The sequence below is a fragment of the Bos mutus genome, chromosome X (genome assembly GCF_027580195.1).
Source record: "Bos mutus isolate GX-2022 chromosome X, NWIPB_WYAK_1.1, whole genome shotgun sequence".
In the NCBI taxonomy this organism is placed as follows: domain Eukaryota; kingdom Metazoa; phylum Chordata; class Mammalia; order Artiodactyla; family Bovidae; genus Bos; species Bos mutus.
In genome coordinates this window covers 33,303,409-33,447,587 of record NC_091646.1, presented here as the reverse complement: position 1 = coordinate 33,447,587, position 144,179 = coordinate 33,303,409, and the positions used below count along the sequence as shown (strand labels likewise).

The following is a 144,179-nucleotide window of genomic DNA, read 5'->3' as shown; positions in this document are numbered from 1 at the left end:
TTTGTTGTAGTCAAATCAATGCAATGTTTTTGGAGGGCATGGCAATATGTATAAAACATATTTGGTAATATGTATAGAACATTTTAAAAAGAGATTACTTTTTCACTCAACAATCCTTATTAAATCAGAATTATTGTACATAATGTGTTGGTGGTAGTGGTTTGGTAACTCAGCCATGTCTGACTCTTATAGCTTCATGGACTGTAGCCCACCAGGCTCCTCTGTCCTTGGGATTTCTCAGGCAAAAATACTGGCATGGTTTGCCATTTCCTTGTCCAGATAATATGTTACACAAAAACAAATGTACCTGGATGTCCATTTCAGCATTGTTTATAATACTGAAAAATTGCAAACAGCCTAAAAGCCTAATTACAAGAGACTGGCAAAAATAACTATGGATCACACATTGTGAGGAATATTATACAGCTCTTAAAAGAACTGTGGATGGCACAGGCTTTGCTGTATCCATTACATGGCCCACTTTTGGGTCAATTCTGGGTGCCCTGTCTGGAAAAGGATGGTCCTCTTCATTGTCCCCTTCCTCCAGCTGCCCCTTGCCATGTCCCTCCTCTCCTTTGACTTATTTGTCTCCTTTTCAACCATGATATGAGTTGATGTGCAAGCAGCCAACCCCTTAATAAGAAAATAGGCCTGTTTCTTCCTTGAAGTAATAAAGAAGGGCCAAGTCTTCAGACCACACTAGTTAAGTAAGAAAGACAATTATGATCCTTCAATTCACTAATAGTCAAGGCTTGCTATTGCAAGCGAAAAATAAGTGGAACAAAACACATTGGTTTTTAAGCCAAAGGGAGAATTTCTGGGTCTGTATAACTACAAGGTACAGAGATAGTTTCTGTCTTCTCAGGCATGGCTGGACCCAGCATTTTGTTCCCTGTGATTTGCCTTCTTGCTCCAACTCCACCTCTGTCCGTTGCCAGCCTGCCTCCCCTAGAGAAACAAAGTGTCACTGGTTGGATGATATCACCATAGCAGGAGGAAAGCAGTCCTTCAATGGCCAGGCCTGAGCTACATGCCCACCCCTGGAATCAAATGTGAAGTCAGCTCTATCACAATCACAACGGCCTAGAGAAAAGGAAAGGGGCAATTTTTAAGAGTGACAGCATACCAGTACCAAGAGAAGGAAAATGGATACTGGGTTACAAAATCCATACATGCCCTCAACAGTGGTATAGACTTTTCATCAAATCCAAAATCAATTTCGATGTTTAAAGGAACAAGACTGGGAAAGATTATTTCTTAATCTAACAGTGTGTTCATGCTCAGTCACTCAGTCATGTTCAACTCTTTGCAACCCCATAGACTGTAGCCCAGCAGACTCCTCTGTCCATGGAATTTTCCAGGCACGAATACTGGAGCAGGTTGCCATTTCCTTTCCCAAGAGATCTTCTCAACCCAGGGACAGAACCTGCCCCTCTTTCATCTCCTGCATTAGCAGGCGGATTCTTTACCATTGTGCCACGTGGGAAGCCCATTAATAGTGTAGACTATTATTTTCCCAAATAAAGAAAATACTTATGTCAGGGACTTCCCTGGTTGTCCAGTGGTTAAGACTCCACACTCCCAATGCAGGGGGCCCAGGTTCAATTCCTGGTGAGCCAACTAGATGCCACGTGCTGAAACTATTAAATAAGAGCCCACATGCCTCACTGAAGATCCTGCACACTGCAACTAAGACCCACACAGTCAAATTTTTAAAATGTCAAAAGTAATACCCACAATCACATGGTGGGAACATACTCTTAAGAACAGGAATGTGTCATATCCTCACATAGACTCTCAACTGGTTCTGATTTCTTTTATTGTTTTGTTATTTAGTTGCTCAGTTGTGTTCTACACCACAACACTATGGATTGTAGCCCACCAGAATCCTGTCCATGGGATTTTCCAGGCAAGAATACTGGAATGGGTAACCATTGCCTACTTTAGGGGATCTTCCAGAATCAGGGATGGAACCTGAGTTTTCTTCATTGGCAGGTGGGTTCTTTACCCCTGAACCACCAAAGCACAGGCTTACTCCAATTTGCTAAATCTTTTCTCAGTGAAGATGCACATTTACTTTCTTTCAATTTTAACACTGTGCCACTTCCCAGGTGGCACAGTGGTAAAGAATCCACCTGCCAATTCAGGGAATGAATGCTCGATCCCTAGGTCAGGTAGATCCCCTGGAGGAAAAAATGGCAATCCACTAGAGTATTCTTACCAGGAAAATTCCATGGACAGGGGAGCCTGGAAGGCTGTAATCCATGAGGTTGCACAGAATTGAATACAACTGAGTGAGCATACCTTATCTACAGATAACTTGTTCAGTTCAGTTCAGTTCAGTTCAGTCACTCATTCGTGTCCAACTCTTTGTAACCCCTTGGACTGCAGCAGGCCAGGCTTCCCTGTCCATCAACAACTCCTGGAGTTTACCCAAACTCATGTCTGTTGAGTTGGTGATGCCATCCAACCATCTCATTCTCTGTCATCCCTTCTCCTCCTGCCCTCAAACTTTGCCAGCATCAGGGTCTTTTCAAATGAGTCAGATCTTCGCATCAGATGGCCAAACTATTGGAGTTTCAGCTTCAGAACCAGTCCTTCCAATAAGTACTCAGGACTGATTTCCTTGAGGATGGATTGATTGGATCTCCTTGCAGTCCAAAGGACTCTCAAGAGTCTTCTCCAACAACACAGTTCAAAAGCATCAATTCTTCAGTGCTCAGCTTTCTTTATAGTCCAATTCTAACATCCATACATGACTACTGGAAAAAAACATAGCCTTGACTAGACGGACTTTGGTGGGAAACTAATGTCTCTGCTTTTTAATATGCTGTCTAGGTTGGTCATAAATTTCCTTCCAAGGAGTAAGCGTCCTTTAATATCATGACTGAAGTCACCATCTGCAGGAATTTGGGGCCCAAAAAAATAAAGTCAGCCAGTTTCCACTGTTTCCCAATTTATTTGCCATGAAGTGATGGGACCGCATGCCATGGTCTTACTTTTCTGAATGTTGAGCTTCAAGCCAACTTTTTCGCTCTCCGTTTTCACTTTCATCAAGAGGCTCTTTAGTTCTTCTTCACTTTCTGCCATAAGGGTGGTGTCATCTGCATATCTGAGGTTATTGATATTTCTCCTGGAAATCTTGATTCCAGCTTGTGCTTCTTCCAGCCCAGCATTTCTCATGATGTAATCTGCTTATAAGTTAAATAAGCAGGGTGACAATATACAGCCTTAACGTACTTCTTTCCCTATTTGGAACCAGTCTGTTGTTTCATGTCCAGTTCTAATTGTTGCTTCCTGATCTGCATACAGATTTCTCAAGAGGTAGGTCAGATGGTCTGATATTCCCATCTCTTTCAGAATTGTCCACCATTTATTGTGATCCACACAGTCAAAGGCTTTGGCATAGTCAATAAGGCAGAAATAGGTGTTTTTCTGGAATTCTCTTGCTTTTTTGATGATCCAGTGGATGTTGGCAATTTGATCTCTGGTTCCTCTGCCTTTTGTAAAAACCAGCTTGAACATTTGGAAGTTCACGGTTCACGTATTGCTGAAGCCTGGCTTGGAGAATTTTGAGCATTACTTTACTAGAGTGTGAGATGAGTGCAATTGTGTGGTAGTTTGAGCATTCTTTGGCATTGCCTTTCTTTGGGATTGGAATGAAAATTGACCTTTTACGGTCCTGTGGGCACTGCTGAGTTTTCCAAATTTGCTGGCATATTATGTGCAGCACTTTCTCAGCATCATCTTTCAGGATTTGAAATAGCTCAACTGGAATTCCATCACCTCCACTATCTTTGTTTGTAGTGATGCTTTCTAAGGCCCACTTGACTTCACGTTCCAGGTTGTCTGGCTCTAGGTGGGTGATCACACCATCATTATTATCTTGGTTGTGAAGATCTTTTTTGTACAGTTCTTCTGTGTATTCTTGCCACCTCTTTTTTAAAATTTTTTTAATTTAATTTAATTTTAAAAAATTTTATTTTATTTTTAAACTTTACAATATTGTATTGGTTTTGCCATATATCGAAATGAATCTGCCACAGGTATACATGTGTTCCCCATTCTGAACCCTCCTCCCTCCTCCCTCCCCATACCATCCCTCTGGGTCGTCCCAGTGCACCAGCCCCAAGCATCCAGTATTGTGCATCGAACCTGGGCTGGCGACTCGTTCCATACATGATATTATACATATTTCAATGCCATTCTCCCAAATCATCCCACCCTCTCCCTCTCCCACAGAGTCCAAAAGACTGTTCTATACATCAGTGTCTTTTTGCTGTCTCATATACAGGGTTATTGTTACCATCTTTCTAAATTCCATATATATGCGTTAGTATACTGTATTGGTGTTTTTCTTTCTGGCTTACTTCACTGTGTATAATAGGCTCCAGTTTCATCCACCTCATTAGAACTGATTCAAATGAATTCTTTTTAATGGCTGAGTAATACTCCATTGTGTATATGTACCACAGCTTTCTTATCCATTCATCTGCTGATGGACATCTAGGTTGCTTCCATGTCCTGGCTATTATAAACAGTGCTATGATGAACACTGGGGTACACGTGTCTCTTTCCCTTCTGGTTTCCTCAGTGTGTATGCCCAGCAGTGGGATTGCTGGATCATAAGGCAGTTCTATTTCCAGTTTTTTAAGGAATCTCCACACTGTTCTCCATAGTGGCTGTACTAGTTTGCATTCCCACCAACAGTGTAAGAGGGTTCCCTTTTCTCCACACCCTCTCCAGCATTTATTGCTTGTAGACTTTTGGATGGCAACCATTCTGACTGGCGTGAAATGGTACCTCATAGTGGTTTTGATTTGCATTTCTCTGATAATGAATGATGTTGAGCATCTTTTCATGTGTTTGTTAGCCATCTGTATGTCTTCTTTGGAGAAATGTCTATTTAGTTCTTTGGCCCATTTTTTGATTGGGTCATTTATTTTTTTGGAATTGAGCTGCAGGAGTTCCTTGTATATTTTTGAGATTAGTTGTTTGTCCGTTGCTTCATTTGCTATTATTTTATCCCATTCTGAAGGCTGTCTTTTCACCTTGCTTATAGTTTCCTTTGTTGTGCAGAAGCTTTTAAATTTAATTAGGTCCCATTTGTTTATTTTTGCTTTTATTTCCAATATTCTGGGAGGTGGGTCATAGAGGATCCTGCTGTGATGTATGTTGGAGAGTGTTTTGCCTATGTTCTCCTCTAGGAGTGTTATAGTTTCCGGTCTTACATTTAGATCTTTAATCCATTTTGAGTTTATTTTTGTGTATGGTGTTAGAAAGTGCTCTAGTTTCATTCTTTTACAAGTGGTTGACCAGTTTTCCCAGCACCACTTGTTAAAGAGATTGTCTTTAATCCATTGTATATTCTTGCCTCCTTTGTCAAAGATAAGGTGTCCATATGTGCATGGATTTATCTCTGGGCTTTCTATTTTGTTCCATTGATCTATATTTCTGTCTTTGTGCCAGTACCATACTGTCTTGATGACTGTGGCTTTGTAGTAGAGCCTGAAGTTAGGCAGGTTGATTCCTCCAGTCCCATTCTTCTTTCTCCAGATACCTTTGGCTATTCGAGGTTTTTTGTCTTTCCATACAAATTGTGAAATTATTTGTTCTAGCTCTGTGAAGAATACCGTTGGTAGCTTGATAGGGATTGCATTGAATCTATAAATTGCTTTGGGTAGTATACTCATTTTCACTATATTGATTTTCCAATCCATGAACACGGTATATTTCTCCATCTATTAGTGTCCTCTTTGATTTCTTTCCCCAGTGTTTTATAGTTTTCTATATATAGGTCTTTAGTTTCTTTAGGTAGATATATTCCTAAGTATTTTATTCTTTCTGTTGCAATGGTGAATGGAATTGTTTCCTTAATTTCTCTTTCTGTTTTCTCATTATTAGTGTATAGGAATGCAAGGGATTTCTGTGTGTTGATTTTATATCCTGCAACTTTACTATAATCACTGATTAGTTCTAGTAATTTTCTGGTGGAGTCTTTAGGGTTTTCGATGTAGAGGATCATGTCATCTGCAAACAGTGAGAGTTTTACTTCTTCTTTTCCAATTTGGATTCCTTTTATTTCTTTTTCTGCTCTGATTGCTGTGGCCAAAACTTCCAAAACTATGTTGAATAGTAATGGTGAAAGTGGGCACCCTTGTCTTGTTCCTGACTTTAGAGGAAATGCTTTCAATTTTTCACCATTGAGGATAATGTTTGCTGTGGGTTTGTCACATATAGCTTTTATTATGTTGAGGTATGTTCCTTCTATTCCTGCTTTCTGGAGAGTTTTTATCATAAATGGATGTTGAATTTTGTCAAAGGCTTTCTCCGTATCTATTGAGATAATCATATGGTTTTTATTTTTCAATTTGTTAATGTGGTGTATTACAGTGATTGATTTGCAGATATTGAAGAATCCTTGCATCCCTGGGATAAAGCCCACTTGGTGATGGTGTATGATCTTTTTTTTTTAAATTTTATTTTTAAACTTTACATAATTGTATTAGTTTTGCCAAATATCAAAATGAATCCGCCACATGTGTTGTTGGATTCTGATTGCTAAAATTTTGTTAAGGATTTTTGCATCTATGTTCATCAGTGATATGGGCCTGTAGTTTTCTTTTTTTTGTGGGATCTTTGTCAGGTTTTGGTATTAGGGTGATGGTGGCCTCATAGAATGAGTTTGGAAGTTTACCTTCCTCTGCAATTTTCTGGAAGAGTTTGAGTACGATGGGTGTTAGCTCTTCTCTAAATTTTTAGTAGAATTCAGCTGTGAAGCCGTCTGGACCTGGGCTTTTGTTTGCTGGAAGATTTTTGATTACAGTTTCAATTTCCGTGCTTGTGATGGGTCTGTTAAGATTTTCTATTTCTTCCTGGTCTAGTTTTGGAAAGTTGTACTTTTCTAAGAATTTGTCCATTTCTTCCACGTTGTCCATTTTATTGGCATATAATTTTTGATAGTCGTCTCTTATGATCCTTCGTATTTCTGTGTTGTCTGTGGTGATCTCTCCATTTTCATTTCTAATTTTATTGATTTGATTTTTCTCCCTTTGTTTCTTGATGAGTCTGGCTAATGGTCTGTCCATTTTATTTATCCTTTCAAAGAACCAGCTTTTGGCTTTGTTGATTTTTGCTATGGTCTCTCTTTTTTTTTTTTTTTTTTTTTTTTGCATTTTTTCTGCCCTAATTTTTAAGATTTCTTTCCTTCTACTAACCCTGGGGTTCTTCATTTCTTCCTTTTCTAGTTGCTTTAGGTGTAGAGTTAGGTTATTTATTTGACTTTTTTCTTGTTTCTTGAGAATACAGGCATACAATATGCCTGTATTGCTATGAACTTTCCCCTTAGGACTTCTTTTACAGTGTCCCACAGGTTTTGGGTTGTTGTGTTCTCATTTTCATTCGTTTATATGCAAATTTTTATTTCTTTTTTGATTTCTTCTGTGATTTGTTGGTTATTCAGCAGCGTGTTGTTCAGCCTCCATATGTTGGAATTTTAAATAGTTTTTCTCCTGTAATTGAGATCTAATCTTACTGCATTGTAGTCAGAAAAGATGCTTGGAAAGATTTCAATTTTTTTGAATTTACCAAGGCTAGATTTATGGCCCAGGATGTGATCTATCCTGGAGAAGGTTCCATGTGCGCTTGAGAAAAAAGTGAAATTCATTGTTTTGGGATGAAATGTCCTATAGATATTAATTAGGTCTAACTGGTCTATTGTATTGTTTAAAGTTTGTGTTTCCTTGTTAATTTTCTGTTTAGTTTATCTATCCGTAGGTGGGAGTGGGGTATTAAAGTCTCCCACTATTACTGTGTTATTGTTAATTTCTCCTTTCATACTTGTTAGCATTTGTCTTACATATTATTCGGTGCTCCGTGTTGGGTGTATATATATATATATATTTATAATTGTTATATCTTCTTCTTGGATTGATCCTTTGATCATTATGTAGTGACCTTCTTTGTCTCTTTTCACAGCCCTTTTTTTAAAGTCTATTTTATCTGATATGAGTATTGCTACTCCTGCTTTCTTTTGGTCCCTATTTGCATGGAAAATCTTTTTCCAGCCCTTCACTTTCAGTCTGTATGTGTCCCCTGTTTTGAGGTGGGTCTCTTGTAGACAGCGTATGTAGGGGTCTTGTTTTTGTATCCATTCAGCCAGTCTTTGTCTTTTGGTTGGGGCATTCAACCCATTTATGTTTAAGGTAATTATTGATAAGTATGATCCCGTTGCCATTTACTTTATTGTTTTGGGTTCGAATTTATACATCGTTTTTGTGTTTCCTGTCTAGAGAATATCTTTTAGTATTTGTTGGAGAGCTGGTTTGGTGGTGCTGAATTCTCTCAGCTTTTGCTTGTCTGTAAAGCTTTTGATTTCTCCTTCATATTTGAATGAGATCCTTGCTGGGTACAATAATCTGGGCTGTAGGTTATTTTCTTTCATCGCTTTAAGTATGTCTTGCCATTCCCTCCTGGCTTGAAGAGTTTCTATTGAAAGATCAGCTGTTATCCTTATGGGAATTCCCTTGTGTGTTATTTGTTGTTTTTCCCTTGCTGCTTTTAATATTTGTTCTTTGTGTTTGATTTTTGTTAATTTGATTAATATGTGCCTTGGGGTGTTTCGCCTTGGGTTTATCCTGTTTGGGACTCTCTGGGTTTCTTGGACTGAGTGATTATTTCCTTCCCCATTTTAGGGAAGTTTTCAACTATTATCTCCTCAAGTATTTTCTCATGGTCTTTCTTTTTTCTTCTTCTTTCTGGGACCCTATGATTCGAATGTTGTAGCGTTTAATATTGTCCTGGAGGTCTCTGAGATTGTCCTCATTTCTTTTAATTCGTTTTTCTTTTATCCACTCTGATTCATTTATTTCTACCATTCTATCTTCTAATTCACTAATCCTATCTTCTGCCTCTGTTATTCTACTATTTGTTGCCTCCAGAGTGTTTTTGATTTCACTTATTGCATTATTCATTATATATTGACTCTTTTTTATTTCTTCTAGGTCCTTGTTAAACCTTTCTTGCATCTTCTCAATCCTTGTCTCCAGGCTGTTTATCTGTGATTCCATTTTGATTTCAAGATTTTGGATCAATTTCACTATCATTATTTGGAATTCTTTATCAGGTAGATTCCCTATCTCTTCCTCTTTTGTTTGGTTTGGTGGGCATTTATCCTGTTCCTTTATCTGCTGGGTATTCCTCTGTCTCTTCATCTTGTTTAAATTGCTGAGTTTGGGGTGTCTTTTCTGTATTCTGGCAGTTTGTGGAGTTTTCTTTATTGTGGCATTTCCTCGCTGTGTGTGGGTTTGTACAGGTGGCTTGTCAAGGTTTCTTCGTTAGGGAAGCTTGTGTCAGTGTTCTGGTGGGTGGAGCTGTATTTCTTCTCTCTGGGGTGCAATGAAGTGTCCAGTAGTGAGTTATGAGATGTCTATGGTTTTGGGGTGACTTTGGGCAGCCTGTATCTTGGAGCTCAGGGCTGTGTTCCTGTGTTGCTGGAGAATTTGCTTGGTATGTCTTGCCCTGAAACTTGTTGGCCCTTGTGTGATGCTTGGTTTCAGTGTATGTATGGAGGTGTTTGATGACCTCCTGTCAATTAATGTTCCTTGGAGTCAGGAGTTCCCTGGAGTCAGGGTTTGGACTTAAGCCTCCTGCTTCCAGTTATCGGTCTTATTTTTACAGTAGTTTCAAAACTTCTCTTTCTATACAGCACCATTGATGAAACATCTACATTAAAGATGAAAAGTTTCTCCACTCTGAGGGTCACCCAGAGAGGTTCACAGTGTTACATGGAGAAGAGAAGAGGAAGGAAGGAGTTAGAGGTTACCCGAATGAGATGAGGTGGAATCAATAGAGGAGAGAGTGGGCTAGCCAATAATCACTTCCTTATGTGCACTCCACAACTGGACCGCTCAGAGATGTTCACAGAGTTATACAGAGAAGTGAAGAAGGAGGAAGGAGACAGAGGTGGCCAGGAGGATAAAAGGGGGAAATGAAAAGGAGGGAGACAGATCCAGCCAGTAATCAGTTCTCTAAGTGTTCTCCACCATCTGGAACACACAGAAATTCACAGAGTTGGGTAGAGTAGAGAGGGGTTAGGGAGGAGACACAGGCGACCTGGTGGAGAAAAAGGAGAGTCCAAAGGGAGAGAGAGCAGTCAAGCCAGTAATCTTGCTGCCTAGTGAAAAATGGGTACTGAAGACTGGGTTCTTAAAGGTACAAAATTGGTAACAAATACATAAAAGCAAAAATTAAAAATCTAGAGTAGAGTTTGGAATTTCAAAAATACAATGTTAAAGAAAAGAAGAAGGAAAAGAAAGAGAGAAAAAAAAACAAATAAAAACAAACAAAGTTGCAAAAATTATATAGAAAATATAGGTACAAGGTTGATAACAAATACCAAAAAGCAAAAGTTAAACATCTAGAGTAGAGTTAGGAATTTCAAAAATACAATGTTAAAAAAAAGAAGAAGAAAAAGAAAGAGAGAAAAAACAAACACAAACAAACAAAGTCGCAAAAATTATAAAGAAAATATAGGTACAAAATTGATAACAAATACCAAAAAGCATAAATTAAAAATCTCCTTTCGAAGACTTGGGTTGCTTTTCTGGGTGCCTGATGTCCTCTGCCGGCATTCAGAAGTTGTTTTGTGGAATTTACTCGGCGTTTAAATGTTCTTTTGATGAATTTGTGGGGGAGAAAGTGTTCTCCCTGTCCTACTCCTCCGCCATCTTAGCTCCTCCCATCCTTGCCACCTCTTCTTAACATCTTCTGCTTCTGTTGCTGTTGCTGCTAAGTCACTTTAGTCATGTCTGACTCCGTGCGACTCCATGGACGGCAGCCCACCAGGCTCCCCTGTCCCTGGGATTATCCAGGCAAGAACACTGGAGTGGGTTTCCCTTTCCTTCTCCAGTGCATGAAAGTGAAAAGTGAAAGTGAAGTTGCTCAGTCATGTCCGACTCTGAGCGACCCCATGGACTACAGCCTACCAGGCTCCTCTGTCCATAGGATTTTCCAGGGTGGTGTGCTGTTGCCTTCTCTGTCTGCTTCTGTTAGGTCCATACCATTTCTGTCCTTTATTGTGTGCATCTTTGCATGAAATCTTCCCTTGGTATCTCTAATTTTCTTTAAGTGATCTCTAGTCTTTCCCTTTCTATTATTTTCCTCTATTTCTCTGCACTGATCACTGAGGAAAGCTTTGTTATCTCTCCTTGCTATTCTTTGGAACTCTGCATTCAGATGGGTATATCTTTCCTTTTCTCCCTTGATTTTCACTTCTCTTCTTTTCACAGCTATTTGTAGGTCCTCCTCAGACAGCCATTTTGCTTTCTTTTCTATTTCTTTTTCTTGGGAATGGTTTTGATTCCTGTATCCTGTACAATAGCATGAACCTCCGTCCAATAGTTCATAAAGCACTCGGTCTATCAGATCTAGTCCCTTAAATCTATTTCTCACTTCCACTGTATAATCATAAGGGATTTGAGTTAGGTCATACCCAAATGGTCTAGTGGTTTTCCACACTTTCTTCAATTTACATCTCAATTTGTCAATAAGGAGTTCATGATCTGAGCCACAGTCAGCTCCCAGTCTTGTTTTTGCTAACTGTATAGAGCTTCTCCATCTTTGGCTGCAAAGAATGTAATCAATATGATTTTGGTGTTGGCCATCTGGTGATGTCCATGTGTAGAGTCTTCTCTTATTTTGTTGGAAGAGAGTGCTTGCAATGACAAGCACGTTCTCTTGGCAAAACTCTATTACCCTTTGCTCTGCTTCATTCTGTACTCCAAGTCCAAATTTGCCTGTTAACCCAGGTCTTTCTTGACTTCCTACTTTTGCATTCCAATCCTCTTTAATGAAAATGACATCTTTTTTGGGTGTTAGTTCTAAAAGTTCTTGTAGGTCTTCATAGAATCATTCAACTTCAGCTTCTTTAGCATTACTGGTCTGGGCATAGACTTGGATTGCCGTGATACTGAATGATTTGCCTTGGAAATGAACAGAAATAATTCTGTCCTTTTTGAGATTGCATCCAAGTCCTGCATTTCAGACTATTCTTGACTATGAGGGCTACTCCATTTCTTCTAAGGGATTCCTGCTCACAGTAGTAGGTATAAGGCTCATCTGAGTTAAATTCACCCATTCCAGTCCATTTTAGTTTGCTGATTCCTAGAATGTCAGCGTTCACACTTGTCATCTCCTGTTTGACCACTTCCAGTTTGCCTTGATTCATGGACTTAACATTCCAGGTTCCTGTGCAATATTGCTCTTTACAGCATCGGACCTTGTTTCCGTCACCAGTCACACTCACCACTGGGTGTTGGTTTTGCTTTGGCTCCGTCCCTTCATTCTTTCTGGAGTTATTTCTCCACTGATCTCCAGTAGCATATTGGGCACCTACCCACCTGGGGATTTCATCTTTCAGTGTCCTATCTTTTTGCCTTTTCATACAGTTCTTTATGTCCCCATGTACTATTCAGTCCATGTAATTCTTCTGGCCAGAATACTGGAGTGGATAGCATTTCCCTTCTCCAGGGTATAACCTGATCATATATGTAGAAAATATGATGTAGCTCACAGAATTAGTAAAACTATTAGCAAATTTGGTGAGGTAGCAGGAAACACTAAACATTGGAGGGAGCTTAATTGTCCCCCAAAGACTTAACTAATTGTCCCTAAACTTTTCTACTTTGATCTGAAACAAGATCAGTAGGCTGTAAAGTTACAGTTCTAGTGTTTCTGAGTTGTTTGATCTTCTGCAAGCTAAGTTTTTTACTTTGGGAGGACGTAGACCTACTGGTAAAAGGTGGTGGGCAAACTAGAATTCTGGTGGGAGGGCACAATTTTGAGTAGCAACTACCTACTGTAGAAGAATAGACTTTAAAAAAATCAGTAGAAAAGTGAATTTTTAACTCAGTTTTTCTACCCTTTGCAGTCTATCTTGAGGACATAACCAGTCAGACAGAGGCTTATACAGAAGAATTGCACTGAGTCATTAATAGGGAAAAATGGAAATATTAAGTGTTTAACACTTATAGAACTTCTTTTATGCATCCAAGTACTTGTTTTGAAGAAATTTTAGAAAAAAAGCTTATATCTTAAATGAAAATAATTCATGAAAAAGTTAATCTTGACCTTGCAAAAATTAATTATTGTTATGTATAAATGCCACTTTAAAACTAAGAAAATGTTTCAAAATACTGACAGCAGTTAACGCTGAATAACAAGACATAATACGTTTTAATTTTCTTACATTTCTTAAATTGTTTTCAATTACACTGTACTACTAGAGTATGTGAAACCCAGAACCTTCCCTTGAAACCAAGGACAGAGGCAGCAAACTGTGGAGGTGCAGTATTTGCAAATATATTCGACACAGAATTATAGTTCAGCTTTATTTTTTGCTATAAGAAATATTGAAACACCCTCCTCCTCCAGCCAGAGGAAAACAACAGGGCTAAGAGTGCCCAAAGGCCAATATAAGCAAACAATTAGGCCCCCATAATATTCAGCAACCAGTGTAGGAATCAATGCCCTGGGGAAGGATGCACTGCCTAGGTTAATCTTAGGTGCTCTTTCTTGGCCTAGGCTTAGGGATAATCAGTGGCACAAAGTACCCTGTAATTGGTTGGTTGATCCCAAGCAACAGAAAAATCTGCTTGAGACAGGAGATGATGGAAATTCGGAGCTGGCTGCCATCTTCAGCAGTTAGCTGGCAGAAAGGTACATACATGGGTGTGTACCGGGACCTGGCCCTGGAGTCCTGAGACCAGGGATGCAGAGCGGCCTGTGCCTGCCTGCCTGGGGAGGGAAGCGGGGACTGCTGTTGGGCCCACTGGGGATGGTATGGGACGGGGCCGCCTGGGGGTCCAAGCACACAGACTGCAGGGACTCCAGGCTGTGGGCATGCCCTGGGCCCTTCAGAAGCACGGGAGGAACTGGCTAGACTCAATGGCTGAGGGAAGGGCCATGTGCCCCTGGATACTTCCCAGTCTCTTGCCCTCTGCTTGCACAATGCTCATGGGCTTTCCCTCTCCAAGAACAGACTTGAGGCTCTCTGGAGGGCTGGAGGTGCCAGGGACCCTCAACTAGGAGGTGACCCTATTTCTGCTGGCCTGCTGGGTGCTGGTCTACTTCAGTGTCTGAAAGGGGGGTCAAGTCAACAGGCAGGGTACAGCCAGGAGAGACAACGGGGCTGGGGCAGCGCTTCCTGGGTGTGGGGTGTATCTGTGAGGGATCACTGGTGCCATGGGAGGTGACTGCATCAAGGGTTGTACTTCAATCTGGCCCCTGAGCCCCACCCCCTTGCAGGAGAGTCCTCTTACAGCAGGCGTGAGTGGATGCTGTCAGTGAACTCCTTGTAGAGGAAATGATTTAGGTGGTCCAATTTGTAAAGCCACACACTTTCATTAGGACTTTCAAAAGACAGGTGACGCTAGTGGTAAAGAGTCTGCCTGCCAACGCAACAGAGGCAATAGACACAGGTTCAGTCCCTGGGTGGGGAAGATCCCCTGGAGAAGGAAATGGAAAGCCACTCCAGTATTCTTGCCTGGAAAATTCCGTGCTGAGAGGAGCCTTGTGGGCTAGAGTCCATGGGTCACAAAGAGTCAGACACCATTGAGCCCATATACACATACTTTTTAAAATATAAATTTATTTATTTTAATTGGAAGTTAATTACTTTACAATATTGTATTGGTTTTGCCATACATCAACATGAATCCGCCACAGGTATACACGTGTTCCCCATCCTGAACCCCCCTCCCTCCTCCCTCCCTGTAATCCAGGAGAAAGCGGAGGTTAGAAAAGTGGTTACAGTTCAGGACAGAGTGAGATAAATCATGAGGAGGACTTCCCTGAGGGTTCAGTGGACTGAAATCCACCTGTCAATACAAGGGTCATGGTTTGATGCCTTGTCCGGGAAGATCAAACACACCACAGAGCAACTGAGCTTATGCCCCACAACTACTAGGCCTGTCCTCTAGATCCCATGTTCTTCATTCAGAGAAGCCACCATGATGAGAAGCCTGTGCTCAACAACTATAGAGTGTAGATGCCACTGGCCACAACTAGGGAAAGCCCATGTTTATCAACAAACACTAAGCACAGGCAAAAATATATAAATAAAGTCAATGTGATGAGAGGAGAGCAGGCCAGCTTCTCTGAGTAAAGGCAGTTGGGAGCTGGACTGGGGATCCTGTTCAAAAGCCAAGTGGGAAGTAAAGCCTTGTAGTCACTTACAGATGACTAAATGAGCTCTCTGTCCCAGGCTCCCCTGTGGGTGCTAGAAAGGGAGAGCCATAAGCAGACGTTGTTATGGTTTTAGTTGTAGGTTTAACAGATATTAATAGGTTTTCACCATCATCCCTGGAGAAAAACCATGTCAGGGCAGAAACAGACTCACATGGGTATGTAGAGTAGGTGTGGACCCTCTGGTCAGACATGTGCGAGGAAAGCCCAAAGAACATACCGAGCAAGGGTCTAGCATGTTGATTTCTGTTGTCATCCATCTCACAAGAGGAAGCTCATGAATTAACCAGACCTACCTGAAGGTCAGACATAGGGCAGAAGGAGAGTCAGTGGTACCTCTATGTGGCTCTGATTCCCACCTCCACAGATGACACCGTGAGGACACCCTTAGAAGCCCCCACTGAGGGGACTGGTCACAGTTTCCCAGGGCATGAATGCTGGAGTTCAGGGATGTCCAGGCTTCACTGGATTCAGTCATGCCACCCTGCTCCCAGGCATTCAGCACCCATCTCCACTCCTATCATATCCTGCGACCTTTGAGGGTTTCCTCTTCTGTAACTAGCCTGTTTGTATTCTTTTCACATTTCCACAACTTGGAATTGCAGTTATCTTCTTGATGATCAACAAATTATTAAAAACATTGGTATATTCTTGATATTAGTCTGTTATGGGCTTAAAACAATATTTAGGAAGTGCTTCCCCACTCCTAGCTTACAAGGATATTTTATTACATTTTGTATAGTAGAATGATGCTAAAGCTGAAACTCCAGTACTTTGGCCACCTCATGCAAAGAGTTGACTCATTGGAAAAGACTCTGATGCTGGGAGGGATTGGGGGCAAGAGGAGAAGGGGACGACAGAGGATGAGATGGCTGGATGGCATCACTGACTTGATGGACGTGAGTCTCAGTGAACTCCGGGAGTTGGTGATGGACAGGGAGGCCTGGTGTGCTGCGATTCATGGGGGCGCAAAGAGTCGGACACGACTGAGCGACTGATCTGATATGATCTGATAGTAGTTCTATTTATTCAGTAACTGAAGGAGCATTTTTTGCTGGACACCTTTCCAGTCCTGCATGGAGGTTCCATTCCAGCCAGGGGAGACTGTCAAGAAACGAAAAAACAACTACACTAGGTAGCCTATGGAAAGGTGGTGAGATCCCTGGCCGGAAGTGCAGCAGGAAAAGAGGGAGCCCTTGGAGGAGTGGTTTTCCATTTTCAACTGCGTGGTCGGGGTTGGCTTTGTTGTGAAACAGAGACAAAGTGAAGACTTGAGGGAGGTTTGGGAGTGTGAGGAGACCAGTGTGGCCAGAGCAGAGTGGGTGAAGAGGAGAGCAGCAGAACAGGGCCCAAGAGCTGACAGGGACTGGATGTGGAGGCCTCAGGAGACATGCTGAGGGCTTGTGCTCAGAGCGAAGTGAGAGGTGGTGGAGGGTGGCTGTCAGTTGGATTGTGTCCTCCCGAAAAAGATGTTGATGTCCCAATCCCTGGAACTTGTGGATGTGACTTGATTTGGAATTAAGGTTTTGCAGATGTGATTAGTTAAGATGAGGTCACACTGTTTATGGTGGCTGTAATCCAATGACTGGTATGTTTATAAGAAAGCCATGTGAACACACACAGAGGCCATGTGAAGACAGTGGAAATGGAGCAGTCTGGCCTCATCCACCTTTGTGCCCTGTGTCTCTGAGGTCTGGCTGCTGATACTCTGGACCCAGAAAGTAAAGGTGGTCCAGATCATGGCCTGCCAACCAGGGTCCTTTTCTCTAATTGAAAATGGCCCAAAGCTTCCTCCATTTCCTTCAGACAAGATGTAGAGAATGAACAGGTAATTCAGCCAGGTGATTGATCAGTAATAACTGAAAATTGTAAACATTTCCTAACAGTCTGTGTAGGGATCGTCACGATTCATGGTATAGTGTGACTTGTAGAATCAGACACTGCTGTGTGATTTCTGGAGAAGGCAATGGCACCCCACTCCAGTACTCTTGCCTGGAAAATCCCATGGATGGAGGAGCCTGGTAGGCTGCAGTCCATGGGGTCGCTAAGAGTCAGACACGACTGAGTGACTTCACTTTCACTTTTCACTTTCATGCATTGGAGAAGGAAATGGCAACCCACTCGTGTTCTTGCCTGGAGAATCCCAGGGACGGGGGAGCCTGGTGGGCTGCTGTCTATGGGGTCGCACAGAGTTGGACATGACTGAAGCGACTTAGCAGCAGCAGCAGTGTGATTTCTAGCCAGGCTGTTTATTAGCTTTGTGGAAGCTGGGAAACCATTGACTTCTGACCATCAGTGTCCTCCTGTGAAGTACAAATAACCCTTGGCTCCAGAGGCATCTACAGGAAATGGATGAGAGGACATGGTCATGTGCTTGGCATGGGGCCTGGCACAGGGCCTGGTGGATGGCAGATGTTAGTGTTACTGTCATCATCCCTGTCAGTCACAGACACTGCAGCCTCTAATGAAACTGATGCTACATGTTTCCGTATAAGCAGTGAGATGCCTCTACTACTGCTAGTTCTAGAGAGAGGACCACATCTTGCTCCCTCCTTTTATCCAGTCTTAACGCACCGTCGGCATAACATGAGGCAACTTGAACGAGGCCAGTGTGCTGAAGCTTGTTTGCCAGCAAGAGGTGAAAAACGTTGCTGGCAGCTGGTGCTGCATCTCTGCTGCTCCCTCCCTGGTGGTCAGGGAGGTGGCCAAGTTCGGGGACCTCACTTGCTGGGACTCTGTGTTTGGAGAACCCAGAAGTGATGTCACATGGAAGCATCTATTTCAGGTAGAAGGTGATGTGAGAAGAGTGTCCCTTGCCTTCACCCGTGGTGATGCCTGGGTTGAGTAAATCTTGGATTCACATAGATGAACTGCCAGCACTGGATGGGGTTTTGGCCAGGCGATCACTGTCCTCCTTGAAGCTTGTCGGGTAGAAGGTTGAAAACTAAGTGTGACCAGACGTCTGCAAGTCGGCAGAAACCTTCCTTCAGAACTCTTTCGTGTTGATCACTCAAAAAAAAAAATAAGGCACCTTTGCTGGAGGGCAGCCCCACAGAATCTTGTAAACTTTAAAACGTCTTTCAATCCAGCTGTCCTGCTTCTGAAAACTTAGATTGCGGGACTGCTTACACACAGTGTGCACAGAGAAGTCCACAGAAAAGCTCGTTGTGGTTTTATCTGTCATGGAAGAGAATCTGGAGATTGGCACATTCTAGGCCATCCACCTGTGTCATTAGAAGAAAGTGGTGGATCCACATGTGTTGTCATAGAAAGATGTCAGGGATTGAGTAAAACACAAGTTACTGAGGTGTTTGTGTGGTGTTACCCCATTTGTGTTAAAAAATACTATGCTGATGTGTAGAAAAAAATCTGCTTGAGTTTCTCTCCGGAGGATGAGGTGGTGAGACACATTCTGTGCTGTATGTGTTTATTTTTAGCTTGAGCATGTTTTTTTTTTTCCACAAACCAAAAGAAGGTTAAAAAAAAAGTCTCCTGTTTTGGAGTGGTCGGCCCGAAGAGCTGTGAACCCTTGGTCAGGAGTGAGAATCAGAGCCCCTTCCACCCACTGTTGTAGCTGCCCTCATGGCAGATCTTCCGTCACTTTGTTGTCCACCTGTTTGCTGTTCACAGTGAGCTTTCAGTCTTTGCAAGCAGAAGACTCTGCAGGAAGGCAGAGGGCTGGCCGTCCTGTTAGGGGTCAGTGAGCAGACCTCACATGTTGTCCAGTTTCTCATTCTCTTGGCCAGCCTAGGAGTCTGCCAGGGGGAGGTATTTTTATCTGCCAGAGGAGGTCAGAATGTTGAGGGACCTGGTGGCCATGGCCTGTCTGATCCTCACATGTGTCTTGCCTTTGTCCAGTTCCAGTGCGGCGGTCTCTCAGCCACCGGAGTTGCTGCCACAGCCGGGTTTGCAGAAATCTGTCTCCAATTTGCAGAGGCCGACACAGTTGTTCAGTCAGGAGGTAGGTGCTAGGGACCCTGTCCCCGAAAAGTGTGACCTGTTTGTTCCAGAGGCTAACCTGAAGAGGGTCTTTCAAGAAAGACCCCAGATTCAGGATATAATGTAGATGCCTAGTTGGATTCCTGTTGGCTTAGCTTGAAGTGAGTCACCTGGGAAGCTGCATGCTAGATCAGGGACATAAGGAGACAGCAAGTGTTAGGCCAAAGGAGGTTCAACAGTCTGGTGAGGTTGGAAAACAAAACAAAGCAGGCACCTTCACTGGGTTTTCTTAGTGTCAGACTTTCTCTCTGTGTCTTCAGTATGCTGATGTGTCCTGTGTCTCCAGGGGCAGGAGACTGTGGACTGCAGTCCCCAAATTTACTTGTCCTTGGAAATGTCTTTTAGTAGACTATCTTTGGGGACTAGTGTTTCTCAGAATATGCTTTGTGGACTTATGAGCTCTACTTCTTCATTCGTCAATGCATTTCCGACACCGCTCTAAACAGAAAGGCATGATTTAATCAAGAGCTCATATTGTACTTGGTCCGTCAGCGTCTGTGCGTTACAGAGGCCAGCAGCTGGTAGCTAGAAATCTGGACAGATATTGGGCACTCGATGGCTCTCTAGAAAAGAACCACTCTGTGGGAAAAGTTCATGGCTTTGCCAGAGGGACACCCTCCTTCAGCCAACACTGAACTGCACTTTTAAATCAAAGGAAAAGAAGAAGAAAAAAATCCACATGTGTGTGAGTCCATGTTCACCAGCCTAAGTCCACTGGGGCCTGTGGATTAGTGGGTAGCATGGAGTTTGTGTCTCTTGCCCAGATTTGAAACTGAGTGCAGTTAAGGGGTCTTGGTTGTTTCTGCAGCCCTGGCTCTATGTCAGAGCTAACTCTGCAAGCCTGTTAGAGATGAGCTCACCGTGTCCCCATCATGCAGGGCCTGGCCTCCTGGGGAGAACGGGTGCTGTGGGACTGTCGGGAGTTGGGTCAGGCTTTGTCCTGGAGTCGGCCTGTGGCCCCTCTGTCTGGCTCTTCCTGGCTTTCCTGTCCTGCAGCGATGGTGAGGGGAAGAGACCCCCAATGTTTGCCAACTTTGAAACCTCATCTCAGAGGCAGTTTGACTCTGGGCACAGTAATTAAGCCTTCTTTGGCTGGCTCCGTAGGCTTTCTCTTCCAGTTTAGTGCCCTTGGTGGGTGAGGGCCAGGGGTCCTGTGACTGCAGACCCCAAGGGGTGGGTGTGGGATAACAGTGACCCAGGGCCTCTGCCTCCTGATCTGGTGGCCCACCCCCCACCCCCATCTGTTCAGCCCCATCAGGGCCTGTGGGCATTCCAGGCTACTCAGGGAGAGTCTGTCATAAATGGGTTGCTCCTGGTCAGCTCTGCCTTGGAGGCTAGAGAAACCACCATCTGCCCTGAGTGTGTGTGGAGGTGGCAGCTGGGGGGAGGATGGGAGGAGGGAATTATTTGATCTGGGATGCAGTCCAGTGAGTGATAAGAGGTCCTGCTGTGTCAGCTCGGTTTTCTGTATCTTTACCTTCAGTTGTTAAGGCATGTTGCTGGGAGAGGCAGATGAGCTCAGTGGCTGGGGATTTGAAGGGGCTTTGGACCCAGGCAGGGTGGGGACAAGTCCGGGTACTCCCTCCCTAGCTCGGTGTCTAACCCAGGTGACTCCAGTGTGCCTGGCACCTGGCCTGCATGTAGGGAGCTTATGGCAAAGGTGTGCCGAGCTGGCGAGCCCAGATGATGGGGGAACAGAAGGCTGGGCTTGCAGAGTTGGGCCTTGGAGTATGACAGTAGCCATGGGAAGTGATGCTGGGTTGGCCAGCAACACAGCAGGCATGTCCACTTTCCCACGCGTGTGTTCTCTTTGCAGTGGCACAGTTTTTAAGGCACACACTGGAGTTGGGGTTTGGTCTTGTCCCTGGAGCAAGACAAAGGAGCTCTGTGGGGGCACATATTCCAGGGTGTGACCCTGGGTTGGCTGCTTGCCCTCTGGCCTTCTCCGCATCTTTCATGTGCCCAGTGGTTCCTGAGACCAAGGTGCTTCCTGAGTGGAAGGCTATGTGGCAAGCACATGTGGTTGGGTCCTGCCCGGCTGGTGGTAGTGGGTACAGCAGTGTAGCCTTGGGTCACCTTGCTCCAACATGGTCTGGGCATAGACAGCAGCCCGCTGAGCTGGCCCTGTTCTCATTCCCTTCCTTCTTTCAGAATATAAATTCAGCTCCTGGAGGACCAAAGTCATGGGCACAGCTGAACGGAAAGTCAGCAGGCCACGAAGTGTGGGAAGTGTGTGTGTGGCATCACAATGGGTCATGGGTGGGATGGGTACCTTTTCTGGACTGTCCAGGTTCAGTCCAGGCAGTCTTCAGCCTGAAGCTTTGTGGACTCTCCTCGCTGAGCGAGGTACTACCTTTGCCCGGCGGGGAGGCGCTGATTCTGCAGACCATGTCAGGTCTCTGGTCTCATTGAATATTATCACTAAAGACAGTCCCCCATGTGTGGGGAGGAGACCCCAGTGCTGGCCCTGCACACCTGGTTGAATGAGCTGCTAATGGAACAAGTCCTCGCTCAGCGAACACCTGCCTCCTCCCTCGTGGGGCAAGGTGCAGGCGGGTGCAGGCTTGTGGCCTGGGTTTGTAAATCAGCAGCCCTGGGACCTGAGCTGCTTGCTTTTTGACTGTGGCACCAGAGCAGGCAGAGGTTATGTGGAGTTTTTTGCCATGGTGTCCCGCCTGACAGGGAGACAGACGGCTGTTCAGCCCAGGAATGATGGAGGGCCCGTGGGAGGAGGATGTGTCCAGAGCTTTAGGTCAGTGCCGAACGGCATGCTGAGATGGCTCCAAGGCAGGCTGGGGTACAGTTACCAGGGAGTGGTGGGACCAGGGAAACCGGCTCCTTTGTGTCTGTGGGCCCAGGGTCAGCAGGTGTTTTTGCGAGGAACCAAACATCCAGATTTCTCTCTGAACTCTCCTGGTTTTCCAGTGTTAGGGGCATATTTCTAGCATCATGCATAGACGGCGCCAGGCAGCACCCAGAATGGAAGGAGAGGGACAGAGGTGTGAGTGGCTAGACCACAGCTTCCCTTTCTTTGTGACCAGCACAGCCCACCACCTTTACCTTCAGCCCTGTCCTGGCGTTGCCTCTGTCTTCTGCACATCCCTGCTGGCCGAGGCCTTGCCAGGTCTCATGTGTCATGGTTGAGGGTAGACACCAGCTCCATGCACCAACTGCCCTGCACACCTGGCTGCTCTGACGCCCTGAGCACGGGCCCTTCTGGGTTGAGTTGCCATGCAGATGAATGCTTGCCCCTTCCTCCATCTCCAGTGGGGATGTCAGTCAGTTGGTGTGGTGGGGACATGCAGCTCCAGCCTGGAGGGTGAGGTGGAGGGAAACAGACAAGCAGAGAGGGGTGGGTGGAGAGACTGTGACAAGGTCTTTCAGACCTAAACAAGGTCCTTCCAGAGGCTTTATGGAGACTGTTCACTGGGCTGTTCACAGTGGTTCTTTGCCCTCTGTAGGCTCTGTTTCTATGAGGTTGAAATATTCTTAAGGAAATTGAATGTATTTGTTTTTAATTAACAGGAATAACAGAGGTTATTTAAATTAAAGTTGGCACAGTCCTTATGGAGGGCAGACTGGCACAGCCTATCAGTACCAGCCTGATACCCTCTGACCTAGCAGTTCCACTGTGGGGCAATCACCCTGCAAATGATACCTGTTAGAGCTGTGTGGCACTAAATTACTCACTGCCACGTTGTAATTGCAAAAGATTGGAAGCAGCCACTTGAAATGTCCAGCAAACAATGGTACTCTAATGAAATGCTGTTTGGCTAGAAGGAGAAAATGCAATTTTCTACTGATCTGGCAAGCTCTCCAGGTCATAATCTTAAGGGAAAAAAGTGCAGAATAGTACATAGAGTACTTTACCATTTGTGCAAAAAATCAGGATGAGAGAAAATACGTTTCTATAAAATGTTGTATGTGTGTTGTATGTGTATTGTAAAAAAAAAATCTCTGGAGGGAAGCATAAGAGGAAGGAAGGGAGGGATGAAATAGAAAGGTACATATTTTGTGAGGACATTTCATGCAGATCTGGGCTTCCTTGGTGGCTCAGACTGTAAAGAATCTGCCTGGAATGCAGGAGACCCCAGGTTGGATCCCTGGGTTGGGAAGATCCCCTGGAGAAAGAAATGGCAACCCACTCCAGTATTCTTGCCTGGAAAATCCCATGGACAGAGGAGCCTGGTGGGCTGTAGTTCATGGGGTCACAAAGAGTCCCACACGACTGAGCAAATAACACTTTCACTTTTCTTTGATATGGAAAGATGGGGCACCTGGGTGGGAGGAGGGCTTCTGTTGATTCTTCTTTAAGGCTTTCTACCTTTGAACAATATGCCAGCAAATTTGTAAAACTCAGCAGTGGCCACAGGACAGGAAAAGGTCAGTTTTCATTCCAATCCGAAAGAAAGGCAATGCCAAAGAATGCTCAAACTACTGCACAATTGCACTCATCTCACATGCTAGTAAAATAATGCTCAAAATTCTCCAAGCCAGGCTTCAGTAATACGTGAACTGTGAACTTCCAGATGTTCAAGCTGGTTTTAGAAAAGGCAGACAAACCAGAGATCAAATTGCCAACATCCGCTGGATCATCGAAAAAGCAAGAGAGTTCCAGAAAAACATCTATTTCTGCTTTATTGACTATGCCAAAGCCTTTGACTGTGTGGATCACAATCAGTTCAGTTCAGTCGCTCAGTCGTGTCCGACTCTTTGCGACCCCATGAATCGAAGCACGCCAAGCCTCCCTGTCTATCAGCAACTCCTGGAGTTCACTCAAACTCATGCCCATCGAGTCGGTGATGCCATCCAGCCATCTCATCCTCTGTCATCCCCTTCTCCTCCTGCCCCCAATACGTCCCAGCATCAGAGTCTTTTCCAATGAGTCAACTCTTCACATGAGGTGGCCAAAATATTGGAGTTTCAGCTTCAGCATCAGTCCCTCCAATGAACACCCTAATCCTTATCAACAACTCTGCCCTTTAACCATTGCTATAAAGTGAAAGTCGCTCAGTTCGACTGTCTATGACTCAATGGACTTTATAGTCCATGGCATTCTCCAGATCAGAATACTGTAGAGGGTAGCCATTCCCTACTCCAGGGGATCTTCCCAACCCAGGGATCAAACCCAGGTATCCCACACTGCAGGTAAATTCTTTAATAGCTGAGCCAGCAGGGAAGCCCAAGAATACTAGAGTGGGTAGCATATCCCTTCTCCAGGGAATCTTCCCAACCCAGGAATGGAACCAGGGTATTCCAGACGTTCAAGTTGGATTTAGAAAAGGCAGAGGAACCAATATCAAATTGCCAACATCGTTGGATCATAGAAAAAGAAAGAGAATTCCACAAAAACTTTTGCTTTGTTGACTATACAAAAGCCTTTCACTGTGTGGATCACAACAAACAGTTAGAGATTCATATACCAGATCACCTTACCTGCCTCCTGAGAAACCTGTATGCAGGTCAGGAAGCAACGGTTAGAACCGAACATGGAACAATAGACTGGTTCCATATTGGGAAAGGAGTATGTCAAGGCTGTATGTTGTCACTCTGCTTATTTAACTTATATGCTTATATGCATCATGAGAAACACTGGGCTGGATGAAGCACAAGCTGGAATCAAGACTGCTGGGAGAAATATCAGTAACCTCAGATATGCAGATTATATCACCATTATGGCAGAAAATGTAGAGGAACTGAAGAGCCTCTTGATCAAGGTGAAAGAGGAGAGTGAAAAAGCTGGCTTAAAACTCAACATTCAGAAAACGTAAGTTCGTGGCATCTGGTCCCATCACTTCATGGAAAGTAGATGGGAAAACATTGGAAACAGTGACAGACTTTATTTTTGGAGCCTTAAAAATCACTGCAGATGGTGACTGCAGCTATGAGATTCAAAGATGCTTCCTCCTTGGAACAAAAACTATGACCAACCTAGACAGCATATTAAAAAGCAGAGACATTACTTTGCCAACAAAGGTTCGTCTAGTCAAAGCTATGGTTTTTCCAGTAGTCATGTACAGATGTGAGAGTTGGACTATAAAGAAAGCTGAGCACCAAATAATTGATGCTTTTGAACTGTGGTATTGGAGAAGACTCTTGAGAGTCCCTTGGACTGCAAGGAGATCCAACCAGTAAATAGTAGAGAATATCAACCCTGAATATTCATTAGAAGTACTGATGCTGAAGCTGAGGCTACAATACTTTGGCTACATGATGTGAAGAACTGCCTCATCAGAAAAGACTGATGCAGGGAAAGATTAAAGGTGGGAGGAGAAGGGACGGCAGTTGATAAGATGTTTGGATGGCATCACCAACTCGGTGGAAGTGAGTTTGGGTGAACTCCGGGAGTTGGTGATGGACAGGGAGGCTTGGCGTGCTGCAGTCCATGCAGTCGCAAAGAGTCGGATTTGACTGAGGAACTGAACAACAACATGGCTGCTGCTGCTACTGCTGCTGCTGCTAAGTCGCTTCAGTCGTGTCCGACTCTGTTCGACCCCAGAGACGGCAACCCACCAGGCTCCCCCGTCCCTGGGATTCTCCAGGCAAGAACACTGGAGTGGGTTGCCGTTTCCTTCTCCAATGCATGAAAGTGAAAAGCGAAAGTGAAGTCGCTCAGTCGTGTCCGACTCTTAGCGACCCCATGGACTGCAGCCTACCAGGCTCCTCCATCCATGGGATTTTCCAAGCAAGAGTACTGGAGTGGGTTGCCATTGCCTTCTCTAGAACAACAACATGGGGACAGGACCAAAAAGAAGCATACTTCCACCACTAGGGACATTTAAATAATCCACACTTCTGCACACTGGCAGCTGTGCAGCTGAGTGCAGAGAGTGAGCTGATTGGTGGTGTAAGTTGAGCGGTGAGTACCAGTTGGTAACCCAGGGGAGGGGCAATGTAGCTTTGTGGTTTGAATCTGCAGCAGCTTTCACTCCTTTAGAAGGGTTCTCTCACCTCTTCACCAGCACAGGCTCAAGGTGCAGCTGTGAGAGTTCCCGTGTCCAAGAGGCTGAAGCTGAGGTGCAGAGGGGCTGTGTGCTGGAACACCTTTTGGTGTGGGACCCAGAAGAGTGATCCCAGGACCATGTCTGGGGTGAGCATTGTTGACGGGCTTGTCATTTTCACTTTGCAACCTTCTCTTGTGGGCTTCCCTGGTTAGGTCAGCTGGTAAAGAGTCCACCTGCAATGCAGGAGACTCTGGTTCGATTCCTGGGTTGGGAAGATCCCATGGAGAAGGGACAGGATACCCACTCCAGTATTCTTGGACTTCCCTGGTGGCTCAGATAGTAAAGAATGCGCCTGCAATGCAAGAGTCCTGGGTTCAATCCCTGGGTTGGGAAGATCCCCTCAGGACAGCATGGCAACCCACTCCAGTATTATAGTCTCAAATGTCAGAAGCAAGCTACCAAAGACAAGAATCAAACCTTTTTTGGTGGCTGCCTGTCACCTCCTCTGTCTAGAGCCCTGATGCCTTCTCTGCCCCAAGAGGGAACCTAGTCCTGGGAGGGCGCAGGGCAGGTCATCACCACAGTTGCTTCTGTGGCCTCACCAGGGTCCCTGCCCATCCTGTGGGCTTCACCTGGAACCTGAGAGGGCAGCAGGCTGACTAAGAGGAGGCCAGGCAGAGGATCCAGCCTAATAGCTCCAGGGCCAGCCTTGCCATGCTCACCAGGTGATCCCCACATGGTAGCTGCCACACAGCACCTTCAGGCTCCTGGGAACAAAGCACTGCTCTGCTGTTGGGTCTGCCCTCCTTCTCCCACCCCCTTCTGACTGTGTGATGTGATGCTGGAGGCACAGCAGCCCCCCAGGCACCAGGGGGGCACGACTCATGTCAAGGAAGACATGAGATGCCGAGGAGGAGATGAGGAGCTCCCTTCCTGGTGTTGTCCCTAGGCCTTCTGGCAGGTGGTGGGGCCTTCTGTCTCTGGATTGTGTTACCTCAAGTGACCCTAAACCACTCCTGTTGACTCTTCCAAGTGTGTAGCCCAAAGTGTTCAATCTGAGGGAGTTGAGATCACACAGGTAAAACGTATAACAGCACACAGGGTGCTCAGTACCATGAAACTGACAGTCCTTCTGGGCAGCCATGACCCTAAGCAGTGATGAGAGACTTGTCCCCTTGTGGTCCCAGGGAGAAGGAAGCTGGTCTACCTGCTGTCCAGGTCCCAGCCAGTGCTGGGAGGTCCCTGCCTACCCTGATCACTTGAGTGGCCCAGGTGAATCCACTCTCTCGGGCCCCACCAAGCCCCTGCTCCACACTTGTCTGGAGAGTCCTTCCAGGCCTCCGTGATGGGAATCTGTGGTGGGAACTCAACAGAAAGGGCGTGAAGGCAGCTGGGACCTTCCTTCACTGAGGATGTGACATTGCCAGGTACACTGAGGCAATGTAGGTGTCAGGAAGGCCATTTCAGATGGTGTTATGTGCTGAGAAGGACACAGGGCACGGGGTGGCAGAGGCTGATGGGTGGTGAGTCCAGAGAGGCGCCTTCTTGGAGGAGGGGGAATGTTCAGACGGAACTGTGTCTGGAGGCCAGAGCTCCAGCAGGGCCGGCCGGTGAGCTGAGGAGGGTGAGGCCGGGGCTTGGCCACAGGAGGGGTGTATTTGGCCTCTGGTAGAGTTTCTACTCCCCAAGGACTGGGGTTATTGTCTGTCTCCTCTTGGCTGTCCCGTGCCTGGAACACGACCTGGCCAGAGGCAGGTGCTGAACAAATATCTGTGAATGAGTGGACAGTCTGAGTGTGGAGATGCACAGGACAGATGGCTTCAGGCTGCAGAGTGGGTGTTAAGTAGATTAGGAGGCAGAAACAGGAGAGTGGCATACAGGGTTTCTAAGCCCAGACTCCCAGCCCCTTGGGCTCAGCTCCACTCAAGCCCGTCTGTTCCCCCAGACACTCTGTTTTTTTACAGTAAACTCCCTCTGGCCTTAACTCACCTGCATGTCCTGCCCTGCATGACTTAAAAGAGTCTCCAAGTCTGTTCCCAACACCTGTGACTGAAGCGTCTTTATGCTTAAGCTGGGGATCCCAAGAGCTCCCCCTGAGATGGGGCCCCTTCCTTGCCTAGGGATGGCTATACCTTGTCTGTGCCATGAACTCTGCTCTCTTCAGTTGTCTGTCTGTTCGGGTCACTGCCTGGCCCAGGACTGGGAGTGTTCATGGTCAGTGTCCCTGCTGATTCTAGCAATCCTCCAGGCTGAGTCCCGCTGGCCTGCATTGTGATACTACCATTTACTGGTGACACAGGGGCCACTCTAGAGCACAGCTGACAACATGTCCACTGGTCTCAGCTGGACCTCGCAGTTGGGCCAAAAGCCAGGTGGTCGGTGCTGTTGATGCTTGTGGGCATGGCTGCAATCACAAACCTTCATCTTGGAGCTCAGCAACTGAGCTGTCAGGATGTGTGCAGAATGTGCTGCAGACCGGCACAGGGGGGTTAGCGCTGGGCCTCAGCCAGAGAGCAGAGGTACCGAACATGGGGGGCCTCCCTCCATTAGAACACTTTCTGGCCTCCTGGGTGCTATTTTGTCTGATCTTGAGGGATGGGATGAGCTGCTGTGCTCATCCTGGCTCATCCTGGCTTACCGTGCTACAGAGCTGCCTTCACAGACCTCCCCTGGATTGGGATCTGACCAGTACATTCCTGGTCCCAGCACCAAGCCAGGGCGTCCCAGGGCCCCTTCAGTTAAGGGGTCAGGGGAAGCAGAGCCACTTCATTTTGAGCTGGAGGAGGAGTCATATTGGTAAAATTTTCATTTTCTCCAGCGACACTCATGGCTTAGGGCGCCCAAGGCTCGCAGCCAGCCTGTGGGCCACTCTGAGATCCCGTCTCCTGTCGGCCCCTCTTCTGACTGGTTGGTCCATGTTCTGACTACTCAGGATGCTGTGCTCCTGGGTTGAGTATCTGTTGTAATTGGCTAGGGTCTGTTTTTTTTTTTTTAATAATCAGGATTTTTTTAAAAAATTTTTGAAGTGTAGTTGGTTTACATGTGTTAATTTCTGCTGCACAGCTCAGGGATATACTTATACACATATATACATTATTTTTAAAAATATTCTTTTATGGTTTATCATTGGATACTGAGTATTGCTCTCTGCTATACAGTAGAACCTTGTTTATCCACTCTATTTATAAAGAGCTACATCTGCTCATCTCAACCTCCTACTCCATCCCTCCACCACCCCCTCCACCTCAGAGAACACTAGTCTATTCTCTCTGTCCATGAGTCCATTTCTGTTTCACCTGTGCATGCTCACTCATGTCTGACTCTTTGCAACCCCATGGACTGTAGACCACCATACTCTTCTGTCCATGGGATTCTCCAGACAGGAATTCACTGCTGGGCAAATGCATCCTCATGGTAACTCTGGTCTGTTACAGACCTCTCAGAGGCTGTCTGCTGGGTGAGTGCAGGCTCATGGTCACTCTAGCCTGTCACAGACCTCTCAGAGGCTGTCCACTGGGTGAATGAAGGCTTGTGGTCACTCTGGCCTGTCACAGACCTCTCAGAGGCTGTCCACTGGGTGAATGAAGGCTTGTGGTCACTCTGGCCTGTCACAGACCTCTCAAAGGCTGTCTGCTGTGTGAGTGCACACTCATGGTCACTTTGGTCTGTCACAGACCTCCCAGAGGCTGTCCTCTGGGTGAGTGCAGGCTCGTGGTCCCTCTGGCCACACAGTCTCCACAGGGCTGTCAAGAGACACTGTGTGGCTGCCCCAGCTTAGGGCCCTTAGTTCACTGTTTCTATCTCCAGGCTAGGTCTGGAGAAGGCCAGTCCCACCGAGAAGCTACTTTCTGACTTTATGTCACATCCCAGGAACTAGTCTTCCAGCTTAAGCAGGTTATTCGGGGTTTCCTCTGTTAGTGCTCTTGCCTTATGTCCCCTAGAGAGAGTGCTTGAGCTAGGGGTCCCCTGCCTCTAGAAGTGACATGAGACTGTGCTCCCAAGGATGGACCACAAGAGAGGATGTGAGAACTTGTTCCCTACATGCTTGGAGGCATTGTGCCCCCAGCCCCTGCCATCTCCTCACTCGGGTGTGGAATGTGGGAGTACAGGAGGGGGAACTTGCATCCCCAGTGAGACCCTCTCAGCAAAGCTGGGGCTGGGTTGGGCTTGGAGAGTGTGACTGAGAGTTTGCTGAAAAGGATGCCACCTTTAGAGGGCCTCCTGCACTGTAAATTTCAGGGCTATATAGCAACTAAGTGCAGAGCATGGTGGCTGAGCTGATGGCTGTGGATCCTGCAGGCTGAACGCTGAACCCTGAACATTGGAAGATTGTCTGGAGTCACAGGATGTGCTTGCTGTCTCTGCTGAGATGATCTCAATGGGGACCCAGGTTCCCCTCCTACTCTCTAGAAGCTATCAGACTGCAGCCATTCCCCACAGTAAGCCCTGAGGAAACTCGGGAAAGAGAAGAATACCTGCTTTCTAGCAGCCATCAAAGAGCAAATACCCCCCACAGTAAGCCCTAAGGAAACTCGGGAAGGAAAACAATACCTGCTTTCTGGCAGTCATCAGACTGGAGCCATTTCTCATGGTGAGCCCTGAAGAAACCTGCTCTTTACCAGCCATCAGACTGCAGCCACTTCCCAAGGTGATTCCTGAGGGAAGAAGACAGGATACTGGTCCCAGGTGGTAAGGTGTGCATCAAAGGGAACGATTTCAGTGAGATGGCTGGTGCATCTTTGCATACATAGAAAAGTGCTAAATTCCTTAACTTTAGATGCTGCCTTCTGGGTTTGAATTCCTAAAAGATTCTTACTGAATAAAACATAACTGTCAACACCTATGTTATAAATATTTTTATGTCTAAACATATGAAGTAGAGACTTTTGGAACACTGGCACCAGTAGTGGGCACACCCCAAAAGATGTAACTCATGGAGAAATTAGAACAGTCATCATCCCTTTTTCCATAAGATTGAGGAATGGACACTGACACTGGGGAATTGTTACATGGAAGAACAAAATCTGTCTCCATGTTGAATGTTTTACTTTAGCCTTTGTTTCCTGTTGGTTTGTATACTACAGGGATACTGTCCATACGTAATGGCCTGCCTCAGGAAACTCTGACCCTCTGCCTTTGTTCAGGACCTGTCCACTTGTGGATGGCTAGATGAAGGGAGAAAGTAACACATCTCCTTCTGAGACTGGCCATTCCAGGAGATATTTGCCAGAATAATGGCCTTTTTACTTTATTTGATCACCTCCCCAGCTCTGTGTTCTATAAAAGAACTGGCATCCAGACCTTTACAAGATGGTTTCTTCGAGATATTAGTCTGCTATCTTCTCAGTCTGACAGCTTTCCAAGTAAATTCGTATTCCAGGCCTCAGCACCTCGCCTCTGATTTATTGGCCTGTTGTGAGACAAGCAGAGTGAACTTGGACTTGGGAACAATCCCACATGCCTTGCAGTCAAAAAATCAAAACATAAAATCGAAGCAATATTGTAACAGATTCAATAAAGTCTCTGAAAATGGACCATATCAAAAAGATCTGAAACCAAAACCCAAAAGGAACTCAGTGGTTGTGTGAAATATTTATAAAGGAGTTAGTGCCCCTCCTGCCCATACGCCCTGAAGCCACACTGGAGAGTTAGGCTCTGTCCATTTAGCACACCCTCTCCATACCCCAGGTGGAGGTGCTCTGCCCCCAGTGCCCTGGGTCTCAGGCAGTAGAAGAGACACAACCTAGGGTGTCTCTTCTCTGGTTCAGGGGAACATCACACCAGCCACCCTGTCTCCCTGCCCATAATAAATAAGGAGGGTTGTTGGCACCTGGGGGAGTGATGTTGTGGGCACCTGGACTGCCTTGTCTTTGTGAGATTTGATGTGACAACAACACAGAAAGAGAACCAGCCAAGAAGGATCCAGTCAGGAGTAAACCCCTCTTTACCGGGAGCCTGTGAGACCCAAGCAGTCACTCTGCCCACTCTGCTCAGACTTTTGGGAACTGGCCTTTGTCATTTTCTGGGCAGGAGGTGGAAAGGACAACCCAGTGTCTCTTCCACCTCCTGAGACCCCGGTGGGGACTGGCGGCAGCAGCACTTCCACCTGGAGTCCAGAGAGGGTGTCCTGAATGGACAGGGCCTAACCATTCAGTGAGGATGGCCCTTTTCCATAGTGCACTGACCTGCTGCAGGGTCTCGGGGGCCAGTGGGACCCACATTCTTTCTTTCCTGTACCATCCAAAGGCTGGCCGGCCGGTCCCTCCTTCCCTGTCACCCTCAACTGGTGTCTTATTCATTGTCTTCAATAGACTCAGGTCTTTGCTGGAAGATCAGGGACTTTTGTGGGCACCACATCTCTTGGTGTGCTGTCAGGAGGCACTGGCAGTCGTTGCCCTGTCTCTGGGCTCCTGATCCTCCTCACCTGCCTCATCTCCCTCTACCTCTGGAGCATTTGTGCATGTGTGTGTGCATGTGCACATGTGCACATGAGCACATTTATTAGCTGGGCCTGACTCCCTGGCTTTCTCTGTACTCCCGCTGGGCTTTTGGGCACCACTTTTGCAGTTGAAGAGGTGCGAGTAGATGCACATATGTTTTGTCACAGAGCCTTTGTTTACACTGCAGCCTGTTAAAGTGAGCACTACTCATTGAGCCTTCCTGTAGCCTCTGCTGGGCATCTGTCTCCTCCTCCTCCATGCAGTGTGTGCATTGCTCCTCTTGCTCTTTCCAGTGCATCACACAGCAAGCCACCTTCTGCTGTTGTGAGGGACATTTGTTCAGCACTGGGATGGGGCTTTGGCATAGACAGAAAGCCCAGCAGTGGGAGTCCTGGGTTCAACTCTGTTAGCTGTTTCTTGTGAACAGCTCCCAAACATCCTGGAGGCTCAGTAACCAGTCATTTAAAATGGAGGAAGTAGAGGCGTTTTTCTTTGTTTGTTTTTGCAGTACATGAAGTAATGGGTGTGAGGCATCCTGCCTGGAGCTGTGTGTTTAGGGCTGACTTGGTAAAGATAAACCTGTATGCAGGTCAGGAAGCAACAGTTAGAACTGGACATGGAACAACAGATTGGTTCCAAATAGGAAAAGGAGTACGTCAAGGCTGCATATTGTCACCCTGCTTATTTAACTTCTATGCAGAGTACATCATGAGAGACACTGGGCTGGAGGAAGCACAAGCTGGAATCAAGATTGCCAGGAGAAATATCAATAACCTCAGATATGCAGATGACAGCACCCTTATGGCAGAAAGTGAAGAGGAACTAAAGAGCCTCTTGATGAAGGTGAAAGAGGAGAGTGAAAAAGTTGGCTTAAAGCTCAACATTCAGAAAACGAAGATCATGGCATCCGGTCCCATCACTTCATGGCAAATAGATGGGGAAACAGTGGAAACAGTGGCTGACTTTATTTTTTTTGGCTCTGAAATCACTGCAGATGTTGATTGCAGCCATGAAATGAAAAGATGCTTGCTCTTTGGAAGAAAAGTTGTGACCAACCTAGACAGCATATTAAAAAGCAGAGACATTACATTGTCAACAAAGACTTGGAAAGACTGAGGGCAGGAGGAGAAGGGGACAACAGAGGATGAGATGGTTGGATGGCATCACTGACTCAATGGACATGATTTTGTATGGACTCCGGGGCTTGATGATGGACAGGGAAGCTTGGAGTGCTGCCGACCATTGGGTTGCAAAGAGTCTGACACGCCTGAGTGACTGAACTGACTGGTAAAGTGGTTGCTGTGTAGGTGCTCAGGGCATGTCTTCTCACCCATAAAGTGGGTGTGGGGTGGATCTTTTATGAAGGAAATCGGTTTGTAGAAGCTAATTTTAGAATTCTTAATGGTCTGACCGGGAAGATGAGACTGTGCCTGGGCCAACCAGGAAAACCAACACTTTGTGATTCCTCCTAGGAACAGTTGGGACCCCAGGAGGCAGCGGCAGTTGTCCTTGAGCTCTGGAAACAGTGCTGATGCCAAGTGCACCCAAGAGGAAGGAAAATACTGGAGTGAAACAGGAGGCATGGCCCGTGTCATCCGGAAGGTGCCAGAACCTGAGCTGCCTTCCAGGAAGCTGCACACTTGGGCGTCAGGCCCTGAGTACTAGGTCCCATGGGCACTGGGGAGGGGGAGGGATTCTGTGCCCACTTAGCTGGGGGACAGACATGTGTGTGAGTACACACACAAGCCCTTTCCAAGTTCAGTTGACCAGAGATCCAAGGCAGAGACTCCAGCAGGTCACCTGAAAGGCTGTTTTGTGCATTTACAATGAACAGGAAGGGTTGGAGCCAGGGAATTTTCGGGAGCCCATCATGGGCAGGGGAGTGCAGGAGGAGTCTCAACCTGTTTAGAGAACACTGAGTAGTGGCCGGCTTGGGGACTCAATGTGGTGTGTACCTGGTCACTACAGACAGAGTCTAACTCTTTCAGATGGACATTCAATTAGGTTTCACTGAGTTTAGTGGTCTGGTCGGTTTTCAGAAAAATCCTAAGTGGACATTTCTCTCTCTTTTTTTCTAAGCTACTTTAAATTGGAGGATATTTGCTTTACAGTATTGTCTTGTTTTTTCCCCTATTTCTGAATCAATCATAGGTATACATATGTCCCCTCCCTCTTGAACCTCCCTCCTTTTTTTTTGTTTGTTTGTTTTTTGACTGCACTGTGCAGCATGTGGCATCTAGTTCCCTGCCCAGAGACTGAACTCCAGCCCCCTGCATTGGAAGCGCAGAATATTAACAACTGGACCTCCAGGGAAGTCCCAGGGAAGTCCCTCTTTTTTTTTTAAGTTAAAAATTATTCTTTTAAGATTTTGAGAACAGTCACAAACTTACAGAAAAGGTGGTGTAATACACAGAATATTTTTTCCTGAGCCATTTGAAGAGTAAGTTGCTAGTCTGAACAGGCTCTGTCATCACAGGACGCCTCTTAGGTAAGCACAGTCAAGTCTAGGAAGCTAGCATTGACGTACCACTGCCACCTTGTCCTCAGACCCCGTCCCACTGTCCCCACTGTCCAGTTGATGGTCTTGATGCTCAGGAATCGGGGTCGGGGTCAGGGTCAGGCATCCTTCAGTGTGAAGCATCCCCTCAGCCTTTGCTTAACTTTCCTGAGGTTGAAGCTCTGGAAGATCAGAAGCCAACTGCTTTGTGCAGTGTGCCTCAAGTCGGGCTTGTCTGAAGCTTCCTTGTGGTAGGGTTCAAGGCTTCCCTTTTCTGGCTAGAGTCTCTCAGAACTGGCACTGACTCTTCTCATTGCTTCATGTAACCAGAGTCACATGGGTGACTCTGGTCCCTCTCTGCCCACTGTGACAGCCTTACTTTGATCTCAGGATTGAGGTGGTGGCTACTGGGTTTCATAACATGGAGCTTTCACATGCACTTCAGATTCGTAATTGATAGCAGTTTTGCGGCTAGTTACTTTAAGACTATGAATATCCTGTTTCTCATCAAATTTTTAATTAATTAATATCATTGTTTCTTTGGATGTTCAGGCTGTCTTTGGTTTGGGAGCTTCAGGCTGGCAGCCTTGTGCTTTTCACATGTCTCTATTATTTTCACATGTCTCTATTATATCCTTGCTTTCTGGTAGAACAAGCTTTTCCAAGCTCATTTTGTCCTTACCTAACGTTGGCCTTGGAGTCAGCCTTTAATGACACTTATAAACCAGTACATGGGCACCAGGAGTGCCACTGCTTCTGGCCATTTCCATGGACAGTTAGGGAATGTATGTATGTGAAAGAGAGACACACACACACATGTGAGAGAGAGACACACACAGGGAGAGTTAGGGAATGTATGTTTGTGAGAGAGTGAGACACACACATACACACACACACACACACACACTTCATTCTGGCTGTTCCCATTATCTCCCTAGTCTCCCTATTTCTACCCTCACCCTCTCCCTTGCATAGGTGCCCTCCTCAGCTCCTCAGATGCCAGCCCCCCCCTCTCCTGGAGGTCCTGAATTTCCCTGCTGAGCCCTCTCTTCTAGAAGTTCCTTCCTCACCCCACTTGATTGGGTTTCACCTTCTTCATCAGCCGGGACTCTATGTGAACACCCTGCTCACCTGCCCTGAGGGCTCTGACCACCTGCCCTGAGCTGTCTGACCCCCCAGCACCAGGTGCTGGCCTGGTTCTGCCACATTGCATGACTTCGGGATGATACTGAGCAGGAAGATCAGAGCTGTGGAGGGGAAGGTATTAGTTTAAATAAACTTGGCAGACTTGCCATTTTCTATTTGCTATTTTTCTATTTTTCTATGTGCACTTTGCTATTTAAAGGACTCCTGTTCCACATCTTCCTCTAAAGTGGAAATTCCCTTTATCCTGAGCCTTTTGTGCTGAGCACATATCATATATCACACTAAGCATCGTGCTCGGTATAGGGGACACAAAAGTGAAAATACACACAGTACAGCTCTTATAAATTACGTTGCAATTAACCCAGATTTCATTCACATATTTGGATCGCTCCGTATTCAAAAGAAGCCTTTTTTTTTTTTTTTACTTTGATCTGCGCATAAGAACACTGAATTATCTTGAGTGTTTTTATTATTATCTAGACTGGACAAAGATAAAATCTCTTATCATTTCATAAATCCAAATTTTGGAAAGGATTGTCATAGCTTAAATGTTTTACAGAACATTTAGCTTATAAAATGATAGCTCACTTTAGGCAATTTTGAAAGGCACATCTGTAGTCTTGATGATATGCACATACCCTTTGATTCTGGTATTTCATTTCCGAGAAATTCTGAAGGGAATAATCAGGGGTGTGCCTTAGGGATAATCTGAAAGGTGTCCTGAGTACCAGGGGGTGAGATGTGTCCTTGTGGAATCTCTCAGTGAGACAGTACATGGGCATTACCGTCAGTGCCTGGACAGATGGCAGCAGTCAGGGCAATGTAGGAGAGTACACACTTGGCCCCAATTATATTATGTAAAAATTACCTTTGTGCTTCTGAATTAGACATTTATAATCTTGTGGTAATTGTTTCTGGATTATGACAAGTTAGGTTTTAGGAGAAAAGTCACTGTCTACAGTCACTGTTAGTTACTGCTTTTATGGAGGTGTACTTTACATAAAGGGCTTCCCTGGCTTCTCAGTGGTAAAGAGCCCACCTGCCAATGCAGGAGACATGGGTTTGATCCCTGGGTCGGGACTATCCCATGGAAAAGGAAATTGCAACTCACTCCAGTATTCTTGCTTGGGAAATGCTTATGGCCAGAGGAGCCTGGTGGGCTACAGTCCATAGGGTCGCAAAGAGTCGGACACAACTGAGTGACTGAGCACAATTCTAAACCAGTGGCAGCTTTTCTCTTGAACCTTATAGTCCATGGGGTTGCAGAAGAGTCATACAAGACTTAGCGACTGAATGATAACAACTGAAATACAAGAAAAGTCACAGATCTTGTTTTTTTATGTCTGATGACTTTTGACAGTTACATTCATCTGTGTAGCTATCACTCAAAACAAGAAGTTGTCTGTTTTTCTGCCAGTCATATGTCATTAGACTTCCAGCGGCTGGGGTCCAGGGACCCGGCCCATCCTTTGTACTGCTGCATATTCTACCTGCAGCCTCACTTCCTGCAAATCAGTGAGAAATCTTCCCGGAATTGAGAGGTTTTCACACTGCATCATTGGCGCCCTGGTGGTTGTCTAGTAACTAACAATCAATGAGAGACTCAAAAGTAGATAAAATACCTCAAAAAGACGTTTTTAGAGATTTTTGTTGTTGTTGTTGTTTGTTTGTTTTTACGTATAATCACTTTCAAACCTCACGGGCCAGATGATAGGTTTAGTTGCTGAAAGCTTCTAAGATGGAGGGCGTACTGGTGACCTGGTGGTCGTCTGTGCCCTTCTGGTCAGGGAACTCAGACTCTGGTCCTTCTGTAAATGTTGTGTCACTGACGTCTAAGTGAAGCCTGGGCCCAGAGTAGGGACCCACTGTGGTGGCAGTAGAGAGTCAGGGACTGGACAGCAGGGTACAGACTGGGTCTGGGTGTGGGCTGTGTCCCCTGCTCCTTCACACCCGCCCTGCCCATCAGCATGCCTCTGGGAAGCTGCCGCCACCCCCAGGCTTTGCACTGGTGTTTGCTCTCTGCAGTAGATTTCTTAAGAATGCAAACGTCAATTATAATAAAGCTGGAAAAAAGAATGCAATGCTGGGATGGGGAAGACAGCAGGGGATTCCGAGGGGCACAGTCTCAGAGACTGTGGGGAGCATTCCATTTGAAGTGCACTCTGTGGACCGGCCCACTTAATGCTCGCAGAAGCCCCATGGGGTAGGTGTGGCTGTCATCCTCAGAGGGGCTGCCTGGCCAGCCTGACTCACATGGCTATGGGTGGAGGTGGGGGCACGTGGGCTCTCATTGAGGCCCCAACCGCTCTGTTGTGCTGGGTCCATTTTAATAGACTCTCTCCCACCTGGAATTACATCCCAGCTCTACTCCCGACCGTGCAACTTCAGGCAATTCAGCTGATCTCTCCACCCTTCATTTTCTCATCTGTGATGTTGGGGGACTGGGGGAGTCTTTGAGCTCGGGCATAGGAAGTGTTAGCCCAGTGCCGGGGTTTGGGGATGCAAATAGTTTAGCAGTGGAAAGTATATGCCAACAAGAAAAAGCATTTGCCATTAAATACTCACTCAGCCAAGCTTCCATGAGCTCACCTGGCTGCTTCTCCACTTACTTGTTCTATAGGCTCCCCTGAGTTCTCTGCCCAGGAGACCACCAACACATTTTCAGAAGACGCCCCCACAGCTCCTCCAGCAATGGCTAAGAGCAGCAGCAGTGAGGAGGGGCCCAGGGAGGCTGGGTCCCTTGAGCAGGCGTTTAGCAAGTAGCAAAAGTCACTCCCTGCAGGTTCCAGCAGCAGCAGGTAAACAGGAGATGCTTAGCCCATATAGTAAACAGACCTGCCCTTCCGTCTTCCAGGCCCCTTCAATTAAAGCAAATGACACACACCGTCCTGTACCCCAGTTGCCAGCAGGGATGTGGAGAGTGGGAGCCTCAGAGATCAGCCCCGGCCTTTCATTTCTCCAGGTAATTCATATTCTGAATGAAAACGTTTGTTGGTAGTTTACGGGCCCTGTTATCTAGTGTTGAAAGGAATGGTCGGTGGTGTCTGAGTGGTTTTTTCATTCAGAGTTGTACAACGTGGCTACTCTTCACACTGACAGCAACCCCACCCTGGAGTCTCCACAGGAGGAAGAGACCTGGGGGCTGTGTGGAGAGCACTAGAGAGGCATGTTGGCTTTGACTTAAGGGCAGAGGTTGGTAGGTTTCATGTCAAACAGCTTTGGATTCTGGTCCTAACAGTGCTGCTTATCTAGCTGTGTGGGGCGTTGGACAGGTCAGTGTGAAGCAGAAGGAATGAAGCCCTGACACTCTGCGTGGCAGTGAGGGGTTCTTCGATGCCGGTAGACTAGTTTATAAGTAGTCCAGTAGTATCTTTATTGGTGTTCCCTCAATGTTTTTAAAATATTGAGTCTTTCTCTCTCTCTGTTTTGGCTGTGCTGGGTCTTTGCGGTGGCACGTCAGCTTCTTCGGTTGCAGAACATGGGCTTAGGTGCCCTGTGGCATGTGGGATCTTAGTTCCCTGACCAGGGATCAAATCCACATCCCTTGCATTGAAAGGTGTATTCTTAAACACTGGACCCCCAGGGAAGTCTGGTACATTATTGTTAGTAGTCAAAAATTGTCAGAAAAGAAAGTACTCAGTCATGTCTGACTCTTTGCGACCCCATGGACTCTAGCTTACCAGGTTCCTCTGTCCATGGGATTTTCCAGGCAAGAATACTGAAGTGGGTTGCCATTTCCTTCTCCAAGAGATCTTCCCAACCCAGTGATTCAACCCTGGTCTCCTACATTGTAGGCAGACACTTTATCATCTGAGACAGCAGGGAAGTCAGGGGAATTCTGTCTCCTTACAACAAAAATTTGAAGTGATGGACCTTAAAGCCCTTGGCGTGTCACAGCTCTGGGACAGACTGTGTTACAGCTTTCAGCTCTCGGACAGACCGTGTTATAGCTCTCAGACAGATCAGAGTTAACAGCTCTGTGTTACAGCTTAGTTTTATTTAGAAAATAAAAGGAAAGTACATCCTGGAGGCATGAGAGCATGCTGAGCCAAAAGACGTGAAGAGAGAGAGAGAGAGCGAGAACGAGAGCACACAGGAGAGAGAGCGACCCCAGCCTTTGGCTCCTTGTTTTGTGTGTTTTTCCTCCCCCTGGGCCTGCCCTATGTAAATTGGGCAAGCCAGGAGTGCTCTTTGTTCTACCTGAGATCCTCACTCTGGTCCTCAGACCTTCCTTTGTTCTATTTCATGGGCTTTCCCCTTCATTATCTTTTAGCCACCGCCTTTCTGGGCTCCTTTTTCCTATTCTAACTACTTAACGAAAATGTTCCAAAGTGTGGGTGCCCTGGGGAAACAGATGAAGTTTCCACCTTTCCCCAGAATTTTTTAAAGGTGCCTTTACAACCTTCTCCCCAGACCCTATTTTTCTTGGGCTCCTAGGAAAAAGAAGCCCACTGTGGCCTATGTTCTAGAGAGTTACGTACATTCATTGTGCTGTTGTAGTTTTGTACTGTGAGCGGGCACCATGCTCACTCCTCGGTTTGGTGAAGATTTACTGCTGACTGGAGAGATCTCTGGAGTCACTCCAGCCAGACACAGTCATAACAGCTGCTCTAGGGAAGTTTTCTTGGGAAGATAGGGATGGGCAGTGGCAGGTAAATCTTTCCTGAAGAGTAGAAGAAGTCTGAATGTGCCAGAGTAGCCTGGTCAGCTTCCTCTGGGGACCTGGGGTCTAAACAGGAGGAGGAGCTGTGGGCAGATCCTGGGAGAGCTCTGCTTACTAAGTGCCGAGCGTTCCTAAGAGGTGCTGTGAGCACTGGCGAGCCGTCCAGGGAACCCAGCCCAGGCTGCAGTTGAGCCAGCAGGCTGGTAGGATAGGGTGTGCCAGGTCAGCTGCCCTGCTTGTTTGACTGCACCTGTGTCTGGCCAGGATGCTGGTTCGGGATGCACTTGTGAGGGAAGCCCCAGGGGTGCTGTGGACCAGGGTCTGAAATGAACCCTCATTAGGTCTAGATCCTTGAGTTTTAATACTCTATTGATGTGTTATGTTCATCCATTCATGCAATGAACATTTTCTGCACCACCTCCAGTGGTACAGGTGTGTGGACTGCAGTGAACTTGGCACACGATCCCCTGATGTAGGGAGGGGGGCCACAGGAGAAACCACAGGAGAAACACCAGTGCAGTGAGAGCCGAGAACAGGGGACCTGATCTTCCTTGGAACCTGTGTCAGGCTTCCCAGAGAAAGTGCTCTTTAAGCTAAAACCTGAAGGAGGGGTGTGGGTGAGTGGGGCCCAGGGAAGAGATGGCCCAGCATGTTTCCAGGGCCTGAAGCAGGTGGGCAGGCAGGTATGTCGACTAGAGGCCAAGGCAGTCATGGGAGGTTATGCTGGAGAGGCAGATGGGTCAGGACCCACAGAACCCTGTAGATCACATGCAGCCCTGTGGGATTCCAGCTGTTAGATGGAGAGCTGTGGAGAACCCAGGAAGACTCCGGCCATGGTTAGGGCATCGGAGTGTGGAGAGTGGATTGAAGAGGCAGTGGGGGTTGGGGGCAGGGAGGAGCATTGGGGAGCGTTGCTCTTGGAGGTATGCTGGTCATGTGTCAGCACCAGGAGAGCCTTTGATCTGTGTGAGCACCCAAGCTACCGCGTGTAGTGGAGGAGCCCCAGGGTCCCGTGTGACAATGGCATGACCATGCATCCGTCCTGGGAGAGGGCCTGGGCCTGAACGTTGTCATGCATACACTGGGGCCTCCCCTCTTTGGTCTTCTGTCTGGGTGGGTTTTTCCTGGAAGAGTGTGTGTGCGTGCACACACAGACTGTCTGCTCTGCAGCACCTGTGCAGCCGGGTTTCTGTCTTTGCCAGGAGCAGCTGTACAAGATGCAGCACTGGCAGCTGGCATACCCTCTGCCATTCCACCCGTAGCACACCTTCTACCCACACCACCCCCAGATACTGGGCTTCTACATGGACCCACGGATCCTGCCCGCTCAGGCCCCAGTGGATTTCTACCCGTAGGCCCTGCATCCCTCGGGTAATCACCAAGGTGCAGTGGAAGGCCAGGATATGTGGTGTGGTCAAGGGCCTTGCCTTTGGAGGTAGACAGACCCCACCAGGATTCCAGTATGACCTCTTTGCAACTCACATATCCATTCTGAGTTTTAACTTCCTTGTTTGCAAAATGAGGGTATATTAGTACCTCTCCCAAAGAATTGTTAGGAAGAGACTTTAAGATTATGAATCATAAATTGTCTTAATTAATTTTCATATCTCTGCCAGGTAGTTTTGTCCCTCTTTCCGTTCTTTAGTGTTCTTTGTGTTCTCTCTTTTCCTTGATTAGTCTTTCCCAAGGTTTGTCGAACGTCATTTTTTTAAATGTCATTTTTAAAAACGTATCTTTTGAAGTTCTTAATTCCTGTCTTTTATTTGTTTTTTATGTCATTAATTTCTGCCTCCCCCCATTTTTCCACTGAAATTATTTTGTTATTTATCCAATTATGTTGGATGCTTAATTAGATCACTAGTTTCTGAGTTTTCTGATGTATTTAAGTCTCACCTGAGTTTATGAACCACTGAATTTTAAAATAACATTTTTATTATTGTTCAGTTCTAAATATTAGTCTGATTTTGAGTGATTTTTAATGGTACATTGTAAAATTTCCAAATACAGAGTTTTAATATCACCCTTATGATGCTAATTTCTACTGTGGCTGCCTTTTGGTCATATATCATGGTCTGTATGATATAGACCAGCAGTGATAATTTTTTTCTATTAATACCAGATAATAAATAGTTTAGTCAATGAACTGTTACTCCAGTTTTGCTGTTGTAGAACAGAAACAGCTACAGACAATAGTAAGTAAATGGGTGTGGTTGCTTTCCAGTAAAACTTTATTTTTAACAAGTGGCAGATCAAACTTCACTCGGGGGCTTGAAAAGAATGTATTCTCCTATTGGACATGGTCTGTTAAAGTGTGCTTGCTAACTGTGCTGTACAAATATCATCACAGTTTTTTATCCCTTTGATCAGTTACTAAGAGGTGTGTGAACATTTTCCGCTATGATTGTGGATTTGTCACATGTTATAAACCTGTCAGTTGTTTTACCTACCTGGAAGCATATAGGCTTGGGATGACTGCATCTTGTTTCTTACATCTTCGTATAGCACATTTGTTACTTGGGTTTTCTATCTTTAATGTCTACTTTATCTGATCATAATTTCATTCCAATTTTCTTTCAATTAGTCTTCGTGTCATATCTTTTTTCCCCAACTTTTTATTGTCAGCCTGAGCCCTTTTTGGAGGAGAATATCTTTGTATATTTAAGATGTGTCTGGTTTTACCCACATTGAGAATCTGTGACTTTAGTTGCCAAAGTTGTTCCCCTTAGATTGAAGGAGGGAGTGTCAAGTTTTCTGATTCTTTTTGTTTTCCTTCTACATTCTGCTTCTACTGTGAGTGGTTAGGTTAAATTCTAACAAGCAGCCTTGACTTAACAAAGGCTTATCAGTTTATCCTGAACCTGAGCTCTAGTTCATGAGTCTTGTAATTTTTGCCTGGAATTTTAATTTTTCCCTTGTTATGATTCTTACCAAATAATCATCTTTGTTCTTTTATTCAGTCTATGTTTGTTCAGATCTGCCTGTATGTTCACTAGTTTCTTTGCTGCTTATCCTTTCATCTGGGTTCCATTTATTTTTTCAGAAGGTACATTCTGTCAAGGCCTCTAGGAAACTTTTTTGGCAATATGTATTCTTCACATGGGGCTTCCCAGGTGGTGCCAGTAGTAAAGAATTCGCCTGAAAATGCAGGAGACATGGGTTCCATTCCTGGGTCTAGAAGATTCCCTGGAGGAGAAAATGGCACCCCTCTCCAGTATTCTTGCCTGTGAAATCCCATAGACAGAGGAGCCTGACTGGCTACAGTCCATGGGGCCACGAAGAGTTTGACACGACTGAACGACTGAGCCCTATTTTTCACCTACGACAGCCTTTCTCTTGAACGATAGTGTAGCTGGTATAGAACTCTAGGTTTGCAGTTACTTTCTTTTAGGACTGTGAAGATAGTATTCCTTTTCTTGTGGCTCCTGTATCTGGTTTGTGTTACTTTAAGATCTCTCTGTCTTTGGTCTCCTGTAGTTCTTTCTCAAACTGCTGTGTCTAGGTATGTATCTATATCTATCCTTACTTTATTCTGCTTAAAATTCATGGTGCTCAAATCTAAGGTTGTATGGCTTTCATCCCTTCTGGGAGTTTCTCTTCTAATTATCATGTTAACTATTTGCCTTTTTTCATTCTTTGTATCCTTTATTCCTAGGTCATCCACTTAGATTATTTGTACTTATTGTGCTATACAAATATCTGCATCATGATACCTCTCACTTTGCCTCCGAGTCTCTTGAATATATGAGAGCTGATTTATGTGGTGCCTTCTGGGAAAATGCTTAGAAATATTTTCTAATTCCATGTTATCTCCAACTGTGTCTAATCTGCTGTTTTTTTTTTTTTTTTTTTTTTTTTACTGTCCAGTGGGTTTTTAATTTCAGTGACTGTATTTTTATTACTAGACTTTTCCCCTCAGATTTTTATTCTTGTGTCTTGTATTTTTGTGAGTTTTCAATTCTTTCTTTTATGCTTTTAATAATGTAAAGAGTAATTCTCTGGTGTTTAACATTTTGATCTGTTTTCTGAAGTTCTTGGGGATAGTGCATGATCCTATGAACTTGCTGTGGACTTGTGGTGGACTGCTTTCCCCACAATGTTCTGGGGGTTTTGACTCATGAGTTCATTTCCAGCAGAGCTATTCTTACCTTGTGGATTCTGTGTAGCTTGCTTTGACAGTGTATCCTTCCAGGGTGGCTCTATGTTTTCCTCTGCCCGCCTAGAACTACCTTTTATTGTACCTCAGGAAGTTTCTGGAGAATTCTAGGAGTGTAAATATGAACTCCACTCTGGTGCCCCCAAGCCTGCATGAAAGCTGGCATGTGGCCATGAATTCCTCACAGGTGACTGTTTTCCCTGCCCTGGCCCTGGCTGGGACACTAGTTCAGTCATCTCCCTGTCCTAAAGAGCATGAGGGTTTTCTGTCTTGAAATTGAACACATAGCCCTTTGAGGGTCTTTGTGTAAGCAGCACCTCAGCTATAGCTCTCTGCCTTGTGCAGAGAAGCCCCATCTCTTGTCGGAAGGGTGAGGGGTCGGTGTTTAGGAGCACACCTGTAGATTTCTGCATCTGACAGATGTGTCCCTGGCTCCGCTCTAGGGAGCCCTTGCTCGTGCCTCTGGCCCATGGCTCTTGCCCATGGCTGTGGTTTCAGGTCCCTGGGAGTTTCCTGGTTTTGGGGGAGCAGAGCTCTGCAAATGAAATGTGTAGTATGTTTTGTGCAGCGTTTCTGTGACAGGAGGTTTTTTTCAGGTAATATGAGCTGCCATATTGCCAAAAATAGGTCTGTGTAGTGCTGAACAGTTCTGCATACCTCATAATTAATACTTAGTAAATGGTGTGTAATTTTAGGATTCCAGAGAGGGTCCTCACCACCACATGACTCAGACTACCTTTGTGCTGGAGTCATATATTGATCACATTTGGACAGAGCACTCCAAAACTGAAAGAAAGTATAAAACCACTGGCCTGATGCAGAACCATTTTCCTGATCAGATTATCTCAGCTTTAAAAATGGGCACAAAAACATTGGCAGCCAGTAATTAGCTTTGTGAAGTATCTGAAAAATCAGACCCTCTTTTCTACACAGACTCCGGCCCAATGGGAGATCTTTACTGTAGTCTACAGCATCCCATCAGGAAGAAGTGTACAGACGGGCCCTGGTGGGGGATGCTGTCTCCCTGGCTGGTTTGTATCTGATTGGACTGAGATGTCAGTGTATCCCTGTCTCCTTGGGCAAGTTAAGAGTTGAGTGTCATCTGTGTGTCCCCCTTCTCCCCTTCCCTGGACAGAATGTGGTATATCACTGTAAGCTCAGGGGCAGAAACAGGCGGAGCTGAAGCCCAGACCCCTTTCTGAATCTTCTTGCAGAGTTTGGAGGCAAACAGACGCTGGCTCCTTGGTGTGTGTGGACTTCCTGGAGCATAGCTCATCTTTCCTGTGTCTGTGCAAGAGACCGTCGGGCATCTCCTGCTGCTAGCTGCCTGACCCCTTAGCTTTCTGCCACCAGCCATGAGCTCTCTAGTTGGTTGTGTCCTGTTTCCATTTGCAAGTTTCTTATACCCTTCAACATAGGAACTCTTCACTGGGAGCTAATATTGGACCTCCAAGGTCTTTGAACAGGCCTTTCAGATTGTGTGTGTGCCTTTAGAGGTTCTGTGATCAGATGACATGAAGCAGGTGGGGTGCTGCATCTGCGTGATGGTTGGGGCAGCTTGTCTCCTCTGGGCCTGTGGACGACCTATGGCTTGCTGAACAAGGTGAACGATTGGCTGATTGCTTCCTTCAGGATTGATGAAACCCATAAAGCCCCTGGATTCCCTCAGTGGGACCGGCTGTCATGCTGAGGACCAGTGCTGTGTGCCCCCGCTGCCGGAAAGGAAAGTGACTGCCATTGACCCCGCCCCTGTGTGGAGCCCCAAGGATTACATGGCATTGCAGAGAAAGGGCTACTCGCTGACCCACCTGAAATCCAGCGACAGTTTGGCCATGGACGTGCGTGTCAGGTGAGGCGTCGTTTGGTCCTGCTGCCCTGCAGCTGAAGGAGGAATCTCGGTCCTCAGTGAGATGAGCTCTGGGAGGAGGCCCTGTCCCGGGAGACACTGCCTTCAGGGAAGGGGTGCCTTGGGAGGGACCAGTGTGTTCTGGGGAAGGGGAGTGAGATGAGAATGGCTGTGAGAGGCTCTGATGGTGACTGAAGGCCCAGGAGGAACCCTGGGGTCAGAGGCAAATCCCACAGAACCTTGGGGGCAGAGCCATGGGGTGGGGTTGAGCGCATGTGTTATGGCTCCTTCCTGTGAAAGTAAGGTGAGCTGGCAGAAGGGAGCACCCACCTGTCCCAGGAGATGGGGCCTGTCCATGAAGCAGCTGAGGACGAGGACCAAAAGAATGACCCTGGGCTGGCCAGTGTGGCCCCAGCCACCTCAGAGGACCAGGGCTCAGTCTGTTCCAGCTCGGACCATGAGGCCAGCCATCCCGAGGGGGAGAACAACCTTGGTGGGGCCCCAGAGTCTAGATCCTTCAGGGAGACCAGCCACCCACTCGTGACCAGGAGGAATAACTGGATCTTCATTGATTAGGAACAAGGCTTTGGGGCCCCGGGGCCAGCCTGCAGGCATAGCCATGGGTTCTGAGAGTTGACCTTCCCCTGGCAGCCCACTGGTAGCAGCCTGTGTGTGGGGGGCATCCTCAGGGTGCTGGGCCTCTACAGTGGAAGCCAGAGGAGTGGCCGGGGCTGAGGTCCACGGGAGTTTGAGCCGCTGGATGACTTCCCCCAGGACAAGCCCCAGTGGAGGTTCGCCAGTGAGACCCACAGTGAGGACTCTGAGTAGGAGGAGTTTCCCAAGCGGCAGCAGCGGCAGCGAGGTACCGAGCCCGGGGATAAGGGCATGCTCCGAGAGTGGGAGGAGGCCATGGGAAGGAAGGGCGACTTCAGGGAGTCCTGCTGGTCTAGCAGGATGCACCCCAAGGACAACAGTGGGCCTGAGGCCAATAACTGAGGCTCCCAGGCCTTTAGGCGTGCCCTCCCCCTGGAGCTGAGCAACTGTGTGTATAGCCAGAGAAACTTCGCTGCCAAGGAGGTGGCCTCTTGATTGAGCCAGGGTCCTGGTGCCTCCTGGCAGGATCCTGCATGTGGGGCCCGGTGGCCCTTAGTCAGAGACTACATCCCAGACACCTATAGACACCCTGATGCCTTGGGCTCCCGGGGCTTCAAGAATGGCTGTGTGGAAGCCAAGAGGGCCTTATTCCAAGATGACCAGCAGCAGCTTCTGAAAATGCCGAGAACTGGCCCTTCAGGCAAAGGCGGCCTCTGCACCAGCCACCTCCGCCCCGCCCCCCCCCCGCCCCGCTTCCGCAAACTCTGACGGGAATGGGAGGCCCAGGATCCGTGGGGGCCAGAGGATGAGCCACCCCTGCTGGCCAGCCAGTGGCCAGGCCGTCCCAGACCCTGCCCTGGGGACAGGAGCATCGCCATGGGCTGAAAGTCCCCTGAGAGCAGCGACTTTAGCGAGAGGTGGGAGTGGAGGGCCGGCCTGAGCTGGACCCCCAGGCTGATGGCCACCCCCGGGGTAAGTGCAGGCGAGAAGAAGGAGCTGGCCAAGCAGACCTTCTTGGGCCAGAGAATCCTGGTGGACAACCTGAGCCAGAAGCTGGAGCCAGGAGGATTTGGGGAGAAGTCTGTTAGGCTAGGTGGCGGTGACACTTCTTCCTGCTATGAGAGTCATCAGAACGGGATGCTTTTGAAAGTCAAAAGGAAAACCAGAAGCAGAGTCCCGGGTCCTTTTCTGTTGCTATGGTTCTGTTAGCGGTGTTTCCAGCAGCACCTCACGCATGCTGTCCTGCAGTGTGTCAGGGCCCGCCCCAACTCCTTCCCTCTCGTAGTGTTCCAGGGGTGACCGCCCACCAAGGCCATCATGTGTGAGCACCTCCATCATTGGCTCTAACCCTGCTGTCTGCTTCTCTTGTGGCATATTGTTGTGGCTTCAGAACTGAGACTAGAGTTCCCATCTGGGTAGTCCCCCTGAAGTTGCTGTCCCAGTACCGGTCTCAAAAGTTCAGTCTCCGTATGTCTCCTCCAAGTCCAGCCAAGGGGTCACCACCACAGGGTTGTGGTCACTCTCTGTGCATGGTACCTGGTGAGCACTGGTCGGTTGACTATACTTCTCAGCCCCCGATTGCTGCCAGGCAGTTTCTTTGCTGGGGCATTGCTGGCCTCCTGGCCCTGCAGAGAGAGATCTTCCCTGAGAGCCTTTGCTTCTCCATGAAAGACAAGCAACCCCACTCTGGGGATTACCCCACACACATTTGGTGATATCCAGGCAGTAAGCAGGGGCCATGAGTGGCTGCTTAGGCCCAAAGAGCGCCTCTCCAGAATCGGAGGCTTTGGGGTGGGTGCCCTGTGCTCAGCATCTGCTCACTGCCCACAGCTGGCCTGCGATCAGGATAGGGGCAGAGCTCATGCAGCCCATATCCCTGACGCTGCACAGGCCCCACCCAAGTGCCAAAGAAGACAATTTTCCTGCTTCCCGGCCTCCTCAAGAGTTCAGGGCACAGAGGCCTGGCCTATAGTTCACTTGTATCTGAACAAGGTGCCACAGGAGAATGTGGATTCACTCGTATCTCTGAACAAGGCACTACAAGAGAATGTGTGTTCTTGTAGGTGTGGATCTAGAGGAGCTTTTTAGGCCCAAGATGACAAGACCTGGCTTTACTTCTGGTTTCTGCCCCAGGGGACTGGCAGTGAGTGAGGCCTGGGCTCCCTCTGTGGCCCAGTTCTAAGTCTTGCCCCTTATCTCTTTTCTGTAGCTCTACTGGGTTACTAGGCAAAGAGAAAGGATAGGAGTACTAGCCTGGGGAGGGGGTGAGGATAGAGCAGCTTTCCCCATGGGCTTTGCTGGAGCAGTGCTCTGGGGTGGCTTCCCCACAGGCTCGCAACAGCATGTCACCAGCCACCCCTTCTTCTGGGTGGAGGGGACACCAGGAGGAAATGACAGACTGGGGCTGAGCTTGTGTGTGTGCTGTGTGCATATGTGGCTTCTCCTTCTTGAGCCACTTCTGAGCTGACAAGATCCTCCTTCCTCTCTAGGTCCGCAGACGAGGCCTTTCCTGGAGGTCTTGGATGCGGCAGTGGGAGCAGCCACTACACGCTACAGTGGGCAGCCCATGCTGCCTCTGATGTAACCAAAGCCCCCTGTGAGAAGGCAGAGGAGGCCAAGCTGGTCACCCAGAAGTCAGAAGAGCAGAGAGAGACCATGAAATCATTTGACCTGAACTACGGACATGGGTGTCAGCTCAAATCTTCAGGGGAAGAAGGATCCAGGCAAAATGAGGTGGGTCATGGCCACTGCCATGGGTTGCTGAGTTTGCCCTTTCGCTGAATATCTTAGGTTCTGGGCATGTACTGGGTTAAGAGCAAAACAGAAAGGATTCATGTCCTCATGTTGCTCACAGCCCTGCTGCACTCCCATAACAGCCCTGCAGTGTCCCAGTTTTAAAGATGGGAAGCTGAGGCCCAGAGAAGTTGAGTGGTATGTCCAGGATCACACAGCTGGTTGGGAGTGGAGCTGGGCCTCTGAGGCCTGTTTTCTTCACTGTAGCCTGTTTGGTTCCAGATAACAGTGCATTACAAGGTTATGAGAAGGGTGTAGAAATCCTCTCTGGGTTTCCTAGACCCTGGTGATAGTGAATATGCTGAGGCCCAAGCCAGCTAAGCACCTGGCCTTTTGAGTTGACTCAGTGCTCTTATTTTGGGTGTCTGTAGGGTTAGGTTATTCTTAGCTTGCAGTAAAAGTAACCATTGCCCTTCCTTGTGAATCTTGGTTCAGATGCCATCATTGAAAATTGCTGATCCAGCCCTGGGGAGGAGAGTGATGTGGGCTCTGGTGGGCAAAGACTTCATTGAGATCCTGACCAAGAAGCAGCACCGCCTGTTGGAGGAGGAGAGGTGAAAGAAGGAGGAAGCCCTCCAGGTATGGGGCGTGATGCAAGGGGGCTGGGATGCAGAGACCTGTAGCCTGCAGTCAGAATGTTCTGAATTCTGTCTGGGCTGGGAGAGGAAGAATGGCATGCTACAAGCCAGGCGCTGCCTCCCAGGCACTGCCTCCCAGGGCCCATTGTCCCTGTGCTCCGTGGGGTAGATGGTGTGATTTCCCTGCTCTCAGAGGGTGACTGGTCCTTGTTGACACCAGCTGAAATGGGCTGAGCAGGACGTAGACCTGTTAGCCCCTGAAACCCAGCCTCCCCCTACTGTGGTCTCAAATCACAGCCCACTGGGCACTTTCAGGGGTGGTTTGGTTGGCATTGCAGTTCCCGCGTGGTGGAGGTTTTAACCGACGGTTGGTGAATTCTCTGGAGCAGTTTTCAGGTGTGGTTTTGGAGCCCAGGGTCGTCATTTTGGGGGGAGCTCATTTTTCAGGTCTGCTATCGAGGCTGGACCCCATCACCCTCTTCTCCATAGGTTCCTGTCAAAGGCCAAAGTCTTACCTCTCAGATTCCTCTTGGTTTGCGAAGAAGCAGAACACCCTGTGTCTGGAGCAGGGCGATGGGCCTATGCCCGGCAGCAGCCTGGGCACCAAAATCTGGGAGAGCAGCACTCAAGGTAGGAGCTTGTGTTCGGACCCCGAGGCTCAGGCCACCTTCCAGGCTTGTGGCCCTTCTCAGGGAGGATTCTCCCTTGGGGCCATGAGCAGAGACACAGCATTGCCTATTTCCTGGCTTCCTCTGCTGAGTCTGGGATTAATGCCATCTGAGCACCACATGCCGCTGCAACCTGTGAACAGTGTAAGAGTTTCCCTGCATGAAGTGTGGTGGTGAGCAGAGCATTCTGCATCAAGTGATGGGAAAGAGTCGTCCCCACCCCACTTGGCTGATGTCGCTCAGTAGTTGGCTTAATTCTCACCCACATCAGCTATCCTTTCTTCCTTCAGGGCGAGCAGCAGACGACTCTTTGGGAGAACAGGAGTCCAGAGCTTTACCATCTGTACTGTGCGCCCTTTTCTTGCCAGAAGGAAGCTTCTGTCAACCCCTCCCCAAATGTTGTCTTAGACTTGAAACCATACTAGGGTGGCCCTTAATTTGTAGAAAATCTGTTTCCCTGAATTTAAAAGAATTTCTTATCCAATGGTATTTTTCTGGTAATCTTTCATTTTAAAATAGGAAACCATTTTAATTGAGCAGATTCTTCTTGAGTTCCTGCTTTGGACAAGGCCCTGCAGAGCGGGCAGTGGGAACTTGGTGAAATCATCCATTTCTAGCTCTTTTATTCAAAGCAGCTAAGACTTCCAGAGTGAGTGACAACCCCAGAGCCACATGACAGACAGCCTGGGTTCTGAGCCTGGTTCTCTTAGTTTTACCACACGGCCTGTCCTCATGTTTCTGATTAAAACCTTGATTCTAAACATTTCAATGTAATATTGGGAAATAGTCAACTCTGATTGAAAGTACAGTAGTCTTTCAGTAAATTTTGGTATCAGTCAGTTTGGTTTTGTGAGAGTGGTGAGTGTCACAGTGTAAATGTCCAAAGATACGTATCTGCCAGCATGGTCAAGCAGAGTGGACCAACTCGGGAGTTGCCCTTGGCTATCAAGGTTTTCCCTCCTGGATTGTGCAGTGTCTCGTGGTTGCTCAGACCAGGGGTGTGTGGATGGCTTCAGAAGGGCCCTGGATCTTGGAAAAGAGCTCAGGAGGTTTTCGGCACACACAGGGTCCGTGACTTTTGTTGGATTCTCAAGAATGGTTGAGCTAACAACAGTTGAGTAACGATCAGCTTGACTTGTTCAAAGACTTGTAGGGAGGTGCCAATTTGTAGAAATAAATAGTTGGCTTATGTGAAAAAAGCTTTACCACAGCAGAGTGAGAGGTTGCTGGCATGTTTACCTGGAGCTCCTCGTCCATGAAATCATGGGAAGCTCATTTATGGAAATGTTTCTGGGGATGTTGGGATGTTGAGTGAAGGTGTCAGACTGAGGAGGGAGGTGGTTTGGAGACTTGAGTTTGTGTGAGCTGCCTGTAGCCGTGTTTCTGGCTTGGTTGTTCCTCTTTGATGTCCTGACTCTGTCTTTCTCCTAGCAGCCCTCCCCCTTCAGGCCTCGACTAGTGACTCCTGGACCAAAGCTGCCTCTGCCTTCACCAGCACCAAGCCTGGCTCTGCTGAGGTGAGTGGCCCCTAGGCACCAAGCATCTGCTGACTGTCTAGGGCCATTCCAGCGGCCCACTCGTGCTCTCCCTGGCCAAGTGGTGACCCTGGCTCATCGCTGGTCTCCAGTCTTGCTTTCAGGTCTGGAGGAGGTGCCTTTGTGGAAGGGAGAAAGAAGGGATGGCCAGGGAGTACCCACCCTGGGTCCTTGGCGTCTGGCCATGCCCACATGTACCTGTGATCTCGGACTCTGGCCAGGAGACATGTCATGCCCCAGGTCTTGCTCTTCAGGACTCAGTTGCTGACTGGCTGTGTGTCCTGCATGCTGCTGCTGCTGCTAAGTCGCTTCAGTCATGTCCAACTCTGTGCAACCCCATAAACAGCAGCCCACCAGGCTCCCCCGCCCCTGGGATTCTCCAGGCAAGAACACTGGAGTGGGTTGCCATTTCCTTCTCCAATGCATGAAGTACAAAGAGAAAGTGAAGTCGCTCAGTCGTGTCCGACTCTTAGCGACCCCATGGACTGCAGCTTACCAGGCTCCTCCGTCCATGGGATTTTCCAGGCAAGAGTACTGGAGTGGGGTGCCACTGCCTTCTCCATCATAGCAGGGCTTTAAGAGCAGCCAGGGAGACAGTGGTGTTGACCTGAGCACTGAGTCCTGAGAGTCCTCAGCAACCTCCTCACAGCGCAACTCCCCATGTGGCACCCTGAAGCCCGAGGACACAAGCAGGCCTAGCCTGGAGCCCAAGGCCAATAGCCACAAGGAGCAAACTCAAAAGCAGTCAGAACTGAAGGTAATCCGGAGCCCAGCTCTCAGGGGCCAGGCTAGGCAGAATGGCTGGTGTGTCTTCTTTTCTGGCTCCAGGTTCCTTGGAAGCTAGAGGTCAGGGTCACTTCAGGCTATGTGTCTCAGTCTTTTTGCTTTTCCATCAAGGATTCAGAACAAGGCTCGGGACAGAGCAAGGAGCACAGACTGGGACTCATTGGCAACGAGTGCTCTCTGAAAAACAGAAAGGGCTTGGAGGGGGCGAACGGCTACAGGGGGCTATGGTTCTCCCTGTGGGTTCTGTGCTGCTGGTGCTACCCATTGAATTTGGAGTCAATCCGACGGTGAGGCTTGAAATGTTTCTCCTACCCACCTCCCCAACCCCTCTTTTTGGTGCTTGGAGAGGAAGGAGGGGCCTTTCCTGGAGGAGCAGGGTGGTAGGTGCTGGCAACACTGCAAGGGATGTTGTGGGGTGGTATTGTGGGTGAGCCACTGCTATGGGCTGGTCCTCTGTCTCCCTGCCAACACCAGGCAAGTTCTCAGACCAAGCAGGGAATCAGGCAGAGAAGGGGATGGCCGCCTTGCTTGGGAGCTCTCATGAAACAGCTGGCCATTTTGTTCACATGGTGAATACTGCTTTATTTATTTTTAAATATTTACTTATGTGGCTGTGCTAGGTCTTAGTTGCATCACATGGAGTCTTTGATCTGAGTTGTGGCATCTAATTCCCTGACCAGGATTCGTCAGGCCCCCTGCGTTGGGATCCCAGAGTCTTAGCTCCTGGACCACCAGGGAAGTCCCATACTGGGTTTTTTTGAGCTGCTAAGGCTATGGGTCTACTTCATGTGTGTCTCTGCCAGAAGACGAGCCAGGGTGATTTCTGTGGGCTTTGTTCCCTTTTTTTTTTTTACAGGACTCTGATTTCAGCTTGCAGCCTGGCTCTGCCTCTGGTCCCGTGGGGATTCCAGTTGTCAGACTTCAGGACACGTTGGCCAGTAATGTAAGTCTATGCTTCTACTGCCCAGCTTTGTGGTCCCTGTGCCAGCAGGCCCTGGGTGAAGTGAGCCTTGTCAATGTGGCCTTGGGGTTGGGAGGGTCGGTTTGTGTCTTGGTGCTGTCTCTAGCTAGTTACACACCCATGGCAAGTTGTTCCACACCCTGATTTTTTGAACTTAAAATGGAGTGGTGTAACTCCTAAGGTCTGGTGTATTTGGCACTTTGTGATTCAAAACTTTCTGGGTTCCATGGTCATGCATGTTTGAGAATGCTGTGCTAATTTAAGTAAACAAGTTTCTTTACTCTGTGGTTTCTCAGAAACCCCATGACCTGCAGGTGGGCACTGGACACTGCAGGAAGGGGGTCTAGCACTGTATTTCTGAGCATCTTTCCAGGGCCTCTTTTTCACAGTTTGGGGGAAGGGGCTGAGACAGGAACTGGGACCTCCATGCCATGCAGTGGGGCCTGCGTGCAGGCCGCTAGCTGTGGTTCTGTTGCTGAAACATGGCAGTCCTGCTGGAAGGCTCGGTTGCACCTTCTGCAACCCTTCCAGGTACCTCTCCCCTGGTCCAGCTCAGGGATCCTTCTTCATTCCCTCAAGGGAAACATGGGTTTGTAGCCCTGAGGCCCCCCGCCTTGACCTAAGGAGAGTGTTCTTGGCTGGGGGCCATGGGTTCCTATGTGCTCTGGTCTCTGTCACTTGCTGCTTTCAGCTTCTGACCCTGGGAGGCAACAGGACTCTGTGACCTCCGCAGGGCTCTCTCAGCTCCTGCAGAGATGTCCTAGCAGAGACTCTGTTGCATGAGCAGTTGTCTGAGCCTTGCTGTCTACTCTCTGAAATAGCACAGGGTCGTGATGGCCCCGTGTGGGGTCACTACACCGATGAGATGAGCTCACATCCAGGAAGGGTTTGTATCAGCTGAGCCTCAATAAGCAGGAGCCAGTTTTACCCCAATGGTCACTATCCTCATCACAGTCTTAGTGCCCACAGGAGCCCGTGGGGATTCAGGGGGCCCAGCTGCCAGCGTCTCAGTGATGCGATTCCAGCAGATCCTTCTGACTCTCCACTGTGGACTCAGTAGCAGGGAGATGAAGAGGACCGTGACTCAGAGACCATAACAGCCTCCTTTATTACCGAGCCCTTCCTGGGTGTGCGGGGTGGTGGGTGAGAGGGGAAGGCTGGCTGCAGCGGCCCCTCCCCCCTGGGCTCTGGGCTGCACAGGAGCCCAGGGCCAACTCTGCCATGTTCCCTCCCCCCACTGCTTTGCGGGACCTTCTGGGACAGTGAGACTGGATCCTCTTCCCCTGCCTTGAATTCTGTTACAGGCAGCCACCTGTCACCTCTCTACCTGGATGGCCATGTGTTTGCGAGGCAGCCCTGGCTGATTCCTCAGACCATACCTCAGCAGCAGAGTTACCAACAGGTGATGCCAGGGAGATGGGTGACCCAGGGATAGAGGGGAGGCTGCAGCACAGGGCGTGATTGGCTGCTTCATGTACCTGTTCATGGCCTGTCTCATGTTTTGCACCCCTCACATTACTGCAGCATATCTGGCGCATTACGGCAGCCAGTCTGTGCTTCCTGAGTGAAAACCTGAGAGCCGAGGAGGGAGGGATGGAACTGAGTGCTCTGGACTGCCTAGTTTTCCTTTCTTGATGCTCTCCCTCCTGCACCCTAGCCAGGCAGTTTACTGAATCGGAATTCTTTTTGGGATCAGGTATCCTTCTGATGAAGAGAAGAAAGGCCTAGATTCCCAGGCATGGATGTGTTAGAAAGAGGTAGTTGTAGAAGTGAGCAGGTGTCTGTGTTCATGCATAGTGGGCACACTGCTGTGCTGCCAGGGGCCGAGTGTGGGGGACTCTCCTGAAGCTGCTGTTGGGCCTTCCACGGGGGTCCTGTGCCCGCCAACCCCTGTACCTGCAGAGCCCAGGGTGAAGCGCTGCCCCAGGGGCAGAGGACATGGCCTGTCCTGATCTTTTCAGAGCGTATTCTTAAACATTATGTCATTTGGTTCTGCAAGGTCTCATAACTGGGTCATACCACACATATTCCTCTGTCTGTGGTGTTTTCCACCCACTGTTCCTTTTCTGAACCCACCTCTGTTGGGGGTGGAGCTTGGGCTCGTTTGTCCCCCTGTGCAGGGTCCAGTGTAGGGATGGTTGTAGTGCTGGTTTGGGGTTGCTTGCTGCCAGTTCTCTGCTCTCTCCTGAGAAGGAAGGAAGTGTAGGCAGGCTGTGTTGAGTTCGCTTTGTGGGCAGTGTTGGATCCCTCAGGGAGAAAGACCAGAGTGGAGGTGAAGGGGTGCCGGTGATGGGGTGTGAGAAGCAGCTTGCAGGGCAGTGTGGTGACCTGCCTGCCTCCCTGCTGCAGGCTGCTGCTGCCCGGCAGATCCCAATTTCCCTTCCCACGTCTCTGCAAGCTCAAGCCTGGCTGGGACTGAGGGGAGGGCTGCCCATCTCCTGGTCTCAGGAGATCTTCAGCTTCTTATAGTCCTTCAGGTGAGATGCCCAGGTCTGGGGGGGGGTCTTTGTGGCTTGCCCCCAGGGGTTCCAGCCTTCACAGACTGTGGGGATGTTCCCTTGTCCACCTGTTGTTGTGAGCATGTCCACGGGGGATGGGGGTGGGGGTAGAGGGTGAGCTGTGGTGTGTTAGAGGCCACGAGCCCAGCCTTGCCTTTTGTCCCTGTGTTCTCCTGCCTCCCTCCCTGCTCTCCCTCCTTGCTGCCCTTGGCCCACTCTCTCAATGTGTCTGTCCTGTGCTTTTGGCATCACACAGGTTTTCCTGTGCCTCATGCAGCCTGTATGTCTGCTTAATCCGGCGATCTTCAAACTGGGGTCCCTAGACTAGCAGCAGCAGCATCTAGGAGCTTGTTGTAAATGCAGGTTCCCAGGCCCCATCCCAGGCCTCTGAGTCAGAAACCCTGGGGCTAAGCTGACAGCTCATGTGGGAGAGAATGCTCTGGGGTCTGAGGTGAGAACAACCAGTTCAGCCGCTTACCTGACCCCGACCATCCTTCTGGCTTTCACAGACACTTTCTTTGGGGCTTTCAAAAGACAGGTGGAGCTAGTGGTAAAGAATCCGCCTGCCAATGCAAGAGAAGCAATGGACACAGGTTCAATCCCTGGGTGGGGAAGATCCCCTGGAGAAGGAAATGGGAACCCACACCAGTATTCTTGCCTGGAAAATTCCGTGGACAGAGGAGCCAGGCAGGGTCCAGTTCATGGGTCACAAAGAGCCACACACATATATACACTTATACTTTTAATCCAGGAGAAAGCAGAGGGTAGAGAAGTGGTTACAGTTCAGGACAGAGCAAGATAAAACATGAGGACTTCCCTAGGGGTTCCCTGGACAGGAATCCACCTGTAAATGCAAAGGAAACTGCTTTGATGCCTGGTCTGGGAAGATCCAACATGCCACGGAGCAACTGAGCCCATGCTCTGCAACTAATGAGGCTGTGCTCTAGAGCCCATGTTCTGCAATCAGAGAAGCCATCACGATGAGAAGCCTGTGCTCAGCAACTAGAGTGTAGATGCCACTGGCCACAACTAGAGAAAGCACATATGCATCAGTGAACGCTAAGCACAGGTCAAAGTATATAAATAAAGTCAACATGATGAGAGGAGAGCAGGCCAGCTTCTCCGAGTAAAGGGCAGTGCTGAGCTGGGCTAGGGATCATGTTCAAAAGCCAAGTGGAAAGTAAAGCCTCACAGTCGCTTACAGACAACTAAATGAGCTCTTTGTCCCAGGCTCCCTTGTCGGTGCTATAAATGGGGAGCCATGAGCAGACGCTGTTGCAGTTTTAGTTGTAGTTTTAGCAGATATTAATAGGTTTTTGCCGTCATCCCTGGAGAAAAACATGTCAGGGCAGAACCAGAGTCACATGGGTACGTACAGTAGGTGTGGACACTCTGGTCAGACATGTGTCAGGAAAGCCCAAAGAACGAAGAACGTACCAAGCAAGGGTCTAGTGTGTTGGCTTCTGCTGTCCTCCATACCACAAGTGGAAGCTCATGAATTAACCAGGCCCACCTGAGGGTCTGACATTAGAGCAGAAGGAGAGGCAGTGGGTCGTTTAGGTGGCTCTGACTCCCGCCTCCACAGGCAACACCATGAGGACACCTTTGTATATCCCCACTGAGGGGACTGGTCACAGTTTCCCAGGAGCAGAAATGCTGGAGTTCAGGGATGTGCAGGCTTCACTGGATTCAGTCTTGTCAGGCTGCTCCCTGGCACACTGCGCCCATCTCCACTCCTACCATATTCTGTGACCCTTGTGGGTTTTCTCTTCTGTAACTAGCATATTTGTATCCTTTGCCCATTTCCACAAATCAGAATTGTAGTTATATTCTTGATGCTCAGCAGGATATTGAATATATTAGTACATTCTTGATTTAACCTGTTATGGGCTTAAAACAATGTTTAGAAGTACTTCCCCACTCCTAGCTCACAAGGATATTTTCTTACAGTTTCTATGCTGCTAAGTCACTTCAGTCGTGTCCGACTCTGTGCGACCCCATAGACGGGAGCCCACCAGGCTCCCTCGTCCCCGGGATTCTCCAGGCAAGAACACTAGAGTGGGTTGCCATTTCCTTCTCCAATGCTTGAAAGTGAAAAGAGAAAGTGAAGTTGCTCAGTTGTGTCTGACTCTTAGTGACCCCATGGACTGCAGCCTACCAGGCTCCTCCGCCCATGGGATCTTCCAGGCAAGAGTACTGGAGTGGGGTGCCATTGCCTTCTCCAACAGTTTCTATAGCCACCCTCCACCACCTCCCACTTCACTCTGAGCACAAGCCCTCAGCATGGGCCCTGAGGCCATGTCCCTGTCAGCTCTCGGCCCCCTGGAACAGTTTTTGCTGGACACCTTTCCAGGCCTCCGTGGAGGTTCCAGTCCAGCTGGAAGAGACTGTCAAGAAATGAGAAAAAAACTGCACAATGTAACCTGTGGAAAGGTGTTGAGATGTCTGGCCAGAAGTGCAGCAGGAGAAAAGAGAGGTAGCACTTAGAGAGGAGTGGTTTTCCATTTTCAACTGGGTGGTCGGGGTTGGCTTCGTTGTGAAGCAGACGGAGTGAAGACTTGAGGGAGGTTTGGGAGCGTGAGGAGACCAGTGTGGCCGGAGCAGAGTGGGTGAAGAGGAGAGCAGCAGGACAGGGGGCCAAGAGCTGACAGGGACTGGATGTGGAGGCCTCAGGGCACATGCTGAGGGCTTGTGCTCAGAGTGAAGTGGGAGGTGGTGGAGGGTGGCTGTGGGTTGGATTGTGTCTCCCCGAAAAAGATGTTCAAGTCCTAAACCCTGGAGCCTGTGAATGGGACAAAATCATGCCATTTTGAAAAACTCATGGTGTTTTTACTATTTCATTTCTGGCAGTAATAAAGGTCATAAGGAACAATCATGACCTAAGTGTCTTCTTGTTTTAAGTAATGACCTCTGATAAAAACTTGGAACACGTTTTGAAGGCTGAGTGTTGAAAATAGACTTTCTTGCTGTTTTCAAGCACAACAGGCCTAACCTGACTCACATGGAATGCCCCACATCCATGTTACTTCACTGCAAGCAGTTCAACAGGTGGCTGGAACAAGCACTGTTTCTGGTCACCCAAACAACGTCTTTTTTCTGGTTCAGAAACTAGCATCAGTAGTTGACAGTAAAATCAACAGCCCTGCCAGATACCACAGATAAGGTGTTCTTTGGTACTGACATTAAAAGGCAACAGCACCCAGCCTGCCTCCCCACAGCAGGGGTCTCTTGTGCCCTCACTTCTCTTTCCCCACGGCTGGTGCTCCCAGCTGCCCTGGGTGCCGGGTCAGCAGAGTCTCTAGGCCATGACGTAAGGCAGAGACAACCAGAGTAGCTGGGGCTCGGGTTTGGGGGAACCAGGCCAAAGGCACAGACTCTACAGCCAAGGGGAATCCTGGTGCTGAGAGAAAGGAGGGGAAGCCACGTGAACTTCCTCACCGTAGTCAAGGACCGGGCTGATTACCACAAATGGTTTTTCCTGACACTCCAGACCAAGGCCCCAATCCAAAGAAGGGTATGTTGGCCTACAAGGCTAACCTGAGAAGCAAGGGCCAGGAAACCTAACCTGAAAGTCTCTGAGCCCAGGCCCCTTGAGCTCTGGCCTCTTACTCCACCAGGCACCTCCCTAAGTTTCCAGCTTTCTACTTTATTTTCTTTGATCTTAAATTGCATTTATTATAATTTCTTTAATTGTGCCATTTGTTTTTATAAATTTAATTTTTATTTTCTGAGACAGAGTGGCACTGTGCAGGCTGGAGCAGGGGGCCTGATGGGGGAGAGCAGAGCTGAGACACAGACCCCTCCCACATGGGCACCTCACTGATGGCAGATGGGGCACTGGAGAGCCTAAGGGACAGGGTGTCCTTTCCAATAAAGGCTGCCAGTCACTGGAACTCCACAAGGCCAATCGTGAACCCGACTCCACTCTGGAACCACACACAGACATCGCTTCCTGGGAGACCTCCGTGGGGAAGGCAGGGAAATCCATGGGACGTGTCCCTTCATTTCACTTCTGTCCAGCACTGTGTTCTCATGGTCTTTGTGTCATGGTCAAAACCTCTTATTTCAGTGAGTTTTAGTCTCTGTTTACTTTCATGTAAAAGAACACAACCTAATTGTTTTATATGTCTTGAAATTTTAAATATTTCCACTTTTTTTGTTCTTCAATATGACTTTTAATTCGTTTTCATACTCTATGGTGATAGAAGTTAGAATAGTGGTTCTCTCTATTGGGAAGAGGCAGGAAGTAAAACAAATTTTTAAATTATACTGTATTATAGAAGGGGATGAGTGGTGTGGGAAAGAACAGCATGAAGAGGATTGACTGCCCACGGGGCTATGGGGACGGCGGCCACAGGAGGAAGGCAGGTGAGAAGATGAGACCTGAGCAGCCTCGGAGATGACGGAGGTGGCCAGGAGCTATATTTGAGAATTAAGTCAAGGCAGGGAGAACAGACTATGCAAAAGCACTAATCCCTCAGAAAACCTGGAATGTTGAGGGTGCAGCCAAGCAGCCAGTGTGGTCAGCATGGAGTGAGCAAGAGTGAGCACAGCAGAGGAGGTACAGAGGTAATGGGGATTCATAGATGAGAATGTGGGGCCTTTCTGGTCATTATAAGGACCTCTGGCTTATATTCTGAATGAGAATAAAGCCAGTGAAGGGAACTGAATAGGGGAGACATATCTGGCTTACATTTTGAAAGGAAGGATCACTGTAACCACTAGAGGTGCTGGGTGCTGACAGGTGAGATAAGTCCATCACCATCACCCCCAGCATCATTGCCATCATCCCTGGCAGCAGCACCTGCCTCCCTCCAGCCCACAGGGGCAGAGCTCTCTGAGTTCTGTCATGGCAGACTCTCTTCATGCGTATGGAAGAACAGGAGTGGCTCTGCCCTGACACCGACCTCAAAGATCTCCTTAAAACCGGCCAAAATATATGAAGCTCAGGCTGTGAAAAAACTGGGCATCAGGCCAGGGAGGATAAGCAGTGATCTCTAGGAGCTGAGACATGGAAGAGACGAGCTGTGCAGCTGCCACAGCTTGCTGTCTACACAGACTGCCAAGGCCATGTCCTGCCGGCCCCCTGGGTGTTGAGGGGGGATTGCAGAGCAGAGGCTGTTGGAGCTGGCAGGTGGCAGGCCAGAGAGGAAAGGGTGGCAGAGGGAGGAGAGAACCCTGCACGAGAGAGAGCCTCTCTCTCCAGAGAGTCTGCTGGAGCCATAGCAGAAACTTGTCATTCAGCTGACATCATATACAGTACTCAGAGGGATCTTGTCTCAAACTCCCACTGATCAACCCTTAAGGCAAGACTCAACAGGATCAAAGTGTTTCTAAGTGAGTAAATAACATTACATTTTTAAAAGTTGTGGAATACACCTAGGGAAAAATACACCCAGCACCCAAGGAAAAGAGTATGCCAAGAATGAGAAATATCCAAACCATTATGAGGAGAGAAATCAACTGATAAAAGGCATCTCAATTGGAAAGGAAAAAGTAAAACTATCTGCAGACAACATGATTACCTATGCAGAAAATCAAATGGAATCTACAAAATATTGACAAGAACTAATCAAATTTGCAAGATTATAGGATAAAAGATATATGAAGAGAGAGCTAACTCCCCACATGCAATCAGTTAACTAATTGTCCCAGCACTTTTCTTCACTGACTTGAAATAAGTACAGTCGGCCACAAAATTTTTATTTTAGTGTGCCTAGATGTTTTGTCTCCTCATACAAACTAAGTTTTTTATTTTAGTAGGGAATCAAGCCAGTTGTGACAAAGATGTTGGGCAACCAGAAATCTGGTAGCAGGTATATTTTCTGAAAAGAAATTGTGATCAAGTCTTTTTTTTTTTTTTTGGAGAGAGTCTGTTTTCTCTCTGTCTTTTGTTTTGTTGCATCTCATGGCTTGTAGGATCTTAGTTCCCCACCATGGGACCAAAGCCATGCCTCCTGCAGTGGAAACCTGGAGTCCTGACCACTGGACCAAGACAGAATTCCCTGTGATCAAGAGTCTTAAAAAAGAAATAGAGAAAGAATCATTTAGGTCAATATTTCTAACTTTTGGAATATATTAAAACTTTAAGGAAATAACCATTACTGGAAAGAATTATATACAGGAATTCCACTGAATTATTAACCACAGTAATGAAAAAATTGTAAACAACTTAAATGTTCAATAATTACATTATTATTGCTGTTGTTTTTATTTAATAACCCAATTTTAATTTTTTGGCCATGCCACATGGCATGTGGGATCTTAGTTCCACTACCAGGAACTGAACCTACAGCCCTTGCACCAGAAGTGCAAAGTCTTAACCACTGGACTGCTTGGGAAGTCCCCAATAATTACATTATGATGCAGCTTATATCTATTCAATGGAGAAGGCAATGGCAACCCACTCCAGTACTCCTGCCTGGCAAATCCCATGGGCGGAGGAGCCTGGTGGGCTGCAGTCCATGGGGTCACTAAGAGTCGGACACAACTGAGCGACTTCCTTTCACTTTTCACTTTCATGCACTGGAGAAGGAAATAGCAACCCACTCCAGTATTCCTGCTTGGAGAATCCCAGGGATGGGGGAGCCTGGTGGGCTGCCATCTGTGGGGTTGCACAGAGTTGGACACGACTGACGTGACTTAGCAGCAGCAGCAGCAGCTGCATATCTATTCAATAACACATTTTTGAAGAGCTTTTAGGAAGTGGAAAAGGTAGTATATTAAATTTAAAAAATCAGGAAAATCTTTAATCCTAAACTTGATAGAAGACAAGAGGGGATGACTGAGGATGAGATGGTTGGATGGCATCACCAACTCAATGGACATGAGTTTGAGCAGGCTCAGGGATGTGGTGATGGACAGGGAGGCCTGACATGCTGCAGTCCATGGGGTCCCAAAGAGTTGAACACGACGGAGCAACTTAAATGAATATTACATGCTTTTATAAATTTAATGCCCAAGTACAACTAGAAAATATTGTTTAATGTTGACTGTATTTAGTGCTGAACATAGGGCTGTATTTTTATTTTCCTAATTAGCTTTGAATTACCTTGTCCTACTGGAATATATGAATTTCAGAACCTTCCCTCTAACACGAGAACAAATATAAAAAGTTTTTTTTTTTTTTTAATCTAGAAGCGCATTAGCTGAAAAGAAACTGGGGCACATAAAGTAACTTAGCTTTATTTTCTGCTATAATAAACACTGAAGCATCCCACTCCTCAAGCAGCAGGGAAACAAAACAAGTGAACCAAGAGAGACCAAAGGCCACTACAGGCAAAAACTTAGACTCAAACAACAAAATGGCAATGACTCGAGTATGAATTCCCTATGCTTTGCCGAGTAGAAGACACAAGGTTAGGCTTCAGCCCCTTTCCTCAGCCTAGGCTTTGGGGAGGTGGGGTCGCAAGGCTCCGAATGTTATCAATCACCACGAAAAGCTGATCGAGGAACGGGTTGATGGAAAGTCGGATGAAAGCAAGGTCGTCAGCAGTCCATCTACTAAAAGTGGGGAAAATCAGGTTAAAGGGGAGTTTGTTCCTGTAGGTCCAGGGTACCAGCCCCCCTCCTTACACCAAGCCCCTCAGTGTCCATCATAGCACTCTTAAGAGGGAGCTGACACCACAGCACCCGCCGCCTACCCCCCACTCCCCAAGGCAAACTCATCTGGAACTGACACAATCAGGTCACTGCCATTCACTAAAAATTCCTTTCGAATAATTCCTTGGTGGCGTTGGATATCTGGGAGCAGAGATCTGCGAGCCAAGTATACCTCCAGTGGGGATTGGAAAGGCACTCTGAGTGTGCTGGGAGAGACACGGTTAAGGCACCATCCATTACAGAATTTGCTGCTGTCTCAGGCTTCCTCACACCTCAGAGGCCCGTTTTTACCCCAGGATGCCCATGCTTCCAACCACAACCTGAGACCACCCTGAGCTGCCTCCGTAACCCTTTGGTCCATCTTCCCCACCCTCCAGGCTCTTCAGTCCTTGACAACCTCCTTTCCTTCCAGGCTGCCCAGTCCTGCTGCCCCGGATCACCCCCATGCTCCCTTCTATCCCTTCCTCAGGCTGCCGGCATGTTTCCCACCACCATACCACTGACCGTGCCCAGAGAGGCTCCATGAAAAGGATACAGCACCACCTCTCCACGTCTAGGCCTTACAGCCACAGGTGCTACATCTCCACCAGGTCCTGGGGCATCTGGTGCCCGCTCACCCCGGGGACGAGCTCTAGCAGCTTCCATCAGCGCTCTTTCTCTGCCAGGCCCACCCCGGCGGCGTAATGGGGCCCGGTAACCACTGCGGCCCGGGCCCTCACCTTCAGCACCACCGGCGCCACTACCCGATGCCTGCATGGCTGCCGCACGATGCCCTTAGATGCCAACACAATGGGCGGAAAGACTGAGCTCCTCAGGAAGTCCCTCCCCTTCTGCGTAAGGACGGTAAAAGTGCGCCTGTGCAGACACGCCTCAGGGCGCCTCCTCACACCGGATTGGTTACTGCCGAGCCTGCCCAGCTACCCATGGGCCGCTATGGAAACCCCGTGGGGCTGGAGGGACTTGGCTCCCTCACAAAGCCACGCACCTTTCAGGTGCCCCCAATGCTCCTGCACACTCGGGCCCCTCCAGTGCTCGCCCAGACGGCATGGAATGGACCCTGCCAAGTGTCCACAGAGACGCCACTGAGACGCATGTGACAGCTTTCCAGGCTCAAGTCCTAAAGCTAGTTCCACAATGCAACTTTGATTTCTCCAACATATGCCACAGAAGGGTCTCACTAGACTAAGATGCCAGTCGAGGGCAAGGGACCAAGCCACACGACCCACCAACAGCCCCCCTCTGCCTACTCCACATCTATACCTGTGCTGTTTGACTGGAGTGATAGCTAGCACTTCCTATGGTCCATGCGCTGTTTCAGCTGCTTTCCATGTGTTCATCCATCATGTCAGTTTTCAGACAGTACGGCCATGTCGGTGTCCTGTCTCCCGTGATGCAGGTCTCCTCCAAACAAATCACACACACCCACTCTTTCACCAACACCAGTGGATAAAAGTTTTGTGCATTTTGGTTTCTGCATGTCTCAAAACAATAATGACTGCAGTGCTCCATCAGGCACTGGACTGAAGTTGGGTCTGAATGGTGAGATCTGCAAAGGATAATGATAATGACAGTGACAAATAATTTGAGTGACACAGTGACAGAACTATGAAGGAAAGAGAGTGTGTGATAGAATGAGTTTCACAGAGAGTTTACCACCATGACAGGCGAATGCTTTTGAGTGAGTGTGACAGAGTGAATGTGTGATTGGGACAGAAATTTATAGGACAGAATGTCATGAGAAGAGACTAAGATGCAGAAACCAAGACAGAGGGAGTGTGCAGCAGAGTGTCAGAGATACATTCTAAGAGAGATAAGGTGTGAGAGAGAATATGTGTGATGGACAAAGCATTATAGAGTGATGCAGGAATATTATAGAAAGAGTGTATCTGACAGATAATCTGACTCAGTATGAGAAAGTAAATGTGAGAGACTGTGTGAAAGAAAATGGGTCTGTCACACATATCAGAGTGTGACAGGGAATGAACCTGACAGTGGGAGGCAGCAGCCTGGGCAAGTGGGTCAGTCCTTGGAGCCCATGTTTCCCCCAGGGCGGCCATGCCCAGGTATCCATCTGGGGGAGGTCAGCAAATTGACTTTGTTCAGCTGCCCAAGAAGCACTGATGTTAAAAAAGCTAGTGGATGTGATGAAATTCCAGCAGAACTTGGCAAATCCCTAAAGGAAGATGCCATCAAGGATTTGCATTCATTATGTCAGCAAATCTGGAAGACCACGGGACTGGAAAAGATCGATCCTCATCCCAATTGCCAAGAAGGGTAGTTAGTACCAAAGAATGTGTTAACCATCAGACAGTTGCACTCATCTCCCATGCTAGTAAGGTCATGCTTAAAATCTTGCATACTAGGCTTCAACATTGTGCAAACCAAGAAATTCCAGATGTCCAAGCTGGGTTTAGAAAAGGAAGAGGAACTGGACATCAAATTGCCAAAAATTGCTGGATTATATAGAAATCAAGTGAAGTTCAGAAAATCATCTCATACTGTTCCTCGACTAGGCTAAAGCCTTTGACTGTGTGGACAATGAAAAATTATGGAAAGCTCTTAGAGAGATGGAAATAGCAGACCATACTACTTGTCTCCTGAGAATCCTGGGTGCGGGTCAAAAGGAAACAACCCTATATAGAACAACTGATAGGTCAAGATTGAGAAAGGAGTATGACAGGGCTGTCTTCTGTCACCCTGTTTGTTTAATCTATATGCTGAACACATCTTGAGAAATCCCAGGCTGAATGAGTTACAAGCAAGGATCAAGATAGGTGGGAGAAACATCAACAACCTCAGATACATGGATGATACCACTCTAATGGCAGAAAGTGAAGAGGAACTAAAGAGCCTCTTGATGAGGGTGAAGGAGGAGTGTGAAAGAGCTGACTTAAGACTAAATATTTAAAAAACAAAGATCATGGCATCTGGCCCCATTACTGCATGGCAAATAGAAGGGGAAAATGTGGAAGTAGTGACAGATTTCCTCTTCTTGGGCTTCAAAATCACCATGGATGGTGAGTACAGCCATGAAATTACAGGATGATTGCTTCTTGGCAGGAAAGTGATGACAAAACTAGACAGGGTGTTGAAAAGCAGAGACATCACTCTGCAACAAAGATTCATAGAGTCAAGGCTATGGTCTTCCAAGTGATTACATATGGTTGTGAGAGTTGGGCTGTAAAGAAGTCAGAGCACCAAAGAATCTGTGCCTTCTAGTTGTGGTGCTGGAGAGGACTCTTGAAAGTCCCATGGACAGCAGGAAGATCAAACCAGTTAATTTTAAAGGAAATCAACCCTGAATATTCACTGGAAGGATGGATGCTGAATCAGAAGCTCCAATATTTTGGTCATTTATGGGAACAGTTGACTCACTGGAAAAGTCCCTGATACTGGGAAAGTTTGAGGGCATAGGAGAAGAGGGTGTCAGGGGATGAGATGGCTGGACGGCATCAGGAATGCAATGAACATGAACTTGGGCGAACTTCAGAAGATGGTGAGGGACAGGGAGGCCTGGCATGCTGCAATCCATGGGGTCACAAAGAGTCACACAGGACTGGGTGACTAAACAACAACAAAAGCTGCCCAGGCCACGTTGTTTCCAATCAGATTCATCAGTAATAAAGCTGATATTTGGGTTGAAACACATGTCAAAGGGTATGTGTCAAAGGTTGCAGATGCTAAGCTGGACCTGTTTGAAAGGAGTGGGAGAGGACCGGCAGCAGGCGTGAGTGGATGGTGTCAGTGAACTCCTTGTAGAGGAAATGATTCAGGTGGTCCAATTTATAAAGCCACACACTTTCTTTTGGGCTTTCGAAAGACAGGTGGTGATAGTGGTAAAGAATCTGCCTGCCAAAGCAAGGGATGCAACAGACAGGTTCCATCCCTGGTGGTGAAGATCCCCTGGAGAAGGAAATGGGAAGTCACTCTAGTATTCTTGTCTGGAAAATTCCGTGGACAGAGGAGCCTTGTGGGCTATAGACTGTGGGTCACCAAGACTCAGACATGATTGTGCCCACACATAGATATACACGTATACTTTTAATCCAGAAGAAAGCAGAGGTTAGAGAAGTGGCTACAATTCAGGACAAAGCAAGATAAAACATGATGAGGACTTCCCTGGGGGTTCAGTGGACAGGAATCCACCTGTCAATGCAAGGGACACTGCTTCAATGCCTGGTCAGGGAAGATCCAACATGCCATGGAGCAACTGAGCCCATGCCCCACACCTACTGAGCCTGTGCTCTCGAGCCCATGTTCTGCAATATAAGAGAAGCCACCACAATGAGAAGCTGGTGCCCAGCAACTAGAGAGTAGCCCACATTCCCTACAACTAGAGAAAGCCTGTGCGCAGCAAGGAAGACCCAGCACATGCAAAAATAAATAAATAAAATCAACAGCAGGAGAAGAGAGCAGGCCAGCTTCTCTGACTAAAAAGCAGTGCAGAGATGGACTAGGGAACCTGTACAAAAGCCAAATGGGAAGTAAAGCCTCTTAGTCACTTACAGACAACTAACTGAGCTCTCTATCCCAGGTTCCCCTGTGGGTGCTACAAAGCGGGAGCCACGAACAGTCATTTTTACAGTTTTAGTTGTTGGTTTAGCAGATATTAATGGGGTTCACCATAATCCCTGGAGAAAATCATATTAAGGCAGAAGCAGATTCACATGGGTATGTAGAGTAGGTGTGGACACTCTGGTCAGACATGTGCGACGAAAGCCCAAAGAACGCACCGAGCAAGGGTCTAGCATGTTGACTTCTGCTGTCATCCATACACAAGTGGAAACTCATGAATTAAACAGACTCATCTGAGGGTCTGACTTTAGGGCAGAAGGAGAGTCAGTGGGGCATCTAGGTGGCTCTGACTCATGCCTCCACAGATGACACCATGAGGACACCCTCATAAACTCCCACTGAGGGGACTGGTCACAGTTTCCCAGGAGCAGAAATGCTGGAGTTCAGGGATGTGCAAGCTTCACTGGATCCTGCCTGGCTGCTCTCTGCTATGGCTGCACCCATCTCCACTCCTACCATATCCTGTGGCCTTTACGGGTTTCCTCTTCTATAACCAGCCTATTTGTATCCTTGCCAATTTCTACAAATTACAATTGCAGTTATCTTCTTGATGATCAGCAGGATATGAAAAATATCAGTATATTCTTGATATTAATCTGTCATGGACTGAAAACAATGCTTAGAAGTACTTCTCCACTCCATGCTCACAAGGATATTGTCTTAAATTTTCTATAGTAGCTATAACTCACGCAACATTTTTGCTGGACACCATTCTAGGTCTCCATGTAGGTTACAGGCTAGTCAGGAGAGACTGTCAAGAGATGAAAAAAAAATGAGGGATGACCAGATGGTGGAGGAGTAGGTGGACATGGAGTACATCTCTCTCCATGGATACATCAGGAATACACCTTCAGAATACGAAGTGCATGAAGAACACCAACTGAGAACAGACAGGAGTACCTGACCAGCAGTAAAGAGTATATATAGAACCACGCAAAACTCAGTTGGATGAAAGAGCTAGGGGGAAAAACAAGAGTGTTAGTAGGATTAGAACTGCTCTCAGTCGGTGGGGGAACTGATGCATGGGCCCGATCCCCACATCAGGGCAATTATCTGAGTCAGAGGAGAAACGTTTAACGCTGGGAGTGAAATACCTGATCTGTGGCAGCCTAAATGGAATGAGAATAAGACAGTCCTTGCTGCCACCATAGATAGCCTGGACAGGGACACACGTCCCCTGGAAGGCACAGCACAAAAAATAAATCTATAGGCCAATATCACTGATGAACATAGATGCAAAAATCCTCAACAAAATTTTAGCAAACAGATTTCAGCAACACATCAAAAAGCTCATAAACTATGATCAACTTGGGTTTATTCTAGGGTTGCAAGGATTCTTCAAAATATGCAAATCAATCAATGTGATACACAACATTAACAAATTGAAAGATAAAAACCATACAATGTTGTAAAGTAAATAAAATAAAATAAAAATTCAAAAAAGAAAACCAATATGATAATCTCAATAGATGTAGAAAAAGCCTTTGACAAAATTCAGCACCCATTTATGATGAAAATTCTTCAAAAAATGGGCATAGAATGAACCTACCATAACATAGTAAAGGCTATATATTATAAGCTTAAAGCAAACATTATTCTCAATGGTGAAAAACTGAAAGCATTCTCCCTAAGATGAGGAACAAGACAAGGATGTTCACTTTCACCAATATTATTCAACATAGTTTTGGAAGTCCTAGTGACAGCAATCAGAGAAGAAAAAGAAATAAAAGGAATTCATATTGGAAAAGAAGAAGTAAAGCTATCGCTGTTTGCTGATGATATGATACTGTACACAGAAAACCCTAAAGACAGTATCAGAAAATTACTAGAGCTAATCAGTGAATTTAGCAAAGTAGCAAGATACAAAATCAATACACAGAAATCACTTGCATTTCTATATACTAGCAATAGAAAATTAGAAAGAGAAATTAAAGAATCAATCTCATTCATCATTGAAACAGAAAGAAATACCTAGGAATAAACTTACCTAAGGAGACAAAAGAAGTGCACACAGAAAATTATAAGACACTAATGAAAGAAATCAAAGATGATAGAAACAGATGTTTCCTGGGTAGGAAGAATCCATATTGTGAAAATTGCTATACTACCAAACACAGTCTACAGATTCAATGCAATCCCTATCAAATTATGAATGACATTATTCACAGAACTAGAACAAAAAATTTCACAACTCATATGGAAACACAAAAGACCCCAAGTAGCCAAAGCAGTCTTGAGAAAGCAATGGAGTTGGTGGAATCAACCTTCCTGACTTCAGATTATACTACAAATATACAGTCATTAAGACAGTACGGTACTGGCACAAAAACAGAAATATAGACCAATGGAACAAAATAGAAAGCCAAGAAATAAGCCCGTGCACCTATGGGTACCTTATTTTTTGCAAGGGAGGTAAGAATATACAATGGGGCAAAGACAGCCTCTTCAATAAATGGTGCTGGGAAAACTTGATGGCTACATGTAAAAGGATGAAATTAGAACACTTCCTAACACCACACACAAAGATAAACTCAAAATGTATTAAAGACCTAAATGTAAGACCAGAAACTATAAAACTCTTAGAGGGAAACATAAGCAGAACACTCGATGACATACATCAAAGCAAGATCCACCTACTAGAGTAATGGAAATAAAAACAAAAGTAAACAAGTGGGACCTGATTAAACTTAAATGTTTTTGCACAGCAAAGGAAACACTAAGCAAGTTGAAAAGACACCCCTCAAAGTGGGAGAAAATAATAACAAATGAAACAACTGACAAAGGATTAATTTACAAAATATACAAGCAGCTCATACAACTCAATACCAAAAAAACAAACAACCCAATCAAAAAGTTGGAAAAAAGACCTTAACAGACATTTCTCCAAAGACATACAGGTGCCTAATAAACACATGAAAAGATGCTCAACATCACTCATTATTAGAGAAATGCAAATCAACACTACAGTGAGATATCACCTCACACCAGTCAGAACGGCCATCATCAAAAAGGCTACAGACAATAAATGCTGGAGAGAGTGTGGAGAAAAGGAAACACTCTCGCATTGTTGTAATTGATATAGCTACTATGGAAGACAGTATGGAGATTCTTTTAAAAACTAGGAATAAAACCACCATATGACCCGGCAATCCCACTCCTAGGCATATACCCTGAAGAAACCAAAATTGAAAAAGACTCATGTATCCCATCATTCATTACAACCATTTACAATAGCTAGAACATGGAAGGAACCTAGATGTCCATCAAATGGATAAAGAAATTGTGGTAAACATACATAATGGAATATTAGTCAGCAGTAAAAAGGAATGCCTTTGAGTCAGTTCTAATTCTAATTTGGATGAACCTAGAACCTATTATATAGAGTGAAGTAAGTCAGAAAGAGAAAGAGAAATATCATATTTTAACATATATATATATGTGTGTGTGTGTGTGTGTGTGTGTGTGTGTATGTGTGTATATGGGATCTAAAAAAATGGTACTGAACAATTTATTTACAGGGCAGCAATTGAGAAACAGATAGAGATTAGAGTTTTGGACATGGGGAGAGGGGAGGAGAGGGTCAGATGTATGGAAAGAATAACACGGAAACGTATATAACCATGTGAAAAATAGATAGCCAATGGGAATTTGCTGTATGGCTCAGGAAACTCAAACAGGGGCTCTGTATTAACCTAGATGGGTGGGATGAGAAGGGAGATGGGAGGGAAGTTCAAAAGGGAGGGGATATATGTCTACCTATGGCTGATTCATGTAAGGGTTTGACAGAAAACAACAAAATTCTATAAAGCAATTATCCTTCAATAAAAAAAAATAAATTAAAAAATGTGAAAAAAAGAAACCAAAAAACAACTACACTGTGTAACCTATGGGAAGATGGTGAGAACTCTGGTAGGAAGTGCAACAAGAGAAAGGAGAGGGGGAACTTGGAGAAGTGGTTTTCCATTTTCAACTGGGTGGTTGGGGTCAGCTTTGTTTTGAAGCAGAGACTGAGTGAGGACTTGAGGGAGGTTTGGGAGCATGAGGAGAACACTGTGGCTGGAACAGAGTGGGTGAAGAGAAGAGCAGCAAGACGGGGGGCCGAGAGCTGACAGGGAGTGGATGTGGAGGCCTCAGGGGACATGCTGAGGGCTTGTGCTCACAGTGAAGTGGGAGGTGGTGGAGGGTCCTGTGCGTTGAATTGTGTCCCTCAGAAAAAAAATATAAAAGATTTTGAAGTCCCAACCCCTGGAGTCTTTGGACTGACTTGATTTGGAATTAGGGTTTTGCAGTTATAATTAGTTGAGGTCACACAGCATTACAGTGGACATAATCCAATGACTGTTACATTTATAAGAAAGCCATGTGAACACACACACAAAAAGGCTGTGTGAAGACAGAGGAAGAGTTGGAGTGAAGCATCTACAAGGCAGAGAAGGCCAGGCGCTGCAGGCCACCACCAGAAGCTATGAGAGAGGCCTGGAACTGACTCCCTCGGTGCCATCAGAAGGAATCAGCCCTGCCAACATCACAGTCTCAGACTCCTGGCCTCCTGAAATGTGAGAGAATAAATTGCTCTTGTCTGAAGGCGTCTCCTTTGTGGTACTTTATGATGGAAGCCCTAGGAAACTCATACAATTATCAACACAGTAGTGATATAATCTGACTGATATTTTTGATTCATGAAGTCCGGGTTCATATTATTTGTATTGTTTTACATACTTGATGATATTGATTTCATACATGAAAGACTTGCCTACTAAAAGGTCACAAAGTTCTCATCTGAGTCCTTAATTTTTTATCCTTTTAGCTTTTGCCTGTAGAGCTCTGAGCATTTGAACATAATCTTTGTGAATGTCTAAAGGTAAGTACACAAGGAAATGGAGGTTTGTTTTTCCACATACGGATATTCCACAACCATTTGTTCAACAAAAGACTATCCCACCTCCATTGAATTATCTAGACTCCTCTGCCGAATATCCACTAACCACATATATATGTCTGGAAATGCTTCTGGACTGTCAGTCCTGTCCCATGAATCTGCAGCTCCAGTACTGGACATGTAGAGTAAGTTATGAAATTAGGCTGTGTTAGTCTTTTCACTTTGTGCAGAGCCATAATTGTTTGGGCTATTGTCAGGCTTCTGTTCTCACATAAATTTCAGTATCAGCTCATCAGGGATTTCTCTGGTTGTCCAGTAGTTGAGACTCTACTTGCCAATGCAGGGGACACAGGTTCAACCCCTGCTCCAGGAAGAGCCCACAAGGTGCAAGGCGACTAAGCCTAAGCACCACAACCCCTGAGCCTGTGCTCTAGAGCCTGCCAGCTGCAACTACTGAAGCCAGAGCGCCTGGAGCCTGTGCTCTGCAACAAGAGAAGTCATTGCAATGATAAGCTTATCTGCTGCAACTAGAGCGTAGCCCCTACTCACCACAAATAGAAAAACCCCATGTGTGCAGCAGCAAAGACCCAGCCCAGCCAAAATTACATAAACAAACAAAAAATGAATATTTTTAAAAAAGAATCTGCCTCACAATGCAGGGGACATTGCTTTGATCTCTGGTCAGAGAACTAAGATCCTACGTGCAGTGGAGCAACTACTGAGACTGGGCATTGCGACTGGAGTGTCTGTGCACTGCAACAAAAGATCCTGTGTGACACAGTGAAGTTTTCACATTCCCCAAATAAGACTCGATGCAGTGAAATAAAGAAAGAAAATATTTGTTTAAGAAATCAGGTCATCAATTTCTACAAAAACATTTGCTGGCATTTTGATGGACTCTACAGATGAGTTTGGGGGATATTGAGCCCTAAACAGTATCAATTTTTCTCAGCAGACATGACTGAAGAACATGCATGTGATCTATCTCTGCATTTTTAGGTCTTCTTCATTTTCTCCCATGGCTTTCACACACAAATTTGTGACAAATTTTCTTAAATATATCCCAATGTTTCATAAAGGGCAAGGAGCCCTGTGTGTCTCAGTCCAACTAGGAAAAGTGGTACTGCAAATGGGAAGTTATGAAGCCAGAAAAGATGCAGGCTGGACCACGTAGGACTTTTTAGGCCACTGAAAGGCTGTGGCTTCATCTCTGACTGAGAGGGAGCCAGCTGGAGGGTTTGGAAAGAAGTAATTACAGGACCTGGCAAGTATTAAAGCAAACTAGCAGCTTCAGCAGTCCATGTATAGGGTGAAAGTAGCTGAATGATTCCAAGTTTGCTGACTAAATAAAGGAGAATCAGATGACAGTCGCATCCCCCTGGTGAACTGGCTTTACAATTCAGGGCCAGTTTGAGGAGCACTGTCTAGGAAGGGCAGTCCCCAGTGCCTCTTCTCAAGGTTTTGCCCTTTGCTCCAGCTATCCCTTGTAAACTCTTCTCTCCCGCTTTGGTGATTTACCCACAAAAACTCTCATTTGTCTCCTTTATACCATACGGTTGGTGGTTTCTTAGCTAAGAGCCAATTCCCTTAGCAAGAAAATTAAGTAATACACAAAACTGTGGTACCTCAATTCAATAATAGTGAATACTTTGCTATTGCAAGTGAAAAAAGGAACAAATCAACAACAACAGCAACAACAAAAACCATCTTGGTTTAAGCCAAAGGGAGAATTTCTGGGTCTGTGTAACTACAAGGTACAGAGGTAGTTTCTGTCTTCAGGCAAGGCTGGATCCAGCATTTGGTTCCCTGAGATCTGCCTTCTTGCCCCAGCTCCCCCTCTGTCCCTTGCCAGCTTGCCTCCCGCACAGCTCCCAAACTGTCACTGGTTGGATGATATCAACACAGCTGGAGGAAAGTAGTGCTCCAACTGGCCTGGTTTAGCCACCTGCCCACTCCTGGAATCAGAGGTGAAGTCAACTCTATCATAAACATATTGGGTGAGAGAAAAGGAAAGGGGTGACTTCCCAGGGTGACAGGAGGATACCAGAACCAAGAGAAGGAAAATGGGCGCCAGGTGATTAAATCCACTGATGTCCTCGATGGTGGTATACACTTTTCATCAAATTCAAAATCAATTTCTAATGTTATTTTTTTAAAGCGAGATAGGAAAGATTCTTCATTCATGGGAGCATGGGCCCTGCTGCAGACCCTCTTATCAGCTTCTGTCCCCTGACTCTGGGGGTCCACATCCACTTCTTGGGGAAGTCCTCTTCCCAACGTTCCCCCACAAATCTTTGCTGAATTAAAGTTTCCAAGTGTTTTTTTCAAGGGGGAAATGGAGCAGACCATTATTTTCCAAAGCAAAATCATTTCAAAAATCATGATTCTTTATGAAGATATTTAATCAATGTGGAAATCTAAATATTGATATTTTCCCCTAATGTCCAGTGATGACATTGGCAGTTAAGGGGTGCTCATTCTGGGAGGTTATACTCTGCACTGCCCCACATGTTCATATGGTTGGAATGTACTGAAAGACAGGAGTATGCCAGACCCAGAATTCTGCAATTTGCTTTCATCTCTTTCAGTACTAGTTCCCAGCTATCTGGTTTGCTCTCTGATTGTCATATGTTATTCCAGCAGGATGAACTCACCATGATTTTTACTCAACATTTCCCCCTGTATTTACATTCTACCAATTTTTCACAATGACAAACAATGCATTAAATAATACTGTGGCCGATTTTGCCTTGCTCATATATACAAGAATTTTCTTATGATACATTAACAAAAGAAGGTCAAAGGATATGTGCATCTTAAAATGTAATAGCAAGTGCCAATCAAATGTCCAGATAGATTTTACTACCACTCTGATACTGTATAAGGGTCCTTGTTTTGGCTTCCAGTGGCTTCCTGGTGATCCAGTGGTATAGAGTCTGCCTGCCAATTGAGGGCACATAGGTTCAGTCCCCAGGCCAGGAAGATCCCACATGCCCAGGGTAACTAAGCTCTTGTGCCACAACTACTGAGCTCACCACGATCTAGAGTGTGTGTTCCTCGACAAGAGAAGCCTCTGTAATGAGAAACCTGAGAACAGCAATTAGAGAGTAGCCCCCTTTGGCTCCAAGTACAGAAAACCTGCACACAGTTAACAACACGTTGCACAGCCAAAAATAAAGAATCTTCATAAATAAAACTTTTAAAGAGTCCCTGTTTCCAGCTATAGCCTTCTCAGACATTGAAGATTTCAGTTACTTACGTTCATCCTACATTAAGATATGCTCTGTTCCTACAGAGCACATCTTAAAAAGTAAGACCAAAAGGATCAAACTGTTTCCAAGCAACTTAACAGGATTCGAGAATAAAGCTCAAGAATAAGTTTAGGAATAGAAAAATATCAAGCATGGAAGGGAAATTTGATATTGCTTCGCATCCAATCTAAAATTACCAGGAGGCAAAGAAGCAGGAAAGTCTTATCCATTAGGACAGAAATCAGTGTGTTGTTGTTCAGTCACTCAGTCATGTCTAACTCTTTGGGACCACATGGACTACAGCCCTCCAGGCCCTCCTGTCCTTCACCATCTCCCGGAACTTGCTTAAACTCATGTCCATTCAGTCATGATACCATCCAACCATCTCATCGTCTGTTGTTCCCTTCTCCTCCGGCCTTCAATCTTTCCCAGCATCAGTGTCTTTGCCAATGAGTTGGCTCTTCATATCAGGTGGCTAAAGAGTTGGATATTTCATCTTAACAGAAATCAGTTAAAATGCATAAACTGGAAAGGAAGAAATAAATGTGCATTTATTTACAGACAAAATGATTTTCTTAAGTAGGAAGTTCAATGGGATCTACAAAAGAGCTATTACAATTAATTAGTGAGTTTATCAAGGTTTCAGGATACAAGGATACTCTTGAGAGTGCCTTGGACTGCAAGGAGATCAAAGCAGTCAATCCCAAAGGAAATTAGTCCTGAATATTCATTGGAAGGACTGATACTGAAGCAGAAGCTTCAACACTTTGGCCAGCATATGCAAAAAAGCTGACTCATTAGAAAAGACCATGATGCTGAAAAAGATTGAAGGCAAAAGGAGAAGGGGACCATAGAAGATGAGATGGTTAGATAGCACCAGCAACTCAGTGGACATGAATTTGAGCAAATTCCAGGAGACAGTGGGTCTCAGAGCCTGGTGTGCTACAGTCCATGGGGTTGCAAAGAGTCGACTGGACACAACTTAAGAGACTGAAAAACAACAACATTCTGGTATTTTATGTATAAATGTAACTATAAAACTGAGAAAATATTCCAAAATCAATACTGAATGGCAGTACACAACTTTCTTATTCTCCCACTTCTTTGTCTTTTAATTCACTCCTGATCATTTACTGTCTGTAGTGAGTTCCAGGCACACAATGAATATGAAAGAATCAGAGAAGTATTGTGCTCAAACACATAATAATATATATAAACTGATACACGCAGAGACCATGGAAATGTCCTGCTGATGGTATAAATCAAGAACCATGCCAGAAATCCAGGAGGAAGAATACCTCTCCTTGGGGATGCTGGGAAGGTTGCAGTAGAGGTGATGTTTGAGTCTTTTATTAAAATTTTCTGTTTATTTATTTTACTTTACAATATTGTATTGGTTTTGCCATACATTGACTTGAATCTGCCATGGGTGTACATGTGTTCCCCATCCTGAACCCCCCTCCCACCTCCCTCCCCATCCCATCCCTCTGGGTCATCCCAGTGCACCAGCCCCAAGAACCCTGTATCATGCTTCAAACCTGGACTGGTGATTCGTTTCACATATGATAATTTACATATTTCAAAGCCCTTCTCCCATATCATACCACCCTCGCCCTCTCCCACAGAGTCCAAAAGACTGTTCAATACATCTGTGTCTCTTTTGCTGTCTTGCATACAGGATTATAGTTACCAACTTTCTAAATGACATATATATGCATTAGTATATTGTATTGATATTTTTTTCTTTCTGGCTTACTTCACTCTGTATAATAGGCTCCAGTTTCAACCACTTCATTAGAACCGATTCAAATGTATTCTTTTTAATGGTTGAGTAATATTCCATTGTGTATATATACCACAGCTTTCTCATCCATTCATCTGCTGATGGAGATCTAGGTTGATTCCATGTCCTGGCTATTATAAACAGTGCTGCGATGGACATTGGGATACACATGTCTCTTTCACAGAAGGAAAGAAATCTTAAAAATTAGGGCAGAAAAAAATGCAAAAGAAACAAAAGAGACCATAGCAAAAATCAACAAAACCAAAAGCTGGTTCTTTTAAAAGTTAAATAAAATTGACAAACCATTAGCCAGACTCATCAAGAAACAAAGGGAGAAAAATAAAATCAACAAAATTAGAAATGAAAATGGAGAGATCACAGCAGACAACACAGAAATACAAAGAATCATAAGAGACTATTATCAGCAACTATATGCAAATAAAATGGACAACGTGGAAGAAATGGACAATTCTTAGAAAAGTACAACTTTCCAAAATTGAACCAGGAAGAAATAGAAAATCTTAACAGACCCATCACAAACATGGAAATTGAAACTGTAATCAGAAATCTTCCAACAAACAAAAGCCCAGGACCAGATGGCTTCACAGCTGAATTCTACCAAAAATTTAGAGAAGAGCTAACACACCTATCCTACTCAAACTCTTCCAGAAAATTGCAGAGGAAGGTAAACTTCCAAACTCATTCTATGAGGCCACCATCACCCTAATAACAAAATCTGACAAACATTCCACAAAAAAAGAGAACTACAGGCCACTATCACTGATGAACATAGATGCAAAAATCCTTAACAAAATTCTAGAAATCAGAATCCAACAACATATTAAAAAGATCATACATCATGACTGAGTGTGCTTTATTCCAGGGATGCAAGGATTCTTCAATATCTGCAAATTAATCAATGTAATACACCATATTAACAAATTGAAACATAAAAATCATATGATTATCTCAATAGATGCAGAGAAAGCCTTTGACAAAATTCAACATCCATTTATGATAAAAACCCTCCAGAAAGCAGGAATAGAAGGAACATACCTCAACATAATAAAAGCTATATATGACAAACCCACAGCAAACATTATCCTCAATGGTGAAAAATTGAAAGCATTTCCCCTAAAGTCAGGAACAAGACAAGGTGGCCACTCTCACCACTACTATTCAACATAGTTTTGGAAGTTTTGGCCATAGCAATCAGAGCAGGAAAAGAAATAAAAGGAATTCAGATTGAAATAGAAGTCTCACTGTTTGCAGATGACATGATCCTCTACATAGAAAACCCTAAAGACTCTACCAGAAAATTACCAGAGCTAATCAACAAATACAGTAAAGTTGCAGGATATAAAATTAACACAGAGAAATCTCTTTCATTCCTATACACTAACAATGAGAAATCATTGCTACCCAAAGCAATCTATAGATTCAATGCAATCCCTATCAAGCTACCAATGGTATTTTTCAGAGAACTAGAAAAAAATAATTTCACAATTTGTATGGAAATACAAGAAACCTCGGATAGCCAAAGGTACCTGGAGAAAGAAGAATGGAACTGGAGGAATCAACCTGCCTGACTTCAGTCTCTACTATAAAGCCACAGTCATCAAGACAGTATGGTACTGGCACAAAGACAGAAATATAGATCAATGGAACAAAATAGAAAGCCCAGAGATAAATCCACGCACATATGGACACCTTATCTTTGACATAGGAAGCAAGAATATACAATGGATTAAAGACAATCTCTTTAACAAGTGGTGCTGGGAAAACTGGTCAACCACTTGTAAAAGAATGAAACTAGAGCACTTTCTAACACCATACACAAAAATAAACTCAAAATGGATTAAAGATCTAAATGTAAGACCAGAAACTATTAAACTCCTAGAGGAAAACATAGGCAAAACACTCTCCAACATAAACCATAGCAGGATCTTCTATGACCCACCTCTCAGAATATCAGGAATAAAAGCAAAAATAAACAAATGGGACCTAGTTAAAATTAAAAGCTTCTGCACAACAAAGGAAACTATTCTCCCACTTCTTACACTGTCTTCACTTATGTTGTACTCCTTGAATACCTGGATCACAAAACCTCTCCTCCTACTGAAAGATAAATGCAGTATGAGGAAGTGCAGAAGATAAAAGTAAAGTCAGAGACAGCTCAGTTTTACTTTCTGCAGTTAACAATCACCAAACAAACTATGTGGACACTGAGCCCCCAAGCAACACCACAGGCACAAGATGAAGCCCAGTGAAACTACTGCAGAAAGCAATGCCCTGGGGAAGGACACTTGAAGCTAGGTTTAAGGCCCTTTTCCGTTCTGAGGCTTAGCAAAAAGCGGGAGGGGGGGGGCACAAAGTGCTGCAAGGTCCACATCACCAGGGAAAGCTGGTCCAGACAGAAGGCAATGGATGTCTGGAGGAGGCTATGGTCTTCAGCAGGCAATTGGCTAAAAGGGAGGTAAAATGAAATTCAAGTCTCCGTGGAGGAAAAGAGAAGCATGTCCTCCCTCTGTCCCCGCACACCGATAAGCCCAGAGCACCACACTTCTCCTTTAGGCTTAACCCGCCATTTGTCTCCTCCTGGGCAGAGACTGGCCTTGGCCACCACTCACCACGCCCTCCCAGGCCCTGGCCCCCTTTAGAACTGACAGAACCAACATGTGGCCATTAACACTGAGCTCCTTCTGAACTGGTGCTCTCAGTGGAGTACTTTGAGACAGGAAGTTGCAGGCGATCTTTGCCTGAGCGAGCGATGCAAAAGGCACAGTGAGGCTGCTGGTGGAGATACGGTTAAGGCACTATCCACACTAGTCATTTTGCCTGTACTTCAGGCTCCTTGCTTGCGGAGAACCGCCTTCTCCCATAAGGCCGCCGTCAGACACCCTGGATATCACCGCCTGACCCTCTGGATCCCTTCAGGTTGCTTTTCTTCACCATCATCCCTAGGCAGCCAGACCACCCCTGACCCATACCATCCAGGCCCCCAGAGTACCCTCCTCCTACACTTTAGGCCCTGCCACCCACAGCCCCCCAAACCACCCCTAGCCCACACCCCGACCCCCAAGGCTGCCCAGCCAACCGGGGCTCCTGGAATAGGATACAACTGGAGAGGTCGGTTACTCAGAACTCTGGCTTCGGGTCCAGCATCTCCACCAGGCCCAGGAGCGTGGGGTGCCCCCAGGATCTGCCAGAGCCACCAGGGACTTCAGGACTGACAGCGTCACCAGGGCCATCTCAGCCACCAGTACCACCTGGCATGCTGTGGTTGTCACGTGCTGTGCCCCTGAAAAGGCCATGGCAACTGCATCTTCATCAGCTGCCCTCGTGGCTCCTTCACTGTGTGCCTCGAACCCTCCCTACAGAGCCCAGCCCTGTAGTACTAGCAAGGCAACTCAGCATCAGCAGAGCGCCTGCGCAAATTAATCTTGGTCTTACCTCACGACTGGTTCCCACTGACAATGGGCGTCCCCTGCTGAAGCTTCACGTGTTCACATGCCGTGTCGCCCCAATGTGCGTGCAGAGACACATCCACGTTGTCTGTGCCCTCTAAGTCAGCCTTTCCTAAGGTCCGGAAACCTGATAAATGGCTTAGCTGTCGTGAGGCCTCTGGGTGGCGCTACACCCTTAGTGTGGGAGCAGCTCCTCAGTGCGCATGCCCAAACAGACCCTGCCCCACTCCTCAGTGCACACGACTATTTCCGGTCTGAGCCTGCAAACCCCAAGTGAACCCCGGTCCTTGTGCACCTCCAAGACTGCGCTGTTGCCAACCTGGCCATGCTCACGGGTGAGCATCCTGCTGAGTTCAGGTCCTTGTCATTGACTTCTGGAGGGGAGTCGGGCACCCCTTGGTCAGGGCCAGTGTGTCCATCTGGTGTCCCACACGTAGCTCATGTGTGTGTATGTGCTTCTATGTGCATGAGTGCATGGACAGGTACATGCACATGGGTGTGTGAGATGTGTGTCCGTGTGTCTGCCCAAGAGAGAGTGCCCATGCACAGGTGCCAGTGCATAGGCGTGTGCCTGTGTGTGTGTGAGACAGCATGTACACAGGTGCATGCACATAGGGGGTGTGCATGTGTATGTGGAGGTGCATGCGCATAGGCATGTGCATGTGTGTGCAGGTGCTTTCACATGGTCATGGGCATGTGTTTGAAAGAGAAAGCAAGCACATGCTCAGGTGTTGCACATTGGTGTGTCTGTGTGTGTGTGTTAGAGTTTGTCATCAGGTGCATAAACATGTGTGTGTGCACGAGAGAGAGTGCATGGTTCAGGTGCATGCATGTGGGCATGTGTGTATGTGTGCGTGGGCACATATGCAGGGCCCCACCCTGGACGCATGAGGCCAGGGATTCAGAGCGGGCTATGCCTGCTCACCTGGGGAGGGAAGCGGGGACTGCTGTTGGACTCATTGGGGATGTCATGGGGATGTCATGGGGCTCTGGGCACACAGACCACAAGGGACTCTAGACTGTGGGCTTCCTACAGCCCCCCAGAAGCACGGGAGGGACTGGCTGGACCCAAGGGCTGCAGGAGGGGCAGTGACCCCCGGGACATCCCCAGTCTCTTGGCCCTCTGCTGACACAGCCTTCGTGGGTTCACCCTCCCCAGGAACAAAGTCGTGGGGCTCTCTGGGGGCCTGGAGGAGTCAAGTCAATAGGAAAGGTACAGCTGAGGGTGACAGCAGGACTGGAGTAAGTGTTTATCTCTTTCCCTATAACCCTCCGCCCACAAGTCAGCAGGGTCAGCTGATTCATTACAGTGGGGATCTTGGGCTGCCTACCTGGCCTGCTCATGCTGGCCCCCACCCTGCCCTCTGGGATGGGCACCACTGCTGCAGGGACCTGAGGTGGGCACCCGCCTGGGTGTGGCTCCTACATGAGAGCTTCAGGCTGATGCCTTTTCCACATCTCAAATCCTCCATGTGGCAGGTTCACTGAACCCTGCGTGTCTGTCATGTCCAGTCCCGAGATGGCTGAGGGGGCCCTTGAAAGGCTCCCCTCACACTCTGACATGGGCTGGACAAGTGGGGCTGGGTGAGGGCCGGGGTCCAGTGGGGACACCCTTACTGTGCTAAAAGCCGCTGCAAACATAGCAATAAAGATGTCATTTCCAGCCTGGCTGGGGAGCTCTGTGTGGTTGGTCCCCCTCTGCCACCCCGCTGTCCTAAGATGCTTTCCCTCCTTCCCTCAGAGGATCTCCTCCTTCCAGCTCAAACTCAACCCACTCAAGGAGCCTCTCAACTTCATCAAAGTACTCAAATGGAATGCTTCTATCTTTGCCTTTGCTACCTGCGGAGGTTGTAAGGGCAAAACAGAAATTCAAGGGTCTTATGCCTGAAGACTAGAGACGAGAACGACTCTAGACTCTCTAGAGTCTCTTTCTGAGACTAGAACGATTCCAGCTACTTTTGGTTATCCATTCACCTTGGATGAAGCATTGTTTCAGACGCCTCAAGGTGTAAATGTCTGTAATGTCGATTGGTAAAATTATGTCCTTATTGGAGATTACTCTTTCGCATAGTTCTGTGTTACTTTTGCAGTCTTTGTCTTCCTGTACTGCATTGCTGCTCTTCTGCTCTATGTTGGTTAAACAAACCTGCATCATGATAGTTGAAAGCTTTCCATGACTGACTTTGTAATTACTATTGTTGCCACTTTTTGTGGTTGGTGTGCACTTCAACTTGGGTTAAAGATCTTAAAGATACTAAAATAGCTACCAGTCACTATATTGTCCAGGAACTTAAGCCTTGTAATCTTCAAGAAGTGTTGTGTCATTTTGTCTGTGACTAATATGGGATGCCTAAATGTATCTGTGATCTTTGGCTTTCTGAATATGCTACTTTGGGGAGGAAATGCATGGTTTGTGTACAAGGAGACCAGCTTTCACAGTCCACCAAATAATTCTACTTCTCAAGGAGGTATTCCTCCTCCAACTGGAATATAATTGAAGGGAGAAGTCCAATCTATGAAATAAGTGTCTATACCATGACCTGTTGTCAACATCTTAAGAAGCACTTTTTGTTTCTAAAAAAAGTAATGGTTTTTTCAATAAATTGATGGGTTTAAAATTTTTCTGCTTTGTTACATAAAACTTGTGCCTTTCCTACAAATTCAAGATGTAAACATATTCTCACATGTGAATTTTAAAATTCAGGGACCTATTATGAGATGATATACATTTTTAAATGAACAGTAAATTCTTCACTACATTGTTTTCCCTCCAAAGTGTTTACACCTTAAGCCTTAATGTATATCTTCACTCAGAAAACAGTTTTATTGTCATATCATAATAGTAAGAAAATCTCTATTGGAACATACACTCAGTTCAGTCTCTCAGTCATGTCTGACTCTTTGCAACCCCATGGACTGCAACATGCCAGGCCTCCCTGTCCATCACCAACTCTGGGAGTTTACTCAAACTCATGTCCATTGAGTCGGGGATTCCATCCGACCATCTCATCCTCTGTCGACCTCTTGTCCTCCCACCTTCAATCTTTCCCAGCGTCAGGGTCTTTTCCAGTGAGTCAGTTCTTCACATCAGGTGGCCAAAGTATTGGAATTTCAGCTTCAACATCAGTCCTTCCAATGAATATTCAGGACTGATATTCTTTAGGATGGACTAGTTGGATCTCTTTGCAGTCCAAGGGATTCTCAAGAGTCTTCTCCAACACCACAGTTCAAAAGCATCAGTTCTTCGGTGTTCAGCTTTGTTTATAGTCCAACTCTCACATCCATACACAACTACTGGAAAAACCGTAGCCTTGACTAAACAGACCTTTGTTGGCAAAGTAATGTCTCTGCTTTTTAATGTGTTATCTAGGTTGGTCATAGCTTTTCTTCCAAGGAGCAAGAGTCTTTGAATTTCATGGCTGCAGTCACCATCTGCAGTGATTTTGGAGCCCAAGAAAATAAAGTCTCTCACTGTTTGTATTGTTTCCCCATCTATTTGCTATGAAGTGATGGGACCAGATGCCATGACCTTAGTTTTCTGAATGTTGAGTTTTCAGCCACCTTTTTCACTCTCCTCTTTCACTTTCATCAAGACGCTCTTTAGTTCTTCTGTCTGCCATAAGGGTGGTGTCATCTGCATTTCTCAGGGTATTGATATTTCTCCTGGCAATCTTGATTCCAGCTTGTGCTTCCTCCTGCCCAGTGTTTCTCCTGATGTACTCTGCATATAAGTTCAATAAGCAGGGTGACAACATACAGCTTTGAGATAATCCTTTTCCTATTTGGACCCAGTCTGTTGTTCCATGTCCAGTTCTAACTGTTGCTTCCTGACCTGCATACAGATTTCTCAGGAGGCAGGTCAGGTGGTCTGGTATCCCATCTCTTTCAGAATTTTCCACAGTTTGTTGTGATCCACACAGTCAAAAGCTTTGGCATAGTCAATAAAGCAGAAATAGATATTTTTCTGGAACTCTCTTGCTTTCTCTATGATCCAATGGATGTTGGCAGTTTGATCTCTGGTTCCTCTGCCTTTTCTAAAATTACCTTGAACATCTGGAAGTTCATGGTTCATGTACTGTTGAAACCTGGCTTGGAGAGTTTTGAGCATTTCTTTGCTAGCATGTGAGATGAGTGCAATTGTGCAGTAGTTTGAACATTCTTTGACATTGCCTTTCTTAGGGATTAGAATGAAAACTGACCTTTTCCAGTCCTGTGGCCACAGCTGAAATTTTCAAATTTGCTGGCATATTGAGTTCAGCACTTTCACAGCATCATCTTTTAGGATTTGAAATAGCTCAACTGGAATTCCATCACCTGCACTAGCTTTGTTCATAGTGATGCTTCCTAAGGCCCACTTGACTTTGCATTCCAGGATGTCTGGCTCTAGGTGAGTGATCACACCATCGTGATTATCTGGGTCTTGAAGATCATTTTTGTACAGTTCTTCTGTGTATTCTTGCCACCTCTTCTTCTTTTTTTTAAAATTTAATTTTATTTTTTAACTTTACAATATTGTACTGGTTTTGCCATATATCGAAATGAATCTGCCACAGGTATACATGTGTTCCCCATCCTGAACCCTCCTCCCTCCTCCCTCCCCATACCATCCCTCTGGGTCATCCCAGTGCACCAGCCCCAAGCATCCAGTATCGTGCATCGAACTTGGACTGGTGACTCGTTTCATATATGATATTATACGTATTTCAATGCCATTCTCCCAAATCATCCCACCCTCTCCCTCTCCCACAGAGTCCAAAAGACTGTTGTATACATCAGTGTCTCTTTTGCTGTCTCGTATACAAGGTTATTGTTACCATCTTTCTAAATTCCATATATATGCGTTAGTATACTGTATTGGTGTTCTTCTTTCTGGCTTACTTCACTCTGTATAATAGGTTCCAGTTTCATCCACCTCATTAGAACTGATTCAAATGTATTCTTTTTAATGGCTGAGTAATACTCCATTGTGTATATGTACCACACCTTTCTTATCCATTCATCTGCTGATGGACATCTAGGTTGCTTCCATGTCCTGGCTATTATAAACAGTGCTGCGATGAACACTGGGGTACACGTGTCTCTTTCCCTTCTGGATTCCTCAGTGTGTATGCCCAGCAGTGGGATTGCTGGATCATAAGGCAGTTCTATTTTCAGTTTTTTAAGGAATCTCCACACTGTTCTCCATAGTGGCTGTACTAGTTTGCATTCCCACCAACAGTGTAAGAGGGTTCCCTTTTCTCCACACCCTCTCCAGCATTTATTGCTTGTAGACTTTTGGATTGCAGCCATTCTGACTGGCGTGAAATGGTACCTCATAGTGGTTTTGATTTGCATTTCTCTGATAATGAGTGATGTTGAGCATCTTTTCATGTGTTTGTTAGCCATTTGTATGTCTTCTTTGGAGAAATGTCTATTTAGTTCTTTGGCCCATTTTTTGATTGGGTCATTTATTTTTCTGGAGTTGAGCTGTAGGAGTTGCTTGTATATTTTTGAGATTAGTTGTTTGTCCGTTGCTTCATTTGCTATTATTTTATCCCATTCTGAAGGCTGTCTTTTCACCTTGCTTATAGTTTCCTTTGTTGTGCAGAAGCTTTTAAGTTTAATTAGGTCCCATTTGTTTATTTTTGCTTTTATTTCCAATATTCTGGGAGGTGGGTCATAGAGGATCCTTCTGTGATGTATGTCGGAGAGTGTTTTGCCTATGTTCTCCTCTAGGAGTGTTATAGTTTCTGGTCTTACGTTTAGATCTTTAATCCATTTTGAGTTTATTTTTGTGTATGGTGTTAGAAAGTGCTCTAGTTTCATTCTTTTACAAGTGGTTGACCAGTTTTCCCAGTACCACTTGTTAAAGAGATTGTCTTTAATCCATTGTATATTCTTGCCTCCTATGTCAAAGATAAGGTGTCCATATGTGCGTGGATATATCTCTGGGCTTTCTATTTTGTTCCATTGATCTATATTTCTGTCTTTGTGCCAGTACCATACTGTCTTGATGACTGTGGCTTTGTAGTAGAGCCTGAAGTCAGGCAGGTTGATTCCTCCAGTTCCATTCTTCTTTCTCCAGGTACCTTTGGCTATTCGAGGTTTTTTGTCTTTCCATACAAATTGTGAAATTATTTGTTCTAGCTCTGTGAAGAATACCGTTGGTAGCTTGATAGGGATTGCATTGAATCTATAAATTGCTTTGGGTAGTATACTCATTTTCACTATATTGATTTTCCAATCCATGAATATGGTATATTTCTCCATCTATTAGTGTTCTCTTTGATTTCTTTCCCCAGTGTTTTATAGTTTTCTATATATAGGTCTTTAGTTTCTTTAGGTAGATATATTCCTAAGTATTTTATTCTTTCTGTTGCAATGGTGAATGGAATTGTTTCCTTAATTTCTCTTTCTGTTTTCTCATTATTAGTGTATAGGAATGCAAGGGATTTCTGTGTGTTGATTTTATATCCTGCAACTTTACTATAATCATTGATTAGTTCTAGTAATTTTCTGGTGGAGTCTTTAGGGTTCTCTATGTATAGGATCATGTCATCTGCCAACAGTGAGAGTTTTACTTCTTCGTTTCCAATTTGGATTCCTTTTATTTCTTTTTCTGCTCTGATTGCTGTGGCCAAAACTTCCAAAACTATGTTGAATAGTAATGGTGAAAGTGGGCACCCTTGTCTTGTTCCTGACTTTAGAGGAAATGCTTTCAATTTTTCACCATTGAGGATAATGTTTGCTGTGGGTTTGTCATATATAGTTTTTATTATGTTGTGGTGTGTTCCTTCTATTCCTGCTTTCTGGAGAGTTTTTTTTTTTTTATCATAAATGGATGTTGAATTTTGTCAAAGGCTTTCTCTGCATCTATTGAGATAATCATATGGTTTTTATTTTTCAATTTGTTAATGTGGTGTATTACAGTGATTGATTTGCAGATATTGAAGAATCCTTGCATCCCTGGGATAAAGCCCACTTGGTCATGGTGTATGATCTTTTTAATGTGTTGTTGGATTCTGATTGCTAGAATTTTGTTAAGGATTTTTGCATCTATGTTCATCAGTGATATTGGCCTGTAGTTTTCTTTTTTTGTGGGATCTTTGTCAGGTTTAGGTATTAGGGTGATGGTGGCCTCATAGAATGAGTTTGGAAGTTTACCTTCCTCTGCAATTTTCTGGAAGAGTTTGAGTACGATAGGTGTTAGCTCTTCTCTAAATTTTTGGTAGAATTCAGCTGTGAAGCCATCTGGTCCTGGGCTTTTGTTTGCTGGAAGATTTTTGATTACAGTTTCAATTTCCGTGCTTGTGATGGGTCTGTTAAGATTTTCTATTTCTTCCTGGTCCAGTTTTGGAAAGTTGTACTTTTCTAAGAATTTGTCCATTTCTTCCACATTGTCCATTTTATTGGCATATAATTGCTGATAGTAGTCTCTTATGATCCTTTGTATTTCTGTGTTGTCTGTTTTGATCTCTCCATTTTCATTTCTAATTTTATGGATTTGATTTTTCTCCCTTTGTTTCTTGATGAGTCTGGCTAATGGTTTGTCAATTTTATTTATCCTTTCAAAGAACCAGCTTTTGGCTTTGTTGATTTTTGCTATGGTCTCTTTTGTTTCTTTTGCATTTTTTTCTGCCCTAATTTTTAAGATTTCTTTCCTTCTACTAACCCTGGGGTTCTTCATTTCTTCCTTTTCTAGTTGCTTTAGGTGTAGAGTTAGGTTTTTTATTTTATTTTTTATTTTTTTAAAGAGACGGGGTCTCACTATGTTGCCCAGGCTGGAGTACAGTGGCTATTCACAGGTGCGATCCCACTACTAATCAGCACGGGAGTTTTGACCTGCTCCGTTTCCAACCTGGGCCGGTTCACCCCTCCTTAGGCAACGTGGTGGTCCCCCGCTCCCGGGAGGTCACCATATTGATGCTGAACTTAGTGCAGACACCCGATCGGCATAGCGCACTGCAGCCCAGAACTCCTGAGCTCAAGCGATCCTCCAGCCTCAGCCTCCCGAGTAGCTGGGACTACAGGTGCGTGCTACCGTGCCCAGCTAGAGTTAGGTTATTTATTTGACTTTTTTCCTGTTTCTTGAGTTATGCCTGTATTGCTATGAACTTTCCGTTAGGACTGCTTTTACAGTGTCCCACAGGTTTTGGGTTGTTGTGTTTTCATTTTCATTCATTTCTATGCAAATTTTTATTTCTTTTTTGATTTCTTCTGTGATTTGTTGGTTATTCAGCAGCATGTTGTTCAGCCTCCATATGTTGGAATTTTTAATAGTTTTTCTCCTGTAATTGAGATCTAATCTTACTGCATTGTGGTCAGAAAAGATGCTTGGAATGATTTCAATTTTTTTGAATTTACCAAGGCTAGATTTATGGCCCAGGATGTGATCTATCCTGGAGAAGGTTCCATGTGTGCTTGAGAAAAAGGTGAAATTCATTGTTTTGGGATGAAATGTCCTATAGATATCAATTAGGTCTAACTGGTCTATTGTATCATTTAAAGTTTGTGTTTCCTTGTTAATTTTCTGTTTAGTTGATCTATCCATAGGTGTGAGTGGGGTATTAAAGTCTCCCACTATTACTGTGTTATTGTTAATTTCTCCTTTCATACTTGTTAGCCTTTGCTTACATATTGCGGTGCTCCCATGTTGGGTGCATATATATTTATAATTGTTATATCTTCTTCTTGGATTGATCCTTTGATCATTATGTAGTTACCGTCTTTGTCTCTTCACAGCCTTTGTTTTAAGGTCTATTATATCTATATGAGTATTGCTACTCCTAATTTCTTTTGGTCCCTATTTGCATGGAAAATCTTTTTCCAGCCCTTCACTTTCAGTCTGTATGTGTCCCTGTTTTGAGGTGGGTCTCTTGTAGACAGCATATGTAGGGGTCTTGTTTTTGTATCCATTCAGCCAGTCTTTGTCTTTTGGTTGGGGCATTCAAACCATTTACGTTTAAGGTAATTACTGATAAGTATGATCCCATTGCCATTTACTTTATTGTTTTGGGTTCGAATTTATACATCGTTTTTGTGTTTCCTGTCTAGAGAATATCCTTTAGTATTTGTTGGAGAACTGGTTTGGTGGTGCTGAATTCTCTCAGCTTTTGTTTGTCTGAAAAGCTTTTGATTTCTCCTTCATATTTGAATGAGATCCTTGCTGGGTACAATAATCTGGGCTGTAGGTTATTTTCTTTCATTGCTTTAAGTATGTCTTGCCATTCCCTCCTGGCTTGAAGAGTTTCTATTGAAAGATCAGCTGTTATCCTAATGGGAATTCCCTTGTGTGTTATTTGTTGTTTTTCTCTTGCTGCTTTTAATATTTGTTCTTTGTGTTTGATCTTTGTTAATTTGATTAATATGTGTCTTGGGGTGTTTTGCCTTGGGTTTATCCTGTTTGGGACTCTCTGGGTTTCTTGGACTTGGGTGATTATTTCCTTCCACCATTTTAGGAAGTTTTCAACTATTATCTCCTCAAGTATTTTCTCATGGTCTTTCTTTTGTCTTCTTCTTCTGGGACCCTATGATTCGAATGTTGTAGCGTTTAATATTGTCCTGGAGGTCTCTGAGATTGTCCTCATTTCTTTTAATTCGTTTTTCTTTTTTCGTCTCTGATTCATTTATTTCTACCATTCTATCTTCTAATTCACTAATCCTATCTTCTGCCTCTGTTTTTCTACTATTTGTTGCCTCCAGAGTGTTTTTGATTTCACTTATTGCATTATTCATTATATATTGACTCTTTTTTTACTTCTTCTAGGTCCTTGTTAAACCTTTCTTGCATCTTCTCAATCCTTGTCTCCAGGCTATTTATCTGTGATTCCATTTTGATTTCAAGATTTTGGATCAATTTCACTATCATTATTCGGAATTCTTTATCAGGTAGATTCCCTATCTCTTCCTCTTTTGTTTGGTTTGGTGGGCATTTATCCTGTTCCTTTACCTGCTGGGTAATGTGTTATGAGATGTCTATGGTTTTGGGGTGACTTTGGGCAGCCTGTATCTTGGAGCTCAGGGCTGTGTTCCTGTGTTGCTGGAGAATTTGCTTGGTATGTCTTGCCCTGGAACTTGTTGGCCCTTGTGTGGTGCTTGGTTTCAGTGTAGGTATGGAGGTGTTTGATGAGCTCCTGTCAATTAATGTTCCCTGGAGTCAGGAGTTCCCTGGAGTCAGGGTTTGGACTTAAGCCTCCTGCTTCCAGTTATTGGTCTTATTTTTACAGTAGTTTCAAAACTTCTCCTTCTATACAGCACCATTGATAAAACATCTACATTAAAGATGAAAAGTTTCTCCACTGTAAGGGTCACCCAGAGAGATTCACAGCGTTACATGGAGAAGAGAAGAGGGAGGAGGGAGTTAGAGGTGACCCGAATGAGATGAGGTGGAATCAATAGAGGAGAGAGCGGGCTAGCCAGTAATCACTTCCTTATGTGCACTCCACAACTGGACCACTCAGAGATGTTCACTGAGTTATACAGCGAAGAGAAGAGGGAGGAAGGAGACAAAAGTGGCCAGGAGGATAAAAGGGGGGAAAGAAAAGGAGGGAGACAGATCCAGCCAGTAATCAGTTCCCTAAGTGTTCTCCACCATCTGGAAAACACAGAAATTCACAGAGTTGGGTAGAGTAGAGAGGGGTTAGGGAGGAGACACAGGCGACCTGGTGAAGAAAAAGGAGGGTCCAAAGGGGTAGAGAGCAGTCAAGCCAGTAATCTCGCTCCCTAGTAAAAAATGGGTACTGAAGTCTGGGTTCTTAAAGATACAAAATTGGTAACAAATACATAAAAGCAAAAATTAAAAATCTAGAGTAGAGTTTGGAATTTCAAATATACAGTGTTAAAGAAAAGAAGAAGGAAAAGAAAGAGAGAGAAAAAAAAACAAAAACAAAGTCACAAAAATTATAAAGAAAATGTAGGTACAAAATTGATAACAAATACCAAAAAGCAAAAGTTAAAAATCTAGAGCTTGGAACTTCAAAAATACAATGTTAAAAAAAAAAGAAAAAGAAAGAGAGAAAACAAACAAACAAACAACAAACAAAAAAAAACAAAGTCACAAAATTATAAAGAAAATATTAATAAAAAATAGAGAGGAAAAAATTATAAAGAAAATATAGGTACAAAATTGATAACAAATACCAAAAAGCATAAATTAAAAATCTAGAGTAGAGTTTGGAATTTCAGATATACAATGCTATATAAAAGAAGAAGAGAAAGAAAGAGAGAGAGAAAAAAGTCACAAAATTATAAAAAAATATATAGGTACAAAATTGATAACAAATGCCAAAAAGCTAAAATTAAAAATCTAGAGTAGAGTTTGGAATTTCAAAAATACAATGTTAAAGAAAGGAAAAAAAAACAAGGTCACAAAATTATAAAAATATATATATGAAGTTTGCTTTAAAAAAAAATAGGGTCTTTTTTTTTTTGCAAAAGTAATAGTAGGTTGTAAAATTAAAACTAAAGCAATAATAGAGGACTTAAAATTTTTTTAAAAAATTAAAAAAAAAGAAGAAAGAATGATCGTAAAAATAGTAAAAATATATCTAGGACTTTCTCTGGTTTTATTGTGGGTATTGTTGGGTCAGTTCATTTTCGGCTAGTTCCTTGGTCCGACTTATATTTCTCAAGATCTATAGGCCCCTTCCTATGTAGTTGGTACTAACCACAGGGTTTTAATCTATTGCCTGTAGCTTCCAAGGCAGTTCCCTCTGTTATAGCTTCTTCTGTTTGCTGGTCTCTTCAGTGTCTGGTTTCCGCCCTGACACAAAGGGGATGGTGGTGGACACTTTTTTTTTTTAGGCTCACTTGTTCAGTTGCGCTGTTGGGAGGGAGGGACGCTGCAAACAAATAACACTGGCGTGTACTCGCAGTGCCTCAGCCACACTGGGCCTGCCCCCGCTCACGGCGTTTGTAGCCTCCCTGCCCACACTGCTCAGGCTCTAGGTTGCTCCGCCGGGAACCATCCATGGCCGGCCCTGGGCTGCCTGCACCTCCCACGTCTAAGCCTCTCAGGTTCTGGCACTCAAGTAGTCCTCAGAGGTGCAGACTCGGTTGGGCCTGCGTTTTTTGCCCTTCCCAGGTCCGAGCAGCTCAGGTGATGAGGTGTTTGGCGCGCACGATTGCTGTGACTTATCGCCTCCCCGCCACTCGGTTATCTAGGTGTACAACTGGCGCACCTTCTCAGGCACATGTTGACCGTCCAGACCCCCAAGAAGTTTTAGTTAGCAAAGAAGCCTGCTTACAGTTTTGTAGATAATGTCTCTCTGGGGCTGCGATTGCCCCCTTCCGGCTCTGGCTGCCTGTCACTGAAGGGGGATGGTCTGTAGCCGGCTATCTCTGTTCAGTCCTTTGTTCGTGCGCGGGCCTGGTGGTGTCTTAGGTTAGGGCTGGCTTTTCGCGTGGTAGATATCCCACAGTCTGGTTGCTAGCCCAAATTATTTTGCTCAGATAGTGCTCGGGGTTTTCAGGCCAGATCCTTACTCTAAGCACTGCAGCCCGCGCTGTGCCTCCCTGCCCAGCCCCTGCTTGCTAGTGGCATGTGCAGGCGTCTGCGCTGCTTCTCTGCTGGGAGAGTTACCGTAGGGCTCGTAATCAGCAGGTTTTAATTGTTTATTTATTTTTCCTCCCTATTATGTTGCCCTCTGTGCTTCCAAGGCTCAGCACAGATTAGGCAGTGAGAAGGTTTCCTGGTGTTTGGAAACTTCTCTCTTTTTAAGACTCCCTTCCCAGGATGGAGCTCCGTCCCTCTCTCTTTTGTCTCTTTTTTTTATCTTTCATATTTTTTCCTACCTCCTTTCGAAGACATGGGTTGCTTTTCTGGGTGCCTGATGTCCTCTGCCGGCATTCAGAAGTTGTTTTGTGGAATTTACTCGGCTTTTAAATGTTCTTTTGATGAATTTGTGGGGGAGAAAGTGCTCTCCCCGTCCTACTCCTCCGCCATCTTAGCTCCTCCCCCCTTGCCACCTCTTCTTAATATCTTCTGCTTCTGTTAGGTCCATACCTTTTCTGTCCTTTATTTGAGCTCATCTTTGCATGAAATGTCCTTTGGTATCTCTAATTTTCTTGAAGATATCTCTAGTCTTTCCCATTCTATTGTTTTCCTCTACTTCTTAGCATTGATCACTGAGGAAGGCCTTCTTATCTCTCCTTGCTATTCTTTGGAACTCTACATTCAAATGGGTATATCTTTCCTTTTCTCCTTTGCTTTTCACTTCTCCTCCATGCACAGCAATTTGTAAGGCCTCCTCAGACAACTATTTTGCCTTTTTGCACTTCTTTTTCTTGGGGATGAACTTGATCCCTGCCTCCGGTACAATGTCATGAACCTCTGTCCATAGTTCTTCAGACACATTGTCTATCAAGTCTAGTCCCTAGAATCTATTTCTCACCTCCACTGTAAGGGATTTTATTTAGATCATACCTGAATGATCTAGTGTTTTTTTTCCCCCCCTACTTTCTTCAATTTAAGTCTGAATTTGGCAATAAGGAATTCATGATCTGAGCCACAGTCAGCTCCCATTCTCGTTTTGCTGACTGTATAGAGCTTCTCCATTTTTGGTTGGAAATAATGTAATCAGTTTGATTTGGGTATTGACCATCTGGTGATGTCCATATGTAGAGTCTTCTCTTGTGTTGTTGGAAGAAGGTGTTTATGATGACTAGTGCTTTCTCTTGGCAAAACTCTGTTAGCCTTTGCCCTGCTTCATTCTGTAATCCAAGGCCAAATTTACCTGTTACTCCAGGTATCCCTTGACTTTTGCATTCCAGTCCCCTGTAATGAAAAGGATATCTTTTTGGGGTTTTAGTTCTAGAAGGTCTTGTAGGTCTTCATAGAACTATTCAACTTCAGCTTCTTCAGCATTACTGGTTGGGGCATAGACTTGGATTACCGTGATATTGAATGGTTTGCCTTGGAAATGAACACAGATCATTCTGTCATTTTTGAGACTGCATCCAAGTACTGCATTTTGGACTCTTTTTTTTTTTTTTTTGACTGTGATGGCTACTCCATTTCCTCTAAGGGATTCTTGCCCACAGTAGTAGATATAAAGGTCATCTGAGTTATATTCACCAATTCCAGTCCATTTTAGTTCCCTACTTCCTAAAATGTCGATGATCATTCTTGCCATCTCCTTTTTGACCACTTCCAGTTTGCCTTTATTCATAGGAACATTCCAGGTTCCTCTGCAATATGGCTCTTTACAGCATTGGACTTTACTTCCAACACCAGTCACATCCATAGCTGGGTATTGGTTTTGCTTTGACTCCATCTCTTCCTCCTTTCTGGAGTTATTTCTCCACTGATCTCCAGTAGCAGATTGGGCACCTACCAACCTGGGGAATTCATCTTTCAGTCGACCCAATTTCCCCCTCAGTCAGTCTCTCCCATCAGGAAGCTTCCATAAGCCTCATATCCTTCTCCATTAGAGGGCAGACAGACTGAAAACCACAGTCACAGAAAACTAGCCAATTTGATCACATAGATTGCAGCCTTGTCTAACTCAATGAAACTATGAGTCATGCTGTGTGCAGCCTCCCAAGACAAATGGGTCATGGTGGAGGGTTCTGACAAAATGTGGTCCACTGGAGAAAGGAATGGCAAACCACTTCAGTATTCTTGCCTTGAGAACCCCATTAACAGTATGACCAACTTAGACAGCATATTAAAAAGCAGAGATATTACTTTGCCAGCAAAGGTCCATCTAGTCAGAACTATGGTTTTTCCAGTAGTCATGTATGGATGTGAGAGTTGGACCATAAAGAAGGCTGACTGCCGAAGAATTGATGCTTTTGAACTGTGGTGTTGCAGAAGACTCCTGAGAGCCCCTTGGACTGAGAGAAGATCAAACCTGTCAATCCTCAAGGAAATCAGTCCTGAATATTCATTGGATGGACTGATGCTGAAGCTGAAACTCCAATACTTTGGCCATCTGATGGTGAAGAACTGACTCATTGGAAAAGGCCCTGATGCTGGGAAAGGTTGAAGGCAGGTGAAGAAGGAAACAACACAGGGTGAGATGGTTGGATGACATCAGTGACTCGATGGACGTGAGTTTGAGCAAGCTCTGGGAGTGGGTGATGGACAGCGAGGCCTGGTGTGCTGCAGTCCATGGGGTCACAAAGAGTAGGACATGACTGAGCGAGTGACTAAACTGACTGCCTGACCATGTTCCAGGCATTGTGCTCAAAAATAAGCACAAAATAGGTCATTTCATCCTCACATATACCGCCATTTTCATCATGGTTATCTTTAGCAGTGGGATGATTGCTTTTCTTTTTTTTTTTATTTTCCACACTTGCCTATATTTTCTCTGTCTCTGACAGTCACTGTGGGTTACATTTGTAATAAAAAAAATTAAGAAACATAGTCAGATATTGTTTAGAAAAAATTTTAATTAGTCCCCAAGTGACCTATTTTGCCAGTTTTAGTTAGCCTGTTTAAATCATTTGAGGTTGATGTTTCCTTTGAAAGTGCTGCTAATTAGCACTTTTTCTTGATGCAATTAGAAGCTCCATCATGGTGTCTCTCAGGTTCCTGAGCCTTGGGGCCCAGGCTAACCATTGGGGGGGGGCAAGGTGGCACAGCTCTGCCTGACTTTGTCACTTTGAGCCGCTGCCAAAAAGCAATCCTTTCTAAATTACATGCATAATGCTCATCGCACCTGGACAGGTGTTCCTCTAGAGGACAAGTGAGAGTTTGCTTCAGCAGTGTTTCATCACTATCACAGGAGCATCTTTTGCTCTTTTACTTCTTCCAAGTACATGTGTGTACATGCACATGTGTGGGTAAACACAGAAACCACACACCCACACCAGGCCGTGTTCACATGGCCCAGCACATCACAACCCCACCTGGCACAGACACTTCTGGGTGGTTATCAGTCAAGGCCTGCACCTTTTTGAATCAGAGAAGATTTGTTTGGAATAGAGTAAATATATTTGAAACAGATTAGGCATTATCTTTTACAACTAAGGCTAAGTGGTGATAGGGCCTGAGTGTATAAATTCAAGGAAGTTGATGGTTAAATCAGCAAGGATCTCTTTGCCAGATACTGAACGTCTTTCTTGAATTTCTGAGCTTCAAGTCAGTGCAGACACCTAAATCCAGATGTCCTGTAGGACCTGGACCCAGCCAGCCCCAGCTGACCTCACTCTATTTCTACCACTTCCCAATGCTTCCCTCTTCTTCCTTTATTGTTTCAATGACAGTCTTTTCCCACAGCCTCCTACTCTCTCCACTGCCATCTATCTAATCATGTTCAGTCATTAAGTTGTGTCTGACTCTTGGCAAACCCCTGAACTGCAATCCACCAGGCTTCTCTGTCCGTAGAATTCTCCAGGCAAGAATACTGGAGTGGGTTGCCATTTCCTCGCCTAGGAGATCTTCCTGACACAGGGAGCAAATCCACATGTCCTGCATCTCCTGCACTGGCAGGCAGATTCTTTACCACTGAGCCACCTGGGAAGCCCGTTCATCTAATCAATACCCTGAAGTATCCCTAGGCACTCACCCTAGGCTGCCTTTTACCAGTGTGGCATCATCTTTTACCTGATAGATTCTTGTACCCCTGCTCTCTCGGGAACCCCTCCTCTGATGGGAAAGTCAATGGGTTGTTATCACATCACCTAGGATCTCCCTCAACCCCTATAGACCCACACCCTGTCCTGTCCCACCCAAGAAGGTTCTCCTTCCTCCCTGGGTCACCACCCCTGTGCTGCCAGACCCCCATTTAATTGCCTGGAAGTGGTGGAACCCCCTATCTTTGCACCCCTGCCTATCAAAGGCCATTTGTATGTATGTGTGTGCATGCACATGAATACCTGGGTTGGGGCTGTCCTGCCTTCCTTGCATACCCAGCAAGGTCATGGTCAGCAACCCAAGGCTGTCATCCTGTCAGAGATGTTCCATTGTCTTAAGTGTGAACTGGACTGAGACGGTTATTAAAAAGAGGTCCAGAACTAAGAGGCATCTGAGCTGTGCCATAAAATGAAGGGGAGATGAATGGTGACAGTAGGTGAGGCTTCTCAGCAAGGGGACTGCTTGGGCAGAGGAGACTAGTTGGTACCTTAACTTCTCTAAAGTCTTTATTATGGACTTTTCACATCTACATACAAGGAGAGAGGACAGGATTAAAAAAAAAACAAAAAACTACCTATGTTTCACCCAGCTTCAACACTTGTCAACATTTCACTGGATTATTTTGAAAATAAGGAAGGATTTATGGGCAAGAAATAATATTTCTTGAAAAGATAAGAGGCATCTCTCTAAGTTTGTCTAATTAAAGGGGCGTCACAGGGCCCTGAAGCACAGGGCCTGAGTACAGTTGCAACGCAAAGGTTTTCTTGGTTGCTGTCTCTCTCTCTCTTTCACTTCTGTCCTCTGTGCACAGAGATTGAAATTAGTGATCACCTCACCTTCCCTTCAATCAACCTAGAATCATCATCAAGGTTCCTGCAAGGATCTCAGAATGTTATCCCACCCTGCCCCTCCAGGCTCTGACCTTCTTCAGGTCTGAGGGCACAGAAGGAAGCTCAGTTCCTGGGGAATTGGACAGGGCGATGTGAGAGGCCGGGGTACCACACCAGGATGTGGTAGTTCTCAACACCGCTGATGCGGTGCCCTGCTTGCCAAGGCCACCTCCATATGTTGTCCCAAGCCATCCTCGTCACAGTCCTAGGAGGTGTGGAATAGTATCACCCCCATTGAATAACAACATGGGCCTCTCTTTCTGTAGAGCATCAATAGCACTGTACTGTCACTGGTCCATCAGCTCTTTTGGCAGAGCCTCTAGTGGATTCTCCCCTGTTACCTCCATCTTCTCTCAGTGACTTGCAGTGGCCTTGGCACAGGCCACAAAGCAAGTAGGACTGGACATGAGGAACAATTACCCACATGGTTCCTGCCCTTCAAGATCTGTGACTCCCACTGAGAAGTGCCCTCTGGTGACTCTGAGGGCCCCTTTGGGGCAGGAGATGGGGTCATCACCTAGGAATGATCAGGGGTGTGGTAGGAGCCATGAACTAAGGAGGGCAGGCAAGGTTGGCAATAATGGATGCTCATGGGGGCTTTGGGAGGGGGTTCAGTGAGGAATGCTTTGGAGGGGGGGTTAAACCGTCAGCAAGTGTATTGTTGACTGAACCTAAAGGCTACAGGCAGGCACTCATTGTGGTGGTTGAGTTGCCTAATGAAGGGTCATCAAGGACCCAAATCCTTTCCCTTCTCATCCTTCTAACAGCATGTGGGTGTTCCTAGGCTTGGTGGTGGGATTAACCACTCCTTTCTATGAAGTAATAGCTTGTAACCATGGTATTAAAATAATTTGCTTTATTTTAGTCTTTTGGCCAGACAAACATTCTATAACACCCCAGAGCCGCCCCATCTAAGAAAACATTAGGGTTTGTTCTATCTCCGACCACAGGAAAGGGCACAGTAAGGTCCAGGCACCTGAAGAACCTCAGAACAGCCCTCAGGAGGAGGCACAGAGCTGCAAGGGGTGCAGTGAGATGACCATATGGGCTCTTGCACGTGGACCTCCGTTCCCTGTCCCCCTGCATGGGACCACCACCTGCTCTGGTCATGTCTCTCCAGGAGTCTCTTGAGGGCACCCTTGACTTCCTTATTCCTCGGACTATAGATCATAGGGTAGAGCATGGGAGTGATGTTGGTGTAGATTAAGGACACAGTTTTGTCCTGTTCTGGGGTGTAGCATGACCTGGGGCGAATGTAGATGAATATTGCACAGCCGTAGTGCAGAAGGGAGACCAGTAGGTGCCCAGCACAGGTGGAGAAGGCTTTGTTCCTGCCCTTAGCCAAGTGGATTCTGAGGATGGCAGTGATAATGAACCCATAGGAGAGCAGGATCAGCAGGAAGGGAATCAACAGGATGAGCAGGCAAACAAGGAAGAACCACTCTCTCCTTTTAAGTCTGATATGTAGTACTTTCATTGCAATTCAGCTTCAAATATTTCACAATGTCTCCTCTATTACTGGCACTTTACCAGTGAGTTATTCAGGAGTGCATTTTAAGGTCCCAAATGTATGTTTGTTTGACTTTATCATTTTAATGTTGCTTCAAATTTAATTGAATAATTGTCAGAGAACGTAGTCTGTATGGCGTTGATTCTTTGAAATTTGTGCAAATATCTTTCATCACATAGTATGTGGTCTATTTTTGTAATTGTCCCCTGTGCAATTAGGAAAAAATCTTTATCTCTAGTGGATGCAGGGTTTTTACATGACTTTCAGATTGTTGTTTAAATCCTCTGTGTCCTTACCAATATTTTGTGTTTGGTCCATTTCTGGTAGAAGTGGGTTAAATGTACTATGATTTGCATTCTTTTTGTGAGTAAAACTGTTTATTTACTTGCCTTTTAAATTAAAAAATTATACAAATGTGATCATATTAAACATTCTGCAGGTTTTTTTTGTAGTTAGTAAAAGTTTACTGTGCACACAGTAAGACAGCTTGCAAAAAGACAGCTTGCAAACCAGAAGCACTCAAAACATGAAACAAGGCTCAGGGGTATATTGTTATAAGGCAACTTATGTAGTGAGGAAATTCTTCACAATGGTTGGTTATAATATTAGGATTTTTAGTTCGGTTCAGTTGCTCAGTCATATCCAGCTCTGCAACCCATGGACTGCAGTATGCCAGTCTTCCCTGTTCGTCACCAACATCCAGAGCTTGCTCAAATTCATCTCCATCGAGTCAGTGATGCCATCCAACCATCTCATCCTCTGTCATCCCCTTCTCCTCCAGCCTTCAATCTTTTCCAGCATCAGGGTCTTTTCTAATGAGCCAGTTCTTCACATCAAGTGGCCAAAGTATTAGAGTTTCAGCTTCAGCATTAGTAATTCCAGTGAATATTCAGGACTGATTTCCTTTAGGATTGACTGGTTGGATCTCCTTGCAGTCTAAGGGACTTTCAAGAGTCTTCTCTAACACCATAGTTCAAAACCATCAACTCTTTGGTGCTCAGCTTTCTTTATGGTCCAACTCTCATATCCATACATGACTGCTTGAAAAACCATAGCTTTGACTGGACAGACCTTTGTTGGCAAAGTAATATCTCTGCTTTTTTAATATATTGTCTAGGTTAGTCATAACTTTTTTTCCAAGGAGCAAGCGTCTTTTAATTTCACGGCTGCAGTCACCATCTGCAGTGATTTTGGAGCCCAAGAAAATAAAGTCTTTCACTCTTTCTATTGTTTCCCCATCTATTTGTCATGAAGTGATGGGACTGGATGCCATGATCTTAGTTTTCTGAATGTTGAGCTATAAGCCACCTTTTTCACTCTCTTCTTTCACTTTCATCAAGTGGCTCTTTAGTTCTTCTTTCTGCCATAAGGGTGGTGTTCTCTGCATATCTGAGGTTATTGATATTTCTCCCGGGAATCTTGATTCCAGATTGTGCTTCATCCAGCCCGGCATTTTGCATGATGTACTCTGCATATAAGTTAAATAAGCAAGGTGATAATATATAGACTTGATGTACACATTTCCCATTTTGGAACCAGTCTGTTGTTCCATGTCCAGTTCTAATTGTTGCTTCGTGACCTGCATACAGATTTCTCAAGAGGTAGGTCAGGTTGTCTGGTAATCCCAAGTCTTTAAGTATTTTCCACAGTTTATTGTAATCCACACAGTCAAAGGCTTTAGCATAGTCAATGAAGCAGATGTAGATTTTTTTTCTGGAATTCTCTTGCATTTTCTATGATCCAGCAAATGTTGGCAATTTGATCTCTGGTTCCTCTGCCTTTTCTAAATCCAGCTTGAACATCTTGAAGTTCTCGGTTCACATACTTTTGAAGCCTCACTTGGAGAATTTTGAGTGTTACTTGGATGGCATGTGAGATGAGTGCAATTGTGCGGTAGTTTGAGCATTCTTTGGCATTGCATTTCTTTGGGATTGGAATGAAAACTGACCTTTTCCAGTCCTGTGGCCACTGCTGAATTTTCTAAATTTGCTGGTATATTGAGTTCAGCACTTTCACAGCATCCAATCTTTTAGGATTGGAAATAATTCAACTGGAATGCCATCACCTCCACTAGCTTAGTTCGTAGTGATGCTTCCTAAGGCCCACTTGACTTCTGACTCCAGAATGTCTGGCTCTAGGTGAGTGATCACACCATCATGGCTATCTGGGTCATGAAGATCTTTTTTGTACAGTTTTTCTGTGTATTCTTGCCACCTCTTCTTAATATCTTCTGCTTCTGTTACATCCATACTGTTCCTGTCCTTTATTATGCCCATCTTTGCATGTAATGTTCCCTTGGTATCTCTAATTTTCTTGAGGAGATATCTAGTCTTTCCCATTCTATTGTTTTTCACTATTTATTTGCATTGATCAAGGGGAAGGCTCTCTTATCTCTCCTTGCTATTCTTTGGAACTCTGCATTCATATGGGTATATCTTTCTTTTCTCCTTTGCCTTTAGCTTCTCTTTTCTCAGCTATTTGTAAGGCCTCCTCAGACAACCATTTTGCCTTTTTGCATTTCTTTTTCTTGGGGATGGTCTTGATCACTGCCTCCTGTACAGTGTCACAAGCCTCTGGTCACAATTCTTCAGACACTCTGTATATCAAATCGAATCCCTTGAATCTATTTCTCACTTCCACTGTATAATTGTAAGGGATTTGATTTAGGTAATACCTGAATGGTCTATTGGTTTTCCCTATTTTCTTCAATTAAATCTGAAATTGGCAATAAGGATTTCATGATCCAAGCCACAGTCAGTTCCCTGTCTTGTTTTAGCTGACTGTATAGAGCTTCTCCATCTTTGGCTGCAAAGAATATAATCAATCTGATTTTGGTATTGACCATCCGGTGATGTCCATGTGTAGAGTCATCTCTTGTATTGTTGGAAGAGGGTATTTGCTATGACCAGTGTGTTCTCTTGGCAAAACTCTGTTAGCATTTGAAATGCTTCATTTTGTATTTCAAGGCCAAACTTGTCTGTTACCCCAGATATCTCTTGACTTCCTAATTTTGCATTCTGGTCCCCTATGATGAAAAGAACAGCTTTTGGGGGGATGTTACTTCTAGAAGCTCTTGCATGTCTTTATAGGACCTTTCAACTTCAGCTTCTTCAGCATTAGAATTTGGGGCATAGAGTAGGATTACTCTGATATTGAATGGTTTGCCTTGGAAATGAACAGAGGTCATTCTGTCACTTTTGAGATTGAACCCAAGTACTGCATTTTTAACTCTTTTGTTGACTATAAGGGCTACTCCATTTCTTAAGGAATTCTTGCCCACAGTAGTAGTATATAATGGTCATCTGAATTAAATTCGCCCATTCCAGTACATTTTAGTTCACTGATTCCTAAAGAGTCAATGTTCACTCTTGCCAGAATTTTCAGTAGTTACAGCATATCAACCATGGGAAAGGGTTTAGGTTTTGCTCATTATTTCCAGAGCTTTAAGCAAGAAATGATCCAAGTCAGAGTAGTCTCCCCCAAATGACCTATATTAAACTTTACTTCAATGACTAAACTGGTTTTGTCTCTTCAGGGATTTTTGAGGCTGGGATCCTTTCGTTGTTGTTTAATTGAAATAGAATTAACTTACAATGCTGCGTTCATTTCAAGAGTATAACACAGTGATTCAGATAGATAAATAGATTCTTTTTCAGATTCTTTTCTAATATAGGTTTTTACAAGATATAGAGTGGAATTCCCTATGCTATACAGTAGGTCCTTGTTGTCTGTTGTACATATGGTAGTGCGTATGTATCCCAAACTTCTACTTTATAACCTTCATCCCCTTTGGTAACTCTAGGTTTGTTTTCTATCTCTATGAGTCTGTTTCTGTCTTGTAAATAAGTTCATTTGCACCATATTTTGGATTCCACATATAAGTGATATCATATCATATTTGTCTTTCTTACAGTGCAGATTTTTAGCTTCTTTTTTTCTTTTGGCAGCTTCCTGCCACACCGCCCCACCCACTTCCTTTCCACCTCCTCATCACCCCTCCCACTCCACCCACAGGTGACTTATGTCAACAACTCAGTTCATGTCCTTTAATATAACCAAATACAGACAATCTGTCTATGTACACTTATATATATATATATAGAAAAAATTTTCCCATTTGTGTTTCACAAAGTTGGGCTCACATTATACACATTTTGGGCCGCCTCTTATTCCTCACTTAGTAACCAACATCCATCTTTCCCAATTAATTGTCATAACTCTGGATCATTCTTTTTAATGCCCACATAATAATTGCAGGTGTTGATTGAACTGTTTCCCTCTGTTGGCTATTCACCTTATTTCCAGTTTTTTTCACCACTATGAGAAAAGTAGCAATAAACATTCTTTTCACATATAGACCAGATGTGCAGATTAATTGCCAACATTTAAAAGACCAGCAACTCTTAATGTTGATGGGGATGTATTCTGGGAAACGTATTATGGTCTATTTCAGGTGGAAATGGAAGGGACACAGCCTTTTTGGAAACCAGTTGGGCAATATTTTTTTTTTTTCTTTCTGGGAATCATTACCAGAGAATAAGAATAGCCTCTCTGCTAAGTCAGCACTGATGCACAGCAGAGGGATAAAGAGAGTCAAAGAGCTGTGAACATATAGTTAATGGCAGTTAACAGCCAGAGAAGGACAGAGAAATAAGCCTGGCATGGTGCAGTCTATGCGGTCATGAAGAGTCAGACACAACTTGGTGACTGAATAAGAGCCAGAGAACCTGGTTGGGAGAGGGCAGTGGGGGAGAGGGGCCTTTCCTACAAAGCTCAGGTCAGGGATTTATTGAGAAAATCTGACACTCTGAAATATGAGATTGTTCTACATGGGGGGATGTCCCTGAGGCTGTTGCCTCTGCAGAACCCCCTGGGCTCTCTGAATGGCAGGGGGTCCTTCATTTACCCAGCAGAGCTAGGGAAGACACAGAGGAGAAGCCATGTGAAGGTGCAGAGATTGGAGTCATGAAGCCACAAGCCAAAGAACACCTTGGTTGGAAGGTGGAAGCTGTAAAACAAGGAAGGATCCTCCCCTACAGTCCCTGGAAGGAGCCCAACCCTGCCAACACTCTGAGTTTGGACTTCTGGCTCCCAGAATACCAAGAGGATAAATTTCTGTTGTTTTAAACCACTCAGTTTGTGGTAATGTGTTCTGCTTAGTTGCTCAATTGTGTCCAACTCTTTGTGACCCCATGGACTGTAGCCTGCCAGGCTTTTCTGTCCATGGGGATTCTCCAGGCAAGAATTCTGGAGTGGATTTCCATGCCCTCCTCCCAACCCAGGGATTGAACCCAGGTCTCCCACATTGCAGGCAGATTCTTTACCATTTGATTCTTCCCCCACCAGGGAAGTGTTGAGGTCCTTTAATGGACCGGAACCTGGTGGTCTGGAGTTGATGATAAGAAAGTAAAGGAGAGAAAGAGGCTGATATTCCTTGGTTTATGCAGAAAGCCAATAAAGCCCCTTGCACGGGGCTTGCTCTGTTCACGGAGGCCTCAGGCGCCCTCTCGATGGGGTGAAGGTGCAGAGTGCCTTCTTGAGAGGGTCTTAGAAGCCCGGGCAGGAAAGTGAACTCAGAGGGCCTCTGTACTCCAAAGAAATAGCCTGAGAGAGAGAGAGAGAGAAAGAAAGAGAAAGAACGACACGGGGATCAGAGCTCTGATGGAGCAAAGGTGTTTTATTCAACATGGTATAGGTATTTATACTGTCTTACAAGATAGCTATTTTCAGCAGAGATAAAATCAAAACTTACAAGTTATCAAGAAAACATGAGGTCATCCATATGAAAGAGAGAGTTGTAAATAACCACTCTTACCATATGGTTTATAAAAAGAAGAGGGTACTTATCACCGTATAGAAAAACTAATGAAGGAAATGTCTGGATTCCTCAGTCCCGGGAGAGGCTTGCCTTTCCTTAAGGAACAGAGAATTCCTGACAGATCCAAAACAGCACACAGGAAGCCTCCTGTTAAATGCTTCCTGACAATTCCCCCTATTTTATTATATTTGTAAAAAAGGTCTTGACCAAATGAGTTTGGTTAGAATTAACCAACCTTATAGGAAGGCGACGGTAAACAACAAATATAATTGTCAAGACAATCACCAAAGTTACAGTTCCAGACCTGATACTGTGGGTAATACTTTGAAACCATCCTCGTGGGTCTAGCGCAGATAATTTGTCCAGCTAAAGTTTCCAAATTAGGGGAAGAGGGCAGATTTTTAGAAAAAGTTTTAAAGATTTTCTTTTTCAGTAATTGTACATTCAGAGAGGCATTATCATGTAAATGAAATTTGATTTGTTCCCAGTTGTAGGCACTATGATTGAATTGAACAGGAGTAACACAAAATTGAGTAGCTTAAAGAAATACAGGAGTTAAGGCAAGTATATAGTTTGCAATAATACAAGTTACAGAACATAAAAGTCTTATTAAATTGTAAATTTTCTATGGCTATAACAAAAGGAAGTGGGACACAGGCCTGTATAAAGTATGACTGATTATAGCAAAAGTAATAGTTACTATGACCACGAGTGGTCCCTATGAAATGTCCAGTCCAAATCCCAAGTTCTTCCATGCTCTTGTGCTCACAGCAGGTTTCCAAATGTCCCATTGTTCAGGTCCACTCTATTTATCAAGGACGATCCTAGGACGAGGTGGGGCTAATCCACTGTCAATCCACTCAAGAAGTCCTTTGTCATAATAATGTTCCATCGTAGTGTCAGTGACCTTCCATATCACACACAGTGTTGTTAATATCCTCTGAGCAGTCAGATAACCACATACCATGGGGTCCCCAATCAACAATTGTATGATTAGCCACAAACATTGATTTTTCTTGATTTGGTTTGACATTTGTCCCAATGAATGGGAGTATAAGTAAAGTTTTTATAAGTAAACCCTTTGCATAATGTTCTTTGTTCTTTCCCTAACTCTTTCCCTAAAGTCTCAGTAGTATAAACATGGTTTACAGACAAAGAAAGGGCAGTAAATAATCCAATCAATGTCTGAAAGTCTTCTTTCGGAGGCAGGACGAAAGCCCAAGTTTGTCGGCTGACGTTTATGCACAATTCTGCTGGGCCCATGCACAAGGGAAGGACTTCATAGCCTAAAGAAATGTTAATTAGTTTTCTTTCCTGCCCAGGGTGTGAGGGCCCTTTCATGTACTAGGGAGAAGGCATATGTGTAGAGTCATTAGTTGAAATGATTGGTCCTCTCTCTGTCCATTCAACCACCTGTAATAGAGGAGGGTTGGGTATTAGTCTGAGCTCGAGTGGGAGGAGGTACAGGCCAAAAGACTGAGCATTGCCAGGAGAATGTATTCAGGACTCGGAGGCAATCCCTGTTTAGAGACCAAATTTTCAGCTTGATTAGTAAGGGTTTTTATTTGTCCCCAAGTGGGGAGATAATCGGGGTGATGCCCCCAAGGGCGGTGCTTTCTGGAGATCTTTAAAGCAGATATAGCCCGTATTGGAATTTCTTCTTCCTGGGGTTTTTGTTTCATCTCCATTTTGAATGCTGGGGGCCCCCTTGGGTCGAATCTTAAGAAGAGGTTAAAAAATTTAAAACAAATAAAGCTGTATTAACAATAGTTATAGGTTTAGAAATATGCTGGAATCTAGTAAAGTCTGCTTCAGATAAGGAAGATAGTAGTGTACCTGTGTATTCCCCCTTTTTAAATTTTTTTATTTGTAACTTTAGTGTGTGATGTGTTTGTTTGACTATGTCTTGTGTCTGGATTATAAGGAATACCTGTAATATGTATAATTGGAAAATATTGTAGAAATTGTTTAAAGTGTCTAGAAATATAGGCAGGGTATAACATGTTGTGTAGCTTCACCATGAAGAGGTGTGGCCCAGATAAAAGAGGAATTTGTGTCTATACAGATGTGTAGGAAAGAAAATGGAGAAAGTTCAGGGCAATGAGTTACATCCATTTGTCATAGTTCGTTAGATTGTAAACCATGAGGATTAATACCTTGTGTGATGGGTAGAGGTCTACAAGTACAGCAATTATTAATAATTTCTTTAGACTGGGGTATGGGATTTTCTATAGCTGCTGTAGGGAGCCAGCATTGTTATGCAACAGAGCATGCTGTTCCTCTGGAGTAGCAAAGGAAACCGGTTTATCAGCTTGTTCATTATCATAAGTCATGGGGCCCGGAAGACAAGAAAGTGTTTGAATATGTATAATATGAATGGGAGAATTGTGGTTGTTGGGAAGTGCAGTGCAAAATAGCCTTGAAGGAGAAGGTCCTTGGGAAAATGGCAGAGGGCCAGAAGTACTCAGGCTTTGCATACTGATAGCTGAAAAACATCTCATGCCTTTAGCTATGCTCAGCGCCAAGATTTAATAATTAAATATTAAAGATGTTGCTTGAGAAAATGGGTCATGAGATAAACACATGGGTCATTTAAAACGCGCTGTCCTTGAAATATCTTTTACTGATTATGTCTTAACCCCGTACGCTCTGCTGGCTGTATACTCTAAGCTCTTTGTTCCTGCTTCTATGAAAAGGCTCGACCGCAGAAATAAACTTGTCAGTCCTTGCAAAAGACTGTCCGAGTGTTGTTCTTTCAGGTTCGTCATTTCCAAGTCGCGGGGAGAAAAATCCCTGACAGGTGGCGCCTGAACAGGGACTTGAAAGGAAGGCTGAACAGATGGGACAACATAGCAGTAAGATTCCTTTCATTTCTATAATGCATCATTTTTTGAAACAAAACGGTGTTAATGTTTCAAGATATCAGTTGAACGACTGCTATCATATACTATTGGAACATAATCCATGGTTCCTGGAGGAGGGGACGCTTGATCTTGATGTATGGAAAAGGGTTAAGAATAATGTTTTGTGAGCATATCGGCAAAGAGTCTGCATTCCTCCTCAATGGTGGGTTACCTGGTCACTCATACGGGCTGTCATAGAACGAATTGAAGGACATAATGTTGATTTGGAGGTAGAGACTGTTTGGTCTTTGCATGAATATGAGCTTGATGAACAAGACATGCAAGGTGCTTTGAAATGCAAAAATGTCACGCTCAATCAAACACAAACCCTGGAAAAACAACTTGAGGATGTATCTATTAAGGATGTGTCAAAACCGAAACCGCTTAAGGCGGAAGTCATTTCGTTCGGCAGGCAGCCCAAATCTGAGGTTTTTCCTTCTGCTCCGTCTGTAACTGCAGTTGTTAACCTTGCTCGTACTAACCGCTTCACTCCTCCTTGGGAGATGCCTGCTTGTGCTTTCGCTTTCCCAATAAATTTGATCAACCCGCCCAGGGTCAAAATACTTGGGTCGGTATAGATTTTGGTATGTTGTCTAGCTTTATGAAAGCATGTACTCTGTATGGACCTACTTCTCCTTACTGTGTAGAATTTCTCAGAGGATGGGCTGACCATTGGATGCCATATGATTTTTTTCAAGTAGCAAGGATGGTTTTAAATCCTCAACAATTACTGCAGTGGCAAATGTGGGTTGGTGATGAGGCCCAACAAATGATGATTGACCAGCAATCTCGTGGTAACCCCACCAATTTAACTTATGATATATTTACTGGAATGGGGACCACGGCTGATATAACTGTGCAATTAGCTAATATTACCCCTCAGATGTTGCATTTCATTAAAGAAACTTCCTGCAGGGCGTGGGCAAAGGTTGATAGCGCTAACTCTGATGGTTCATTTGTTAAGATTATTCAAGGGCATGAGGAGGAATATTTTCAATTTATAGGAAAATTAAAGGATGCAGTTGAAAAATCTATTAAGGATGTGACTTTACAAAATACTATTTTAAAACAACTTGCTTTTGAAAATGCTAATGAGGAATGTGGATCTGTGCTTAGACCAATTCGAGAGACTGGCTCTCTTATGGAGTATTTGAAAGCTTGTAGGGATATCAGATCTATGTCCCATAGAGCAAAATTGGCGGCATTAGAAACCTTTAATGTACAGAAAGCTGCTAATGCCAAATGTTTTAACTGTGGGAAGGCCAGCCATATGAAAAAACAATGCCTTCTGCCAACACAGGCTGGAAAAAATAATGCTACTTCTAATAAGAGACCCCCAGGAGTATGTCCAAGATGTAAAAAGGGGTTCCATTGGCTGAATGAATGTCATTCCAAATTTGATAAGGATGGAAACACATTGACTCCCAGTGCACAACAAAAACAACAGGGAAACTAATAAAGGGGCTTTCCTCTAGCCCCGCTACAAAAGGAGGACCCAGCGTTATGACGCTACAAGCAGCTACATCTAAAAGTGCTTGCATTGATATACCTAGTCCTTATGACATGGAATTAATAGAATTATACAACACTCACAAAATTCTCACTGGATATATTGGCCTGATTCCATCTGGGATGGTGGGACTGATTTTGGGACGTAGTAGCTGCACAATGAAAGGTTTAGTGATATTGACCAGTGTTGTGGACGAAGATTATGAAGGGGAAATACATGTTATGGTAAATGTTGTGAAAATGGGAAATGTATACTTACAAAAGGGGGAACGTTTTGCACAATTATTACTTTTACCAGATGTCAAACCAATGAAGGCATCTGATAAAGTTTGGCAGGGAGGCTTTGGTAGTACCAACCTTACTGCTGCACTATCCACCTTATTAAAGGAACATCAGAAACCCATGCTCACTTTATGCATATGGGGAAAAAATTTCACAGGCATGCTAGATACCGGAGCTGACATTTCAATCATTAGAGCTGAAGAATGGCCCCTTGATTGGGGTAAGGTTGTGGCTCCTTATAGACTACTAGGAGTGGGTGAAGCTGATACCACACAAACTTTTGTCAGTGCATCCTATTTACAAGTGTATGGCCCTGATCAAATTGTAGCTTATATCAAACCGTATATTACCAATATCCCTATCAATTTATGGGGATGGGATTTTCTTGAACAAATGAAAGCCACAATTTCTTTAAATGAACCTTTTTAGTGCGGGCCATTGAGTTAGCACCGCTGCCTCTCGATTGGGAATCTGATACCCCAGTATGGACACCTCAATGGCCCCTAACTAAAGAAAAATTGGCAGCTCTTACACAATTAGTAAATGAACAATTACAAAAAGCTCATATAGAACCTTCATTTTCCCCGTGGAATTCCCCTGTTTTTGTAATAAAAAAGAAATCAGGAAAATGGCAAATGTTGATAGATTTAAGAAATGTTAATAATACCATGATACCTATGGGGCCCTTACAACCCAGATTGCCCTCCCCTTCTATGGTACCAAAAGGATGGTCTGTAACTATTATTGACTTACAAGACTGCTTGTTTACTATACCTCTGCACCCTAAAGATAGAAAACGTTTTGCCTTTTCGGTTCCTTCTATAAATCACATGGCTCCTGTTAAAAGATTTCAGTGGAAGGTTCTACCTCAGGGAATGATGAACTCTCCTACCATTTGCCAATATCTCATATCTGTTTTATTACAACCCATTAGAGATAAGTATCCTACTGCTTACATAATTCATTACATGGATGATATACTTCTCTCCATGGAATCTGAACTCTGTTTACAATAGTTATATAATGAAGTTACTACTACTTTTCAAAATCATGACCTGCTTGTTGCGCCAGATAAAATTCAATTGAAAGCACCCTTCAATTATTTAGAACATGTTATGGAAGAATCTAAAATTAAACCTCAAAAAACTCAAATTTTTGTGCAGTCTCTACGCACGCTGAATGATTTTCAAAAATTGCTAGGAGATATTAATTGGCTGCGGCCATCTGTCGGCATCCCCACCTATGCCTTACAAAATCTATTTAAAATTTTAGAGGGATCCCCTGACCCTAATAGCCCTAGGCAGCTAACAAAAGAGGCCAAAGAAGAACTGGCCTTAGTGGAGAAATGCATTCAACAATCTTTCTCAACTCAGCTAGATCATGATCAACTGGTTTCTTTATATATATTCTCCACTGAACATTCACCCACTGCAATTATAGCTCAGCATAGCCCAATAGAATGGGTATATTTACACACTAAACAGTCTAAAAAAATTGTATTGTATATTGAGAAAATAGGGCAATTAATCATGTCAGGGAGAAGCCATGTACAAACTTTGACTGGATTTGATCCATATGCAATACACGTCCCCTTGACAAAAAAGGAATTGCAAATTGCCTTACACTATAACCTGACCATGCAAATAGCATTAAGTGATTTTCAAAATGTTATCTCATTTCATTTACTGAAAGGAAAATTATGGGACTTTCTACAATGTACTAAATTCATTATAACTAATATCATTGCATCCCAGCCTATTTCCAATGCCCCCACCTATTTCATTGATGGCAACAAGAAAGGCGTAGCAGGGATTGTCGGCCCTGATATCAAAAAGAAATTACCCACTACCTATTCTTCAGTACAAAGAGTTGAATTGTATGCTTTATATGCTCTTTTGTCTCTTCAACCATTATCCTTCAACGTATATACTGATTCCAAATACCTTACTTCCCTTTTTTCCCGATTTTGTTACCACCTTTTTATACAACCTAGATGAAGAATTATATACTCTTTTTTCACAGACTCAAGCCCTAATTCGCTCACGTTTGGAACCTTTCTTCACTGTACATATATGTGTTCATTCAGGTTTACCTGGCCCCCTGGTTGCAGGAAATGATACCGTTGACAGGCTCATAGCTCCCGTCTTTACATCTGCCAGGGACAAACATGCTAATCTTCATACCAATGCTAACAGATTGCACTCTAAATACCATATTCCTCTCACTGAAGCAAGCCGTATTATTAAAACCTGTGATGTCTGCGCCCCTCTGCACTTACGAACTATGATTTCAGGAGTTAACCCCCGGGGGCAACAGCCTAATTCCCTTTGGCAGTCTGATTTCACTCACTGCTCCCTAGGAAAGTTTCCTTTGCTTTTTGTCTCAGTAGATACATTTTCAGGCTTTATCCGGGCAGTACCTGTCTCTTCAGAATCCAGCAAACATGCCATCTCTGCACTCTTACTTACCTTCCCCGTTATGAGGATTCCTTCAGTCTTGAAAACAGACAATGGACCTGCATTTACCTCACACTCGTTTCATTCATTTTTATCAGAATGGAACATAACACACATTACAGGAATACCCTATAATCCCCAGGGTCAAGCCATTATTGAAAGAGCCCACCGCACCCTAAAAACTCACTTATTAAAACAGAAAGGGAGAATTTGGAAGAGGAGATACACTTCTTATCCTATGAACCCTCAATTATTATTATCTTTAACTCTTTATCCCCTAAATTTAAACTTAACAAAAAATAATTCTGACACTCGTGCAGATAGACATTTTGCAGAAGACAAAAACAGCAAATTAGAAATCAATACACCAATATGGTATAAGCAATTTAATCAGTGGCTGCCAGGAATCTTACAACTCCTAGGCAAGTGTTATGGTCTTGTCATTGCAGATGGAGAGGAAATCTGGGTTCCCTTTCGCCATGTCCATTACTGAGAAGGACCCCAAGATCGGACTCCTTCGGCAAGTGATGAAGCTGATGCGAAGGGTCTCATCAATGACCTTGGAGGAGCCAATGAGGAAATGCCATTGTCTGAATCCTTACTCGACATGGGCTCAAGTGAAAAACATGACTCGTCAGGCTGAGCAGACACTGAAGAACACTGGAACTCCTTTGACTCCAGATAAGCTGCTTCTGGCAATGTTAGCTGTTCTTTCCTGTTTCTCTGGGGTAAGTGCAGAATATGTTTATTGGGCATACATATCCAACCCACCACTTCTGTCCATAGTGCATTGGGTAGATAAAGCCCCTATGATCTTTACCAATGATAGCATGCATTTTCCAAGTCCCTGGTCCACAAAGCGACCAATCCATGAAGAAGATGAGGGAAAGCCAATCAACATTTACATTGGATTCAAAACCTTGCCTATCTGTTTCGGATATCACCCCCTTTGCATGACTATCTTCCCACAGTGGTGAGCATACTCTGCCAACAATGGGACTGCTTTGCATCTGGGAATGTTCGCTATGGCATCTTTCTTACTTAATGGCTCCAAGTGACATTATCCAGGCCAGATAGCCAACTATTCGAACTTGCTTTTTCAACCAGAGGAACCTTCATGTCACACTGTATCTTGGAGAAGAAAACAGGAGATACAACCGTTACATTGGTCTGACTGTCGAGGCCAATTTGGGAAAGTTTCTATAATTCAGAAAAATCATACCAATCATAGATTTAAATTTGTTGACTGGGGACCTCACGGGTTGTTTGTAAACTGTTCTGAAGAGCAGGAGGAACATCATAACTGCTCCTGGTTTAATAGATCAAGCATTGGAGGCTTTCACAAATCTAATACAAGTTTCTGGACTCATAAGGACATACTGCTGAATTGGTATAATGGGGGCTTATCACCCCCACGAACCAGGATCATTGTCCCCATTGTGGGGCCAGAGCAATGGCACATTTGGAAAATTCCAGCAGCCTTAGAGCAATTCACTAGTGTTTATGGGACTGTGGGTGTGTTTCGTCCTTCTAATTATACCTTACTATACAATCAGATCAGATCAGATCAGTCGCTCAGTCGTGTCCGACTCTTTGAGACCCCATGAATGGCAGCACGCCAGGCCTCTCTGTCCATCACCAACTCCCAGAGTTCACTCAGACTCACGTCTATCGAGTCAGTGATGCCATCCAGCCATCTCATCCTCTGTTGTCCCCTTCTCCTCCTGCCCCCAATCCCTCCCAGCATCAGAGTCTTTTCCAATGAGTCAACTCTTCACATGAGGTGGCCAAAGTACTGGAGTTTCAGCTTTAGCATCATTCCTTCCAAAGAAATCCCAGGGCTGATCTCCTTCAGAATGGACTGGTTGGATCTCCTTGCAGTCCAAGGGACTCTCAAGAGTCTTCTCCAACACCACAGTTCAAAAGCATCAATTCTTCGGCGCTCAGCCTTCTTCACAGTCCAACTCTCACATCCATACATGACCACAGGAAAAACTATAGCCTTGACTAGATGAACCTTTGTTGGCAAAGTAATGTCTCTGCTTTTGAATATGCTATCTAGGTTGGTCATAACTTTCCTTCCAAGGAGTAAGCGTCTTTTAATTTCATGGCTGCAGTCACCATCTGTAGTGATTTTGGAGCCCAGAAAAATAAAGTCTGACACTGTTTCCACTGTTTCTCCATCTATTTCCCATGAAGTGGTGGGACCAGATGCCATGATCTTCGTTTTCTAAATGTTGAGCTTTAAGCCAACTTTTTCACTCTCCACTTTCACTTTCATCAAGAGGCTTTTTAGTTCCTCTTCACTTTCTGCCATAAGGGTGGTGTCATCTGCATATCTGAGGTGATTGATATTTCTCCCAGCAATCTTGATTCCAGCTTGTGCTTCTTCCAGTCCAGCGTTTCTCATGATGTACTCTGCATATAAGTTAAATAAACAGGGTGACAATATACAGCCTTGATGTACTCCTTTTCCTATTTGGAACCCATCTGTTGTTCCATGTCCAGTTCTAACTGTTGCTTCCTGACCTGCATACAAATTTCTCAAGAGGCAGATCAGGTGGTCTGGTATTCCCATCTCTTTCAGAATTTTCCACAGTTTATTGTGATCCACACAGTCAAAGGCTTTGGCATAGTCAATAATGCAGAAATAGATGTTTTTCTGGAACTCTCTTGCTTTTTCTATGATCCAGCGGATGTTGGCAATTTGATGTCTGGTTCCTCTGCCTTTTCTAAAACCAACTTGAACATCAGGAAGTTCACGGTTCACATATTGCTGCATCCTGGCTTGGCAAATTTTGAGCATTACTTTACTAGCGTGTGAGATGAGTGCAATTGTGCAGTAGTTTGAGCATTCTTTGGCATTGCCTTTCTTTGGGATTGGAATGAAAACTGACCTTTTCCAGTCCTGTGGCCACTGCTGAGTTTTCCGAATTTTCTGGCATATTGAGTGCAGCATTTTCACAGCATCATCTTTCAGGATTTGGAATAGCTCAACTGGAATTCCATCACCTCCGCTAGCTTTGTTCATAGTGATGCTTTCTAAGACCCACTGGACTTTACATTCCAGGATGTCTGGCTCTAGGTCAGTGGTCACACCATCGTGATTATCTGGGTTATGAAGATCTTTTTTGTACAGTTCTTCTCTGTAGTCTTGCCATCTCTTCTTTATATCTTCTACTTCTGTTAGGTCCATACCATTTCTGTCCTTTATTGAGCTCATCTTTGCATGAAATGTTCCTTTGGTATCTCTGATTTTCTTGAAGAGATCCCTAGTCTTTCCCATTCTGTTGTTTTCCTCTATTTCTTTGCATTGATCACTGAAGAAGGCTTTCTTATTTCTTCTTGCTATTCTTTGGAACTCTGCATTCAGATGTTTATATCTTTCCTTGAAAAGTGAAACTTCTCTTCTTTTCACAGCTATTTGTAAGGCCTCCCCAGACAGCCAGTTTGCTTTTTTGCATTTCTTTTCTATGGGAATGGTCTTGATCCCTGTCTCCTGTACAATGTCACGAACCTCATTCCATAGTTCATCCTATACAATAGTACTGGCTATATTCAATCGTGTGTTCACCTTCCTTACTTGTTTATTGTAGGGCATTTTGATATTGACTTATTGGCCAAGATTGTCAATTGTACTGCATGTGCATTGTATACCTGCCTTAATCACACCATTTCATATCACAATGCTAGAATTGCACTAGTTAAACAAAGATCTGAGTTATGGCTTACCGTAAACTTAACTGAACCTTGGACTGATTCTGTCTTTCTGTTTGTATTGTTGAAAACTGGACTTAGGCGATCTAAGGACATCATTGGGTGGATTATTGCAGGCATCCTAAGCCTTATTTCCATTGTGACTGTAGGAACTTTGTCTGGTATGGCTCTACATAACTCTATACAAAATCATGATTTTATCACTGCATGGCACAAAGACGCTCATGATCTTTGGACTCGACAAGCCCAAATAGACCAGCAATTACAAACACGAATTAATGAGTTACAAACTGTGATAATCCACTTAGGAGATCAAGTGCAGCAACTGACTTTCCAAACACGTATATGTTGTCACTGGAATTTTACTTCTTTTTGTCTGACTAATATGCCCAACAATAGCACTGAGTATCCTTGGGATAAAGTTAAAGCACATTTGCAGGATCTCACAGATAACTCAAGTTTAGACATCAATCTGTTGAAACAACAAATTGCTAATTTTCAAGTTAAGGTACCCAAGGAATTGTACAGCACTCAATTTTACGATACTTTAACTAAAGCCCTATCGTCTCTAGACCCTAGAACTTGGTTTTCAGGAAGCAACATTGTTATATATGTATTAATCACCCTGCTTTTTATGTCATTGTTTATAGGATACAGATATCTCTACTCAAGACTCAGTGCCTTTCACAACGGAGTCCAACTAGCAGCTACTGTGCTTAAATTAAAAACAAAAGGAAGATATGTTGGGAAGCGCAGTGCAAAGTAGCCTTGAAGGAGAAGGTCCTTGGGAAAATGGCAGAGGGCCAGAAGTACTCAGGCTTTGCATACTGATAGCTGAAAAACATCTCATGCCTTTAGCTATGCTCAGCGCCAAGATTTAATAATTAAATATAAAAGATGTTGCTTGAGAAAATTGGTCATGGGATAAACACATGGGTCATTTAAAACGTGCTGTCCTTGAAATATCTTTTACTGATTATGTCTTAACCCCGTATGTGCTCTGCTGGCCGTATACTCTAAGCTCTTTGTTCCTGCTTCTATAAAAAGACTCGACCGCAGAAATAAACTTGTCAGTCCTTGCAAGAGACTGTCCAAGTGTTGTTCTTTCAGATTCATTGTTTCCAAGTCCCTGGGAGAAAATCCCCCACAGTGGTTTTTAACAAGATTGTAGTTTGAAAAAGAGTTGTTGAATAATAGGTTGATTGGAGTATATGGTGGAGGTTTCTATATTTTTTTAATACAAAAACAGAATATATGAGTCAGAGACTATATTAATGGGGTAAGGATGTAGGCAAATAACTTAAATAAGAGCATATAATTCTTTTTGTTGAGCATAATGAAATTTAGTATAAAAGACTTTATATTCCTTAAGAGACCAGAATGAAGCTTTGGCGTTTTTAGTCCCATCTGTATAAAAAAACCTCGGCCTGTGGTATAGGCTGTGAGCTGATAATGTGAGAAATAACAAATTCAGTATTTCTGAAGAACTTTCACAGCTTACCAGACGGATAATGAAAAGAAATTTCTCCAAAATATTGTAGAAAAGCTATTTGGAAATCAGTAGAAGTTTGTAAAGCATTCTCAAATTGAGATTTATTGATAGGTATTACAATTTTATGAGGATCGGAGCCAATTAGAGTTTTAGTCCTATTTCTTCCATTGATAATAATTAGAGCAATTAAATCAAGGTAGGGTGTAAGTGACTTTATTCCCCTAAAACGGGTATAGATCCGTTCTACTGGGTGTTCTTGTTGGGCAAGAAGTCCTGTGGGAGAATGAGGAGAGGGCAGTATAAACAATTCTAGAGGTAAATCTATTTTGATGTGAGTAAAAAATTGTTTTTGTAATTTATTTTGAACCAAACAGAGTTCCTCTCGTACCTCTTGAGAAAGTGAACGAGGGCTATTTAAATCAGGATCTCCTTTTAAACTATTAAATAGGTTATTCAGTTGATAATTAGCAATGCTTAAAGAAGGTCTAACCCAATTAATATCACCTAAGAGCTTTTGATCATCTGGTGATGTCCATGTATAGAGTCTTCTCTTGTGTTGTTGGAAGAGGGTGTTTGTTATGACCAGTGCATTTTCTTGGCAAAACTCTATTAGTCTTTGCCCAGCTTCATTCTGTATTCCAAGGCCAAATTTGCCTGTTACTCCAGGTGTTTCTTGAATTCCTACTTTTGCATTCCAGTCTCCTATAATGAAAAGGACATCTTTTTGGGTGTTAGTTCTAAAAGGTCTCGTAGGTCTTCATAGAACCGTTCAACTTCAGCTTCTTCAGCATTACTGGTTGGGGCATAGACTTGGATTACTGTGATACTGAATGGTTTGCCTTGGAAACGAACAGAGATTATTCTGTCATTTTTGAGATTGCATCCAAGTACTGCATTTTGGACTCTTTTGTTGACCATGATGGCCACTCCATTTCTTCTGAGGGATTCCTGTCCACAGTAGTAGATATAATGGTCATCTGAGTTAAATTCACCCATTCTAGTCCATTTCAGTTCGCTGATTCCTAGAATGTCAACATTCACTCTTGCCATCTCTTGTTTGACCACTTCCAATTTGCCTTGATTCATGGACCTGACATTCCAGGTTCCTATGCAATATTGCTCTTTACAGCATCAGACCTTGCTTCTATCACCAGTCACATTCACAGCTGGGTATTGTTTTTGCTTTGGCTCCATTCCTTCATTCTTTCTGGAGTTATTTCTCCACTGATCTCCAGTAGCATACTGGGCACCTACTGACCTGGGGAGTTTCTCTTTCAGTATTCTATCATTTTGCTTTTTCATACTGTTCATGGGGTTCTCAAGGCAAGAATACTGAAGTGGTTTGCCATTCCCTTCTCCAGTGGACCACATTCTGTCACATCTCTCCACCACGACCCGCCCGTCTTGGGTTGCTCCACGGACATGGCTTAGTTTCATTGAGTTAGACAAGGCTGTGGTCCTAGTGTGATTAGATTGACTAGTTTTCTGTGAATATGGTTTCAGTGTGTTTGCCCTCTGATGCCCTCTTGCAACACCTACCATCTTATTTGGGTTTCTCTTACCTTTCAAGGCTGTATATTGTCACCCTGTTTATTTAACTTATATGCAGAGTACATCATGAGAAACGCTGGACTGGAAGAAGCACAAGCTGGAATCAAGATTGCCAGGAAAAATATCAATAACCTCAGATATGCAGATGACACTACCATTATGGCGGAAAGTGAAGAGGAACTCAAAAGCCTCTTGATGAAAGTGAAAGTGGAGAGTGAAAAAGTTGGCTTAAAGCTCAGCATTCAGAAAATGAAGATCATGGCAACCGGTCCCATCACTTCATGGGAAATAGATGGGGAAAGAGTGGAAACAGTGTCAGACTTTATTTTTCTGGGCTCCAAAATCTCTGCAGATGGTAACTGTAGCCATGAAATTAAAAGACGCTTACTCCTTGGAAGGAAAGTTATGACCAACCTAGATAGCATATTCAAAAGCAGAGACATTACTTTGCCAACAAAGGTTCACCTAGTCAAGGCTATGGTTTTTCCTGTGGTCATGTATGGATGTGAGAGTTGGACTGTGAAGATGGCTGAGCGCCGAAGAATTGATGCTTTTGAACTGTGGTGTTGGAGAAGACTCTTGAGAGTCCCTTGGACTGCAAGGAGATCCAATCAGTCCATTCTGAAGGAGATCAGCCCTGGGATTTCTTTGGAAGGAATGATGCTAAAGCTGAAACTCCAGTACTTTGGCCACCTCATGTGAAGAGTTGACTCATTGGAAAAGACTCTGATGCTGGGAGGGATTGGGGGCAAGAGGAGAAGGGGACGACAGAGGATGAGATGGCTGGATGGCATCACTGACTCGATGGACGTGAGTCTGAGTGAACTCTGGGAGTTGGTGATGGACAGGGAGGCCTGGCGTGCTGTGATTCATGGGGTCACAAAGAGTCGGACACGACTGAGCGACTGATCTCATCTGATCTGAAGAGCTTTTGAAAATCATATAAGGTTGATAATTTATCAGTATGGATCTGAGTTAGTTGGGGAGTAATGTGCTGCCTATTAACAATGAACCCCAAGTAATGGTAAGGTGTAGAGGTTTGAATTTTTTCAGGGGCAATGATTAGAGTTTTTAAAGCATAGTTGAGGTATATCAAACATGTGTTCAGTTTTTAAGATAGATGGAGCTGAAAACAATATACCATCCATATAGTAAATAACAAGAAAGTTAGGAAACTGCTTTCTCACAGGCTCAAGGGCTTTGGCTACATAGTACTGACATATGGTAGGAGAATTTGTCATCTTTTGTGGCAGTACAGTCTATTGGTACAGTTTATAAGGTCTAATATGATTAGGATAAGGGAGAGAGAAAGTGAATCTCTCTTGGCCTAAAGGGTGTAAAGGTATATTAAAAAAGCAATCTGGTAAATCAATAATAATAATATGCACATTTTAAGGAATAGTGGTAGGTGATAGGATTTCTGGTTGTAATGTACCCATAGGTTTCATAGATGCATTAACTTTTCTAAGGTCTGTTAGGCGATGCCATTTGTTAGATTTTTTTTTTTTTTTATGACAAATATAGGAGAGTTCCAAGGAGAACAAGATTCCTCAATATGCTTTAATTTTAGTTGTGTATCTATAAGTTCTTTAGCCGCCTGTAATTTCTCTTTTGTGAGAGGCCACTGCTCTGTCCAAATAGGCTTGTCATATTTCCAGGTTATTTTAATAATTGTCAGATCAGATCAGATCAGTCGCTCAGTTGTGTCCGACTCTTTGAGACCCCATGAATGGCAGCACGCCAGGCCTCCCTGTCCATCACCAGCTCCCGGAGTTCACTCAGACTCATGTCCATCGAGTCAGTGATGCCATCCAGCCATCTCATCCTCTGTCGTCCCCTTCTCCTCTTGCCCCCAATCCCTCCCAGCATCAGAGTCTTTTCCAATGAGTCAACTCTTCACATGAGGTGGCCAAAGTACTGGAGTTTCAGCTTTAGCATCATTCCTTCCAAAGAAATCCCAGGGCTGATCTCCTTCAGAATGGACTGGTTGGATCTCCTTGCAGTCCAAGGGACTCTCAAGAGTCTTCTCCAACACCATAGTTCAAAAGCATCAATTCTTCAGCGCTCAGCCTTCTTCACAGTCCAACTCTCACATCCATACATGACCACAGGAAAAACCATAGCCTTGACTAGGTGAACCTTTGTTGGCAAAGTAATGTCTCTGCTTTTGAATATGCTATCTAGGTTGGTCATAACTTTCCTTCCAAGGAGTAAGCGTCTTTTAATTTTATGGCTACAGTCACCATCTGCAGAGATTTTGGAGCCCAGAAAAATAAAGTCTGACACTGTTTCCACTGTTTCCCCATCTATTTCCCATGAAGTGTGGGGCCGGTTGCCATGATCTTCGTTTTCTGAATGTTGAGCTTTAAGCCAACATTTTCACTCTCCACTTTCACTTTCATCAAGAGGCTTTTTAGTTCCTCTTCACTTTCTGCCATAATGGTAGTGTTATCTTCATATCTGAGGTTATTGATATTTTTCCTGGCAATCTTGATTCCACCTTGTGCTTCTTCCAGTCCAGCGTTTCTCATAATGTACTCTGCATATAAGTTAAATAAGCAAGGTGATAATTGTATTGTTTGTTAAATGAGCAGTGGCCCCCAGGAAAAATGTGGAATGTATATCTGAGTTTGTCATACCTTATATCTTTTTATTAAAAGCATATGTCTTACTTTTCCTTAGCAACTATGAAGTGTCTTGTATATTAGCATTTTATAGATTGGTGAATATATTTATCATATAATATTATAATATATATTTATTATATATACCTATATATATATATTTATATATATATATCCATATATTATACATTATATAATATTTTTATTAACAGTTTAAAATCTCCTTAGTTTTTCTGTAAGAAAAGCTTTTTGTAAGAGGAAGTTAATATTTAGTAATTAATATTTTAAAATCTTACTTTATTTGAAATGGCCTAGCTATTTAATAAACTTTTATTATTTAGTTTAGTACAACTCTAGAAATTTCAATTCAGTTCAGTTCAGTTCAGTCGCTCAGTCATGTCTGACTCTTTGCCACCCCATGAATTGCAGCACACCAGGCCTCCCTGTCTATCACCAAAATCCCAATCCTAAGAGATTATTTTAGATTATAATAACAGATTATAATAATAGATTATTCTATTAAAATATAATTATTTTTAATAGAGTTTATCTAAAAGTTTTCATCTCATTTATATATTTATATATATGTGTGTGTGTGTATATATGTATAAACAGAGTTACCCTTTTGTTGACAAATTTAGTTTACCTTAAACCTAGGCATAATAAAAGTATTATATAATGTTGATGACTTATAACATGTCTTAATTAGATTAGCAAGCAATTATATTTAAATTATATTTATATTTAAATAAACATTATATATATTTAATATTTTTTCAGTTCATGTGAATTTGAATTTAAATAGAGCTCATTAACTTCATATTATCTAAAAACAAAGCTGGTATATCGATGGCAGCACTGCCGGATGTTGAGGGTTTGAGGGAAAAGATGGAATTTGCCCCAGGTTTTTATTGAAGTGGACCTGGGGGGTCCCTGCTTGGCGTTTTCCGGAATAGGTTTTCTTTCAATGTCAGATTTAGACTTACAATCTTTGGCCCAATGCATTCCTCTATGGTAGCGAGGGCAGATTTTTGGAGGTTTTATATTTTTATATATTTTTTTTTCTTTTTTTTTTTTTAGCTTTCTTAGGGCCGTCCCTTTTTAAATGGTTCTTATTTCCACATGCAAAGCATCCTTTATTTCCCTTTCTTAAGGCAGCAGCTATTGTTTCAGCTACCATTTGCATCTTTTGAGTTTCTAATCCTAGATTAAACAAACCTTCAAATAATCAATAATAGTCCCTGTCTCACTGGTTGGAGCTATAGCTTTTTGACATTCCTGATTTGCATTTTCATAAGCAAGTAATTTCTCTATTTGCCTTTTGGCTTCTTCTCCAATTACAGTATGGGAAATAGCAGTTTATAATGTAGCTAAAAAATCAGCATACATTTCATTAGATCCCCGAACTTTAAATAAGTGATGAAGTAAAGTAGAAAAGTGATGAGGCTTACCAGCCATTTTACCCGTGTCTTAATACTTACTGGCCTCAATAGGCCCTGGGGTCACTCTGTCCAAGAATCTGCCTATGTGTACCAAGTCCCTGTTCTGGGCACCACGTGTTGAGGTCCTTTAATGGACCGGAACCTGGTGGTCCGGATTTGATGATAAGAAAGTAAAGGAGAGAAAGAGGCTGATATTCCTTGGTTTATGCAGAAAGCCAATAAAGCCCCTGGCACGGGGCTTGCTCTGTTCACGGAGGCCTCAGGCGCCCTCTTGATGGGGTGAAGGTGCAGAGCGCCTTCTTGAGAGGGTCTTAGAAGCCCGGGCAGGAAAGTGAACTCAGAGGGCCTCTGCACTCCAAAGAAGTAGCCTGGGAGAGAGAGAGAAAGAAAGAGAAAGAACGACACGGGGACCAGAGCTCTGATGGAGCGAAGGTGTTTTATTCAACATGGTGTAGGTATTTATACTGTCTTACAAGATAGCTATTTTCAGCAGAGATAAAATCAAAACTTACAAGTTATCAAGAAAACATGAGGTCATCCATATGAAAGAGAGAGTTGTAAATAACCACTTTTACCATATGGTTCATAAAAAGAGGAGGGTACATATCACCATATAGAAAAACTAACGAAGGAAATGTCTGGAATCCTCAGTCCCAGGAGAGGCTTGCCTTTCCTTAAGGAACAGAGAATTCCTGACAGATCCAAAACAGCACACAGGAAGCCTCCTGTTAAATGTTTCCTGACAGGGAAGCCCAATGTTGTGGCAATTCTATAACATATATTGTGCTTGTGTGAACTTGAGTCATGTCTGACTCTTTGCGACCCCATGAACTGTAGCCCACCAGGCTCCTCTGTCCATGGGATTTCCCAGGCAAGAATACTGGAGTGGATTGCCATGCCCTCCACCAGGGAATCTTCCCAACCCAGGGATCAAAACTGCATCTCCTCATCTCTTACACTGGCAGGCAAATTCTTTTACCACTGCGCCACCTGGGAAGCCCTATAACATATATTACCAATACATATATAAATAGAACACAGACATATATGCATGTAATATATTATATATATATATATATGTGTGTGTGTGTGTGTGTGTGTATATATATATATATATAATGTATTATAGGACTTCCCTGGCTGTTCAGTGGTTAAGAATCCTGCCAATGCAGGGACACAAGTTTGATGACTAGTCCAGGAACTAAAATCCAAGATGCCATGGAACAACTAAGCCCAAATGCCACAACTACTGAACCTGTGCACCTAGAGCCTGTGTTCCACAACAAGAGAAGCCACCACAAAGAGAAGCCCATGCACTGCAATGAAGAGTAGCCTCACTCACCACAGCTAGGAAATTTCACACAGCAACAAAGACCCAATGCAGTCAAAATTAAATATTTTTAAAAATTAAAAAAATAGGTATTATTTATAAATTATATAATTTTATATAATATTTATTAATAGATATTGGAGGTGCCTAATGTCTTGGTCATTTGGTCAGAGGCCTGAAGGGAAAGGACTAGAAGATTTTTGACAAGGAAGAAGTCTATAGTGGAGGCTTGTGGGTGGACAGCTGGTAGTGGGTATGAAGTATGAAGATTTGAGGATTGGGAGCAAAAACCAGCAAAAAACATCCAGGCACAGAAGATGCACTGTACAAACAAGTAGACAAACTGATTTGGCCAGCTGATGTTAGCCATCTTTTGTCGTGAGTTACCTAAAACTATCCTGAGGGGTCTGTGCACAGATGGTTCCCATAGGCCCAGATGGAGGCCCAAGAATAAAGGCTCTTCCCCCTTACCAACCCTGATTCATCTACTGTTACCTCTGAATGTTCAACTTGCCCATGACAGGAACCAACTGGTGCTGAGCCCCTGATGAGTGTTAAAAGAGAGACTTATTTTCATTGTATACCACTGTGCACTATTTGGGCTTCCCTGGTGGCTCAGAAGCATCTGTCTACAATGTGGGAGACCTGGGTTTGATCCCTGGGTCAGGAAGATCCCCTGGAGAAAGAAACAGCAACCCACTCCAGTACTCTTGCCTGGAAAATCCCATGGGTGGAGAAGCCTGGTAGGCTACAGTCCATGGGGTTGCAAAGAGTCAGACACGACTGAGCCAGTTCACTCACTCACACTCACTTTGTGCACTATTTGAATTTTACCATGTGCACATGTCACCCGTATAGTAAAAATTACAAAACAACTCTTGCTTTGAATGAGAGAAAAAAATGAGAAAGACCTAGTTGAGCAGGAGCAGGAAATGTAGTCAGTTCTGAAGGCAGCAGCAGATGGAGCCAAAGGCAAAGTGAAAGGATGAGCCTTAGGTAGAAACACACAGGCTTGTGGGTGATGGGAACAGGGCAGAGAGGTGGGGGTCACAGCAGGGGCAATTGTTGGGTACAAGGTAGTCAAGGAAGTGAAGAGCAAGGTCTTCTGCTAAAGGTGAGGGAGGAAGCAGGCAGCAGAGTCCCAGGGATGGAGAGAGCACAGAAGGTGTGAAAACAGCCCTGAGGATTCTCTCCAAGGGGGAAGGAAGGAGGGAATGAAAACAGTGATCATTAATGTTTTTAAGATGGGTGCTGGTGTTACATGAGTCTTTGCTCTGTCCTTCCTTAACCCTTTCAATGTGTTTGACATCAGTGTCATTGTGGGGCTCCGAGAGGACTTAAGCAGAGATGGGCAGGCCCTGCCAGGGTCTGCCTGACATAGGATGGTGTGAATTTCTGATGTACCCAATCTGCTCTGCTCTGTAACCTTGTTTTGTAACCTTCTTTTGCAGGATAAGCTTCTAGGTATAGCATCAGGGGAATCAGATAATGGTGGGTTAAGAGGTGTTCACACAGTCCAGGCTTCTTTTCTAAGAAATCATCCAGAATAGGGTGTGTCGGGGAGAGGCCATGTTACACAGAGGAGTCTGAATGCAAAAGAGAGGAAGGGAGGTGAGGAAGAGGGAAGGCCTTTAGGAGATGGGAAATTGTTGACAGTCAAAGGTCTTACAGAATCCCAGGAAGGAGCCATTCCTCTGATGTCAGGGCACTCAGCTCTGGGAAGCTTGGAACCAGAAAGTGCAGAGAAAAATATGATAAACCATTGACATTTTCACCCCACTTCATCCCCTTCTGTCCCCCAGCCAGTGGTAGATGTTTGCTGTGTGTCCTTGCAGACTTTTACAAAATACTTTTAGTTATGTATATATATATATATATATGTACACACACACACAAACAACATGCAGGACTTGTGTGCAGAGAGGGGAGTTTACAAACTGTAGCTTACTCTATGTCCTGTTCTGCATTTTGCTTTGAAATCAACTTAACAGTGTCATTCCCTGCATTTTAACCTACTAGATGACTATGACCCACTGCATTTATCCATTTACTTACTGATGGGAATTTAGATTATTCCTAGTTTTTCCTATCACCAACATCCTTGGGCATGTGTCCTTATACACATGAGATACCAGTGTTTCTCTAGATGTGCCAGGCAGTGAGTTATAGAGAGAATGGCCATTTTCAGTTGTAATACTTTTAGTTTGAGGTCAGTCTTGTTGCTTATGACCCCACAAGCTGAATGACCCTGAGCAGTTGCAGACCCTCTCAGTTTCCTGCCTGTTTACTCACCTATAGAAGGACATAATAGTACATAGTTCAATCATAGGATTGTTTGACGGCTTAGTTGATACTTATGTATGGCTTTGTGTGTGTGTGTGTGTGTGTACACATTTAGTTTTATTGTAACAAAGAAACTTGTATACTTTTTTTTTCAAGCTTCTTGTTTTAATAAAAAAAAAAGCACATATTGACAGCCACATGTGAATGCCAAATGATTAAAACAAAAAACCAACATAAACGAAACCAAAAGTGATCTATCCTGCATCTAGGAAAAGCAAACTTCTTGGCTTAAGAGAAATGAGGCATGTGTGTGTGTGTGTGCATGTGGGGATTTTTCAGGAAAACCATTTCAGTGTAGGGTAGGGGTAGGGCAGGACACAGACCATTTCTAATGACTGGTTTTGTTTCACCAGAAGTAAACAGAGTATTAGGGTAATTTTTTTTAATAGTAACAATTACACTCAATAAAAAATCTTTTCACTGAAGAAGGAAAAAAATCTTTCTGTTTACAGTGAGACAAGCTACCTGATAAAGTAGGCATTTTAATTATTTTACATAGCCTTGGTTGACTTTATAAAGGTTTCATGTTCATGCACAAGTTAGATTTTTGTTTACCAAACTTCTTTGATGACAAGGGTCATCTCTGGCACCTGTTAAACTTCCGCACTCACATGCCTAATTCCAGACTCCCAGGAAAGCTGAGAAGCTAACAGGTGTCCATGACTCTTATCGTCAGCAGAAGCACTCAGTTCAGGGGCAGGACTAGAGTCTTCTGCTTTGCCAATCCCTGCCCACCCCATCCTCGAGTATTTTTCTATGGGATAAAAACCTCAAAGGCGCTCTAATACTAACTATTCATTTTCTCCTGAACATCAAAAAACTTGTCTCCGGGAATGAACATGAACAGATTGAATCCATTTGTGAAAAGGATCGGGTCTCAGAAGACACTGAATTTAGCCTGACTTTTGCCACGAAACAGCCCCAGGACCTCTGGCAAAGTCCCTTCATTTCTCTGTGCCTCGATTTCCTCTTACAAAAAGTGGGTCCTACCTGTCTTCTGGACCCAAATGTCTCCTTTCATATAAAATTCCTACCCAGTCTCTGAAGGTCTCTCAAAGCTGGGTGGCTCTAATACCTTTTGAAGTTTTCAGAACCACTCAAACCTCAAGTAGTTAATCTGTAAATAAATGTCAATGAGGGAACCTCCTATTTGTGATGCAAATAATTACTCGGGGTGGGGGCGGGATGGAGACCCTTAGTTGTTTCAGTTTGGGATTCTTGGGAAGCAGCCGTGAAACTGGTCAAAGCTGCAAATAAGAAGGCTTTCCCATGGAGACTTGACAACCTTAACTTAGCATCTCCCTGAGCCAAGCTGAGGATCCAAGCTTTTTTTTTTTTTTTTTAAATCTCCAAGCATAGGGTCTCCTAAAATGCTCCACTGTGTGACTTGGATTTTCTCAAGAAACTAGCTTCTGCTTTGGCAGCATCACCTTCATACTTGCTTCTGGCCACTCACCAATCAGTGACTCACCAAACAATACATCTCAAAACTGCCCTCTTGCTTTGCCAACAAGAAAAGATAAAGTGTGTGCATTCGTTTGCTTTCCGTTGTTTCTACTTTTTGCTTCCTGTTTTTATCTATTATTGAAAAGAGAACACCCCCTCCCCATTCTCAATACTTCAAAAAGGCCTGAAAATTTGGCATAGCCTTGTTGGATTGTGTTTTTTCAAAGCAAGTGACCAAAAAATAAAAATCTCAAAAATAAAAAAGAAGGTCATGGTCAATGCCAGTGGGACTGTGAGGCAGAAATAGAAAGAAGAGGTGAAGTGGAAGAACATGGCAGGGCCCGGGGACCCGGCTGTCTGGCACCTCAAAGGAAAGCTGTCAGTTACAATAGGAACCTTGGCTTAAAAGGCTAAGAGGAGTCCAGTCCAGCTGTAGCAGGGAATACTATTCAGTACACAGCCATGGATTACTGCAAAGGAAGGGCAGAGAAATGGCGTGTTAGCCATGGATCATTGCCAGTCACCGCCAGCTCTCACTTTCTCACTGGTCTAACATCAAAGTCCAGTGTGCCTCATGGCCCTGACAAGAGAGGGCTCTCAACTTCAAAGGGGTTCCCAAAGCCACTATCAGAGAGGCCCCATTATACAAATCCGGGTTAGAAGTTTTCAAATATCAAATCCTTAGAGGCAAAGTTAGGGACCTTCCAAGGCACAACATCTCTTTTCTCTTCTCCAACTGACAGTCTCACCTCCTCTTCTTACTAGGAGACACATAAAAAATACAGATTGAAACTCATCATCATCAAATTCACCAAATAAATAGACTGGAAGATTCCTCAAAGCCAAAGTAAAAACACTGATTCTTGAACCACTCAGTCTGGCAGTTTACGACACAGGATGCTTACACCTGCTACTGACCCTGCCTTGTTGGGATGGTGTGGCATCCTCAGGGAAATTACAGAGGAGATGCGAGACACCTCATAACAATTCCATAAGACACTACGCTGGTACTAATATTCAGGTTTATTCTCCCTCCTGCATCTGTAGGGTACTCAGAATTACAGAGAGGGACATTTATGCTATTTTCTTCAGCAGTTGTGTTGTCTGGGAAGGGCTGGGTGCAAATAAACTCATTCCAGGTTCTTAACAGAGTTTGAGTGCAGTCACTTTTGAGTGAATCAAAACTGGAAAGGGCTGGGCTGACTGAAGGATCTCCTTCTGGAACCCTCTGAGGAGAGGCTGTGGTTCCTGTCAGGGGCTTAGTGGTGGTTGGGGAAGCCAAATGACTGTGGACTAAGGGGGAAAGCCCTGCTGACTGGTGCTCACCCAGCCAGGCTGGATGCAATTACCTCGGAGGAACAAACAGCATTTGGAGTTGGAGCAGGGAAGCTAGTGGTGCTGTGGAGCAGGCAGAACCCCTGGACATGTTACAGTCAAAGATGGGGCGGGGAGTGGCCGGCTGGGGGCGCTGGGAGGGGCACTGGGATGCAGGATGCAGCTTTAAACCACGTGACTGCTGGCTTCTTGCGCAGAGGCCAGACTCGGTCCTCAGACTCTCGGGCTTCTATAAACCTTGGCAGAAAGAAAGGCGAGGGGACGGGTTGTGTGTCCCGCAGACGTGTTAAGGGGGAATTAGAGAAAGGGAGGCTGTTTAAAACTGAGCATCATCTTTCCTTTCCAGTGAAACAAAAAGAAAAATTTTAAAATAAACAGGAACAAAATTACAACAGAGAATGTCAATTGCAAATAAGATCCAACAGGTTCTGCTGATTCTCCCATTGAGTGGCAGGGCTCAGGTCCTTGTTAGGAGATAATTTTATTTTAAAAGTGTCATCTTAAACTGCAAGGATGTCCATTAAACATCACAAGTAAACATACCAAAGGAGAAGCCATGTTGTCAAAATGCCCACTTATCCCACCCAAACACCTCAAACCCACCCTTTGCTGACCTTCTATAACCCCATTTTTAAAGTTGTTTTTCTTTGTTTAAACAAAAGAAAGTAGATACATGTTGGCAAATGCTAACTGTCCATATTCATATAGAGACACAGTGTAACCTCTGAGCCCAATATACAGAGAAAGGAGGAAAAAGCTAGAATTCTATGCACAACTATACAGAGGCCTAGAACCCTCCTGCTTCCAGCAGAGCTAAGGGAGCAGGTTTTTCTTTTTTTCCCACAGAACATGGTGGTGTTGATTCTATACATTTTTTCTTAAGACAATAAGGGATAACAACGAATTTGGAACAGAAAGGGGTAGAGATTATTTCCCCACTGAATTCTGCTCAAGGTATTTCCTCCCTCAAATAAGTTTTGAACCATGGTATAAAGGAAAAAAGAGACCTCAAAAACAGGGCAACTGAGCACAAGAGGAGAAGAAAAAAAATAAAAGACTGAAACTTGCTCCTAGGGACTGGAGAAAATTTAAAAAGGTTGGAATCCATCCGTGTTCCATTAGTTATCTTCCTCTCCTTCCTCTCCTTCATCATCATCTTCATCTTCTTCACCTTCATCCTCATCCCCTTCTTCACCAGTACCTTCCAATCCTACTTTCTCTTCATCATTGTCGTCATCTTCTTCTCCTTCCCCTTCCTTGTTATCCATGTCAGGAACCAAGTAGTACTGTAATGGATTTGGCCAAATATCATCTTTGATGACTTCTCCTAACTCATCTGCACCTGCATCACAATGATCAGTAAACCAGGTGAAAAAGCTTTCTGGTTCCTCATGCTATCTGTTCCTGCTGGCTTTATTCTGTTTGACTTGATTGTTTCGTCAAATCCTTTCCAGATTTTCAGTTGATTTCAGTGGACTTTGAAGATGGATCACCACTCTCATTCAGATGAAATTCTTTGGAGAGAATTTTATTTTCCAAGTAAGCGTTTTCATCAAAATAAAAAATCTATTCTGTAACCTGATGTAATGTCTTCAAATTCTGTCAATTCAACTCTTGTCAAATAACGCAGCACCTCTTCATCCTTCTCCCCAAGCAGAGAAGACACTTGTGGATGGTTAACAAATGTCACCCCAAAATTTGGGATTTGGGCAATCAATTCCAACCTCTTCTGGAAAAAAAAAAAAAAAGGTTTGGTAGAGTTGGTAATATTTCTGTCCTACTTTCAAAAGTATTAAATTCATTATGTCTCTAATTCATTTTGTACTTCATCAGTGTGTTCAATTGCTTCTTGCTGTTCTTTTTCTGAAATCTCGGGGGCCCCATCGCGTTTGGATTTGAGCTCCTTGGTACTGACTTTGGCCGCAGGCTCTGACCTGGTGCTGCTCCGCAGTCAGGGTGGGTGCGGAGCAGGGAAGGGGAGAGAGGGGAAGGCGCAGGGGGCAGCCAGCAGCTTCCCCTTAAAGCCACATGCGTGGGCTCTTCAACAATCTGGCCGCTTCCTTCCGGTGCTCTGTCGCTCACTCGCTGTCCCTCCCCCTGGCTCACGCGCTGCCCTTGTGGCCTGACGACGAGGGAGGGACTGGGGCTACTGCAGGGCCGCGGCCCTGGCTCCTGCTTACAGAGGGGAGGCGTAGGCAGGCGGGCAGGCTGCTAGGCTCCCTCACTCGCTCTCCAGCTCGCTGCTCAATCTCCGGAGGGGGTGTATGGCTTTAAGAGCAGTACCAGAAGCAGAAGTGAATGTTGCCCACTTTGCTAGCACAGATTCTGCCAGATAACCACGCCAAGTGTCCCTCCAAAATTTAATATATGCCCCCCTCCAGCAGTGCACACAGCCACTGGTTTCTTCATGACCTTGGTAAATTTAGCAAATCTGATGAGAAAAAATGATTTGTGGTTTGAGTATGCATCTCCCAATTATTGATGGTGAGCATTAGAATTCCCTCCCATTTGGATTTAGTCAGGGATCAGGAAACTATGGCCTATGACCCGAATGCAGCCAGCCAGTAAACAGTGTCGGAGCAGATTAGTTTACATATTGGTTAGGGCAGCTGTCCTTCCACAAGTCTGGAGGCCAGGCAAATTGCAATGGATCACTTAGCCTACAGAGTAGAAACTATTTCCTGTCTGCCCTGTCACAGAAGAGCTTTCCAACGCTGCTTTTTGCCTATGAGTCCTCTGCTCCTTCACCGAGCGGGTTGTTAGCTACATTTGGGAATGAGAGCTTGCAACTATTCTCTGCCCCAGCAGGCTTCACAGTCATCAGTGCATTTAGTCCCCACAAGCCAAAAGGGACGGGCTGCCACTTCCCAGTTTTAAGAACCCGAAACTAAGGCTTGAGACTGAGGAACCGGAAGAGGTGGGGCCAGAGCCTGGAACCTATAATTCGGCTCCCCTCCCCCACAACCACCTCTTCAACGGCTGATCCTGCAGGAACCATGTGCCCTCCATCCTCATTGGCGGGAGCCCTCAAAAAATGGGTACCCGGTACACGCTGATTGGTGGGCTGTGGCACGCATGCACCCTGCTGCTAGGGGTAGGGTCTTGGCTCCCATTCCAAGGGCTTCTAGCACCTAGGGCTGTGAGGGTTGTGGAGTCTGCTCTGTTGAGAAATGAGCTCGTCTGACGATGATGAGGTATGTCTGACTGGGAACAGGTCTTGCCCCAGGGCACAGGGAGGGCAGCGGCGGGGACAGGACCCACTTAGTGGGGTCCCCAGGGTGGTGCAGGCCACCGTGGCCCGGGTAGAGTGGCCCCGATGAGGGCACTCCAAGGTGGTGAGGGCACAGCCGTCTGGAGGTTGGGGGAGGAGGCCTGGGGACCGGGGAGGTCTAGGAGAGCGATTGCTAGAACATGGCTCTGGGTCTCCAGGGGCCGACTTCACTGGACTGGCCGCCCTCCGACCTGGAGCCCTCCGACCTGTCCTCGGATGAGTTCCAGGAGACACCACACATGAAGGTGGGCATCTTCTGCAAAGAAGGAGGCCAGCTCAAGTCCGGGGGCTTGGATGCTTCTGGAGGCAGGCCCCCACATGCTGCCCTCAGCAGGGGGGGGTGCTTACCTGTGCTCCATTCAACGCGCGATAGCTGCCACCATGCAGAGGCAGTTCACAAGAGAGTTCAACATCTCTTCTTCCAACAAGCCATCTAAGAAAGCGCCGAGCATGGGCAGCGGGAATCGAGGGGGCAGGCCCGGCCACCTGCCCCAGGTCACCCCATGGAAGAAGGGCCCTCAGGAGAAATTGCCGGGTGGCGCCATCTCCAAAGTCATCCTGGGGAGAAAGCCCCAGGCCTGCCTCTCAGGGGGTCCCCTGGCACTAGACAGCTTCCCTCCCATCTTGGGCCTGCCAGTCCTTGGCAGAACTAAGTATTCCTTGGTTGCTCCGGGGGCCAGACAACCCAAGCAAAACACCGGGAAGCCACCAGGGGCCAGCAGGACCAGGGACTCGGACCTGGTGGCCCAAGGAGATGGCAACCGAGGCAAAGAGCCTGTCCCAAAGCGCCAAGTGAGTAGGCGCCCTTCCCCTCCCCTTCCCCTTCACGCACTCCACCCTGAAGCTTGCAGGGGATCTTTTGCTCTTTGAAATTGTCATTAGGATGCCCAGTGGGGCTGGTGGAGGGGGGGCTGGCAGCCAGTGAGCACTGACTAATCCCTCCAAGGTTGGGTGGCTCCTGATTCCTGCTGCCTTCCTTGCAGTGGCCCTGAGCTTTCTCAGAGCCCCACTGCTCACCCTGGCTGACTTCTGGAGAGCATTCTCAAGAGTTTAGCTTTTTACTTATCTGTTCCCTACCTCGCCCTGCTCCCACACACACACACACACCCCCACACACAGTTCTCAAGAGTTTAGGTTTTTCCTTCTTAAATATTCCCTACCTCACCGTGCCCCTACACACACACACACACACACACACACACACACACAAGTTCTCAAGAGTTTAGGTTTTCACTTCTTATCTATTCCATACCTCACCCTGCCCCTACACACACATACACACACACACAGTTCTCAAGAGTTTAGGTTTTTCCTTGTTAACTATTCCCTACCTCACCGTGCCCCTACACACACACACACACACACACACACACACACACAAGTTCCAAGAGTTTAGGTTTTTACTTCTTATCTATTCCCTACTTTGTGCTGCCCACCCCATCCCCCCCCCCCCACACACACCCCTAATGAGTCAGGAATGTGTGTTTTAGCTATCTTGCCCGTCCTAACATCACGGAGGATACAACACTCGGGATCTGGATACCAAGACCTCTCAAGTTCCAGGAAATTCACTGCTTTTGGCCATGGCACAGGGAAGTGTCAAGCCCAGAGCATCCCCACCTTCAGGTGAGTCTCCAAAGTTTGGTTTCTAGGACACAGGAGAACTCTTCTCAGACACTCCCAGGACCCCAGCCTCGTTCCCAGACCTCTCTGCTTACCCCAACAGTTCTCCCATAGGAGACAGTGAAGACAGGGCTGGCTTGAACCCAGGGCTCCTTGGAAGGCAGGCCCAGAGCTGCTGAGCAGAGCAGGGACAGCTTGACCACGGGTGGGGGTACTGCCTTGCTGCACACACTGCTAGGCCCTTCCTGCTTGTCTTCTGAGCTTGGGAGTTGGATTTTATATTCTCTTTTAGTTTTCTGGAGGCCACTTCGTCTGTCCCGAGAGGAAATGAAGCAGCCACCACCTGGAGCACACAACTGCCCTCAAGTAATGCTCTCTTGTCTAGGCAGCAGGGTTGGTGTCCGGGTTAAACACACTTATCTTGTCCCTGCCTCACCTCCAAGGTGGTAGACTACTTCCTTTCCACTGGAGGACTCATTCTAATGTAACCATGGGCTTTGGGATGTGGGTTTAGTACCAGGGAGGGAGCTGGGGATGAAGGGCAAAAGGGTGAGACCATACTAACAATTTCTTTATCCCTTGTCTGCTGGGCTAGTGTCCTGTGCTGGAGAGAGAAATTGACAACCTTAAAGATCAACTTGGTAAAGATCTCCCTCTGCCTGGGCAGAGGGAGACCAGGGCATCCTAGTGCAGAATGTGTAGTTGGGGTGGGGGACTGGGGGTATAGGCTGCTACCCAGGGATCAACATTCTTGTGGAAGGAGACTCTGCCAGACCTGGCCCTGGAGCCTTCTGTGCATTTTCACCTCTTTCTGCCTACCTATCTACCTATCTCTCCATTAAGACATATATTGTTTGAACCACATGTGCACTTTGCCAACAAGTCCTAGAGATCTTATTTTAGTTAATTTAGAGATACCACATTTATTTTCTCTAACTGCTGGTAGTCAGAGAGTAGACATGTTTTCATAGGATCTGAATGATTCTGATACATTCTGGAGTTTGAGAACTACTTGCACATCTTGTTCTCATTTGGAAAAACATGTCTATTTTTAACCTGAGTGATGGGTGGATGAGTTAGTCACAGGGCTGGATATCACTAGGTTTGGGGGGGGGGTCCAGTTTCAGGGTTAGGCTTGTCCCACGAGAAAGAGGGGGTTTCTGAATCCCTGTGCCTGGAATGCCTAGGTATGGCTTTCTCTGTTTCAGTGGTCTTGCAGTGCTTCATTGACAAGTTCCAGACCCTTTGAAGTGAGTGGGACATGTTCTCTCCTTGCCCAATCTTCGTGTGAGTGGGCTGGGGGCTCCACCGTGACTCTGCTCCCTTTCACAGGCTGAACACAGCATCCCCCACATGAAAGCAGCTGGTGCTTCTTGAATCCAGAAGCTCCACACTGGGTCCCTTGTTCTCCTTGCCCACTTCTCATCAGAAGGCCCTGCCCTGCTGCCCTACCAGGGTGTCCCTCTTTCCTGAGGGTTAGCACAGCTTTTGCCCCTCATATGCTGCAGTTTTGAATTGAAGTACTTGACAGATTTGGTGGTCTGCCTCCTTTCTGTGGGGAAGCCTGGGTGGGCCCTAGTGGCCTGGGTCTGATTGGTGTGTGGCTCTGCTCCTATGTCCACCACACTGTTCTCCTCCCTCTTTTCTGGGCCTTGTGGTGTCCCTACCTCCCTCTCAGCAGGAACCAACTGCCTTCTTCCAGAGCCCAGCCACACTCCTCTCTCTGCACTTGGATCTACCTTCCTGTTCTCCCCTCTCCTCTGTGGTCATTTGAGCAGCTGCTACACAACACAGTTGACTTTTCCCCCTTCCCAGGGAAGTTGCTCAGTCGTGTCCGACTCTGCAAACCGATGGACTGTAGCCTACCCAGCTCTTCCATCCATGGAATTTTCCAGGCAAGAGTACTGGAGTGGGTTGCCATTTCCTTCTCCAGGAGATCTTCCTGACCCAGGTCTCCCACATTGCAGGCAGGCACTTTACCGTCTGAGCCACCAGGGAAGCCCAGTCCTTTTTCTGGATTCATTATCTGCCATCGGTACTCCAACATCTTAGCCAGCACCACTGTGTCATCATCGTTTCCTCTTTGATCCTTACCCATCACTTCTTGTTCTTTAGTTCAGTAGAGGGTGGAGGCAGAAGTCACAGCACAGCAAGATGCAGAGCAAAAGTGGGGACAGGAATACATTCTGCTGACTCTGAGCCAACTTTAGGGAACTGCCTGCAGTTCAGTTCAGTCACTCAGTCATGCCTAACTCTTTGCAACCCTGTGGCCTACAGCATGCCAGGCTTCCCTGTCCTTCACCGTCTCCCGGGGCTTGCTCAAACTCATGTCCAGTGAGTCAGTGATTGCCCACAGGTGGTTAGAAATGGATGGTCAGTGTCCATATCTTCCATGCTCCAGCCACTGCCACCACGACTAGTCTGGGTCCAGGTCCCACTCTGTCCCCCGTTAGGGCCCACATCACCTCAGACTGCCCAATGTTCCCATGCCTGTGGGCCTGAGCCCCTGCACCTGTGTGCCAACCACAGTGCATCTCCTTTGCCCAGACTCCATTGTCCCATCATACTTCACTTACATAACACGAGCTGAAATATGATTGTTTCAAACAGCAATGGTGAGCACTGTATCAAGCATGGTGGGGCGGGGGCGGGGTGGGGGGAGCGTGTCCTGACAACAGGGCCGTGGGAAAAAGTCGCACACCCAGGAAGCCAGTCACACCTAATGACATCTAGGGACAAGGGAATCTGGATTTATCTCTGCTGCTGCTGCTGCTGCTAAGTCACGTCAGTCGTGTCCGACTCTGCGACCCCATAGACGGCAGCCCACTAGGCTCCTCTGTCCCTGGGATTCTCCAGGCAAGAATACTGGAGTGGGTTGCCATTTCCTTCTCCAATGCATAGAAGTGAAAAGTGAAAGTGAAGTCGCTGAGTCGTGCCCGACTCTTAGTGACCCCGTGGGCTGGAGCCTAAAATGCTTCTCCGTCCATGGAATTTTCCAGGCAAGAGTACTGGAGTGGGGTGCCATTGCCTTCTCCGGATCTATCTCTAGCTGAATGGTAATGTGCACAGGTAAAACTTAGAAGACATTTATTTCCAAAAGAAAGAAGGGGAGACTCCATACAGGAAGGTGATCTGAAGTCAACCAGTTGGAGAGAACGGAGGACATACAGTCTCTGGTTCACAGCATCAGACGAAGCCCCCTGGTTAGGAAGAACACAAGCAGTCTCCCCCAGCAATGGGGCAAGGTCCTTGGTTGGCCCATCAGACAGCCACTGATGTCAGATCATCAGACAGATGATCAGACCTCTGGAGAAGGCTCACGTGTCCTCACATTGTCCTCTGTAGCCACTGGCTTTGTTATCTAGAGGTCTCCTTACCCATCTACCTCCTGGAGCCACTCCTTAAGTGAGACTCTGAGGGTTCACCCTTCTGGGAGGCTACCCAATGCTGGTGCAGCAGGGTGGGTACTTTAGGGTCTGATCAGTCACTGGCTTTGTAGGCCCAGCTTGCAGTTTCTTTGGCAATATACTTCCATTTACCAATGGGTTGGCTTTCAGCCAGTTCACACACAATTAGACAGCTAATTTAGACAGTTCTCAAGTCTGAAGCATTTTGTTTACTGGTCTCCATGCTGGCCTGTGCCCCTCTCTGACAAAGACCATCAACTGTCTTGAGTGAAAGTCCCTCAGTCGTGTCCAACTCTTTGCAACCTCATGGACTATACAGTCCATGCAATTCTCCAGGCCAGAATACTGGAGTGGGTAGCCTTTCCCTTCTCCAGGGGATCTTCCCAACCCCAGGATCGAACCCAGGTCTCCTACACTGCATGCAGATTCTTTACCAGCTGAGCCACTAGGGAAGGCCAAGGATACTGGAGTGGGTAGCCTATCCCTTCTCCAGCAGATCTTCCCTACCCAGGAATTGAACCAGGTTCTCCTGCATTGCAGGTGGATTCTTTACCTACTGAGCTATCAGGGAATCTAGAGAGTTCTTAAGCCTGAAGCCTTTTGTTTACTGGTCTCTGTACTGGCCTGTGCCCCTCTCTGACAATGACCAGGAGCTGTCTTGAGGCCATCTGAAACAGTGTGCTTAGATGCAGATGAAACATGTTTAAGTTGGCCTGCACTGCTTGGCTGGCTTGCATAGTCTCATCTCCTCAGGAGGCTGATTCTAAGCCACCATTTCAAATTGTTGGCATTCAACCTTCAGAAGCAGTTAGCTTTCTCCACCTGTAGGGTTCTGATTTATTGGGCTGTCAATCACCAAAGGTTTCAGGTCTCAGGCATCACAGTTGAGAAGAGCATCACTGTTAGAAGAACTGCAGTCCTTCCCAGCTCTGCTTGGAGACTCCCCACTGTAGCCCGAGTTCCCCTTTCTTTTGTAAGGGATCTCTGAAACTAGAAAGACCATTAACACATCCCCAATATTTTGATTCTTTCCATCACTTCCTCCAACACTTCAGCCTTGGACAACCTGTCGTCCACCTCCCAAAGTCCTGTGGGAAGCAGCTGCTTTATCAACCAGGCTAGGAATACTGAACATACAACAAACTGCATCCATTTAAAGTGTATTCCTTGGTGATTTCAAAAAAGCACATCTGCCCATGAAACCAGCACCAGAGTAACATACAGCATGTTCTCATAATCCCTGTGGTTGTCCTTTCCCATCATACCCAACCTGCAGCAACCTAGATATGTTTCACTCTAGATGTGTTTGCATTTTATATAAATGTATCATCCAATATATAGTCTTGTGTGTCTGAATATGTACTTTGAATAAAAGCACTATGAACATTTGTGTCCAAATTTTTGTGGAGACATACAGTTTTCCCTCACAGCTCAGTTGGTAAAGAATCCACCTGCAATGCAGAAGACTCCAGTTCGACTCCTGGGTTGGGAAGATCCGCTGGAGAAGGGAAAAGGCTACCCACTCCAATATTCTGGCCTGGAGATTTCCATGGACTATACAGTCCATGGGGTCACAAAGAGTAGGACACAACTGAGCGACTCCACTTTCACTTTCACCACCTACCAAAGAAAGGCTGTTTGCACTGGATAAGGGATGTTTTCTCTCTTTGTTGGATGGTAAAGGATGGGCCTGCCCCAAGGGGTCTTTCAGTGACTTTCCAAACCAGTGCTTACAATGGGAAACTCCTTTTCTAAATATAGTTCATTTTAAATCCCTGCCTTCCCTGTGGGTTGGGAGGAGCACACTGGAAACAGGAAAACATTTCTCCTTCCCAAGGGCAATTACATCATTTGTCTCTAACAAGTACTTCTGAGAATTGTCCTCACAAGGTCCTAGGAGTCCTTGAAGCTCCTTGGTTTTCATTCTTCCAACAGCACTCCTGATCTCTCCTTGCTACCTTCACCTGCATCATGCCCACAGATTTTGCTCTCCTGCTTCAGTGGATCAAGGCTCCAGTGTGCTTCTGAGTTACTTCTCAGAATCCTCCTGGTGAGAGGTGGGTGAAAAGGACAGCTTGTTTCCACCAGTAGCCCTGAGACCAGGTAGAGAGGCTGGGTACACATCTGGCTATGAGAATGTGAGTCTTGGCAGTTTCCAGCCCTGGAATCAAGATAACCTTTATCCGCCTTTTCCTGCTGCACTGATGAAGTGAAGAAGGCCTTGGAGTAGGACAGCAGCCACTTCCTGGCACACTACAGGAGAGAGACTTATGGGTGTTGTAGGAGCTCTAAGAACAGAAGACTCTTGGCACGGTGATGAGGAGCTTGGAAGGAAAGCAAGGAAGGCTCCTGGGCAGGAGTTTTAACTGGCATCAGGAGTGCCAGCCAATGTTTCCTCAGGGACTGGGGATTGAACAAACCCCTTTCCTGACAGAGGAGCAGGTTGGGACTGGCACTGAGAACAGAAGGCCATATATATGGTGGGGCTGCTGAGCTAGTCCTGATCACCCTGTGGCATGTTGGGGGGCTTTGGGTTCTCTTTCAGGGTGTCAGGACTGTGAGCAAGAGCAGTCTTGTGCTCCCTGCACAGCCAGGCAAACTGGGCCTTCCAGATGACCTTGAACAGGGTTTGCCAAGGCTGAACCTCCAAGTCTCCAACTCAGCAATAAGGCCCTGATGGCAGCCACATAAAAAGCACAGCATGGAATAAAGTATGAAGCAACGCTGGCCATGCACCCAAGAGGAGCCTCAATAGGGTGTCAGGCACCCCTGGTTTTTCTCCTGTGACAGGTCCCAAGTGCAGCTGTGTCTGTGACATCTGACAGTAACTGTCAGGCTCTCTGAGCAGCTGACTCCTCTGACCAGGCTCATGGACCCCATCGTGCCAAGCCCAGGTGACACAAGAAGACTTGTAATCGAGTAGACTTGCCACTGGGGACTCAAGAAGTAGGTGCCAGGATAGACACCTGAGGGCTAGAGGCGGGTTCTGGCAAACTTTTCATCCTCTTATTGTAGGATTCTGATACCTTTCAAACCTACGGTTGGGGAGACATAGAGTGTACTCCAGACCCCAGACATCGGGGGCCACTGGCTCCGCTGACTTTCATGCTCTAGAGACCTCCCGTTTCTGCATCATCCATGGAGGGAGCAGGCTGATTGGTGGCTGCTTTTACCTCCACTGCAGCTACACCTTGCACCCTTCTCTCCTTCATGGAGGAACTTTATATGCCTTCCTACACTTGTTTGTACTTCTAAATCTTCTCTATAAAACACATAGGAGACAGGGTATGGGCATCAGGCTGTCTGAAAAGCCACAAATTTAAATACCATGGCTATTTTAACCAGTACCATATAGGTATATAAAAATGTATATCTAGGCCTTCTTGCTGTTTCTCGTTTTTTAGTATTATGAACAATGCCAAAATGAATATTCTACTATACTTGTTTTTCTGTACTAGATATTTTAGAAGAGGAATTGTTGGGTCAAAGAGTAAGCCCCTTTAAAGAGTTTGATACATTTTAACAAATTGCCCCCTCAAAATGTTGCATCTATTCACATCCTAACTAATTGTGTATGAAAGTGATCATTTTCATACATCCCACTGCAAGCAGAATAAATTCAGTCTTTTACATCTTTGCCCATGTAGTCACTCAAGTCACATCTCAATACAACTCCACTTTCCTTTTGATTGTATTTATTTATTTTACTTTACAATATTGTATTGGTTTTGTCATACATTGACATGAATCCGCCATAATGTAACAGAA

The 144,179-nt window shown here is 45.0% G+C and overlaps 1 non-coding gene and 3 pseudogenes across 1 annotated transcript; 3 read left to right on the top strand and 1 right to left on the bottom strand.

The window, feature by feature from the left end:
* Positions 1-41,765: 41,765 nt before the first annotated feature.
* LOC102283504 (protein PRRC2B-like) lies at positions 41,766-65,472 on the top strand (annotated as a pseudogene).
* Positions 55,852-55,937, top strand: LOC138986546 (small nucleolar RNA SNORD62). Its single transcript, XR_011463359.1, has one exon. It is a non-coding gene; the product is annotated as a small nucleolar RNA SNORD62 (small nucleolar RNA).
* A 19,602-nt stretch (positions 65,473-85,074) lies between the features above and the next one.
* LOC138986443 (synaptophysin-like protein 1 pseudogene) lies at positions 85,075-85,395 on the top strand (annotated as a pseudogene).
* Positions 85,396-133,228: 47,833 nt separating this feature from the next.
* Positions 133,229-135,701, bottom strand: LOC102282455 (protein SET-like; annotated as a pseudogene).
* Between the last annotated feature and the right edge of the window lie 8,478 nt (positions 135,702-144,179).